General features: G+C 43.6%; 19 protein-coding genes across 27 annotated transcripts; 10 read left to right on the top strand and 9 right to left on the bottom strand.

The window, feature by feature from the left end:
* Positions 3942–4841, bottom strand: LOC8155336. Its single transcript, XM_002489024.2, has one exon. It carries the CDS (start codon positions 4839–4841, stop codon positions 4143–4145), a length of 699 nt encoding a protein of 232 aa, XP_002489069.2. The 3' UTR covers positions 3942–4142.
* Positions 11180–12341, bottom strand: LOC8155648 (AT-hook motif nuclear-localized protein 20; the record flags this gene model as incomplete). Its single annotated transcript, XM_002489023.2, has 1 exon — positions 11180–12341. A coding segment is annotated over one exon (879 nt), but the record flags the coding sequence as incomplete, so codon positions are not given.
* On the bottom strand, positions 17498–21089 carry LOC110434327 (bet1-like SNARE 1-1). Its single transcript, XM_021458177.1, has 6 exons — positions 20946–21089; positions 20757–20806; positions 19137–19281; positions 18195–18251; positions 18043–18102; positions 17498–17950 (listed from the first exon to the last, which is right to left on the bottom strand). The coding sequence occupies exons 2-6, from the start codon at positions 20768–20770 to the stop codon at positions 17861–17863; spliced, it is 366 nt and encodes a 121-aa protein (XP_021313852.1). The 5' UTR covers positions 20771–20806; positions 20946–21089; the 3' UTR covers positions 17498–17860.
* Positions 21198–24241, top strand: LOC8055325 (deoxyhypusine hydroxylase-B). Its single transcript, XM_002454752.2, has 7 exons — positions 21198–21496; positions 22300–22433; positions 22522–22748; positions 22842–22980; positions 23525–23651; positions 23753–23871; positions 23965–24241. Exons 1-7 carry the CDS (start codon positions 21340–21342, stop codon positions 23998–24000), a joined length of 939 nt encoding a protein of 312 aa, XP_002454797.1. The 5' UTR covers positions 21198–21339; the 3' UTR covers positions 24001–24241.
* On the top strand, positions 24925–28592 carry LOC8055324. The gene is made up of 5 exons (XM_002454751.2): positions 24925–25202; positions 26593–26876; positions 26975–27064; positions 27246–27649; positions 27725–28592. The coding sequence occupies exons 1-5, from the start codon at positions 24977–24979 to the stop codon at positions 27987–27989; spliced, it is 1269 nt and encodes a 422-aa protein (XP_002454796.1). The 5' UTR covers positions 24925–24976; the 3' UTR covers positions 27990–28592.
* Positions 30038–31376, top strand: LOC8055323 (LOB domain-containing protein 16). 2 transcript variants are annotated; one of them, XM_002454750.2, is made up of 2 exons: positions 30038–30655; positions 30801–31376. In XM_002454750.2, exons 1-2 carry the CDS (start codon positions 30317–30319, stop codon positions 31107–31109), a joined length of 648 nt encoding a protein of 215 aa, XP_002454795.1. In that variant the 5' UTR covers positions 30038–30316; the 3' UTR covers positions 31110–31376. The 2 variants fall into 2 exon arrangements, with proteins under 2 accessions (XP_002454795.1, XP_021315946.1); XM_021460271.1 differs by having other exon boundaries at positions 30038–30659.
* LOC8055322 (malonyl-coenzyme A:anthocyanin 3-O-glucoside-6''-O-malonyltransferase) lies at positions 36493–38904 on the top strand. The gene has a single exon (XM_002454749.2). It carries the CDS (start codon positions 37239–37241, stop codon positions 38646–38648), a length of 1410 nt encoding a protein of 469 aa, XP_002454794.2. The 5' UTR covers positions 36493–37238; the 3' UTR covers positions 38649–38904.
* On the top strand, positions 41273–44182 carry LOC8059694 (protein KINESIN LIGHT CHAIN-RELATED 2). The gene is made up of 2 exons (XM_002454748.2): positions 41273–42997; positions 43574–44182. The coding sequence occupies exons 1-2, from the start codon at positions 41364–41366 to the stop codon at positions 43788–43790; spliced, it is 1851 nt and encodes a 616-aa protein (XP_002454793.1). The 5' UTR covers positions 41273–41363; the 3' UTR covers positions 43791–44182.
* On the bottom strand, positions 44443–46341 carry LOC8059693 (RING-H2 finger protein ATL1). The gene has a single exon (XM_002453012.2). The coding sequence runs from the start codon at positions 45720–45722 to the stop codon at positions 44766–44768; it is 957 nt and encodes a 318-aa protein (XP_002453057.2). The 5' UTR covers positions 45723–46341; the 3' UTR covers positions 44443–44765.
* Positions 47248–48606, bottom strand: LOC8059692 (2'-deoxymugineic-acid 2'-dioxygenase). Its single transcript, XM_002453011.2, has 2 exons — positions 48325–48606; positions 47248–48248 (listed from the first exon to the last, which is right to left on the bottom strand). Exons 1-2 carry the CDS (start codon positions 48520–48522, stop codon positions 47391–47393), a joined length of 1056 nt encoding a protein of 351 aa, XP_002453056.1. The 5' UTR covers positions 48523–48606; the 3' UTR covers positions 47248–47390.
* LOC110434642 (serine/threonine-protein phosphatase PP1) lies at positions 52394–56870 on the top strand. Of its 3 annotated transcripts, XM_021459134.1 has the most exons (5): positions 52395–52667; positions 52821–53055; positions 54325–54884; positions 54979–55173; positions 56552–56870. In XM_021459134.1, exons 2-5 carry the CDS (start codon positions 52878–52880, stop codon positions 56567–56569), a joined length of 951 nt encoding a protein of 316 aa, XP_021314809.1. In that variant the 5' UTR covers positions 52395–52667; positions 52821–52877; the 3' UTR covers positions 56570–56870. The 3 variants fall into 3 exon arrangements, with proteins under 3 accessions (XP_021314807.1, XP_021314809.1, XP_021314808.1); XM_021459132.1 differs by lacking the exon at positions 56552–56870 and having other exon boundaries at positions 52394–52667; positions 54979–55357; XM_021459133.1 differs by having other exon boundaries at positions 52396–53055.
* LOC8059691 (lysM domain receptor-like kinase 3) lies at positions 59736–61025 on the bottom strand. Its single transcript, XM_002453010.2, has one exon. It carries the CDS (start codon positions 61023–61025, stop codon positions 59736–59738), a length of 1290 nt encoding a protein of 429 aa, XP_002453055.2.
* On the top strand, positions 71482–73117 carry LOC8057550. Its single transcript, XM_002454747.2, has 3 exons — positions 71482–71744; positions 71836–71973; positions 72320–73117. Exons 1-3 carry the CDS (start codon positions 71639–71641, stop codon positions 72796–72798), a joined length of 723 nt encoding a protein of 240 aa, XP_002454792.1. The 5' UTR covers positions 71482–71638; the 3' UTR covers positions 72799–73117.
* LOC8055320 (ABC transporter G family member 28) lies at positions 72890–78364 on the bottom strand. Its single transcript, XM_002453007.2, has 15 exons — positions 78016–78364; positions 77789–77865; positions 77403–77681; positions 77257–77320; positions 77026–77172; positions 76812–76846; positions 76622–76695; positions 75677–76509; positions 75289–75585; positions 74705–75184; positions 74466–74614; positions 74088–74377; positions 73892–74013; positions 73566–73769; positions 72890–73412 (listed from the first exon to the last, which is right to left on the bottom strand). Exons 1-14 carry the CDS (start codon positions 78324–78326, stop codon positions 73613–73615), a joined length of 3315 nt encoding a protein of 1104 aa, XP_002453052.2. The 5' UTR covers positions 78327–78364; the 3' UTR covers positions 72890–73412; positions 73566–73612.
* On the top strand, positions 82286–86882 carry LOC8055319 (probable serine/threonine-protein kinase PBL19). Its single transcript, XM_002454746.2, has 6 exons — positions 82286–82470; positions 82561–82833; positions 83537–83916; positions 84542–84802; positions 84990–85112; positions 85996–86882. Exons 3-6 carry the CDS (start codon positions 83539–83541, stop codon positions 86500–86502), a joined length of 1269 nt encoding a protein of 422 aa, XP_002454791.1. The 5' UTR covers positions 82286–82470; positions 82561–82833; positions 83537–83538; the 3' UTR covers positions 86503–86882.
* On the top strand, positions 95420–99269 carry LOC8056458 (OTU domain-containing protein DDB_G0284757). Of its 5 annotated transcripts, none has more exons than XM_021459914.1 (12): positions 95420–95579; positions 95927–96106; positions 96242–96322; positions 96417–96550; positions 97253–97326; positions 97589–97643; positions 97849–97923; positions 98011–98084; positions 98190–98238; positions 98363–98447; positions 98556–98612; positions 98795–99269. In XM_021459914.1, the coding sequence occupies exons 2-12, from the start codon at positions 95968–95970 to the stop codon at positions 98863–98865; spliced, it is 894 nt and encodes a 297-aa protein (XP_021315589.1). In that variant the 5' UTR covers positions 95420–95579; positions 95927–95967; the 3' UTR covers positions 98866–99269. The 5 variants fall into 5 exon arrangements, with proteins under 5 accessions (XP_021315589.1, XP_002454789.1, XP_021315590.1 ...); XM_002454744.2 differs by having other exon boundaries at positions 96239–96322; XM_021459915.1 differs by having other exon boundaries at positions 96239–96322; positions 98556–98655.
* LOC8056457 (probable V-type proton ATPase subunit H) lies at positions 103263–109213 on the bottom strand. 2 transcript variants are annotated; one of them, XM_021460456.1, is made up of 12 exons: positions 109017–109213; positions 108201–108266; positions 107084–107209; positions 106453–106555; positions 106273–106345; positions 105938–106003; positions 105749–105866; positions 105480–105641; positions 105193–105318; positions 104989–105114; positions 103902–104081; positions 103263–103739 (listed from the first exon to the last, which is right to left on the bottom strand). In XM_021460456.1, exons 1-12 carry the CDS (start codon positions 109029–109031, stop codon positions 103491–103493), a joined length of 1410 nt encoding a protein of 469 aa, XP_021316131.1. In that variant the 5' UTR covers positions 109032–109213; the 3' UTR covers positions 103263–103490. The 2 variants fall into 2 exon arrangements, with proteins under 2 accessions (XP_021316131.1, XP_021316132.1); XM_021460457.1 differs by lacking the exon at positions 108201–108266.
* On the top strand, positions 119343–124359 carry LOC110434649 (P-loop NTPase domain-containing protein LPA1-like). The gene is made up of 8 exons (XM_021459188.1): positions 119343–119704; positions 119798–119971; positions 120937–121220; positions 121458–121539; positions 122022–122441; positions 122579–123319; positions 123497–123607; positions 123737–124359. The coding sequence occupies exons 1-8, from the start codon at positions 119645–119647 to the stop codon at positions 124001–124003; spliced, it is 2139 nt and encodes a 712-aa protein (XP_021314863.1). The 5' UTR covers positions 119343–119644; the 3' UTR covers positions 124004–124359.
* Positions 124519–130419, bottom strand: LOC8056456 (pumilio homolog 1). The gene is made up of 11 exons (XM_002453005.2): positions 130129–130419; positions 128896–129604; positions 127631–128453; positions 126976–127531; positions 126751–126892; positions 126529–126636; positions 126209–126421; positions 126018–126128; positions 125452–125646; positions 125143–125317; positions 124519–125043 (listed from the first exon to the last, which is right to left on the bottom strand). The coding sequence occupies exons 2-11, from the start codon at positions 129535–129537 to the stop codon at positions 125012–125014; spliced, it is 2997 nt and encodes a 998-aa protein (XP_002453050.1). The 5' UTR covers positions 129538–129604; positions 130129–130419; the 3' UTR covers positions 124519–125011.

The raw sequence follows: 131011 nt of genomic DNA, 5'->3' as shown, positions 1-131011 counted from the left end.
GGTCGCGACTGAGTCTGCCATGGAAGCTGTGCTCGCCCGGCGGCAAGGTCCTGGCGTTCCGAGTCCGCCACGGTAGGAGGTCTTCCCCCCTCCCTCGGCCCCTCCGTACTCGCCCTATCCCTCCTCGTCCGCCCGCCCGCGCATCTCCTCCACACCACCATGCTGCATCTCCTCCGCCCATGTAGGAAGGTCAGTGGGGATGGTGTCCGTGCCCGAGTCCGAGCATCCTCGGCGTCCGCGCTCAAATACGGCTCGCCGCCGCGGGTGGACAGCAGGGTCCTTGGCTTTCCTCGTCGTCGGTGTGCACGGGGGAAGGACGCCTCGCCGTTGCCTCGTCGATCTCACGTCGCCAGTGGAGGTGGAGCCTGGGACGAAGCAGGTGAGAGCGGTGGTGGGTAGTGCCTCGCTGATTGATGCGCGTGTGCACGGTGGTGCCTTGATCCATGCTGGAGATGTTGCAGTGGCCATGGCCAAGGTAATATGTTTGACAAAATGTGTCAACGGGGTAAACTTACCAGTATTAGGATAAGGTGATTTTATACAAGTCAAAGCCAGCAACCAAACAAACCAAAACTTAGCCAGGCTTCAACAATCACTTCAACCAAACAACTAGGTATTGGCTTGTGTTAACCTAGGGTGTGTTTAGATCCATTTTTTGAATTTTGATACTGTATTATTTTTGTTTATATTTGATAAACATTATCTAATCATAAATTAATTAGGTTTAAAATTTTGTCTTGCGATTTATAGGTAAACTGTGTAATTAGTTAATTTTTTTATCTATATTTAGTGCTCCATCCATTGGCTGCGAGATTCGATGTAATAGAGAATCTTTTAAATTTTTGAGTTTGAGTGTTTAAATGTAGAAGCATCATTTGCTATATCTCCTGAACGTAGGATTTGAGCACCGCACATATGATTTAGTGTTTGGGTGCAGAGGCACTGCCACCGCTTTGCAATTTGTCTCTCATGGATCGGCATAGCTTGGGAGAGGAAGCAGAGCAGCGTCACTGGGAAGTGAAGGAAGCGGGAAGCCCAACGCCTAGACAGCGCAACGGGAGAGCAGTTGAGTAGATAGATGAGAGATCCACCGGCTTTTGTATATGAGTTTTAAATTAATGTGGTTCTACTTCTTTTCGTTATTGTTTTTCTGTGTTAGGCCAAATAAACTCACCTTCATTATTTGATTAGGGATGTTAAAGTTATCAGGTAGTGTAACATTTTTGTCTTATTTGATAATTAATGTCTAACCATAGACTAATTAAACTTAAAAGATTTGTCTCTCAAATTACTTTTTATTTGTGTTTTTAGTTTCGTAAGTAGTTTATATTTAGTACTCTATACATATATCCAAATATTTGATATGACGGAAGTTAAACTTTACTGGGTCCACGGATTCTCTTCCTCACATATTCTCTCTTTCAAATTCAAACGCTAGACTACAGCCTCCGTGGTATCATGGACCGTCGTGACTTGCCGTTTGGTGGGAAGACTATTGTATTTAGTGGAGATTTCATGCAGGTTCTCCCAGTTGTACGAAAATGGTCAAGGGCTCAAATAGTTATTGCCTCACTGCGGATGTCATACCTTTGGAATTCCATGCGACATCTCAAACTGATGCACAACATAAGGGCAAAGAATGGCCCATGGTATGCAAAATACTTGCTACGCATTGGGGAGCTAATAGTGATGGTGAAATCCGGCTTCATATATGCATACCACAGACTGGGGAAGGCAGTGATATGGATACGCTAATTGACTCCATATTTCCTGCCCTCAGTGCTAATAAGTAGACAAGAACTACATCACATCACGAGCAATATTATCATCAAGTATTTTTATATTTGCGTCCTTAGGTACTGACGTATTGTATACATCTGAATTTTAGGTAGTAATAGAGGAAGTCGGAAAGAAATGAGAGACAAATAGCTATGTCTTACTGACGTGCTATTGATGTTTCTGTTTCGCAATTAAATTTAGAGTTATATTTTAGTTATCTACCTTTCTTGAAGATTTATGTAATATGATTGGTATCAACATTGTAAAACACTCTCATATATATGTGTTATTGTAGTACTTAGTGTTCCCGTTGCAACGCACGAGTACTTAACTAGTAAAGATAAAAAAACGAACTGTATAGTTTTGTCTATAACTTGAGAGACGAATTTTTTGAACCTAGTTAGTCCATAGTTAAACAATAATTACTAAATATAAATAAAAGTAATACAATAGAAAAAAAACTTTTCACCCAGGACTAAGCAAGGCCCTGGGTGAGCTTCTTGGTTTCTGCGGTGGCAGGGCGAGGTGAGGTCAGGCGAGTGGGAACCAAACACGCCAGTAAACAATACATGAGTGGGCACTCACAATGCAGACTCTATCATAGAGTCTAAAGTTATTTATTACCTCGAACAATGTGGACTTAGAGTCTAAATAAGAGTTAGAGTCTTATTTTTTTACCTCTTTCTTCAATAAATATGCTGCCACATAAGTAAAATATCATAAATAATATGTAGTTAATTGTCTTAGACTCTGTGATAGAGTCTTGCATTGTGAGTGCCCTAACTAGGAAGTAGGAACATACACATGCCGCAACTTGTGTGTTCAAGTTTTTTTGTGAAACTCAGTAAAAAAAACTTTAAATACTCATCAAGATCACACCGAGCTAATTAATGATCATGCAAACAACACATGCATGATTCTCCTAACCAGCAACATAGTACGCATGCTAGTAGTACTTGTGTGTTCAATGCAAAAGTTTTGTGAAACTAGGTGGTACCCGCGTGTTGCCACGGCGCAAGCAAGATTAGAAATTTGCAGTAATAGTATATGATCTCATTCCATCATGCATGTGTACCATATATAGTTTGTTACTAAGATGCAAAAGGATGATACACCCTTTAAGATAAATTTGTTTTGACCATATAGAGAAGAAATGTTGAAAATTGAACATTTTCTGGTAAAAACCTAAAGTTTCACACAATGACAAAAAAACATCGCCAGTGAGACACTCAAGTGTAGTCACTTTGATGAGTCGAAGGGACATAACAGGCGTAAAACTGAATAGCAAGTTTGTCAGTCTGAAATGATCTCGCGTATGCAGACACGCCTCTGATGCTGATGGTGGCGTCTGCGTGGCCGCATAGCTCGACAGGCAGAAAGCTCCCCTGCCTGCTGCTGGACATGTCATCGATCGTCGCAGATGAGGTGGCACTAGCTAGCTCGTCCCAGTAGCTAGATGGGGCAGTGGTGAATCATCATATCAGCGCGCAGCTAGCGGGTCGCGCCCCGATCGAGCAGACGAAGCACAAGTACATCTCAAACTTCTCTAGCTAGCTCCTTGTCATCAGGGGACGACAACATTATTATATTGCCGAGCTGTTGGAAATTAATGGATGTCGCGGCGGAGACGAGACGACCATGCATTGCATTGCATGGCGGCGAGGAGCATGCAGCCAGCAGGCCGGTTGCATGGAGGAGTGTGGAAGACATGCATGCCAGGCAGAGGAGCAGATCGAGGACGATGGCTAGGCTAGCTAATTTGGTGTTGTTGGCACGCATGCTCAAGTACTTATTATTTATATTTCCAAAACTATTGGGCATGTCGATCTGTTTGCCAAACATGCATTGTTTTACAAATTTATTTACATATATGGCAAAACAATCTTCAGAAATAGACGACGGGCGGATCGGAGTGTGTACGGACCACGAACATCACGCCAGTACGTACATGATTCTCCTAACTAGCAACGTTACCAACGTACACATACCGATACTTGTGTGTTCCAAATTTTGTGAAATTCAGTAAAATTTGAATACTCATCAAGAACACGCACACGCCGTTGATCTAATAAAGAACATGCATGTACACAACAATGTATGCATGATTCTTCGCCTAACTAGCAACGCACGCATGTCAGTTCAAATTTTGTGAACATGAAAAGTAGCCCCGCATTGCCATGCATGTGTCCTCCCATATATAGTTGATTAATAAGTAAGATGTAAATAAAAGGATGATAAAACCTTCATTCTCACGAGCTAGAGAGAAAGAACAGGTTGGAAACTGAACAACTCCTGACAAAACCTAACATAAATATCAGCGGAGCTAGAGCTAGCTATAGCTAGGACCGTCGATCGTACGTCGATCAATGTGCACCACCATGAGCCGCCGTGACGACGTCGACGCCTGCTGATGGTGGAGCCCGCAGAGCATTGACCAGCAGCTGCGTGTTGCAGAGCTCGAAAGGCAAAAGGCTCCCCTGCTGGACCGTGGTGGTGGTGGCCATTGCGCCTGCAGCTTTCTGATGATCGGCTACTAGTTCCCCGCCGCCGCAGGTGAGGAAGCACGCGTACGTGGCGACGTAATCGCAGTTCAGGTGTTGGACGATGACGTAGCGGCCGGAATTGTACAGCTTCATGACGTAGCAATCCTTGCCCGGCGCCGGCGCCGACGACGATGAGCCCACTGGTGGCGCCGGGGGTGCTGATGATGATGGATCGTCGGGAATGGCATCCCAACAGTTGATATGGCACTCGTCCCAGTAGATGGGGCAGCGGTGGATCAGCAGCGGGTGGCGCCCCGTGCACAGGAAGCAGTAGTACATCTCCCACTTCTCGGAGGCAGCGGCAGCGGCAGCGGCAGCGGCACTCATGATGGGAGACGTCGTCGTCGTCGTCACCGAACCGTTGGTGGTCAGCATCGTCGTCGTCGTGTTCACGTCGTCCACCGGGACAGACGATGATGCTGTGGCGGCGACGAGAAGCAGGGTCCTCGTCGTGAGGACCAGCAAGGCATAGGCATGGAGGAGGATGGAGGAAGCTGCCGGCGCCGAGAGAGACGACATATCATCAGGCAGAGCTAGCAGCAGAACAACAAGTCCACGTATCTATATATCTCGTGGTGTTGGTGTCTGAAGTATTTATATCTCCAAACAAATGGAAAAAAAAAATAATCAAATAATACTCATCAAGAACACGCCGGCCAAAAGAACTTATATGTAAACAATGCATGATTCGCCTAACTAGCAACGTACGCTTGCCAATACTTGTGTGTTCAAAGTTTTGTGAAACTGACTGGTGCCCCCGTACGAGTGTTGTCACACAAAACAGGTGCAAGCAAGAATAGCAATTTGCACAGTATATATATCCTTTTATATGCATGTGTAGCAAGTTGATTATGATGCAAAAGGATGATAAAACCTTCAAGTGTTCTACGTATATGGAGAAGAAAGGTTGGAAGTTGATTAATTCTTTGGCTTGGATGCTAAGATTTAATTTAGCAATGAAAAGTGAAACACATTCAAGGTGTATGAAGTACATACGTAGTCACTTTGATGAACCCGATGCACACAACAACCATTACAAAAACATCAAGGCCGGGGTAAGATCAAATTAAAGTGTGCAAAACAGCGATATATTCTAGTATGGTTTTTACCTGTAACAAATTAATGCTCTCAACTTCCTGCACAAACATGGCAAGGTATTTGGCCCAGCCCGCTAGGCACATACGTGGAAAAGGAGTCATTGATGGCCCATTTGGATCAGCTAATGTTTTTATAATTAAGTTGATAGTTTTTTATAAGTTGGATGGTTGAATAGTTCAAAAAGAAACTAAAGCTAAGTCGTCGTATATATAGATCTATCAGCTAGAGTTATTATTATTATTGTTTGCAGCTAGTTGATATAGAAATGGTTTTGACAGGAAAACAGATGCAGTACCTACCTAGCTCTTCTTTAATTTTGAGGGGCACGGAGCTCTTTCTCCTCCAATTCGTTTCAGAGCCCCTGCATGCTTGCTGCGCCAATTCAACAAATTTTGGAGGAACCGGAGATGGACTGAACAAACTGCTTTGCGGGGGAGGTCTTGGCATGGCATGCAGGGTCTCGTCTGATTCGCGAGGAGTGGGAAAAGCCTTGTGATTAACCAAGAGAGATATATGTTTGCACATTTTTCAAAACGAATCCAATGAATAGAAGAGTGAGAGCACATGCCCTTAAGAGTAAAATAAACTTTACCCAAGAGAGACTTGTAGAGAGTCGGGCATCACTGTGATACCATGCTAGCAGATCAGGCCACAGAATATATATGGTCCTCATTTCACATCGAAAAATTATTCTTTAGAAAACTTGATAAAACTTAAGATAATTTAACTTGCCACCCTCTAATCCTATTATACATATTTCAGGACCAGGACCGGAGGTGGTATATATTAAATCATATATGGAACATTCCGAGAGTTTCCAAAAAATTATTTCCAAAACCATCTAGTTTTCCAACTCGCTAAAAAGTATTGGAAGGAATAAATAAGATAATCCCAATAGTTTCTAATAATTCACTATTAAAATATAAAAAACAATTTTACATCAGAAATCCTAAACTATATCAAAATTATCTTAACTACTTTTATATATCCTCTCTTATATATTTGCATCAGGAATACTTTTTCTATCTTAACACACAAGGATACATTTTTTCCAAGTGTTAAAAGATTGGGAGGTGAGTTTGAGAGTTGTTGTTGATGGATTTTTTTTCATTCTTCCCAAAATCATTGATTGGGAAGGCTTATTGGTTACTCTGGAGATTAAAAAAAAAATACTTTCAAAAAAACTGGTTTTCAACCTTCCCAAAATATTTTGGAGAGAAAGAAAAGTTGCAACTGCAATAGTTCCGCAAAATTGGATTCCAAAACTTCATCTTCTTCAGAGCTCCCCAATCTGCGTCACTAGGTGCTCCCTCTGTGCATCATAACAAGTCGCTCGTCTTGCACTGCTCCAGCAGTCCTGCCCAACATGATGCCGCCGCCTCTCCTTGGAGTAAGTCGTGTGCGAAGGCGAAGAAGGATGGAGGATACACGAGAGCGCATGCGCGTAATTTTGATACAGGTTGGTAAATGCACTTGGCAAATCTTGATTTTTGGCAAAACCACAAAACCATCCTCCAACAAGTTGGCAAATGGACTTGGCAAATTGCCAAGGTTGGCAAAACCAGCCCTTCCCAGCGCATATTTGCGCGCACTCGAGCGCTTGGCATCGATGTTTTTTCGGGTGTTTCCTGTTGTCCCGCGCGAGCGAAAACCTCTCGGCCTTTCCTTTTTTTCCCGCGGTCCTACAAGGAAACAGATCACGCGGCTGAGGAAGGTGCGACGGCATGCATGCGAAGCGATGCAAGGACGCGCGCGGCTCTGGATCGGAAGACGAAGGAGTACGGCGGCTTTCTGATGTCTGGAACCGGACCCACCAAAAAAATTAAGACATGTGGGCCTTTAGTTTTCAATTTGCCAAGCCCAAATGCCAACTTGTTGGAGTATACCTTTTTGTTCACTTGGCATTTGGGGTTTAGACTTGGCAAATCCAGAAATTTGCCAAGTGAATTATGCAAACTTGTTGGAGATGCTCGTTTTTCCCAACCGCCAAAAGATTGGGAGGTGAGTTGTTGGTGACGTATTTTTTTAATCTTGCCAAAAATCAAAGGTTTGAGAGAGTGTTTTGAAAACTCTTGGAGATGCTGTAGCAACTTTCCACGCAAAATAAAAGGACGATTAGATTACATGCATCATATATATATATATATATATATATATATATATATATATATATATATATATATATACACAAGCGCGCTTAATTACACACTTTAATTTGCCACATTGGCACGCATGCATGCAACTAGCTATAATGGGGTGCAACAATTCTATACAGACTAATAATATGCATATCTGGTCCCCCTGCGCATGCGGTCCCTCAGCAGCAGCAGCATCGTCGTCGTGTCGTCGTGTCTTCGCTCTTCACTCTTCACTCTTCCAGTCTCAGCCAACTAAGCTATAGGGCCTCGATCTTCCATTAGCTTTAGCTGACACCACTTTGCTATATACGTGCGTGTCTTCATCAAGTTAGCTCGATCTACATATTAAAGACAATTAGGTTAACTAATGCAACAGAAGCTAGGCCACTTGAATCTCTTCGAGATCTCTTAAACACATCCATCAGGAGCAATTGAGATCTTAAACACTTCAGTTTATGCATATATATATAGTAGTACTATATATGAGCAAGAAAAATAGTGAGTGCAATTAACAGTTTACTCTTCTTCATTGAACCCAGAACTAGCTAGTATGTAGATACTTCATTTTAATTCATTGCATTACTGTCCCCTTATATGAGCTATTTGATGTGCATGCACTTATGATAAGCTCTGCTCACCGGCCGGCCTCTTATTATTCACTTTACCTTTCTTATTGCTACTAGTATATATCAATCGCTTACGATTGCGAACACATCTCGCAATCGAGTTTGGATTGAAGAAATTTAGGTTAAAACTAAGATAAGAGAGCCACGTATACAGCTAGAGACACGTCCAATCCCGTCGTATGTGGCAAGGTCAAAGGCTAATCTCCAGTGATAGACACTAGCTAGCTAAAACTAAATGACGAAGCTATGCTTGCAATTTTTATTAGTTCAGTTCCTTTTACACATAGCTGAAAGTATTGTTCGTTTGGTTGAAAAGTCATAGCTGAAACTAATGTTCGTTAATTTATTGTAAGTAAAAACACTATTCAGTAGCTGACAAATTCGGCAGATAAGCTCAAACACATGCTAGACATGCATTATATATATATATATATATATATATATATATATATATATATATATATATATATATATATATATATATATATAATGTACATGGACATTTCTATTTAATATATATCAGCTTTAGGACAGGGTTCTTCTCTTTCGGTGGCCGTTTGCACTGTTTCATGTCAAGTAGAAACCACAAGTAGTAGGTTTTTTCAGAACTTTATCAAACTCTACGTATTGTACTTGAGAAAATAATAGAAGCTTCTGTTGTCGGAAAATATGGCATACTGCGCTTGCTAAATTACATTTTATTATTATTTCTTAACACGGTCTGGATGCATGTATATAGATGTGATGTGTCTAGTAGTATATAAATTAATCTCAGTGAAAAAGAAGCTATGACGCTGAAGTAGGATATGTAATCCCATCGCTGATCACAGCAGTGAGAGAGAGGAAAATAGTGCCGGAGCTTGCACCCTAGCTTGAACAAAAGTTCAGGGGCCAGTTCTTATATAGGAAAAGAGTTACATGTTTACATATACTGCAAAACAGTTGGCAATAACATGTACTGCTTCCTCAACTAAGCGAATTCCAAATTAGGATGATGGGAGGGGGGACTCGAAACTTCAAGGGGCCGATAAGTTAAAACAAACATACTCTCCCTCCATTCCAAATTCCAAATTATAAGTTGTTTTGATTTTTTATAAATACTTAGCTGTTGCTATGCACCTCGCTATGTCTAGATATATATATAACAAAAACTATATGTGTATAAAATCTAAAATAAATTATAATTTACATTCAAGGGAGTATATTAGGCTCTTGTATAACAAATATAATAATATATATTTTCATTTGTGGAAACGCTACTACATAACTAGTATTAATGTATCCATGAAAATAGCACATGCTAACATAGGCTTGTTTGGATGACGTGGTTTTCAAAAATTATAGTATCACACTGTGGTTTTATAGATCAAAGAAATACAAAATTTTGGTTTAGAAAAAAAAAGAGGTCATCAGTTGAGTTTTGAAACTCCAAAAAGACTACAGTTTTGATAAAATCACAGTTTTAGTCTTCTAAAGGCTATAAGATTTGTTATATCCAAACATGAAACATCGATCTAGCTTTTGGGAACCATAGTATTTCTCCAAAACTTCAGAAATACTTTGCAGCCAAAAAAAGGCCTAAAAATCGTTTACGTTGTTTGGAAAAAAAATGCCAGGTGGGTGAGTCTGAAACAATAATGATAAATATCAAGACATGCGAATGTTGCACACTGCACCCCATACACACTTTTGATCGACAACAGTACACTAGAGCAAGATATATATGCACTTGCTCCCAAATTAAAAGTGAAATAAGGCGCACGTATATATATAGTAGCTATATCCTATATGCCTTGTTGCCTTCATTTGAGATAATACACACAAGTTTAGTTTTACAATTCAGTAATTACTACACTTCCATTGCACACAGTAGTAACTATATATGCGCACGCGCATGCAGCATCAGTAGCTAAGGTTTGCTCACACAAATCAAGTTTTAAATCTGAACTTCATGCCTCAACATATATCTGAGCATGCATATTGCATGCAAATATATAGCTATAGCGCATATATCATGCACAAGAACATTTTTCTTCAGAGATCGAGCAGGTATCAATAACGACAGAACATGAAATATCTACTGCACATGCATGCATGCATGTGTGTGTCTCCGATCCTAACCTAGTATATCCTAATCATGCATATTTTATTTTCTGTTTTTTTATATAAAAGAAGGTTAAGAAAATGGCTCGCTATTTACAATAACACTACTGCAGAGTGCAGTTGTGTGAAAGTTGTTGCAATGCAATACATCGAAACATTGTGAAGACGAGTGCAATGTAATTAACATTTTTAACAGTATATCAGACCGTCCTAGCTAGCTGCATCAGCTCTTGATCTCACCATGCCGAGAGTTCTGTTATATTCAAACAAGCTTGAGATTACACTGTGTGCTCTTTTTCCCTACCAGATTTAGCTACAGCCTGCTTGGATAGGGAGGACTGGATATCTCTACAATAAGTACTCTTTATATGTCTCAAATTGTAAGTCGCTTTAATTTTTTTTAGATATATAGCTTTTGTTATACGACTAGATGTATATATACTATGTCTAGAAAACTATGTATATATATATAGATACATAGTAAAACTTATGTATCTAGAAAAGACTTTACAATTTGAAACAGAGGGGATAACTTGTTCATTTCAAAATAAGAAAGTATACAAACTTGTAGGATTTTGAACTAAATCCTGAATTCCTACCCAAACTCCAAAGAGACAATTATGTTATTAGAGGGAGGAGGTGAGAGACAACCAAGAAGAGCATTTGCTAGAGATGATACTTGATTTGGGACCCCTGTCACTTTTTATATGTTACTAAAGAACTTAAAAGAGATCAAAATGCAAAGACCACTGCGCTAAGATCTAGGAACACATGCATGCATACAACAAGTTGCAAAACACAAATGATCGAATTCAAAGTGATTAAACAAGAGAGATTTAAGAACACACAAGTTGCAGAGAGACAGTCTCTAAACTTATCTGAAAGCCAAACATTTGTATGATGCAACAACAACAGCACATCCGAGCTGATGAGAAATAAATATAGCTGAATTAAGTACAAATAAACACTCCAACATTATATTTGATTATTTCACGACGACAACAAAGTAGTACTAGGAACCACAGTACTCTAATGGCCACTTCATCATATGTACTAACCTACTAATGGCGCCACTCCGTCGTCTTCGTCTCCAATGGAACAGTAACGATCGATCATGCCGCGCGCCAGCGCCACCATTCTCCATTATATTTAGCAACTTGCGCTCGAACTTGGCATCAGTACGGTGGCCGCGGGTGCGCCCATGTTGGGAAGCCGTCTCCCCCTCCAAGCTGCCCGTTGCCCGGCGGCAAGTTGAACATCGGCAGCGCTGACGGGTCGGCGATACCGTGGCCGGGGCCCATGAGCGGGTCGGCGCCGCCGGGCGCCATCGGTGGAGCTGGACCTTCCTCTTCCTCTTCGAGCGGAAGGCGCTCGTAAGTGGCGTTGGCGAACGTGGACGCGATCACCATGACCGGCCCGGCGGCGATGAGGGTGCCGACGACGCTGCCGCCAACCACCTGGCCCTGGCCACCGGCCAGGTACACGGTGAGCCCCGTGGACCCTGGCGGCGCGGGTCCCGGCAGGAAAGTTCCCGTGAGCGAGAGGATCTCGAAGCGGCCGTGGAGCGCGACCACGGCCGTGGGCGCGGACGGCTGGCGCAGCGCCACGTTGGCGACGGTCCCGGCGCCGCTGAGCACGCAGACGCCGCGCTGGCGGCGGCGCGAGAACTGCGCGATGGCGTCCGCCACGTCGGCGCCGCCAGCGACCTCCATCACGTGGCTGCGCAGCGCGTTGGGGCTGTCGCGCGTCACGAAGATGGGCGGCTTCGGCTTGTTCTTGGACCCCGGTGGGCGCCCCCGGGGCCGCCGGTTGGGCGCCGCCACCACGGCACCCTCGCGTGGCTCCCCGCCGCCGGACTCGTTGGTCTCATCGGCGTGGTCCCCCGGCGCGCCCCCTGCCGGGCTGGGCTCCGGGTCTTTGACGGCCGGGGACTCCGTCTTGGGGCCCGACGAGCCGGACGGCTGCTCCGGCAGGCCCAAGTGACCGGGCACGCTCCACCACCGGTTCGCCAGCTTGACGCCTGAACCAACAAAGCAAAACACAGAAGAGATCAATCAGCTTAATCATCTGTAGCACGATCGATCGACAAGATAAGAAATACAGCAGGAATGAAATAAACTACTACCAAGCATAAGAAAAGATTTGATGTATATCTATGTGTATATCTGAGCAAGCAGATCTAGATGCAGAGATAATTACCTTTGATATGAGAGAACTTTTCTTCACTTGCTGTGGAGTAATAATTTGTGTGGAGCTAGAGAAGCATCATATGCTATAGCCCATCACAACATATATAAGTCTCTCTCTTTAATTACATGGGTTCCTCTCCCCCTTTGTCTAAGTGGGAGTTTGGTATTGTGTTGAGAGAGGGAGAGAGCTTGGAGAGATCAAGGAGGAGGAGAAGAGCACAGAGCTTGGTCTGAACTTTGAGGAGGGCAGCAAGGGACAAGTGGGTATAAGAAAGGTGGACATGTAAGCAGGAAGACTTGATAGATGGAGGGGGGAGAGAGAGAGACTTTGGTGCCTCTATATAATATGTAATCTACTTGGCCTCTCTGCAAGGAGCACTCCCCTCTTCTCACCCCCATTTCCCATCCATGTTCCTCCACCGGCTTATTTGGTTTTATTTTTGATTTTGACTGCCTACTGGTCCCCAATATGCCATGTGAATTCAAAAGAGATTGTGTATTATATGCAAGTTACAGGCTAGATGTTTACTTTCAAAGAAATTTCTTTTTCTTTGAGGTCGTGCATATTTTAGGCTGTCCCCAGTCGAGCTGGTGGTGCGTTGTTTGGTGTGCTAAGGACTGTTACATAAAAAAAACAACATTAAAAGTTCTATCTCTACGGTCGTGGCTGAGAATTGGTATTCGGGCATTGTTTAAACAGACAACAAGAAAGAATCTAGCGTGTCGATATGCAGCGTCATTCATATTTGAAATGACCATTATACCCACACGGCTCTTTTCATCTAGCTACCAGCAGAAGCATTAGCACTAAAACATTTTTGATATGATGTCTTGCCGTTCTGATCCACCATCCTTTAAAATTGCTGGTGTGATGTTGGTCCTCAATTAGAAAGGTGATAAGGTTGGGTGGCCTTAGCTTTGTTGTGGACGGTAATTAGGACTGGGCCAAATTGATTAGGGTTTTTTTGTGTCGAGATGTGTGCGGAAGGCTGCTAGGGTGCATGTCTTTTTTTTTTCACAAAACTCCGACGTCACAATTAAACAAAACTACTCTGCCCTTTGCCTTCAATTCTTGTTGCTATTCTTCGGCCAATCACAAACTATTCCGTTTGCAACTTTCCTGCCCAATAATAATTGAACAAATGTGTGTTGACACCTGTATTGTTCTTCACATGAATAATTGTGTGTCTCCATCTTTTATGGAGTGTTGCATTTAGTTATTTTCTAGAAAAAAAAAGGAGAGAAAGATTTGGTCTGCAGGCAAGTGGATTTTGCTATTCATCGTTTAAAATTTTAATTGTCTAATCATCTGACAGGGAATGTTTGTTTCTCAAAAGTAGCTAGAATAAAATCCAATGTGTTATATTTGTTGTTTCTTTTCCAAGTATGTACGCTTTTTTGAATTAGTAATGATGTCACGCCACAATGCAACTTTTAATGAACAAAAAAAAAAGAACAACACATATGAGACTAGATAGAAGTGGTCGTCCTACTTGACAAGTTGATTGCAGTGATGCTATCCGTACAACGAATATTGTTGTTTCGTTTGCTTGTCACTTGCATGATATATGCAAGGTTGTCATATGACCACAATCCAAACAAGGGACACATGCGGACATGGTCTCTTTCTTAACTAGTTAGCTTCTTATGGATTTGCTAATTAATAATGATTAGCTACAATATAATTTATACATACTACGTTCACCTTTAATATTGTCTTTAGTTATTTCCTAATTTTCTTTGTTGCTCTTATGTTTTATCTTGACCATCATTAATTTGAGGTACACTTAGGCCAGTCTCAATGAGGTTTCATGGGGGGTTTCATGCACATTAAATGAGGTGCCACATCAGCAGATTGCATGAAACGAGTAGGAGAGAGAAGGGAAACGTTTCATCCCCATGAAACGTATCCGCGTTGTTTCCTAGACATTGGAAATAGTACGAAACTCGCACTGAGAGCATCGATTCGTTTCATCATATCATTGCATCTAGAACTCCGCCGGCGTGTAGGCTCTGTGGACGCGAGTTCCGTCGCCGGTCGGCCGCTCGCCGTGCCGCGCGTGGGCTCTGTTGCGTCCGCTGCTGGGCGAGGCCGCGATGCGAGCGACTCTGCAGCGCGAGCGGGTCTACCGGGCGAGCTCCTCCGCAGCCGAGCGACTCCGACGAGCCGCGAGTGACTCCGCCACGCGTGCCTCTTCACCGGGCCACGAGTTCCTCCGCCGGACGCGAGCGCGAGCGACTCCGTTGGGCCGCGAGCTCCTCCGCCGCGGACGCACAGCTCCCCCATGGCAGGCGCTCACTCCTCCGCCCCGCCATGCTCGTTCCATCGTGTTTCTTGCGAGGAGGAGTGAAGGGGAGAGAGAAGGTGGGACCCATGAATGATAAACTAATAAGTAAAACCGTGCAACGAAATAGTACATTGAGAGAGATACCCATTTCATGTGCAGTTTCATTGTTTTGGAACCGGGAGATGAAACATTGCATTGAGACTGGCCTTATCAGCAGCTATACCACCATATCAGACTATATTAATGAATGTAGACTGGTTTGGTGGTATAAATCGTAGGCGCCCTCCATGTATTGATCATGAGTCATGACCCCCTCCTTCTACAGAAAAAACCATCTTAATCTCCAAGAAAGAGCAGGCAAGCATGCACATAATAACTTAATTTGGTCAAATTTAAAATAGCTTGACATATCACAAACTCAGGAATGCTTACATTTGTGACAGAAGAGCATAAGTTAACTTCCCTGCTCCAAATAGAGCATTGATAATGTCCCATACCAAAACACACGTCTAAGGCCTAACCTAGGCCATTGGTCGCTCTCACAAGAGCTATGGTGCAGCTATGTAAATCTTTCCTATCACACAATGGTTGGAGACTATCTTACCCTGCAGATTGAGTTTTTTATTAAAAAAATTAATACTCTATTTATCCACGAGAGTTATGAAACATAATTTATCGGTATATCTTGTGCGATGTACCATACCATGCTTGCACATGTTGCTGCTGCTGTGTGCTGGTTGAATAATTAAACTAAGATTTCATTTTCCCTCCTGTTGTGCTTATTAAGTTGGTATATGTTATATATATATATATATATATATATATATATATATATTCAAAATTTGAGACAAACAATAAATTAATGAACTGAGATGTATGATGCAGCTATCAAATACATCTATATATGTATGTAGAGATCTAATATATGTACCTTTTTCTCTTGTCAAATTATATATCCATAAATAATTTTCAAAGGCCTTCAATCACTCACTTATCCTCGGGATGCCCAAACTAGTGGCAATAAATTAAAAATGGCAAGGGGTTTATTTGTTCTATATGATGACCTATGGTATGTAGTTTACTTGCTCTCAGTATGTCAAACATGGAGGCATGGAGGAGCGCAGCCATACAAGCTAGGCAGTTAGTAGTACTTAGCAAGGCCTACACTGCCAAAGGAGAACAATAAGATTTTTGGGGCTAGAAGTAGGCTCTCTGTTTTAATAATTCTAGGCAAAGTACGTATAAACTACATGTATGCTTTTTATGTTAGATCTCTGCACAAAAACAAAAGGATGATGCATGTCTTGTGACCTGAAGCATACGTTTGTTGTTTATGTGTTATAAGATTAAGAAACTTTGTGGCACAAGATTCCACTACACAGCATCTTTCAGCAGATTAAATAATAAAGCCTTGACAGTAGTCCCTACATTTGGTAGCCTTAACTAGACAAATATTTACTAATAAGATTACTAGTACTCATCTTATTGAAGATACACATATGCCACATATCCTTCATTTTCACAACGCAATATATTATGTCAAGGTCATAACTTTAGTTTACTAAATGTAAACCGCTTCTGTGCTATTGAATAATGCTGCATCTTAATATATCACTGAGACTTACACTTACACCTGCTACGGTGTACGGTGCTGTGTACGAATATAATCCTCAGAAAGCATGCATATATAAACATGAAGTTTAGAGGAAATAGAAAAAAAAACTAATCCCTGCATGCGTGACTTCGCGATCTTGTGGTCCATGACAAATAACACGGCATGGCACTCTTGCAAAGTACAACAAAGGCAAACCCAAGCAAATAAAGATACTGTCATGCTCATGCCTCCACTTCCAGCTAATCTAAAGAAGCAAATTAAAGGAACAAAACAAAAGCTAACTGCAACCAACTAAACTAATAAGCTGTTTTAACAAAGCATTGCCCACTATCATGACTAAAATAGTTGGCACATCTCCCGGAGATGGATAACCTAAGCTTTGTCAAACACTGATGGGGTGGTCTGCTGCATGACATATCTAACCTCGCCCAACCAAGGTGGTACACACACACTAAATTATTAGACAGAAGAATACTACACCTAATACAAACTGAACTCGACGTTGCAGCAACTAACACACAGGTTGCATTGTGTGCTCAATCTGCGTTAGTCCACCAGATGAGGAGTGTATTTAATTGTTTTGTGCATTAGGTTTCTATTGTAAGCTGTCATTTTTTTAAAAAAGTAATATATCTCACGATATCTACAGCTTCGGTTTCAATTATTTCTCCATCCCAGTTCGTTCAAATAATGTAACCACAATCAAGTTTGTTGGCTGTGAGGACAAGAATGACAAATATTTCAAACCAAAATCGACCTGTCAGAGGTAGTGCATTTAGCGAGATTAGTATAGAAATATGAGGCATAGGTATGTATAGGGCATACATGCATGTGATTAGGACCGGCTGGTGCAATTATCTAAGCTAGTTACAGGTGTTTGGTGCTTGTACCCTTTCCCCGCACGAGTAGAGAGCATCTTGCTGCCTCAATAATTGCATCCTTGATCATTGCGTTTGTTGTGATTCCTGCGTTTAATCACACGCTGACCTTAAGTCTTGCAACCATATAATACTCCTTATAATTGTTATTATACCAGTTGTTCATGGTGCAACCACATTATCATTCCTTCCATCTGGATTTGTTTGGCCAGATGCCACGGGACACGTGTCGACCTCACATAGTGCTCAAACAAAGCTTCTACAATTAAACAAGTCCAGCCACAAGGCAACCAACTAGATACATCACGGTAGAGATTCCACATACTACTATTACTAATACCATATATCCATAAACATAACATGCCAAAGGAACGGACAACAAACTTGAATCCATTTTCTGTAGCTCCAGCAACAGAGCAGAGGATCGACCCAACACGCTGTAGTCGTGTTATACAGTGCAGAGTTCACGAAACCCACATCAACATGCTTTGCACTCAGGACAGTGAGTTTTCAAGGTATATACGGCATCTGCCTAGATCAGCACATCCATTCTCAGCATGTTCTTGAGCACGCCAGCCCACAGAGCTTTCACAGCGGATGCTTCTACCTGGTCAAGTAGTAAACCAGCAGAAAAAGAGCAACAAATGATGCGACGAGGGTTCCCATCCTCCGACTTGATTTGGTCTCAAACACCTGTATCATGTTCATTCACACATGAAACATATCGGAAGGGCACCAAGGGGCAGATGAACTACGTGCTAGTAATTGTTTCTCTTGTCACTTACCATCTTGAATTTGTCCACGGTTCCAGAGAGAAAACCCCTTGATGCATCCATATCATTCCCCTGAATCAGGCATGATGGTAAGGGAGCAGGATAGCAGATTCAGAACTTACAAAAAAAAGGGGTGGGGGCCAAAACAGGGTAATTGCAAATACCATTCGGTCTAGCATTCTGTTATGAGTCTCCACCTCTTCATGGATATCACCTGACAACTACAGGAAAGTAAAAGAGGTTTCAGTACCTAATAACAAATATATAGTTGTCTAGAAGCTTATCCAGGTTGATAAATGGGGAAAGAATCCTAAAGTTAGAACAATTCCAACAAACTTAAACTAGTCAATGGATGGGATGTTTGAATGTTTATTTATTTTCTAGCATACCATTAATAAAATGAGCAAAGCACCCTAAACCTTAATCTGCTCGTCATATATTTATTAATTTGGACTTTGGAGAATGTCTACACTGATGTCAGATAGAAAGAATCAGATTGACAATCATGGCATGACCCATGTCCAGATATTCTCCAGGACTTCCTATTTGCTGGTTACTCCCAGTGCTTTTCAAGCGTACCAAATTACATAAGAATCCTTCTATATCTCATCTAGTTGTTAACTTTTAAAGAAAGTCATACCTTATTAATGTAGACATTCTAGTTGTTAGCTACCATATGCATACCACACTCAAAAAAAAAAGTTAGGCCAATGAAATATTCAGATAGCATTAATGCAGCCACCAATTCTTAGTTGTAAGCCCATCAGATAATCAGATTCCTTTTTGGTAAAATTTAACCAAAAAACTGTGCTGAACTACTTCCAAATATTTAAAACTAAACTGGTCCAGGAAAGGACACGGTTGACAAGAAATCAAGAATCCCCTATCTACACAACTACTACTATTACTATGCACTAAAGCTGCAGCAGGGAAGAACTATTTTTAAAGGAACACACTATTGTTTTAACAAACCTATTTTATCTCTTATCTATGCAACACAGCTTGATCTAGTAAATATACTACTAATGATAATAGTAATATCTACAATTATTTGCATAATAGAATCAATAGAATTAGAATATTAAGAAGTTTAAGTGGCACAATACCCGCTTGAGAATGCTGACACGATCCTGCAGTCCATCAATAGCTCGATCATTTTCTTGCTCATCTATCTCATGGGAAGAATAGGATGTTGCTCTGATTCCACCCTCCTCAATGCCATCGAAGAGAGAAGTTCTGTTGCTACGGTAGCTGCACAAAGTGCATAAAATAACCAATATAAGAGTTGGGCATATAATCAATAGACGAAGGATGCATACAGAATAATTGCAAAGTGAAAGGGGTTCAGAATATCCACATCAGCACATGCTCATGAATTTTTCACAAAGGAACAGTTAACATAGGATGTTCAGATAAAAATAGGATTCCACATTATTAGAAGTATGAAGGAATTCACAAATATACCAGGACTAACATTTCTATGTGTTCAAGTTCACAAATTCAAAGATTATAAGTACATGATGACCTAGGCACGTGTATCACAGTGATGAATAAGAACAAACAGCCTTATTCATTTGATAAAGTAGCTGAACAAATATGGTATCCAAACTATAAATTGCATTTAAACTGAGAAAAACATATATGTACCCCTAAAGGGTGCATACTTCTGAATTATGTTTTCTAATTCTAACTTTAACAAAGGTCGGCTCCACAATAATCAATATTCGATATAACCTATAACAATAGAATTATAAAAAAATATATTGCCCACGAATTGGAAACAGGGAACTTGCTGTCATGGACTGACAAACACAGTTATCTGGACCCATATCACGAAATAAGTCAAAACATTGTCTGCTAAAATGCCGGTACAACAGAAAACTACTATAAGGTGACAAAAAAAAGGAAGTGCAATAATTAGGCAAAATCCAATGACATAGGTGGTACATATTAGGCCCAATTAACAATACAATTGAGATCCATAGTTGCCATAGAGAGTCTGCCCATTTCGTCTGGGTGAAATTCATGTACTGCTGTTATGCTGGCCAAGGATCACCGTGTCCTATATTTTTCTAATTTTAGCTATAATTGCTCCAGCAGATCCTTTTCATCCCCTTCCATTATTGGATTATTTGTAAAGATGCATTGCTATGCATGACTACAGACTACAGAGGTTGGGACAGAGATAGAGAGGGACAGAGAGAAGACCTAACAGAAAGAATTTTGACCATAAGGCTGATAGTGAGCAAAGTATCAATGTGTTGAAGCAGAGAAATATCAGCACGCATAAACATAGATATCATTAGCTTTAGAATGATAGCTCGTAGAGTCCCAAGTTCTTTTTGGGACAGATAAGCAAAATAAGCCCAGTCAATAATCATGTGAAACCAACTTCCATGTCTGATAAACCTATATTCATGATCCTAAACCAACTTAGAGCTGGGGAAACGAAACTGTCCTATACAACAAACGATTTGTCTTTTGGAGGGAATTCCTCAACCATAACTACAGGACAACAAGAAGAAGAACTGATAGAAGCACCACTAATCACTCATCTTAACCCCTAACAAATGCAGCGTACCGATCGCACTAATCGCATGCAATCCATCCAGTGAGGCAGCCACATTGGGTCCTACTAACAAATCGCACGCGCTCATCAACCCTAAATCCGAACACCATCTCACGAAATCCCAAGCTCAAAGCAACAAAAAGGCGCAGAATCTTACCCTCTCGGGTTCATGGCGCTCGGCTCAATCCGAATCGTGCTGCCTCCTGCCTGCAGGAACAAAACCCCAAACCCATCAGAGACAAACAAATCGCCGAAGAGGGCGCCAAGAGCACGAAAAAGCAGAGGGAAAAATTCCGGAGAGGGATGGGTGAGTGCGGCGATCTGCGGGGGAATCGAGCGAGCTCACCTCTCGATCGATTCGCGTCGGATCGGCTCTGATTTGGGATTCGCGGCGCTGCGAGAAGCCGCAAAAGGGAACGAGTCGAGAAGGAATGCTGCTACGCGCTTCGCCGACACAAGTAGCGTGGAACTGCCAAGTGGGCCAGGATCTGGGTCAAAGGGGTGTGGGACCGGCCGGCAGCGAGAGGACCTGCAAGGATAGGTCGCTGTGGTCCGTCCATTCGGAGAGGTGACGTGGCGCGTTCTGATCGGACGGTCCGCGTCGACTCGACGCGAGCTCGTCCTCTTCTTCTCCTTTTCTTTCCGACGCGGGATTTCCTTCGCCGCCGCCGCCGCCGCCGCCAGTGACCACTGATCACCTTTGCCGGAGCGTGTGAACCGTACGGAATCGTCGGCGTGAGATGGCGGCCACCTCCGCGTTCGAGTCATCCCCGGAGATGGAGCGGTTCCTCTGCGAGCGGCTGTTGGACGCGGAGCAGCCCATCGCAGAGCGCTTCCGGGCGCTCTTCTCCCTCCGCAACCTCCGCGGGGATGCGCCGCGCCGCGCCCTCCTCCAAGGTATCGCCTCGCTTCACTGACTCGGCTTTGCTATTCTTCAAAGCTTGGTTGATGACTAGCAGCTTGTGGATTGGTTTTAGCAACCGGTGCAACAGATTTCTGGTCCCTGTTGCTTTCCCGAACTAATCGAGTAGATGCCGTGCTGCGGTTCACTAATTGGGTGCTTTGATTGAAGCTTCCTTTGTACTTCAGTTTAGTTCCAAATTCTTGTGGCCTTACAGTCCAAACTAGTGCTGAGCTAGTGAGCTGATGAACTGATGATACTAGGAAATTTAACATTGTTTGATTCTTTGCATTATTTATCAAATTGATTTCAGTTCTCGACAGGCCCTTCGTAGGACTTGCTGAACATATGACCAATATATTTGTTATTTACTATTTAGAGTGTTATATCAAATATCGGCATTGTTTCATTGGTTGAGGCTGTTTGATATTTATTGCTATGTAGTACGTACATGTTAATTTCCTGAAAGTTCTGTTGCCTGCTGCTTTTTTGTTCCCTTGCTGATATGTATAGTTGTGAGATTATGTTATTAGCTTTAGTTTGTACTCTGCTGTCAACAGTGACCGTTACAGACAAAACTGCTACCTCTTAATGTCGATCAATGTCTTTTTAGTCCTACTGAAAAACAAAACTGCACTAGAATAGTTATGGAAGAAGTGAAAAACACATCAAGGGCCTGATTTACAACCACCCACTTTTGCACTGCTAGCTGTGCGTCTTCAGATTTCTTCAACTTAGTGTTTGAGAGATCAAAGGGTTGTGATTAAGAAAACCTGACATAGTTTATAAAATTGTTCAGCTGCAAGGGATCCTTCTAACTTGCTTGCCCATGAGGCTGCATTTGCACTTGGACAAATGCAGGATGCTGAGGCTATTCCTGCACTGGTGGCAGTGCTCAAAGATCTTTCTCTACATCCAATTGTCCGCCATGAGGTATTCAGTGAATTCAATATAATATGCTGCTTCTAGTACTTGGGTATCCATATTAAATAATTGTGTATTGTGTATGTGTATTGGTTAGGCAGCAGAAGCTCTTGGAGCTATTGGCCTGGAAAAGAGCATCCCCCTGTTGGAGGAAAGTTTAACAACTGATCCTGCTGTGGAGGTACAAGAAACTTGCGAGCTGGCGCTAAGACGAATAGAAGAGCAGAAGAAAGCTAATGGTGCTGAGAGTACAGTCGCTTCACCCTTTCTCTCAGTTGATCCAGCGCTGCCTGCAAAGCATGGACTTTCAGTAGATCAATTAAGGTATCATTTCCAACTTTCAAAGGATTCTTACATTTGTTGATTGTATCCTATGCCCACAGTCTTTCCATTGTCAACATGGTGGATGTTTTTCAGGGATCTACTCCTCAATGAACAAGAGAGCATGTACGAACGTTATGCAGCTCTTTTTGCACTTAGGAATGATGGTGGAGATGCTGCTGTTTCTGCTATTGTTGCAGCTCTGAGCGTCAAAAGTGCTCTTCTACGTCACGAGGTTTCCTCAAAACTTGGCAATCCATGTTGTCATTTTTTTATACAATCATAAATCAAAGCAACCAGCAATGTATCCTTTGAGTTCTTCTTCTTCTTCTTCTTCTTCTTTCTGGCAGTCTAGATTATTATTTAACATTTACACTTGAAAATTTGAACTGGCATAATAAATTAAAATAGAGTTGACAGTTGAGCACAAACCTGAATACCTGAGCAGTCTTGCAGCTATTTTTTAGATTGGACAACATCCAGTCACAACCTCTTAGTTATGGTCAGTAGGATCCTCAAGAAAATTGTCTGTTATATTTATTTAGTGATGGAGTGGAAGTTTGGTGTTTCCCTTTCTGAAAAGAAGAAACATAGTAACAAATCAGGGTAGGGTAATAGGTTGGTGGTGTGAAACTGCTTCAGACCTAGTGTGCACATTGCCTGATTCACCTAGGTCATAACATCATATTCCTCTCAAGAATTTTTTTAATTTTTTTTTTGCATTCCAATGTCTTTGGTTTTATCGAATATAATACCATTTTCTTGGTATCATTCTGCAGGTTGCTTATGTGTTAGGTCAGCTGCAAAACAAAGCCGCTTCAGATGCACTTTCTACAGTCCTGAAGGATGTCTGTGAGCATCCAATGGTCAGGCATGAAGCTGCTGAAGCCCTTGGCTCAATTGCAGGTAACTAAAACTGCAAGCTTTGACAGAATGTCATTTACCAACTCCAGTCCATGCATACACATTCACTAGTTACCTAAGACTGTGATCGTGCTGCGTTGTAGACCAAGAAAGCATTGCGCTTTTGGAGGAGTTTGCAAAGGATCCTGAGCCCATTGTCTCGCAGAGCTGTGAAGTAGCTCTCAGTATGCTTGAGTATGAGAGATCGGGGAAGTCCTTTGAGGTACATGCCTATATCGCCACGTAGAACTATCTGTCCCTCATAAGATCTTGTTTGGTGTGAATTTACTTAAACCAGGGTTTGCTTTCCATGCAGTTTCTCTTCCTTCAGACTCCTCATGTGCAGTCCTAGGTTCCTCTGCATCGATGATTACTCAATGCTGAACTGACTGAAAGCTTCTTGGCTAAAATGTGACTGCACCAGCCATATATCCACTGGCTTTAATGATACTCTTGTCCTGGTAGGATCTTTTTTTGTTGTTAATCGTGATATGGAGGCTGAAACAAGGAGCAACATGAAGAGAGATGGAAACGAAACCATGTAAACTATGAATGAAAACTTATAAAGTTCAGCAGCTTGCATTTTCCGCCAATGGATATTTATGCATTCGCAACAAAGGGGATGTTTAGTTCCTCTTTCATCTAAAAAATCTTAGGTTTTGGTCTATTATTTTTCATAATAAAATTAAACACCATACAATTTTTTTGGGCAAAAATGTAGTCATTCTCCATTTTGGATTTTGGCATCAGGAGGCTAGAAAAAAGCCCAAAAGAGTCTCAAGAGACCATAATAAGAACAATAAATTTTGTATTTTGGATGAGACTAAACATAACCTTGAAAATTTTTAGCATTTTTTTGTTATTCTAAAGTAGTTACCATTTCACGTTTTGCATTCCATGAGGAACTAAACAGGCCCAAAGAAAACAGGATTATCATCACCAATGCGAATCCAGATCTATGCATGAAGGGAACCACTAATTTGTATTTTTGCAAAAGCATTTTTTTTTCGGATGTTCCCTCAAAACGTGTAAGATCTCATGATTTTTTCAATAGAAATTTCGGGGGAGGGAGGGGGTTTACCCGGTTTTTTTTTTAAATGGAATCCACGATTCCCGTTGGAACGCATAAAAAAGTCGCTCTTTTCAATAAGCAAGGCGAGCGTATGGGAGGAATTATTGATGGCAGAAGGCCCATGCGCAGCCGGATCTGGGCCGGGCCTTGTTTAATTCCTGCTGCTGCTGCTGCTATCCAAATCCAAGGCCCGTAGTTTACTCTCCTCTTCTCTCTAGTCTCTGACCCTGCCAAACCAAACAGAACCCACACGTCCATGGCCTCCGACGACCTCTTCGACGGCCTGCCTCCGCCCGCCGCCGCCCCGGCCGGCGGCGGAACTGGCGCGGCCTCCCTCTCTCCTCCTCCTCCTCCTCCTCCGGCGCCAGCGCCGGCACCGGCACCGAAGCCCGCGCTTAAGAGCTCCCTCAAGCGGACCAAGCCCTCCCCCTCCGCCGACGCTACTACCTCTTCCCCATCGGCTGCCGCGCCCGAATCCCATGGTGAGATCTCTGCCCCATATCCTCATGTACTTTCCAAACCGAATCATCCGCGGCTTCTGCTGCTGCCATCGCCGCTTTGAACTGGAACCCGTAATCGTTTAATTGGGCCCCCTTTGACTTTAAGTGGAGATTGAGCAGCAACCGGCCGTTTAGGAGCCTAAATTGAGGTCGAGTTGCGACTTCCCAGGTCGAGGCTGACAGGGGAGGGGATTTCTGGTCGGGATTTGACTACCCCATTCCCATATGATCATATCCCAGGACAAGCTCAACGAGGGCGAAACAGAGGTTGTTTCAATTCAGGAGATTTGGATTGGATGGGTGGCTTGAGATTTTTACTGATGAAGCAACCAGAATGGTTTTTCTGAGCAAATTACCTGGATTATGTGGCACACTAGTAGGATCGATGTGATTCAAAGCGTACTGCTACTACCCTAGGGGCCTATGTAAGACCCAAGTAGTGAAAACCTCCTCTTTGTTTTGCTTTTGCACCAGGAGGATAATAGCTTCCTCTCATTCTTTAGAATATAGAAACAGTGTAGGTGTATGCTAGAGCTAGAGTTACGGATGCACTTAACCCGTCCACAATGTTAAGTGGTTTTTTAATTTATATGAACAGATCTCTGTGTGGATTTTCTCGCCACCAACACCAACCTCTGCTCACTGAGTTTTTGTAGTGTTACTTGCAAGAAGGCACACCTATGAGTGATGCGTTCCCGCGTAGTAAGCTTCGCAGTTTCCATTTGGTGCTGTGCTGGACATATTTTCCTGATTGCACCATTAGATGATGTCTGGCCATTGGTTTCCTTTAACTCTCTCATGGAGTCATTGGTAACTGTAATTGTTTCTGCCTTCTGTTTTCATTACTGTTCTGTTAACTGGGCACTGCACCTAGTTACTGACGCGCTTAACCTGTCCCAACTGTTCATGGCAATGATAGTCTCTGTGTGGATTTTGTCGCTACCAATACCAATCTCTGCTCACTGAGTTTTTGTAGTGTTACTTGCAAGAAGGCACACCTATGAGTGATGTGTTCCCACGTAGTAGGAGTTTCCATTTGGTGCTGTGCTGGACATATTTGCTTGATTACACCATTAGGTGATGTCTGCCATTGGTTTCCTTTAACTCTCTCTCATGGGTTTGTAAGTGTCTCTGTGTTCTGTTTTCATTACTGTTGCATTAACTGGGGTAGCACCTAGTGCATTGCACCAGCTGCAAGAAAAAAAAAAGACATATTGACAATCTTGACTGCTCAAATCCGTACTTGTTATTTTCAATCTTTGGTATATGTAGTGGCCTCCCCTGACCAATTTCTTGTCATAATAAGAACAAATAAGCAAACTCCTTAACTTAGCAGGCAGTTATATGTCCTAACTTTCATATTCTCTTGCAGTTCCTGAGAAACGTCTTCGGTTCAGAACAACCGTTGATGCATCAGAAACACAAGTGATTGAGGCTATGCAAAAGATAGCTTCACACATAGGGAATACTTCAAAATTCAGCAAGGCATCAAAACTAGCTTTGCAACTTATTGAAGCTGGAAGCGTCAAGCCTGGAACAATCAGTCATTTCTTTGCTATACTAGAGGCTGCGATGTCTTCACCGGGAGCATGCAATGAGCCTTCTGTACGAGCAGACTACCACAAATTGTTTGATGCTGCTCAGGGTGTCACAGAGGTGAAGTTTCCAATGCAGCTGAAACAAATAGTTGCTCAGTTGTGTCGGGTCACTATGTGTTTCACTACTTTCACTAACAACTTGCAATTAATGTGCAGTTATTCAACCAACAGCAGAAAAATCAATTCGACATATGGGTGCTGCATGCTGTGGTGGCTAATGATCTTTTCACTGATGACAGTTTTGTGGTGAGTATTTTTATTTTTCTCTGAACACGACACGTTGCTTATCTTGGCAACCTAAGTATGAAATAGTTTACTAGATGTACTTAGCAGCTGCTGTAGATATGTGATCATCAGACATGCTGCCATAACCCAATACATATCACCCTGGGGATACTGATGCTTGAACCATGTTTTACTTTTGTAGTTCTCAAAGGCTGTAGGAAAGATCAAAGATGCCATCTCAGCCCTGCCAGTGGCAACAGTGGATGATGACAATGATGAAGCTGCAGCTCTTGCTGCCGCAAGCAAAACTGACTCAGTGACGGACAATAAAACTGATCATAGCGCCCCAGCTGCAGCTTCTAACTCTGTGGCAGATGATAGCACACATGCTGCAGCCTCAGAGCCAGGAGAAGAATCTTCTGATCCTTTTGGTTTAGATGGTCTCCTTGAGCACAAGCTGAAGAAGTCTGAGAGAGCTAGAGAAAAGGCAATTGCAGCTCTGAACAGAAAAGCAGACGAGGAGGAAGCAAAAAGATTCCTCAAGTCGCAGCGGGAGGCCCTTCTGAAATGCCTGGAAATAGCTGCTCGGCGCTACAGAATCCCATGGTGATAGAGCATCATCCATCCATATGCTCAGTATTCTATTTCGTATTTCATATTGAATGATATCTTGCTTGTCAGGACGCAAACCGCCATTGACATCTTTGCGAAGCACGCGTACGACAACGTGACCCGGTTCACACGGCAGCAGCGGGACGCGATTGTGAAGCTGTGGAACTCGATCAAGGAGCAGCAGATCCGGCGGAAGCAGGGCAAGTCGGTGAGCGGGAAGCTCGATGTGAACGCCTTCGAGTACCTCCAGGAGAAGTACTCCCATGAGAAGATCAGCATCCGGCATAGCGTCGGCGGTGGCGGCGAGCGCCGGGCAACTGCGTGGCTCGGCTAGGACGGCCGGGTCGGCAGAGCCGTTGCTTCTTCTCCCTGGCGTAACATGATGATCTGGTTGAGTTCAACAAGGACGGCGTTGGCCTGATGCCCCCCCATGGATTTCGGTGCAGAGTGTGTGATCAATGCGGATGATGCCTCCTTTGCTTCAGCGACACGGCGTGGGAGTTGTTTGTGCTTGGTTTTTCGGAGAGGAGAGTTGACATCTCCATCCCCGTGATCTCATCTGTCAGCTCCGTAGCATGGTGTAATGTAACCTTGTGAATGACTGACTGAATGTGAAGGCTCTTGGTGTACGTAACGTAGCTGCACTGCACACCCAGGAGACGGGCCAACAACCGTGTGCACGTGTGGGCAAGTGCCCTGGCCTCGTGCGTGCACCGGGAAGTTTGATTCGCTGCGTCGTCTCCTCTCCTCGTAACTGCAATAAGTTTGATTGTTGACAGGCATGCGCCTGTATTATAAACGTGTGATATCATGCTAGCAAGGTGTTAGCACGGTATCGGTATGGTTGGTTTGGTAGCATGTGCTTGTTCCCTAGGAGGACAGAGTATGTATGGCGATGGTGGCTTTCTGCTGCCGCTGCTGCTTGTGGTTGTTTTCTGATGAATGTCTCCCATGGTACCACTTCCCCTGTGACTGTCTGGGTTCCCTTTGTGAGCAGCAGCGACGGTTGAGACGGCAGTGCAGTGTCGGCGAACACAGAAGAACACAGAGCCCTCGGTTTTTTTTTTGGCATGGGCACCTGCAGCTTTCCAGCCCCAGTGAGTGTCTGCCTTGGTCAGCATTGTTGTATGCAGTGCGGTGCCCCGGAAGCAGCAGTGACTGCGGCTTGGCAGAAAACGAGACGAGGACTCGAGGCCAAACCTTTGCATTGCAAGCACACTCAAACTGAAACACACGCAGGCACTCTACTAGTAACTGATGAAGTAAGAGGAAGAGGCCAAATGTTTTTGTTTTGCTGGTTTTTTCTTCTTTTTTGATAAGGAGGAAGCTAGAAGCCAAATGTTTTTGTGAAAAGGATGAATGAGCAGTCAAAGGCGATCGATGGATGGATGGATGGATGAAGTCATGCATGCATGCATGGGCGTCGTCATACGATTAGATAGACTAATTAATGTGAGCAGGAAAGGAGCAGATAGATACATCCAGCGGCAACGGCGGGCAGGTTGGGAGGAGGACGACGACGAGTGAAATGGCGAGTGGCGTGCAGCTGCGCAGAGTGCGGCCGTTCGGCGCGAAATGCTTTGTTTATGCCGCCAGCACGTACGTACAGTACGTGCACAATCACCTCCATTTTTTTATATATAGACTTAAAATTTGCAAAATCAATATCACAGTACTTTCATTTGTATTTGACAAATATTGTTGGATTCATCTCGTATATTATAGTCAAACTGTACAATTACTTATTATTTTTATTTATATTTAATGCTTTATACATTCACCATATGATTTGATATGACGATGAATCTGAATTTTTTTGCAAAAATATTTGGAAGCTGGCCATAATATACTGGTGCTATTGTACTGGCTACAGTACCTCAAATCCTTCCTTCGATTCAACCTGTCCATCCATTGATTCGACTTGGTTCGATTTGACACCAGTACACCTCATCGCCCATCTCCTGAAGCCTGCCGTGCTACTAGCTAGCTCCTTTCTTGACTCTGCAACGACATGCTCCAACAAGGGTCTCTTCTGATAGTAGTAGGACTCAAATTTATTTCTAGCCCATCTAAGGCCCTGTTTATTTTCTAAAAAATTTACAAAACTTTTCAAGATTTTTCGTTATATCAAAACTTGTGGCACATGCATTAAGCATTAAATATAGATAAAATTTAATTAATTGTACAGTTTACCTATAAGACCTTGTTTAGTTCAAAATTTCTCGTCACATCAAATTTTGCGGCACATGCATGAAGCAAATATAGCGGAGTGGGGAGTGTTATAGCTAAGATATTTTATTAAGCTAGCTGCAGGCTGTGTGGTGGCAGCTTAAGCCAAGCTCCGGGCCGGGGCTCCTTTTCTTCAACACAGCATTAACACGTTTGCTCCCTTCAAACCAGACACCCTGCCCTACCTGTCCTCCGGCCGGGCTCCGGCGCTCCATCCCCATCCTCGCCTTCTCCCTCGCTCCTATAAATCCATCTCGAGTTGCACCGGCCGGTAGTCCACAAGCTCAGCAGGGTGGGTGCAGCTTGCATGCGTGTCCTACCATAGCCATAGCTAGCTAGCACACCGGCCAGTAGGAAGACGACGATCGACTAGCTAGCTAGCTATATACTTAGACATCTTCCTTTGCTAGCCGGCGTACTAGTGTGACCGACATGGCCGGAGCCGCCGCCGCCGCTGCTGCCAACGGAGGGACGACCGCGGCTGCTGCCGCCGCGACGGGCGCGGGGTCCCCGTGCGGCGCGTGCAAGTTCCTGCGCCGGCGGTGCGTGCCGGAGTGCGTATTCGCGCCCTACTTCAGCAGCGACCAGGGCGCCGCGCGCTTCGCCGCCATCCACAAGGTGTTCGGCGCCAGCAACGCATCCAAGCTGCTGTCGCACCTCCCCGTCGCCGACCGCTGCGAGGCCGTCGTCACCATCACCTACGAGGCGCAGGCCAGGCTACGCGACCCTGTCTACGGCTGCGTCGCCCAGATCTTCGCCCTCCAGCAGCAGGCCGGTGATCACATTCACATTCTCGATCAGATCAGATCATCACATGCATGATCCTGATCCTAATCCTAATCAATCAATCATCATCGATCTAGCTAGTTGTTTAATTGGAGCTAACATCAAATTTGTTTGGCGCTTCGCCCTCCAGGTCGCCATCCTGCAAGCGCAGCTGATGCAGGCCAAGGCGCAGCTCGCGTGCGGCGTCCAAGGCGCCGCGCACTCGCCGGCGAGCCACCAGTGGCCCGACAGCGCCAGCATCAGCGCCCTGCTCCGCCAGGACACGGCGTGCAGCGCCAGGAGACCCGGTCCCCTCGACGACTGCTTCATGCCGGAGCTCATGGCCGGGTTCAGGGACGACGTCGCCGCGGCCGCGCAGCATTGTGCCGGCAAGGTGGATGCCGGCGAGCTCCAGTACCTGGCCCAGGCCATGATGAGGAGCCCCAACTACTCCCTGTAGCTGCCTGCTAGAATGATAAGAGAGACCATGCGTTTTGGAGCCATGCTGTGCCATCTCATCTCTCCACTCCGCTAATGCAAGTGCGAGATGAGCTAGAAATTCCTACCTACAAAAGGAAATTAACAACTTGTACCAGCTAGTAGTGATGAAGTACTCTCTCTTTTTTCTCTCTCTTTTGTTATTACTACTATATATCATCAGTGTTCTGATCTTATATAATGGTGACGAGTAGTACTAGTATAAATCATATATAGTGGTTGGTAGCAAGTATGCATCTTTTTCCCTTTTTTTGTTAATTACTTTTAACAAGTGTGTTTGGTTAAATAAGAACTTACTGCTATTGATACTAGGAGTATATGAGTAGATAAATTCATCTTCTCATGCATGAGCATGACGGTCTTGTTTAGTTCCAAAATATTTTGCAAAATGGACACTGTAGCTCTTTCGTTTGTATTTGATAAATATTGTCCAATCATGGACTAACTAGGCTCAAAAGATTTGTCTCGTCAATTCCGACCAAACTGTGCAATTAGTTTTTATTTTTGTCTATATTTAGTACTTCATGCATGTGTCTAAAGATTCGATGTGACGGAGAATCTGAAAAAATTTGCAAAATTTTTTGGAAACTAAACAAGGCCGTCACATCTCATTGGCAGTTGACACTGACTGTGACTGGCAATGTGGAAGTCCAGTCTTGCTATCTGGACATGATTGATTGATACAGTACAAGGCTTCTCCAACAACAAGAATTGTTTGAAAGAAAGTTCATTCAGTATATACTCCTATGCCATCACACTGGTCAGCAGATGATGCAGTCAAACTGCACTCTGAACTTCTGTGCCCCCATATGTTTCTCTGGCCCTGAAAAACTGCATCTGGTGTAGTGTTGTGCTCCAAGTTTTGTGCAAACATTCATTCATTCATGTCACCATGAGTCGATGGGATTCTATTTTCCCACCCCTAGAACCCCCTAGCTGATTTATGTACAAATGTGATGACAACAATATAAGATACTAGTAAACACTGTCACAGGCTCACAGCTCACAGGTTTAGAGTGGAGAGTACTAGAAGCTTCAGTAGCAGTACCAAAAGCTGAAGCAAGATTTTGACTTGGCACCAATATCTTGCTCTCTAGAGACCCTAAAACGACTTGTATGCATTCGTAGGCTGCTGTTGCTGCTAATTCTAGTTTTCCATGCCATGCAGAGTGACTGTCCCCTTGACAAAGGACAGGGTATGAACTCCTCAGCCGCAGCAACGTTTACTTTTGCGTCCTACAACTGCAACCACAACAGGAGAGAGGAGTGTGTTTTACTACATTACTGTACATAGTTGTTGACCTTTTAATCCTAAGCACGTACTACTACGCGCATTGCACAGAAACAGAAACACGGTGAGGCTACATAGCTAGGCCACTGATCCCAATGGCTGATTTCTTGGTAGAATAATTGGCTGTGATCGGAGAATTGACCAACTTACTCCTACTGGTAGTAGTGTGTAGAGCAGTAAATTATTCCTGCAATACAAGCTCGTGGTATTGCAGCAGAGAAAGAAAAAATGACTCTGTTGGCACACTCAAAAAACCTGATGAGCATGGTATGGTAGCCATGGGGATGGGAGTGCTTGACTATCCAACGTTAATCACATTGTAGTACTATTTGAGATAGACATGCCAAATAATGAAGTGCTTCTTTATTTCAGACATCAGATAAGGACAACAATCATATCAGTAGGTTTATTTGTAGGGTTAGTATCTTGGAACTCTAAATTTTTCATGCAGACATGCGTGTTCTTACTGAATCCATTACAAAAGGGAAGGCTAATGTGCTACTGATATCTAGTACCTAGTAAATCTTTAAAAAAAATAAAAATTACCGCAACTAGCAGCTACTTCCTCCGGTCCATTTTATCTGGCGCACACGTATATCAAGATTCAAACTTTTAAAACTTTGACCATTAATTAGACTAATAATTATTAACTATTATAACATAAATTTTATATAATTAGATTTGTAAAGAATTATACTATCCAATGATTATAAGTTTATAAGCATAAATAATATAATATAAAGTAAATGAATGGTCAAAATGTAATCTAGGAGACCGTGTCATTCTAACCTGCGCCAGATAAAATGGACCGGAGGGAGTAATTAAGGCTCTTGATCGACGCCGAAGAACAGCTAACTGTTCAGATGTTGTAAAGCTAGCTGCTGCCTGCAGAGTAAGCAAGCAAGCTACGTACACAACAAGACGAATTGACCTCAACAACAAACAAATCTTGAGCAATAGTGCAATCTACTTGAAGACGACGATGAATGTTATAGCTGATTTAACAACAAGGATAGGTCAGTGACTTTTGCGATGAATCCACCGTACCCTCTTGCTTTATCGATCCATGCAAAGCCGTAGATTTAACGCGTGATTAATGTGGCTTAGAATAACAAGATCTACACACATGGTTAGGTAGCCTAGGATGCTAATAGCCCGTCATTAGGTGGCCGGCCGGCCAGCCGGCCCTAACAACGTGTCATCAAGCTTGTTCTTATCACTGTCTCAAGATCACAAGCTAGCTTGGTCAATTATGCAGACCACAGGGAAGATGACAAGCCATCGAATTTGAGTATTTGTTACAGTCCCTGAAAATGCATGCCATGCCACCATGACCATGAGAAACAACCCCTGAAGTTTAGATGGATGTCTCATAAAGTCGAATGCAGACTGATTTAGTTTTGTTTGCTTTGGCACTTTGTGTCTTGTACCAAGTTTTAGTATTAGCATGGGGTAGCAGGAGTATTTATTTGGATTCTTCAGGCAGGCATTCATCAGCTAGCATCCTGGTCAAGGGGCTGCTGGCTGGTCATCAGTCAAACAAACAAATAAAGCTAAGCACGGATAAATTAAAGGCAAGGGCTTATTATGACACTTGATAGTGATTAGACCCCACTAATCAACCGACTTATTTAGCACTGATCCCAAGACGTAAAAGCACGTAATGGAAAGCAAGACTGGTGTCTTTGTTTTTGTGCATGCAGCTGCTTTGTGGAGGAGGGGCAAAAGAAGAATTGAAGGTGATCGAGGTCTTTGGCTCTTTGCAGCATGCATTAGCATTAGCATTAGCTAGAGCTCGTAATGGAGGAGTCAAAATATGCACCAACTTTGGCCCTCCAAAAAGACCAAAACCAATGCAAGTGCGATCGATCACCATAATAACCCTTGTTCCGAACAGGATATAGCTTGAAAAGCTAGGAAGAAAGCAAAGAGAGCAGAAGCTATAGGCCATTAGGCCGGGCAGGGGATGCAGTGGCAGTGCACTATACAGTAGTACTAGTATTATTATCTGGTGATGAACAAGTGCCTCGGGAATTGTGCTTGTGGCGCCTCCCCCATCATTTCAGTTGAAGAGCTTTTTATTGATTTGTGTCTCTTTCTAGAAATGAAGTTCTTGTTGGATGTGCGTTCACAAATGTTCCTCTCTAGTATTTTTCAATAAAACAAATAAAAGGGAAGTCAGAGCTGCTGATAACTTTATACTGTTTGCAATTCTACTGATGGTATCTTTATTTATTTTTTAGTGGAATTGTAGTTTCCTTTGATGAAGAGATGCTCCTTATTATACTTTTTCTTAGGGAATCCTTATTAGTACTTGATTGATGATGATGAAGGCTTGTGTAGTTTGTATATGTATGTAGGCCCAAAAGCATGGGCCTGGGCCTAAATTACTACTGTAGTAGGCACAGGAAAAGGAATTCTCGATCAGTTTGAGGCCCACAATTTGCCAAGAAAAGTAGTTAGTCACTGCAGTGCAGGAAACTAAGTGTCACAAGAGCAAATATACGTACTCGAGGTTTTGAATATTTTGATCTGAATTAGATGCCACTGCATAAATGCTTCTTATTTTGTAGTGCTGGGAGGAATATGAACTTGTGTCAGATCAGTTTCAGTCTTTCTGGGAGCAAACCTTTCATAATTTTTGTGCTTGTTGTTTGGCTCCACTCATCTAATAGTGATTGTAGAAATTTAGACATATGCCACCTTAGTTTGAGACTACGAGCTAACCTTTCAACTCTTTTTGTGCTTCTAGTTGTGGTCCATTTCCAGTTATATCATATGGAAAAACACTAAAAACAGAACCTTTTCGTCGTCAATCTAAAGGTGTCCATTTCTTTCATGGATCAAGATTTTAATACGGAGTATATAATAGGTATTTTTTTGTTATTTCTATTTTTTGGGTTAAAAATCTGGTTAGTAGAATGAGATAATATGCCAAAAGAATTCGAATCTGCTTTGTGGTGTTAACGAACTGCTTTTGTGCTGCTCATATTTCTATTTTTCAGTGAGCTTGGATCACATGGGTTCTGTGATTTTGTCCCTGGGCAATGTAAGAGATAATGTCATTGCCAGTCATATCTCCACTACTGCCATTTGTATCTTGTTAATTTCGGATCTTATGCCGCAAATACAGCTCATGCGCTCTGCCTTTTGTATGTCCAGCAAATTGCTCATGAAAAAATACTGTAGTATTTTGATGGTTATCTGCTTTTATTGTGTCAACTACTGCCATTTGTTTTTGCCATTCTGATGCTACTAACTTTTTTATATAAAGATGCTTATACTAATTCTTTATAACTAGGAATGTCTGAATAATTTTCTATTAAATGATCATGATCAATCACTGCCTGCATCTTTTCCTTTTGAGGTACACCATTTGATTTCAGTAGCACTTCCAAGTGTTTCTTCCCAATCACCTCGGCTCACCAACCTTTTGCTTAAGATCAGTCCTTGGCTCTCTGTGAACCTGCTGAAAGCACACAATTTCCTGGCAGACACTTTAGATACTTTTGTGACCTTTCAGTTGATACCCTCCATTCAGTTGGGTTGGTGAGCGTCTGTCTGGTTGTTCATGCCTTCTCATCACAGCAACTTCATTTCATGCTGTCTACGAACACATTCTGGTACTGTCAAGTGTTCATCATTTCTGAAGGCCATAGCAGCCAACTGCTACATTTGGTGCAAAGTTTTCCCTTTCGGATTGCTCCAACCACAACGCTGGTACTGAATACATTAAGTTTGGAGCGGTCTTTACTTACACGATTTCTGCGTGCAGTCAGGTTGGGGATGTATTTCCAAGGTCTAACCTTCAGTTAACTATACGATTAGCAGGATAAAACTCTGCATCTGTCTCCTTCTTTTATATATAAAAAAATTGGGTTCACGTACATGATCCAGATGAGCCTTGAGAGAATCAAAGTGTCGGCCTCCAAAGCCAAAGACATCTTCTGTGATGGTAAGCACATGGCGCCGACGCATATTGACAAAGCCTTTTTTTTCAATCAGAGAGCTGATTCTTCCCAAAATTTCCCTGCTCTTTTGTTCTGTAGATTCCGGGCCTTATTGGAGCACGGATGCGCACAGTACCTGCAGCCCTTCGTGTAATCAAGTGGGTGGCTGAAAGGACATGTAGCTTCCAAATCATAAGCCAGAGAACAGAGATGCTTAACAGAAATTTTGACAATGCTGTCATTGGATGCCTGTTTGGCTGTTTGACAGAGACACAAGGGCCGGCGACACCCACCCCATCTGTTCAGATCAACACTGCAGATGCCTCGTTACCTGATGAGTGCGCAAATACCGGATTTGGTAGTACTTCTCTTTAGGAATTATGACTGATCTCATTGTGGTGTGACTGCACTAAATTCTTCAAAATTACTTTTTTTTTCAATCCCATTCACTGGGCTGTCATCAGGTTAATTTCTTTGAAGTCTGAACACAGATTTCCCTGCTGTCATCAGAAGCCTTTTGCCTGTGCTGTGCAGGAGATTGGCTACTGTTTACTGCAGCAGAAATTGTCAGTCTGCCACTGTCTTTCTGCCTGTACCATTCCTTCCTTCCTCAAGAGAAGCGAAGCAGCAGACAGGCAGACATGTTTTGTTCGGTGACATTTCCATCCCACCACCAGCACCAGCAGGTCGTCTTCTTTCTAGTGCTTGCTTGTGTTTGGTGGATCTGAATCACCATTCCGATCTGCTCACCACCTCCCGGCCTCTCCTCCCCGGAACGAGATCCTCTCTCCCTGCTGCTGTGCGGCTCCAGCTCCAAGCGCGGGAGAGGGGGCCGCATCTCCAGTTCCCCATGGCCGCCGCCACCAAGGTTCTTGACAGGCTCAAGGTGGGGGCTTCACCTCCGGCGCCCGGCGGCGCGCTCCCGCTCACCTTCTTCGACGTGCCCTGGCTCTTCACGGGCCCCGTGGAGCGGGTCTTCTTCTACCACTACGCGCACACGGCGGAACACTTCGCCGCCCACCTCCTGCCGTCCCTGGTCTCCTCCCTCTCCGCCACGCTGCACGCGTTCTACCCGCTGCTCGGCCGCGTCCGGCCGTGCCCGGACGGGAGCAGCGGCGGGTACGAGTTCTTCTGCTCCGCGGGCGGGGAGGGCGGCGAGGCCGTCGAGCTCACCGTCGCCGAGAGCTCCGACGACTTCGACGAGCTCGCCGGCGGCGGCCCGAGGGACGTCGCCCGGCTGTACGCCCTGGTGCCGCGGCTCCCGCCGCCGGAGGTCGACGGGTCCTTCGCCCTCGCGGCGGCGCAGGTCACCGTGTTCCCCGCCTGCGGGGTCGCCGTCGGCGTTTCCATCCACCACGTGGCCTGCGATGACTCCAGCTACATGCACTTCGTCAAGACCTGGGCCGCCCGGTGCCGGGTGGCCGTCACCGGCGCGGACGCGGACGCGGACGCGGTGCCGGTCCCTTTCTTCGACCGTGGCGTGGTCGCCGACCCCGAGGGCCTCGCGGCCAGGACGCTCGACGAAATGCGCCAGCTGGCGGCCAACGGCCCGCCTCCGCCTCCGCCGGCGGCGCCAGCAGGCCCGCCGCCGAAGCTGGTCATCGCGTCGTTCGCGCTCACCCGCGACCGCATCGACGGACTGAAGCAGCGCGTGACCTCCAAGTTCGCGGACGGCGGCGGCACGGAGCGCGTCCACTGCTCGGCGTTCACGGTGGCGTGCGCACTGGCGTGGGCCTGCCTGGCGCGCACGGGCAGCGGCGGTGACGAGCGGCCCCGCGCGCACCTGCTGTTCTCGGTGGAGTGCCGGCGCCGCCTGGCGCCGCCGATCCCGCAGGAGTACCTGGGCAACTGCCTCCGGCCGTGCTTCGTGGAGGTGGGCGCGACCGAGCTGCTTGGGGGCGACGGCGTGGCAGCAGCAGCCGCCGCGATCGGCGCGGCCGTCGCGGGGCTCGACGGCGGCGTGCTGGACGGCGCCGGCGGGTGGTTCCACAAGATCCTGTCGCTGGTCCCGGAGCGGCCGATGTCGGTGGGCGGGTCCCCGAGGTACGGCGTGTACGAGACCGACTTCGGGCTGGGTCGGCCGGCCAAGGTGGAGCTGGTGTCCATCGACAAGACGCCCGGCACGGTGTCCCTGGCGGAGGGCCGCGACGCCGACGGCGCGCAGGCCGCCGGGGTGGAGATCGGCGTCGTGCTGCCGGAGGCCGAAATGGCCCGCTTCAGCTCCTGCTTCGCCGACGCGTTGGAGGAGCTCTGCGACTGAGCTGTGCAGCATGGACGACGGCGGCTGCTCCGTTGACGACAAGCGATGAATTGGTGGTGGTTTAAGGTGTAGTAACAAAATATATAGAAAGAGAGATGATCCGAAGTGTATATTTGAGGGAGAGATGGATACATATATTTCATATTTTTGTGGAGTAAATTTCATAATGTGCGAGAATATTAAGAGTGTGACTGATATTGTTGGATTGATTATTTATCTTAGAAGTAAAGAGCCGAATATGACTGATATTTTAAAACGACTGTGTGAGTCTCTGCAAATACCTTAATCTTTGCTCTTATGATATGATGAATAGTAGCCGTGTGTTCTTGGGGGCATTGGACCATGATCAGATGAACGTTAGTTATTAGTTGGGTCATTTTCAGGTTAGGCCACGCCAGTACGCGCACAGTCCACAATGCAGCGCAAATCCCTTGTGTTGTTGAGATTGTTTGTTGCTGCTTTGGTTCGTTAGGTGTCTGCGTCATCATGGCACGAGCTTTGCTAGTTGGCGTTTGCTGGTGCGAAGCTGGAGACGACTAAGCCCTGTTTGGTTTACAATGGTAATTTAATTTTTGTCACATCGAATGTTTATATAATATAGACTATTTACAAAACTAAAACACAGTTAATGAGTTGCGAGACGGATCTTTTGCGCCTAAATAGTAATGATTGTACACTGATTACCAAATAAAGCTACATTACCTGTTAAATTTTAATACCTCCAACCAAACATGCCCTAGTTCTCATTACGTCCGAAACAAGGATGTATAACAGAGACGTCAAGTGTGGGAGAGCACTTCTCCAAAACTTGAATTTGACTGAATAATCAGCAAAATTAGTATTGCGTTTTCTTTTCTGCGATGGAAACATGTGCTCCATTGGCTACTACATAACTACATTGTGTCTTTGGTTTGCGGACAAGGAGTGATGGTACTGGTCCATTTCAGTTTTCTGCAAAAATCGAAGGAGCCCGGATCAAGGGTCTGTTTGCATATAAGAGCTAATTGAGTAATTGTTAGCGAGCTAATAATTAGCCATAGTGCATCCAAATAGGAGAACAAATAGATGTGATAATTGTTTACATAAGCCTTCAACTATTGGTTAGCTAATTAGCTAGCCAATCTTAGCTAATTCAAGATAATTTTTAGCCTAACTTGCAATTAGTCCTAGCTTATTGAAACAAGCCCCAAATAAAGGTTAAATAAACATAAAAAAATATGCAAAAGCAAAGTGCTTATGCTTAGATGAAAAATCAGAGGATCCGTGGTTGTAATCAAGGGAGGGACGAAGGAGAACGAGGGTTTTTCCAAGTTCTAAAAAAAGATTGGAAGATGGAGTGGAGAGTTATTCAGAGGGTGTTTAGTTCCCCTTCTATTTTTAAAAATTTAGGTTTTGGTCTATTATTTTGCATAGGTAATATGCTCAAAAATCAGATTGGGAGAATGTTTTGGAACTCTTGGAGACCTGTAAACAAAAGGAAAAAGACTACTTTTCCTCCACCAATTTTTACGAAAATCCACTTTTCCTCCCTCAACTCCAAAATCGGCAAAACCACCTCCCTTAGCTTTTCAAACCGTGCATTTTACCTCACTAGAGCGGTTTTAAAGGCGGTTTTGCTATAGTAAATAGTGGTTTTGCTACAATGACATGGTTTTGTCTTTTTCTTTCTAAATTATTTCGTCTGAATCTTTAAAAAATCATAGTAAATCACAGAAAAATAATAAAATAAAAATCCAATTTTGTTGGACTTCACATAAGTATATCTACACAATGAATATATAATATGGTATCTTTAGTATAGAGTTTTTCCTATAAAGGTTTTGTCTTTTTCCTTTTCTATTTATTTTGGCTAAATATTTGAAAAATCATAGTAATTTATAGAAAAATCATAAAAATATAAAATATAATTTTTGTTATACTCCACATGAGTATATCTGCACATTAAATATATATGCTTTAGTATAATTTTTTGTTGTACCTTTAGATCTATGCTTTTCTCTAATTAATTAAAAAAATTTATAGTTGCAGTTCCTATAACTATTTTATCAGACTAAAAACATACATATATTATATGTCCATTGTGTATATATACTCATGTAGAGTCTAAGAAAATTAAAATTTCTATTTTATTATTTCTCTATGATTTACTATGATTTTTCAAAGATTCGGCCAAATAAATAAATAAAGAAAAGAAAAATACAAAACCTTTATAGGAAAAACTTTATACTAAAGCATACCATATTATATGTTTACTATGTAAATATACTTATGTGGAGTCCAAAAAAATTAGATTTTCCATTTTATATTTTTTCTAGTTACTATGTTTTCCATGATTCAGCCAAAATAATTAAAAAAAGAAAAAGATAAAACAACCATCACGGTAGCAAAACCACTATTAGCAAAATCACATTTGAAACTGTTTCAGGGAGATAAAATGCATAGTTTAAAAAGTTGAAGGAGATGATTTGCTTGGTTTTGGAGTTAGGGAGGAAAAACGAACTTTCGTAAAAGTTGGTGAAGGAAAATTAGACTTTTTCCTAAACAAAAGGAAACTGGCAGCACATGTTTCTCAGCCCAGCCCAGACCACCTACGGCCCAGACAGTATCTACTTACTGCTAAGAAGAGAAAGCCCAGCCCATCGCCCAGACTCCTCCCTCTTCGCCCTCACCGCCGGCCGCCGCCGCTGCGACCCAGCAACCGCTCCATCGGCCACCATGGCGCTACGCCGCGCCGCCTCCGTTCTCCTCAGGACCCGCCTGAGGGCCCCCGTCACGTCCCTCCCGCGCAAAGCCCTAATAAACCCACTCCTCGCGCCGCCCCGCCGCCACTTCTCGCCGCGGCCGCCGCCTCCTGTCCCCGCCGCCGCCGCTGCTGTCGCGGACGCCGCGGAGGAGGCTTTCGAGGCGGCGAGGTCGACGAACGACATGCTCGCGGCCTTCTCCCGCCTCGAGGGTGCAGTTCCCGCCAACGACAAGCGCCTCGCCCTCGCCTGCCTTAAGCTCGGCCAGCACCTCGAGGCGTCTGGCTCCGCCGACGCGTCCCGCGTCCTCGCACTCGCGCTCCGATGCCTGGGGATCCTCGAGGCCAGCCCCAACGCCTCCACCCCCGCCTCCGCCTCCGCCTCAGACGCCGTCTCGCTCGCCATGGCACTCCACCTCGCGGGTTCCGCCTCCTTCGACCTCTCGCGCTTCCACGACGCGCTCTCCCTCCTCTCCCGCGCGCAACGCCTCCTAGCTCCGCTCCTCCCTGATGAAGGCGTCGCGTTCGGGGCTGGGGAGGAACCGGGAGGTTTCGACGTCAGGCCCGTGGCGCACGCCGTGCGGCTGCAGCTGGCCAACGTGAAGACGGCGCTTGGGAGGAGGGAGGAGGCGCTCGCCGACATGCGCGCCTGCCTCGACCTCAAGGAGTCCATTCTGCCGCCGGGCAGCCGGGAGCTGGGAGTCGCGTACCGGGACCTCGCCGAGGCGTACGCCACCCTGCTCGACTTCAAGCAGGCGCTGCCGTTCTGCCAGAAGGCGCTGAAGCTGCATGAGTCGACGCTCGGCAAGAACTCCGTGGAGGTTGCGCACGACAGGCGCCTGCTTGGAGTGATATACACTGGGCTAGAGCAGCATGAGCAGGCTCTGGAGCAGAATGAGATTTCACAGAAGGTAATGAAGAGCTGGGGTGCGGCTGGCTCTGACCTCCTGCATGCTGAGATTGATGCTGCAAACATCAAGATCGCATTGGGAAAGTTCGATGAGGCTGTTAGTGTGTTGAAGAATGTCGCTAAGCAGGTGGAGAAAGATAACGAGATGCGAGCTCTAGTTTTCATATCAATGGCGAAGGCACTCGCTAATCAGGAGAAGGTTGGGGACACAAAGAGGTGCTTGGAGATTGCTTGTGACATCCTCGAGAAGAAGGAATTTGCCACACCCGACAAAGTGGCAGAGATGTATACAGAGGTATCCTCACTATATGAGATGGTGAATGAGTTTGAAAAGGCAATATCTTTGCTCAAGAGGGGCCTGGGAATGCTTGAGAGGATCCCTCAGGCACAGCACTTGGAGGGCAATGTCGCAGCAAGGATTGGGTGGCTGTTGCTCTTCACCGGTAAGGTCACTGAAGCTGTCCCGTACTTGGAGGATGCAGTGGAGAGGATGAAGGACAGCTTTGGTCCGAAGCATTACGGAGTAGGGTATGTATATAACAACTTGGGTGCTGCTTACATGGAGATGGACCGACCACAGTCCGCTGCTCAGATGTTTGCGCTTGCTAAAGAAGTCATGGATGTCTCCTTAGGACCTCACCATTCAGATACCATCGAGGCTTGTCAGAGCCTTGCTAAGGCCTACGATGCTATGGGAAGGTATAGTTTCACAAATGCATTACAATGAGTTTTCTTTCCTTTCCTCTCGAATCTATCTTGAGCCTGATTTTTGTTAGCTTCAACTCAAACATAACCAGACAAAAAAACAGAGATGCTAAGATAATTCACATACTATTGTGCATAGTTGTTCTTAAGATAGTTTAGATGGGTTAGCATATACTGTTGGATGTTAGACGCTGGGATTATAATGTCAATATTAGTGCATTATTGTCTTTTACACACAAACTTGTCAGGCAGCATAGTGGCTTACTGGCTGATTGATGTTAATTTTCTAAGCACGTAGTGGAGATAGTTCAGACATGCTGTGAGCAGGGGAGGAGCTGTGTTCAGGCCAACATGTGGCATGCCTAAGCAACCTTCAAAATTTCCAACTCTACTACTTCCCTCCAAAAAAAATGAAAGCTGGGGTGCAGTAACCCCCCAACCCCCTAGATTTAAGATCAAGCTCCACCAGTGGCCATAAGATGTTCTGTTTTTACTTTCGGAATAGAAGCTGCTTTGTATTCCAACTTCGAACTGATCAGTATGGACCTCCTCATGTTTCTGCATCTGCAGTTATCCCCTGGCTATGGAGTTCCAAAAGAGAGTGGTGGATTCATGGCGAAATCATGGTGCCGATGCTAGGGATGAGCTCAAGGAAGCTATGCGACTCTACAACCAGATCAAGGCAAAGGCGCTCGCATGCCTATCACCTGAAGGTTCAGCAAACGCATTGCCTGAACCTCAGGAGCAGGAAACAGATTCAGATACTGCTAAAGCTGTGCAACGATAGACTCTGCAAATATTTGGTTGAAGGATGTTTTCTTGTTAGTTGTTACATGTAGTATTACAGATATTTTGGATATCCGAAATCAATGGCTGGTGAACTGCCAGCTCCCTGCAGCAAGGAAAGACATGATAAGTCAAGCTATGATGTATTCAGGACAGATATGTCCGTGTGCCCTGTTTTTTTATGAACTAGAAGTATTTGGTACGACATTTAGGTATGTGGTTTTGGTCATTACTTAGAATAACAGGCACGGCAAGGCAGCGCACTGGGCCGGGCTAGTGTAGTTTACAAAAGCATGGAGCTTGCATATCAGACGTGTTGGGAGTTGCAATCAGATTACCACACTATATCGTATTGTTTGAGAAGTATGCAGATATTAAAAGATGGTTTTATTATATGAAGATTGTAGCACTCAATAAGATCAACAATTTTGTAGTTTGAGTTTTTTTTTTTTTGGGGGGGGGGGGGTCATTTGCGAGCATTAAGATTCTTACAAATTTGATACAAGATTTCAGCAATATATTAAGCACCAGCGGTTTGTTACTGTAGGAAAGAAAACATATTTTTCATACTGCAATTCAAATGAAAATTGTGGCTCTCGTCAAGATCTATAATATTTTAGTTTTGAACTTTTCATTTAAACTTAACTAAAATAACTGGTAAACTTCCATTAGCAGGTAGGTTGTTGTCTTTACTCCTGTCAAGAAGATTGTCCATTCCTCTTGTTGATCTTCTTTCTTTGCTAATGGAAGTTTACTTCCAATGGGGAATATTTTGCCCCATTGCTTTACTATGCTTGCAAGTAATGAAAATACTTCACCTTTCAAAAATAAAACTTGACTCACTCTCTATCAACAGGGATGGGACCATATATTGCTATAGTAAAAAGTGGAAAAGAAGAGAAGTCTTCCACACACGAGCCCAGTTGAAATCACGTTTTTCAGCAAAGAAAGAATACTGCTGATCCAATCGCCTACACTACACTCGGCCGCCGCCGCTGACGCTGTCATGATCATGTGTACGGGAGTGACTGTCCCTCTGCAAAATGCTCTGAATCTGCAGGTGAACCTCCCCGCCAGCAGCCACTGCGTCTCCGTCCATGGACCTCGGTGGAAGAACATTGATGGTGCTCTTCGTCTTCTCACCAGTACCTTCTGGTTCGACCTCGGCAGCAGGTGCCACGGCGTCTTGGTCTTCCTCGGCGCCGGGGACGACGACCTGGATGGTCACCACCACGTCCTCCTCGGACGGCAGCGGGGGCAGGCGGCAGAGGGTGGCGGCGACGTCCGCACTGGCCCTGCAGAGCGGGCAGCTTGCGTTGCTCTGCAGCCAGGCGTCGACGCAGCCGAGGTGGAAGACGTGGAGGCAGGCGGGCAGCATCCTGACCCTGTCGCCCTCCTCGAACTCGCCGAGGCACACCGCGCACTCGCTGGCGGGGGCGGCGGACTGCGACTCCGCGGCATTGGCGGGCGTCTTCCTGTAGCTGAACGCCGGCAGCGCCCGGATGGCGGCGTCCTCGAGCCCGCGCGGCTCGGCGCCGGCGTCGGCGTCGGCGGGCGCGGTGGTGGTGGTGCCGGTTGTGCGCTGGGGCCGGCGTCCGCGGCGGGAGACGATGAGGCCGGCGACGTCGGACGAGGAGAAGGAGCCGCCGGAGGAGCCGCGGTGCCAGGTGAGGCAGCAGCGGATGACGAAGACGTAGTAGGCGAGGAGGATGACGGAGGCGGCGAGGATGCCGAGCACCGTGAGCACGAGGATGGGGAAGCTGGTGATGGACGGCGCGTGGCCGCGCAAGGAAGAGGAGGAGGAATAGGAGGAAAGAGAGAGGGAAGAAGATGGCAATGCCGCCGCCGGTGGCGGGGCGAAGAGCAGCGCCGGGATCTGCGGCATCGGGAAGATGCTGGCGCTGCTGCTGCTGCTGCCGTGGCTCGCGTCCATCGGCGGCAGCCAGGCAGGGCAGCTAGCAGAGTGAAGAGTGAAGCAGTGGAGTGAGGGGAGTTCCTCTGCTCTGCAGCTGAGAGCTGAGTGTCACTCACTCACTCACCTGCTAGTGCTAGCTGCTGCCGTATGTTAATGTAGCGTAGGGTCTTGGGAAGGTAGGCGGGAAGAAGGGATGGTGGTGAGGTTGGAAAAACGCGCGCGCGCGGTGACAAAGCATGGTGGTCTGGTCTTCTAGAAGGACGCAGACGCAGGTCCAAGGCGATGATCGGAGACGACGACGACGACGACGACCAAAGTGCGCGTGGCGTGCCGTCGCCCTTCCCTGCAGGTTTGGCTGCACTGCAGTAGCAGATGTAGATTCCGAGTGCAACGGCAATGGCGTTGGCGTGCGTGCTGGGTCACCCCACCTCGCGCTCGCCTATGGCTATGGACGACGGATCGGAGACGGAGACAGACAGCGACGCCGGTGCATGCGGTGTTCCCGGCGAGACTTGTGCTCCGGTTCCGGCGCTCACACGCTTTTGTTTTAGCCTTCGGACGTTTGCGATTAACGTGTAGCCTGCGCTACGCATTTGCTTTCCTTTCTTCCTTTCTTGTAGGGACGCCAGCCGTGTCTGCGTCTGCTTCCCGGTTTCCCAATTTACGCTACGGCCGCTGGCCGGAGTACTGTATTGGACTGGAGCTGTTTTAATTAATATAAGCACTATAAAACCCTCTTTCATAGAGCTTGGACTTGTTTAAAAAGAGAAAAGAAAAAATAAGAACAAAAAACATATTTTTTTCATTTGAAACGGAAAAAAAATATGTTTTTTTTGTGTTCTAAATAAACCATTCATTTGGTAAGGCTTCTGACTAAGGGCTCGTTCGTTTGCTGCTATTTGTGGCAGGAATCAATTCTGATAAGAGTTAGCTATACAAATTATTAAAGTATTCCTGACAGGATTGGTTCCGGGGATGATTACCTGTGAACTGAACATGGACTAAGCCGGTGTAGAAGCCACATAAAAATCCCTGTCAAAGAGGCTCTGAAAATATGCATAACCCTCCTCCTACTACATATATACTGTCCTTGTCTGTATTTAACAAGATCATAATCAACAATCATAGTGCATGTATATAAAAGGAGATTAAATGAAATAAAAGGAAACGAAACGATCCGTACATGCGATTGGACGCGGGAAGATGAGAGTACTAGATTGAATGATGGAGAGATAATGGTCCACATGTCCTCCTCTCCACTCCGACGTGTTGATCACATGATTAATTAATGAATTAGGGTCTATTTGGACCATCAAATAACTTACGAGAAATTATAGTCAGATCTTTGTTCGCTTGAGCTTATAAGTTGAATATATCAATTATTCAGATATGTTTTTCTCTCGTAATAAATTAGTTAATAGTATTTTCTGCCAAATGAAAAGGCAGCAGCGGCAGGACGTTCAGGTCCATGTCCAATCGCGACATGGCGACACGTCGGAACAACGTTGCGTTGCGTTGCACCGCATCAATCTAACGCGACATAGATAATGACAGTTTTTCTCTCTAAAAGAAAAAGATAGTGACAGCTTACAGTTGACACCACCGGCACACTTATTGCTGATTGTTTTTCGAGAGGGGGAAAAAAAAGGAAAGAAGGCGGCGACGAGCAGTCGGTCAGTCAGTGAGTCAGCCATTGTTGTTCTGAAGCCGCGCCAGGACGGCGTCTCTGTCGCCGTTGGCCGCGGTGTACACGCCGACGAACTCCTGGTACGTGTAGGGCCTGAGCAAGGGCGCCTCTCCCTCCGCCACCATCTCGGGCGCCGGCGACACGACGCAGCCCATGGCGGGCATGACGAACGCGGCGACCGACGTGCGGGGAGCGCGCGCGTTGGTCACCGCGCGGTGCTCGCCGGCGCGCACGCGCCCGTTGGTGACCACCTCCATCTGGTGCCCGAAGTTGACGATGAGCGCGCCGGGCGGGGGGTCCACGTCGACCCACCCTCCTCCTCCTTCGCCGTTGCCTTGGTGCCCGTGCCGCCGGCGCGCCTGCAGGCCGCGGACGCCGTTGTCCATGAGGACGGTGACGACGTTGGGGTCGCAGTGCGGCGCGATGCCCAGCGTGAGGCTCGGCTCCGGGCACGCCACGTAGTGGTTCACGTTCATGATCACCGGCCCCGCGGTGACCTCCCCGGCCTCGAAGTGCGCCTCGTCGGCGAGCCCCAGCCCCGACGCGGCGAGCCGAAGCACGCGCAGCGCCACGCCCCTCACCGCCGCCGTGTACGGCTCCAGCGCGGCACCGAGCCCCGCCGGCTTGTCCGGCCACTGGCGCCTGAACTCCTCGAACGGGTAGCAGCCGATTTTCAGGCAGTCCCGCCAGTACAGGAGCTGCTCCTGCTCCTTGCCCACGCTCGTGTGGAACCGTGGAAGCTTGGTGCTGTCGGTAGAGTAGTGCGCCATCTTCTCCTCCGTCGGGAGCTTGAAGAACTCCTCCGCCGCGCTCATCATGGCGCGCATCACGTCCTCCGGCACGCCGTGGTTGATCACCTGTAACAGCGCCCAAGGTGGATTGAGAAGCTTCTGAGCAGAGACAGCTCTGCTCCAGGACTGAAGAATTTCTCACCTGGAAGAAACCGAACTCTCTCCCAGCGGCGACGATCTGCTCCGCCATCCTGTCGGTGTCATCACCGCCGAGGTCAACTACAGGTATCGCCGCTGCGGAACACGACGGCGGCGAGCTCCCGGGCCTCTTGTGCTCCGGGAGCACGTACGACTCAGGCACCGAATGGTAGACGGCGCCATTGGAGAGGGGCTCGGCCATCTCCTTCCTCTGACGCCGGGTTGTTTCTTGCTTGCTTCCTTTCCTTCAGAAGTTCAGATTCAGATGAGCCTGCATTTTATACAGCTAGCGATGAAAGCTTCTTTTTTTTTTTTGGATTCGTGATTTGACCGAAGCTTGCTTGGACACATCCATCCATTATTTATATTTTTCGTCGCATTCGCATTCCAGTAGTAGCACTCTGCTCTACTTTACCACAAGTTGTCGTTTTTGTTTGTAAAGCAAATTAGAAAGTAGTTTTACTATTTGGGCGGCTAATGCGCCGGCTTGATGCTGTTGCAAGCAAAATACAGTACTAATTATGAATTTATGATACTCGCTTTGGTCATGAATACTTGAGCGAAGCGCCATGGCTCTCCTCCAGCCGCTATCTCGGTCTTGCTCTTGCCATCGTAGTACATTCGCACTGTGCTGGATGCAAGTTGTTTTTGCTCTTCTTGTGTTCTTTCGGTAGATGCAAGTTCCGCCTAGCTTCTCAATGTTGCCCGAATGGGAAACTCCTTGACTTGACATGGCGTCGGGGTGCGCGGCAGGTGAAGCGCTTCGATTGAGTTTCAGTATGGCTTTAGGACTTGTTTATTTCCTCTCAAAAATCCAAAAATTTTCAAAATTCTCTGTCACATCAAAGAAATGGAATTGGTGATGGAAGAGACACAACAAATTTAATTTGGAGGACATGGTCACTTGTCATCAGTGATTGCATCTGATAGACACCGAGGCCAGAGCTTGAGACGATACTATGCAGATGCAGTACTTGTACTCACGTCGTCCATGTTGTGTTGGTGTGGGCGTGTGCCAGAAATTTTGAAGATTAAAATTACGGCAAAAGAGAGTTTCTGTGTTGCTAATTTTTAGCCAGGCATTCCGGTAGAGCCAACTTACGCTAGAGATGTTTGTACAAATAAAAGCATTAGTCAGCAAGAATTACCGTAAAGCCTAAAGACATTTTTAACCAGAATCATTGTTCCTAAAGTTGCTCAACTATAAACCAACCCCATCTCAAAAAAAAAAAAAAAAAAAAAACTATGAACCAACCCACTGGGCGGGTTTGAGCACAGTTTCTTTCTAGGCCCGAAACTTGTCGGGCTTTTTGCACGTTCGGTCCAACTTTTGTACGTGCTCAAGCACCTACAAAAAAACAGTAATGTTTTAATTTGAAATTAAATTCAGCAGCACTCAAAACAAGCTTAATTTTTTCATTAATGCAAGGATGATGCGCATGTATGAATTATGACATACTTGGACTTAATTGGGCTGTTACATTATAACTATGTTCTAATAAAAAAATACTAGTCAAAATTAGATTCCAAAGACTAGGCGAGTTTTATTTTATTTTATTTTTTGTTTATGAAAGAAAGAAAATTAAATGTCGTTTTCAGCCTGATGCTGGGACGCTGACGGTGATCAAAAGTTCTCATCTTGTTGGAATAGTGTGCCTCTTTTTTCTTGAACTAACATACTGGATTAAATACATTCAAACAAGTCCATGCGCGGATTAATTTAGTCCGCATATAGTTTCCTACCACAATCATGTCTTTTCTGTGACGGAATAGAATCCTATGGCTATGAGCATCACAATATAAGTCATGCATAATGCATTGATGGTGGTGACCAACAAGTACTGGTTGCCAGATTGCCCCAGTATCCTATTCTCGTCGTATCAAAGCAGAAATTGAAAAAAATGTGCACCTGGGAAGCACACAGATCCTGCTGGAACATGCATAACAGCAACACCCTAGCCTTATTATGATTAACTACGTACTAATGCGGATGCCTACATTGTTTTTTTTAATCACGCAGAGCCTCCATTTATCCTGCCGAAATTTTTGAGATAGAATGAGATGACAGCTATTCAGATCTTGCTGCAGTGCCCAGTTTTCATCAGAACATCATGTAGCGCGCGTGATGATGGAATGAAACTTAAGCATATATCATATCTCTTAAAATATACTCCTATGCAGTGGATTAGGGTATGCTATATCAGAGCAAGTGTAATAATCTATTTCAACTTATCTTATAGCCAAGGTAATGAAAATGCAAAGTCATAGACTCAATGGAACACGGGTGCTGGAGGGTCCCACACAAGAACTATGCTAGCGCTCTGTTGAAGCTGCAAGCGACAAGCAATTTCTCTCTTTTGTTCATTTCTCTCTCGTAAACATTTGCAGACATAGTTTAGCTATAAGACAAGCTGATATGAATTATTATACTTGCTCTTGTAACTGAGACGTATATAACTAAAGATGAAGATCAGATGTGACAAATGTTTTTGTCCCTATGGATATATATTTCTCCTTAACCCAATAATGACCCTCTTTATTTTTTTTTTGTGGACACCAATGATTAGTAGGCCTACTTGGGAAGAAGTTTCCATGGCATTGGCATGGATCCCCGTGTTCAAAGATTCCACGGGCAGGATGACAAAAAGAAAAACATGCAAGTATGAACCCACTCACTCATCAGTCACCAGTCTTGAGTTTGGGTCATCATGCATCTTTTCCACGTTTGGTCTTTGGTTTGGTCCAGAGTATGTGCATGATCATCGCCAAGTATGATGTATGAGCATGAGGGCACAGCACACCTACTACCTCCCCAATCCCCATCCAGAGAAAGAGCAAGAAGAGATCGAGAAAGTGTCCAAAATCCCATTCAGAAAGTAATACATATACATGTACTCCAGGCTTGCTTGCATCATTGGAGGGTGGTTCACTGCAACAACTACTGATGTAATCCTCGGATTAGACTACTTTGAAGAATGCATACAATACAATCACCATCTTTCAGCTAGTGGTAGTGGTTGTAAAATGGATGTCACTATTTAAGACCAGGAAACAAGTTTTACCGTTCCCGGAGATGCATCACCAACGCCCCCCCCCCCCCCCCCTTTTTTTTTTTTTGAAAAGGATCAGTGCAGGAATAGTAGAGTTTTGGGCACATCTGCTGTGCAGAGGCAGTTTCGCATAGAAAGGAACGTTTTTCCTCTTTCAGTGCCGGTGAATAATCGAAAGTTATTTCTATGTACGAATAAAGCTGAGAAGTTGGCAGCGGTTAAACTGAAAAGTTTATGAAAAAAAGGAAAAGCTTATTTTTCTCCACGACTGTGTACCATTATTATGTCCTGTAATAACTAGGGCTTTGTTTAGTTCACCTGAAAACCAAAAAGTTTTGAAGATTTCCCGTCACATCGAATCTTGTGGCACATGCATGAAACATTAAATATAGACGAAAATAAAAACTAATTACACAGTTTAGCTGTAAATCACGAGACAAATCTTTTGATCCTAGTTAGTTCATAATTGGATAATATTTATCACAAACAAACGAAAATGCTACAATGCCGAAAACTTTTCACTTTTCGGAACTAAACAAGGCCTAGGTCATCTCCTTAGTTTATTTCTTTGCCTCTTTGCGGTCTCATACCAGAATTAATTTTTTTTTCTAGAGAAAACTACATGTACAGCGACCTCCATGTTCTGCTCAGAGCGTCACAGTTACAATTAGCCATTACGAGGACAAATGCAGTACAGGAAGAAAGAATACTCCGTAGTTCTCTTCTTGAAAGGTCATAAATGCCTGCACCCACATTTTCTACGAACATCAGCGTTGCCACTGACTGTTCTACGAATTCCTGAAGGATACTGCTATCTATGCGAGGCTCCAAAGCAGGACAGACCCGAGCAACGATCTATCAGACGAAAAGGAGATGAGGAGATGTGGAGAGAGCAGAAAGAGACGGCATCCATCCAAAACTCTTTTTTTTTTGGGTTCTTGTAATCTTCAGCCAAGGACTCAGACATTGCATAGAAGTAAACGGAGGGCCTATCCATAAAATGGCTTTGCTTTTATTCCAAAGTCCAATACAAGTCTTTGGGGAATTGGCACAGGGGAGGAGAGAGGGGCAGTGCTTGAGAGAGAGAGAGAGAGAAGGGGAGACCCATCACCCATTACCAATGCCAAGAACAAGAAGCCAGAGAGGACAGCCGCGAATCCAATCCGAATCCCCTCCAAAAACCCACCAAACTGCCTCCCCCATCTGCAAGAACAAGAGCAGCAGGAGAGCATCCTAGTAGGGAAAAAAATAGGAGAAAAAAAAGAAGCCCAGAGAGACCAGCTGACCAAGCAAAAAGGTAGCATCTTTGTGTCACCAAGACACCGCCGATCACAGACCAAATCCCCCCTCCTCTGGTCCATCCCGAGCGTAGAGCAGCGGAGATTTCTTCGATCTGTGCTTGCGTTTTTTTTCCGTGTAAAGATTTTGTTTTTCCTTTGACTGTTACTAGCGTTGGGTTGTTGAGAAGTTTCGAGAAGAGTGCTGTGTGAGTGTTGAAGAGCTCAAGATGGATCCGGCCTTGCTTGACGACGTCATACGCCGGCTTCTGGAGGTGAAGAATCTCAAGCCCGGTAAGAACGCGCAGCTGTCGGAGTCGGAGATTAAGCAGCTCTGCGCTGCCGCCAAGGAGATCTTCCTTTCGCAGCCCAACCTGCTGGAGCTCGAGGCCCCCATCAAAATCTGCGGTATTTCCCCTTTCTCCCGTGTCTCCTGAGCAAGTTCTTCATGTCGGTAGCACCCAAGATGACATCTTGGGGACTACTTTGGTTGGTCAACGGGGTATCGCACTGTTTGGTCTGTGCCTTTTTTGGGTCTTGCTGATGTCCTAAACCCGATCTTGTGATTAGAAGTATCCATTCTCAATCCTTCTTTTGACTGTCGTCATGGCTTGAAGAATCGATTGAGGACTGGAATATAGGTGTACATATGTTGGTAGCTGTTTCCTGTTTGTAGTGATTAGGCATACTTGGAATAGAAACTCTCTGGTTCTAGTTGCCGAAAGAAAGCTGCTAGTTTTTTTTTTTACCATCGATCTGATGGTCCTATTGTAGACTTTGCGGGTACTATCAACTAGTGATGCTAAATCTTGAGGTATCAATGCTTTGGGTTACTAGTAAATCATTGCTGCGCTTGTATGATTGAATGGCAATATCAAAACCACATTTCAGATGTTCCAGAAATGCAGCACCTCATCAATCTTTCAGAGGGCTCCTGCTATTTGTAGAAGGATGATAATGTTATACGACATGGTTGCGGTCAGGATATTTTGTGCAAATGTTAAAGTGAACAACCTAGATGCGTATAACCATGCATCCTATGAGAAATGAAAGCAGTATACTTAAATGAAAGTTCACTAAGCGTACTATGTAAACTGGATGATTATCATCACTGTCTTGGAGTAAGTCTTGAATGTTTAGTTCGTATGTATTGCTGACAAAAATGCAGCAAAGGCCCCTCTATCCGAGTTTGTTAGGTAGCTTGAGTAGCACTCGTCAACCTGGGTTTGACTCCTCGTGGGAGTGAGTTTTTGGGCTGGGGTTAAAAAATCTCTTCGTCTCTCCCACACCAAAGCACAGGTCTAAGGTCTGGCCCTTGTCGTGGTCGTATGGTGCTGCTGTGTATGGGTGGGGTCGCGCAGGTTGAGTTTTTTTTATAACCCTTGGCAGTGTTATATTTCTGAGTAAGCACATCTACATTATCCTGCTTATAGGTTTTCATGCTGTGCATAAATTGTATGTGACAATCTCTGGCTCCGCTGTGGCATAAATACTTCCTTTCATGTTAGATAAAAGTAAATCCTTCAGTTAATAAATTGTCAAAAGAATCTCAACACTATTTGAGTACCTGTAATGATATATGTAGTGATTTTGGTTTATCTGAGTATGAGTTACCCTGAAATATCTTTAGTGGAGCTTCCTGACAAATATCTATCTCACATATTTTCTTCTGATCAGGTGATGTCCATGGGCAGTACTCTGATCTCCTGAGGCTATTTGATTATGGTGGCTATCCGCCTCATGCGAACTACCTTTTCTTGGGTGATTATGTGGATCGTGGAAAGCAAAGCCTGGAAACAATATGTCTTCTTTTGGCCTACAAGGTCAAGTACCCGGAGAACTTCTTTCTTCTAAGGGGCAACCATGAATGTGCATCAGTAAATCGCATCTATGGTTTTTATGACGAGTGCAAACGCAGATTCAGTGTAAAGCTCTGGAAAACATTCACAGATTGTTTTAACTGCTTGCCAGTGTCAGCATTGATAGATGAAAAGATTCTCTGTATGCATGGCGGTCTATCTCCAGAGTTGAACAAGCTTGAGCAAATACTCAACCTGAATCGCCCCACAGATGTGCCTGATACTGGATTGCTCTGTGATCTTCTTTGGTCTGATCCTTCCAATGAAGCAACAGGCTGGGCCATGAATGACCGAGGTGTTTCATTCACATTTGGTCCTGATAAAGTTAATGAATTCCTTGAGAAGCATGATTTGGACCTCATCTGCCGAGCTCATCAGGTTGCTGTGTTCTTAAAGACGTGACCTACAAATTCCCTTATAAACTATAAGTGTATCAATCGTTTACTTATGCTTTTGCATTGCCGAAATGCAGGTTGTCGAAGATGGATATGAGTTTTTTGCTAACCGCCAACTCGTAACAATATTCTCAGCCCCTAACTACTGTGGAGAATTCGATAATGCTGGTGCCATGATGAGTGTAGATGAGACATTGATGTGCTCTTTCCAAATACTGAAGCCTGCAAGGAAGATGCTGGGTGGTTCAACTAATAACAAATCTGGCTTCAAGGTATGCATGTTTAACATGGAAGCAGTTTATATCTGTCAAATAAGCACAATATGTTGCCCAACAATTTTTTTGGTCCCTCTGGATATTAGTGTTCTTAATTTTTCAAGGCATTATAACATGATAGTGTGGCATCCTAGTGTTACTGTTTGCTTCAAAATGATGAATGAATGATTATTCAAAATAATTTCTCAGTCTGGGTGCCAAACCTTTCACCAGAACTACTGCACCTGACAGGTCTTTCTTCCGTTTTACACAATTGCATCATTACTAATATTGTGTCTGCAAAATTCGGTTTTGGTGTGAATGCGAGAAAGTTCTCGATTCTCGTAGAACTTGAATTCTTAATAGTACTTCCAAGTTGACTCGACTTGATGTCATGGTGATTTATAGGCATTTGTTAAGCCTATCTCTTGCAGTCACCTATTATATCAGCAAATGGCTGCAAATTCCTTTACTATACACTTGGCATAGGAATATGAAGTTGATCCTGTCACATTGCCATGTGAAAATATGTGCCAAGTTGCATAGCAAATTTATATTGCTTTGGGATATATTTGGGCAGGTTTCAATTTCTCCCACCATATTTTTTTTCTAGGTTCATGCTGCGGAAGTGCATGTCATTGTCACTGAGTGCATAGTTGGTTGACAGTGACCTTTCCTACAATCAGTGCATACTAAGGCCTCGTTTAGTTCACCCCAAAAAGCAAAATTTTTTCAAGATTCCCCGTCACATCGAATCTTACGCCACATGCATGGAGTATTAAATATAGACAAAAATAAAAACTAATTGTACAGTTTACCTGTAAATCACGAGATGAATCTTTTAAGCCTAGTTACTCTATGATTAGATAATGTTTGTCAAATAAAAACGAAAGTGCTACAGTTCCGAAAAAACTTTTCAGTTTTCGGAACTAAACAAGGCCTAACAGTTGAACCCATATTTCAAGTTGACCTATCTTGTTCTGTTCCCCACTGAGTATGGCACAACAAGAATATGACAGATGGTTAGCTGAAGTAGAAGGCTTATTTGCTAACTCTATATGAGATATGAGGATGTAAGGAATTAGCTGTACATCCTTTCCTTGAATATTTGGATGAACAGTTAAACTCTATATGATACATGTTGGGTTTTCAAACAGAAATGGGCAACTCAACTAGCTCTGGCCCTCTTCTACATTATTAACAGTTTAACAGGATATCCTGCTTAATTGGGATGGGTAACCTGGATTTTCAATTTTATCAGGCACTTAGGAAAACTAATAGGCGGCCAAACTAATAATTCAAAATCATCTGTACTATTAAGTGGCTGTGATACACCTATATATGACACCAGCATCTAAATGGAACTCAATTTCATCTTTTGACTCTTCGTTTACAGTCATTGAGAGGATGGTGACAATGGCCTGATGGTGAGCATGCTACGATCGACATGGGTACATCTTACAGCGGCTGCAACTAACAGGCATATGAATTGTTGCGGAAACCTCATGAGCCTGGAAAGGGCAAAAGCAGATGTAGAACTATGCATCTTCCATGTTGGATTAACACTCTTGTAATGTATTATTATTGGTTTTTACTATGCGGATCTCCTATGATATAAGAGGATGTGAATGAGTACTACCCCCTTTCCTTTGCGTCCTAAAATTCGAAAGATTCAGGCAGGCAAGCGCCAATAAAAAATAGCCAGATCATTTGAACCGAGTTTCCATCCTGTGGGCATGGGTGGTCACAGTGATCACAAAAGCCAGCACCATTTCCTTACGGTTTCTGAATCTAGTCGTTAGGAATTATTGATTATTGTTCTCCTTTTGCCCCCATTTGGTGGTTGAGCTGTCTGAATTGGATTCTCCATGTGTTTTTTGGTTTGAGCTTCTGGAAGGAATATGCAAGGTCATCCACGATGCAACGTGGCGTTTCCAGAGGTTTTTTCGTTGTCTTGTCCTAAAAATATACTTTGTTTGTATCGGTAATTTAAGTCATTCGGAATAGTAATGCAGTCTTCAAAATATAACTTTGACTTCTTATTTTTTATAAGAAGAAATATTTATTAAAAGGTGATATGTATATTTTTATGAAAATACTTTTTATGATAAATTTATTCATATAATTTTCATATTTCTAAACTTAATAATTTAAAATTTATTTATTATTAAATTTAAGTCTTATCCAAAATGATTTGAATTGGGAGTACTTGTATATATCCAGCGAGTAAGCTTTGCTGCTTGCCAGGTAGAAAGCTGAATGAATAGGGATCAGGTTTGTGCTGCTATGATATCACAAAGCATGGCTGTGTTGTGTTATGCCCTGCATTCCTTCAACTTCAAAAAAACCCTTCAGTCTAGCAACTAGTAAGGTCTTGTTTAGTTTGGGAAATTTTTTTGGCTTTGGTTACTGTAATATTTTTATTTATATTTGACAACTATTATTTAATCATGGACTAACCAGGCTTAAAAAATTTGTCTTGCAAATTATAGTGTGTAATTAGTTATTTTTATCTATATTTAATACTCCATACATACGTCTAAAGATTTGATTAGTTATTTTTTTATTTATATTTAATTTTCCATGCATACGTTTAAAGATTTGATGTGATGAGAAACCTTAATTTTTGGAATTTCGACAACCATGTTCTTCGCCTCTGATGCATCGGGATGGTTCTCGTCTCGTCTTGTGCCAATAAATAGAGCTTTTTACCAGTGTGTTATTATAAAAGTTTAAAATAACCTATATACGATCGAAACGAAAAAAAAGCTCCTACTCTTATCCAAAGTTTTCTTTCTCTAGGTGCCACTTCAGCTAGTTTTGCTTAGGCTAGTCTTGTATTTATTCATGAGAGTGTCATGCACGTTAAATAGGGTGCCACATAAGCAAAATTGCTGATGTGGCATAGTCATTATATGAAGGAGTTTCATCTCCATGAAACTCATGTGGCTCGGTTACCTAATTTATAGTCTTGGTAACTGTGCCATGAAACTATGCATTGAGATTGAAACTGACCTTATAACAGCAGTTAACGGTCAACAGAAAAAGACGATTTTGCCCACGGTTATAGAATGCATCAAATGGCGCTAATGTAATCCTATGATTTCCCCTTTTCTCTGTATATGTGCATATGAAAAACTTTAATAATTATAATAATAAATTTCAAATGCATCCAAAATAATCGATAATTGCGACAACCACAATAAGTATTTCAAATGAGGTCCAAATTTATCATGATGTTCATAGTTAGCTTGATTACATAATCAAGTTTGCACACAAAGATGGTCACATTGACTTCATTTGGATGCCTAGCCTGCCAGCCCGCGCAACGTGCCCCTCGACCCCCACGTGACGCACCCTTCGACCCGCGGTGCTCGGCCCCTAGGGGACGGACTCACTCGGCACCAGCGCTTGGCGCCGCCGCTCGCCTCCACACCCACCCGCTGCTCTCTCCTCTCCTCTAGGGTTTGGGATTGAAGTAAAGACCAATGGGGATTGAATAGAAAGAGTGAAAGAAGTGAAGACTCTGAAACTCGACGAGGATAGAAAGAGTGATGGGCAAAAGAGTAGTTGCCATCCAGTTCTGAAATACACGGTAATTCGACCAAAATGGTACGTAGGTAAAGAAAAATTTTAGCAAGAGCACTGACAAACTTTTCTTTGTTTCAATGGTACGTAGGGTATTTTGAACCTTTATAATGGCACACGGTGAAAACCTAAAAAAAAAAGGTCTTAGCCATGTCGATGCGACATGTGTGATGATGTACTACTCTACTCCTGTGAGTGGATGAGCTGTCGTCGTGGGCCGTCGTCGTGCGTGGCAGCAACCAACGGCAACGGCAGCAGCATCCGATTCCTTGGCCGTCGTCGTGCGTGGCGTCTACGACATGCACATGCCGCACTTGGTGACCTAATTCCATGGACGATGACGCTGGGGGTTGCAGTTTTCTCCTCGTTGAATTGGCCATCAGAATTCAGACACATCCACATCAACAGCAAGAAATAACAAGCCGTGGTAATTTTGTGCCAAAGAGTCGGCAGGATCCATCCAAGAGATGCCCAGGCCTTCTATCCATGCATACACGCAGCATTGACCAATTTCTACGAATTCCTGGGATTCTTCCATTCACAGTTAAAAAGTAAACATCGGCCTAATCACAGACTGACCAAATTGCATATGATATTTGGTCCTATTTACCAACCAAAGCTGAATCTCTATATGTTAGTACCATGGAGTATATGACATGTCACTCCTATCCTATGTACATCATCGGTAAGAACAAGAGGGGGAAAACGAAGTTTAATCTATCTATATGTAAAGCCTAAACTCCTCCCAAAATTAACAATGAATCAATTGGAGTCCAAGGCAACCTATGTCCTCAGTGGTACGTAGCAGCGACAGCTCTATACTGTTATATCTATCAGCATCTCAGTTCTCAAATCCTCAACTCTATAGCAATCGCTAAGCGCCTAAGCGTCGTAGCTAGCATGATGAAATCAGCAGCTCAAGAGTCAAATTGTGGCGATCGGCAAGTCGCTTTGGCCGTCACCGGCAATGGCGTGCCGCTCACCGGGAACCATCACCTGGGGGCGATGGAGATGGAGATGTCGGTGGGGATATTGAACTTGGTGGCCCACTCCTGCGCCTCCAGGAAGAGCTTGGACACCTTGGCGGCAACCCACGCCATGTCCGGCCGCGCCAGGGGGTCCTTGGCGACGCAGCGCAGCGCCAGCGTGGTGAGCGACTCCGCCGCGTCGATGGGGAACGAATCCCTGAGCCTGCGGTCCACCCACCGCCGCATCCCCTCCTCCGCGACGGCGGCCGCCGCGGTGTCGATCAGCGACGTCCTCTCGTACTCGCCCGTGCCCCGGTTCACCAGCTCGTACCGCACCGGCTCCTGCCCGGACACCAGCTCCAGCAGCACGACGCCGAGCGCGAACACGTCGGAGCGCCGCGACGGCGGGCCGCCCGCCACGAGCTCCGGCGCCATGTACCCGCGCGTGCCCTCGATCCGCCTCCCCCGGCTGCTGGTGCGGCGGTGCCCGCCCGAGGAGGCGGAGGAGGAGCCTTTGGACCCTCCTCCGTCGTCGTCCTTGTGCTCGACCGGGAGCTCCCCGGCGAGGTCGGCCGCGCCGAAATGCGCGATCTTGGCGCGGGGGAGGGGCCCGTCGCCGCAGACGAGGACGGAGGACGCCGAGAGGCGGTTGTGGACGGTGTCGGCCTGGAGGTGGACGTAGTAGAGCGCGTCGCTGACGTCGGCGGCGAGCTGGAGGCGCGAGTGCCAGGACGCGAGCGGGGTGAAGGACGGGTTCTTGGGGTTCCGGAGCAGCACGGAGAGCGGGGACGCGTCGGGGACGAGCTCGTAGGCGAGGAACAGCGTGGTGCGGTCGGGGGACGCGGCGGCGCCGAGGAGGCGCGCGATGGCGGCGTGGTGGCAGTGGCCCAGCACGGCGAGGCGCGCGGCCACGTCCCGCGCGTCGCGGCGGAGCGGGCGGCGGAAGACGGCGGCGGGGTGGCCGCGGAGCGCGCAGCGGAAGGAGTTGGAGGAGGAAGGCGCGGCGGGGACGAGGCGGTGCGCGGCGGAGAAGTTGGCGGTGGCGGTGGCCAGGTCCTGGAAGGTGAAGAGGAGGGGCAGCTCCGGGAGGGAGTCGCGGAGCGCGGCGAGGGACGCTGCGGAGGAGGACGCCGCGGAGGAGGAGGAAGTGGAGTAGAACGACACCGCCGGGAAGGAGGTCGCGGTGGTGCGCGGCGACCGGTGGTGCCGCGGCGTGGATGCGGCGGCCGCCATGGCGGATGAGGAGGAGGAGTTGGCGGTGGCGGTGGCGCTCTTGGATTTGCACATCCGATTGGGCTTGTTGGGGCCGACCATGGGAGGCGGCCGATCGGGGCAAACCACCCGCCGCCCACCTCTTGTACTAGTACCGCGTCGTGCCAAGCAGGGAAGGAAGGAAGGAAGCTTTGGTCCTTTTCTTTTCTCTCTCTCCCCTCCCCTTCCTTCCGCCGGCGTGCGTGAACTGGAAAATCTGGAATGGACGGATGGATGGGGAAGACGAGCAACGGAGAAGAGATGTTTTGGCGTTCGATGATCAGGTCAGGTCAGGTCAAATATTCTAACCACTCGTTAGGCTAATCCTAATCCTCTCCTTCTCCTTGATGATGATCACATGCTTTGTCAATTCTCACGTGTACTACTATGGTTCAAAACAATACAATTTTTTAGATTCGATCTGAGTAAAACTATTATAAATTTGAATAAATTTATAGACAACATTATCAGTACTTCAAATAGTTTATATGCTTTGCCATTACACATTTCTGCACTAAGGGTGTTTAGTTCCTCGTTTTTCCTAAAAAAAATTGGGTTTTTGGTCTATCATTTTTTAAAAATGGAACTAAACACTATGTAAAATTTTTAGCAAAAATGTGGTTATTCTCCATTTTGGATTGACCTCAAGAGGCCAAAAAAAAATCTAAAATGATCCTCAAGAGAGGCTCATGAGACAATAAATTCTGCATTTGGATGGAACTAAACATGACCCTGCAAATTTTGGCATTTTGCGTTCCACCATTCAAAAATAGTTGGCATTTTGCATTTTACATTTTTTTAACTAAACACACCCTAACTGTAGGGCAGTCATTATGCAGTGCAACTGCTCTGGGGTACCAGATGCAGCCATCAACTCATCAACAAGAGGAAGCTTTTTTTTTTTCTTTCTTTCAAGATGCCAGCTGCTTGCATCGGTACTTTTGCCCCTTTTTTCATCTTTTTTTCACCTCCAGTGATGGATCGACGGTCAGATCATCATAAAGGCACGTTATTCTTTACTCCGTACTAGATCTAAATAAAGGAGTATGTTAGCGTCCAAACATCTTTTTACACGCACGCATGGTGCTCGTGTATAAAGCAAAAGGTTTCCTGGTTCATTAGATCCTAGAAAATTAAGCAAGTTAACAACTAAATTACTATCTCCATTTCGAATTATTGGACGTGAGCTTTTGCTATTTACTTAGATACACGCCATGTTTATACATGCATAGTAAAATAATGTATCTAAAAAAGTTAAAACATCTTATAACTTTAAACTGGAAAAACTGATTAGCGGGAAGTTAGTCTCTTGCTACATTCTTTATTTGGTCCTATAATTGTTTGAAAGCTTTGTGTTTCAGTGTGGATGGAGTATGTACAAATTACAATCCCTTACCGTTTCAAAGAATATATAATTAAAATTAGGTTATTTTGATAGTATAGGAGTAATTAGTGGGGGTCTTTGCATAGATCACACAGAGATTATTCTACCATATTATTATGATTCAAAGGTGATCCACCGGACCAGACAAAATATTTTGCTATCTGGTCAATCAATAAACTAAAAGGAGCAGAACAGAACAAATTGCATGGTTGACAATGAGAGCGACGTGACTGTGTGACTTTTCCGTCCAATGTATATATCACAAGTGCTGAATTTAACTTTCTTTTTTTTTATCTGTGCATGCCAATATCACGCGATCAGCGAAGCTACTGCTGAGTGCTGACGAAGGTGATGTGCAAGCTCTTCGATCCAGCGTTTTGAATTTGTCCTCCTCCATCGTGAATCCGCTTTAGTGTGGGTTTAGTTTTCCATATAATATAAAATAGAAAATATCAACTACATTGAAATGATGAAATATAAAATGTCAAAATTTTTAGGATGATATTTAGTTTCATTTAAAATATAGAATTTATTGTTATCATTATAGTTACTTCGAGTTTTTTTTTTGTCTCTTTAGGCCAAAATCTAAAATGGAGAATGATAACTATTCTACTAAAAAATTTACATGGTGTTTAGTTCTATTATTCAAAGTGATGGACCAAAATCCAGAATTTTTTGAATGAAAGGGGAACTAAACACCCCCTTAATCGATGATTAATTTGGTGCCTGAGATTGTGCGACTTGGCCACCTTCTATTCCTTTCATCCTTTGTTCCCAACTACAAGACAATTTGGTTTTTTATTCAAAAGTGTAAAGCTTTGGGGTGTCATATGAGTATATGTAAGTATATACCAAAAGCTATGTATCTCGAAAAGTGTAGCTATGTGCGGCCTACTTAGCCATTTATTGTAAATTGTAAGTTGTTTCGGTTTTCATAGGTACACAATTATACCATATCTAGATATATTTTAAATTTTATGAATTGAAATGAATTACAATTTAAAAAAAAGTATTACATTAAATATTCTTTCACGTTCTGTAAATTGTGTAAACGTGATGTATATGGTACATAAGTCTGCTGTATTTTCAAAAAAAATCCTACCTTAGTCGGTCACTAAAGCTCCCACAATCCCATCCAACATAAAAAAAAGGTATATAAGGGCCTGTTTGGTTCTTCTTATTAAATTTTAGCTGGCCAAAATTATTTTAGCTACTCTTGAGTGACTAATAGAATTAAACTATTTTAGCTCCATTTAATCAATATGTTTGGAACTTTAGCTACTAAGAGCAACTCCAACAGCTTGGCTATTCTTGTTGTGGAGGCTATTTTAAAATTTGCATAACAAAAGGTAGACTCCAACATATGTGCTATCTAGTTTTGTAAAATAGAAAATTGGCTATTCTTTAATTTTTGCTGCCATATATAGCCAACCACTGACATAAGCTATATGATTTTGTAAAATACCAAAATTGATGTGGATCTCTTCTTTTTTAAGAAGTTTTATACTTTACAAAATGGCTAAATAATAGAATTTGACTACTAATTTTAGCCAGGCTCTTAGAGTTGCTCTAAAGTGACCAAAGTTTAGCTAGCTAAAATTTAGTAGGGAGGGCCTAAGTGTAGCTAGGTTGACCGACGCGATCGATATACATAATTATGTCTGCTAAGCAGATTCAGAAAATCAGAACTGTACACGCATTTTCAGTAATTTTTAATCTATCCGATGGATGGCCAATTAACAAGAAGAATCATATATTCCGTCAGTTGCTAACTTCCTGCACATGCATATGGTGATTCCACATATCTTGCTAGGCTTAAGATCATCATCAGCTAAGCAATGATGAACATGTATAGCAATACCTTTTTCGTGTTCAAATTAATTGTTTTTAGAAAATTAAAGGCCAGCATATCCATCGACGAGCATATAAGATATTTACATGCTGCATGCGTGCGTATAATACTTCCATTATATATTCACTTGGTTCTCTGCTAGCTCAGCCGTGTGGTAGGCTTTGTTATTAGGTTAACATCCATGATATGAGATGAGCTGCGGCTACTGCTGCTTAATTACACAGCTCAGGGACGATCACTAATGGCCACCAGCTCATTGCATGCATTGCTGTTTATTGAAATGGGGAAGCAACAATAAGGAAGAATAACGAGTCAAATAATTGAGCCAAACTAACCTCTCATGACGCATTATTTTTGTTGTTGAAATGCTGATACGGTAGCCAATAGATACGGCGTCAATGTTATTGCATTATTATCATTACATGTCATGTCATTTACGTATATGGGTAGTGTTTGCCCGTTCGTTCTTAGCAGTAATTAATTGTCATCGGTTGATCTCAGCCGCCGCCTCAACGCAAAGACCTGGTCGAGTCCCAGTCACAAGCAAAAATGTATACTACACCAGTCTTCATACGTACATGATGTTTCATTTTAATGACATACGGGTACAATCTCATTCGCAAGATCACTATATGCGATTTGATTTCCTCTTGTGCTAGCTCCATTTATTGGGTTTCATATAGTCTCTATCATTTCAGATAAGGTTGAGGTCAAACATGTTGTAGCGAAATTTTGAAAAGATAGTATAAAACTAGAGTTGACTTCGAGTGTATGAATGATGGTAATTACTAATAAACAAATAAATGATGTGTACAGAGATGTGAGTGCGACATTGGTCGATCCTCTCAATACCATGGGGTGCCTATACGTCTAGGTACTTTTTCCTTCTTTCTTCCCCAGCAATCTAGTTCCAACCTCTCGATAAAAAGCAATCCAATTCCAAGTAGAGGCAGACTGACGAGACGAAGCGCATGTTTCTTCCTCTTCAACAGCCTTCGTCGTGCCGCCTTGGCCGGCTGGTTCCACTGCTATGACACCGCCTCGTCGCCGCAATCGCCAGATCGCCAGCTCCCTACTCCCACCGAGGTAGCCCCATCCCATCCCCACATCGTCTTTGTCCTTCTCTGTTTCTTCCTCGGTTGCTGGGTCTGATCTTATTCTTATTAGCTGCCTATTAGTTCAGGGTTGGTTTATTTCAGTTGGTGTTTAATAAGCACAAGCTAAGGATTGATTGGTTTGGATTTGTGGCTGAAAGTTTTTGTGCGCCATGTATGCTGGTTAAACATAAGGTTCAACAAAATTTAAAAATACATGCTCTCTCTCTCTCTATACCCTACTTTCACAAAGCGCTAATGATAACTCCTACTCCTAGTAGTAGGATAATAAACCAACTCCTTTTCTTTTTAGAATAATAAACCAACTCCTTGTGACTTGGAAGCACAAATGTCTATCTTTTTTTTTTGAGAGGAAGGTAGACTTTTATTAATTCATAATGTTTTGAGGTACATGCAAAATTTCTAGACGCCCAAGGAGCCATAAATATCTCCCTGGTGCCAATTTACAAACACCTTTAGCAAGAGCATGAGCCTCACAATTTGATTCTCTACCTTCATGCTTAAAAACTACTTCCTGAAACAAAGTGCTTCTAGCTTTAATTTCCTTCAACACTGAGGAATAAGCACACAAACTTTGCTTCTGAAGATTCAAAATCACTTCCAAGCAATCTGAAGCTATTACACACTTACGCACCCAAATGTCCATGGCCAAAGAAATTGCTTCATTACAAGCCAAAGCTTCCAAAGATGACGGATCAGTTAAACCATCAATGACCATAGCACTTGCAGCCACATAATTCCCTACATTATCTCGACACACCACACTAACAGTCCTCTTATCTTCAGCTCGTGCCACCGCAGCATCAACATTGAACTTCACGAAAGCTTCAGGTGGAGGTATCCATTTGGGAGCTGATTTCTTGTTTCTTGTTGACTTGGTCATATCAATGTCCTCAATCAAACCAGCCAGTTTGAGATCATCAAGATATTTTGTAATAAACTGAATATTGATAATGGGCTTTGAAATATATCCTCATGTAATGCCATTCTTCGTGCCCTCCAGATTGCCCAACATATGATTAGAAGTTTCTGAAATTCTTTTGCCGATAAAGTTTCCTGCATAAAAAACAGCCACATCTTTGGATTATTAATCTCAGTTGCAGCAATATGGTCAATGAGATCCTCATCTACTAGAGTCCAAACACATCTTGACATTGTACAATAGAAAAGAGCATGGCGCCACGAGTCAATAATAGCACCACATAACTTGCATCCACTATGTTCACTCATTGATCATTCTTTAAGAACTTCACCGGTACTTAAAGAATTATGGGCCAATCTCCAAGCAAAGATATGAATTTTTGATGGTACCTTGACCTTCCAGAATAATTTCCATCTTTTTTTAGCTCCTTCAGTGTCTGAGCTCTCTACTTTGCCATCAAGCCAATCTTGTATTTGATTCCTACGGTGGACAAGCATTCTGTAAGCAGATTTAACTGAGAATATACCACATCTTTCCTAGTGCCATGCCCAAAAATCATCTTGCCAACAATAACTCAAAGGAATATTTTTTATTACCTGAGCATCCATATCATAAAAGTACTTTTGAATCACATCTTGCCTCCATTGCATAGTTATTCCATCTATTAATTCACTAACACATCTGGGTGGGTTTGATAGCTTTGATGCAATCGGCCGCAACCCACCATCTCTTGGGAGCCAATTATGTTTCCAAATATCTGTACTTTTACCATTCCCAATTCTTTTGATCAATCCTTGCTCAAGAACGTCCCGTCCATCAAGTATAGCTCTCCAAATTTGTGACGGTCTACTTCCCAAGACTGCATTAAGAAAATGTTTATCAGGAAAATATAATGCTTTCAATAGCCTAGCACTCAAGGATTTTGAATTTTGCATAATCCTCCAAGCCTGCCGAGCAAGAAGAGCCAAGTTAAAGAGCTCTATATCCCTGAATCCCAGCCCACCAAGGTATTTAGGCTGAGTCATTTCTTCCCATGATACCCAGCAATTTTTCCTTTTCCCTTCCTTGCTACCCCACCAAAATTTTCGAATCATTGCATTAATAGCTTGACATAGTCCCCTTGGTAGTCTGAAACAACTCATGGAATAAGTAGGTACTGCTTGGACTACAGCTTTAATCAACACTTCTTTGCCGCCAGCTGAGAGGCATTGTTCCATCCATCCCTGCACCTTATTCCATATCTGGTCTTTTAAATATTTAAAAGCACCATTTTTTGACCTACCCACATCAGTTGGCAATCCTAAATAGCGTTCAGCCAGTGCCTCATTATTCACACATATCTTCTTTTTTATCTCCTCCTTTAATGTATTGCTGCATTTTTTGCTAAAATAAATTGATGACTTGTTGTAGTTGATTCGTTGTCCAGATGCATCACTATAAGCAGCAAGAAGTGAATCAATTATTTCTGCCGCTCTTACATTCGCTTTGAAGAATAAAATGCTATCATCTGCAAAAAGTAAATGGTTGATTCTTGGAGCATTCTTAGCTAATGTAATTCCCCTCTCCTGATTGCTATTGCTATTTAGAATACATGATAAGCCTTCAGCACAAATAAGGAACAAGTATGGAGAAATTGGATCACCTTGTCTAATTCCTCTGGATGGTTTGAACTGTTCTAATATTTTCCATTGAAAAGAACTGAGAAAGATACTGAGGTTACACATTTCATGGTTACATCAATCCATTTCTTACTGAATCCCAACCTCTCCATGATGGCAAATAAATATGGCCACTCCACTCGATCATAAGCCTTAGACATATCAAGTTTGAGAGCACAATAGCCATTCCTCTTTGTGCCATCTGTTCGCATAAAATGTAGGCATTCATATGCAGCAATTATATTATCAGAAATTATCCTACCAGGGACAAATGCAGACTGCTCTTCGGAAATGATTTTAGGGAGGACTAACTTTAGTCGATTAGCCAATGCCTTAGAAATGATTTTATAAACCACATTACAAAGACTGATCGGTCTAAATTACCCCATCGAGATTGGATTTGCCACCTTCGGGATTAGAACAATGAATGTACTGTTAATTTCTTCTGGTAATTCATCCCCGTTGAGCACCTGAAGCACTGTCCTTGTAATATCTTGCCCACATATATCCCAATTCCTCTGAAAAAATAGGCTGGGTATCCATCTGGTCCTGGAGCCTTTAAAGGGGACATTTGAAATAAAGCTTCTTTAACCTCTTTCTCTGTAAATGGTCTGCATAAAAATGTATTCATCTCATCAGTTACCTTTCTTGGCACATGACATAGAACTTGCTCCATATTTGAGGTACCCTCAGAAGAGTACAGATTTCTATAAAAATCTCTTGTCATATGTTGCATTTCATCTATCACCTCTGTGATTGTACCATCAACACGGGTTAATCTTGTAATTCTATTTTTATTATGTCTGCGAGTAGCTTTTTGGTGAAAGAACTTTGTATTGTTATCCCCTTCTGTGAGCCACTGGATACGTGAGCGCTGTTTCCACATTATCTCCTCCTGCAGACTTAGCATTATAATTTTTTCTTCTACTTCCTTCTCTTCATTTGAAGGCCCTGTTCTTTGTTGATTGGTCCGAATAATTTCTATTTTCTTCCTCAAAGTCCTTAGTTCCTTTCTTACTGCACAAAAAGAAGTAGCACTCCATTGTTGAATGGCACTCGTTAGCCGATTTAATTTTTGGTTCAACTCTTTAATGCTGCTGCAATGTAGATCATCTTTCCACACACAAGAAATCAGTGGCATCAAACTTTTATTTGATTCCCACATGACCTCATACCTGAACGGCCTTCCTTTAGTAGCATTTTTTGTGTTTTGAATTTCTCCCTCTGTAGATAAAAGTAACGGAGAGTGATCTGATTTAACAGCAATTAAATGTTTCAGTGAAGCCATTGGAAACATACTACATCATTCAGCTGTAGCTATTGCACGATCCAACCTTGCCCGGACATACTCATTATTAGTCACTTTTTTCTCCCAAGTCCAGTCCAAACCAGTATACCCAATATCACAAAAACCACATACATCCATTGTGTCACGAAAGCCCTCCATTAAATAACCTTCTCTAGGATTTGGCCCAATTTGATCCTCCAGTCGCAGAATTTCATTAAAATCTTCTATACATATCCATGGTAAAGCACACTGGCTCTTAATAAATTTTAGTAAATCCCATGTCTTCTGTCTTTGAGCACGATTTGCTTCACCATAAACAAAAGTAACCCTCCATGGAACCCTATCTGTTTCACATATCTCTGTATCAATATGATATTGAGAGAACTTTGTGACTTTTAATGGAAACTCATTATTCCAAAAAATTCCCAAACCACCACTTCTTCCATTGCTACTAACAGCAAAGCTGTTATCGTAACCCAAAATATACCTTAAATTTTCTACTCGGTTCTTAGCAATTTGTGTTTCAAGAATACATAGTACCGAGGGGGCATACTCCTTCGCGAGACCGCGAAGTTCTCTTACTGTCGCGGAGTTGCCAATTCCGCGACAGTTCCAGCATAGGGCTCTCATTTCTCTCGGTGGTACTCCTCGAGGGAGCCCGCCGATCTCATATCAATGTCATCTGAGAACTCTTTCTCATCCTCTATTCTTAGTCGCTTTTGGCTTCGCTCTTTCAAAGTTCCATCTCTCACAACAACACTTTGGTCCACATCTTCTAAAAGCAAATGGGTATCTTCTTGTAGATTCACCTTCAAATCAGAGGTAGGAACAAGAGCCATGGCCGAATTGTCATCTTCCTGTATCTCTTCATAATGTAGAGTAAGACATTTCTTAGCCTCTCCATCATTGGATTTCAGGTGTCGACCACTATCCTTCTTCAAGGGACTTCTTGTGCCATCATCAACCAAGTCATTTAAGTCTCTTTGGCTGCTATTTCCACTTTTAGGTTCCAAGAATCTCCTTTCAAAATAAGGCTTGATAGAATCTCTGGAGTCTAACCCCTTCGTATCTTCTGAACCACAGAATCTGCTACTTTTTACTTTTGCTTTCCTCTCTGGACTTGCAATCAACCAGTCTCCATACTGGAGTTCCTTTTTTTCATGCACTCCATCACCACATTCAGATTCAACATGTCCCAAAAAACCACAGACAGCACAAAATCTGGGGAGCTTCTCATACTTCACACGAAAGGCCTCTCGTTTTCCACCTCCTAACGAAATATAGACAATCCTAGTAAGAGGTTTCTCCACATCTAGCCTAACTCTGATACGTAAGAAATCTCTCCACCCACTAGTGATAGCATCCAGATCCACCTTCAAAAAGTCACCAATTTTATTTCCTAATTGGCGCCCTATATTCTTCGTTCTAAAACCTGTTGGTAAATCATAGATTCTTACCCAAGTTGCTAGATATTTGAATCTCACTTTGGAGGGCTTTGTAATCCCATCGTATTCTTCCAAAAGAACAGCATGCCCCCTAAAAATCCAAGGACCCTCGTCCATTACCTTGCGCCAATCTCCCAGGCAAGAAAATTTAAGCACAAATAAGTTTTCCTCTATGGCCTTGAAACTGACATCTTTTGCTAGGCTCCATGCATACTTCATATTTGCAATGAAAGCAGCATGACTGAAAGTTTTTGAGGAACAAACCTTTGCCAAAGCTGTCCAACGTGCCTCTGCTTTTAACTCCTCCAGATCTTCTTCTAAAACAATATCTTGTTCTTCATCCTCTCTTATCTCCAACTGCTGGAGCAAAACATCAAGGTCACTATCCCTTTCCCTTACAGGGTGTTGCAGCCCTGAGTTAGACTCAGCCATTCCCAAACTGAATAGCTTACCAAAGGTGCTACCGCTTCTAATTCCCGAAAATGCAACCAAGGCCGAGAAGAAAACCCAATGTTTGCCCTTTAACCAGCCCGAATTACATTGAGAATTAAAGCAGCAAGGAACTGGTTAGCTTAGCTTGGGGAGAGATTGAGGAGATCTCACACTGAAGATTCAGTAGAGCACAGGAATCCCAGGCAGGCCAGGGAAAGACTTGAAAGCACGACCGCTCAATCCCAGACGCAGCAGTACTCAGAGGTGGCTGCTACCATCAGCGAAGGCAGCGACGGCGACGGCAATCAGGCAGCACTAGGACAGCCCAGGCCAGTCGCGGCCCATAAAGATAACAAGGGAGCAGGTCTTCAGTTTTGGCCCATGAAGCAGCAGCCCACAGAAAAGCGCTCGGTGCCTGCTCGCTCGCGACCCATGTAACAAGGGAGCAGGTCTTCCATCGCTCGCGACTCGCCGAGACGCCGACTCGCGACCGCCGCCGCCCCTCGCCCCCTCCGGCTCTCCTCTCTGTGCTCCAGCTCTGCGGCGTCGCCCCCCTCCGGCCTCCGCTCTAGGCTCCGCGATGGCGCGGTTCTTCCTAAGATGGGCGCTGGCCGCCCGCTCGCTGCCGGCTCCTTCCTTTCAGCCGAGCAGCCGAGCAGAGCATATGAGCAAGCTTCCCTCGTTAGGTTTGGATCCAAAACTGTTTTTCATTCCAAAATTCTAATTTCCAACTTCCCAATTTCGACCCTTCGATTCTAATTTCTCGTTACATTACAGTGTGCAAGATAAAGGGGGCAAGGACTTTAGTTTCGTATTTCCCTCCAGTTCCTGGGCAACAGGGAGCCGAACAACAAGCTACTCCATCCTCAGCACAAGGACAGCAAAACGCCCAAGCTCCTACACCGCAATCTCAAGGTACACAAGAGGAGACAATTAGGACCAGAGCTGATCCAACCTCCTGTAGAACAAGCTATAAATGAAAATATTGATTTTATGGATAATCCAACCTTCTGTAGAACAAACTTTGCACAGAATAATTGTTTTCTGTGACATACATATACATATATTTATATATATGGTCCTTTATACTATACTATAGGCTGTAGCTTTCGGATTTTGGCCGCTAAGATTTGGCCCTAGTCTTGGCCAAATCCTAGGTCCACCACTTGTTACTGCTTCATCCTTGAGTGTACCATAGCTATTTTGCAATTTTGCAAAGCTGATTAGCTGAGCACTGAACTGGAAACTCATGTCATTGCAGGATTCTCATTTGCTCCACCCGCGACTGCAGGGCTAAGGTCCCTCCTAACTGTTACCGGAGCAAGCAATACTGCAACAGATCCCCAGGACCAACAGGATTCCGAAACAACTCCCCCACCAGCTTCTGTCCCGACACCAGAGTCCGGCTTCAAAGTCAGGGACACCTCCAACCTGAAGATCTCACCCAGGCATGACCTCGCCATGATCTTTACGTGCAAGGTGTGCGAGACCAGATCTATGAAAATGGCCAGCAAGGACTCGTACCAGAATGGAGTTGTGGTTGTGCGGTGCGGTGGCTGCAACAACCTCCACCTCATAGCAGACAGACTTGGCTGGTTCGGGGAGCCAGGGAGCATCGAGGACTTCCTAGCGTCGCAAGGAGAGGAGGTGAAGAAAGGTTCAACAGATACTCTCAACTTTACTTTGGATGACTTGGCTGGGTCTCAGATCAGTTCTAAGGGGCCTTCTGAACAAAATTAGTCTTCTTCCTAATATGATAGGGTTTGGTCTAGTAAGTACACCTGTAGAAGCCTCTCTTTAATATAAAGATACGCAGCTCACCTGCATATTCAAGAAAAAAAAAAAGCACATGTAGAAGTCTACCTTAACTATTGCCCCAGTAGTTGTGCTCAACTTCATGGCTTCTGATGTGTAGCTCTCAAGTCCATCAAATACGTGCTGTTGTGATTCTGTTGCAGTGTAGTTCTTTTTTATACCAAAAACTGGATCCAGGAGCTGTAAGCCCACATAAATTGAATATGGTGAATCTCTTGTGAAGTACCCACATTCTGATTCTGTAGTCAGTTGTGTATCAGCATCCATGTATTGTGTGTGGTTAAATATGCTCTTATTACGAGCTTACAGATGATTGCTATGGTTATTTAGAGTTATATATATATTTTTAGAAATGATTATTTAGAGTTAAATGCATTAAGTTCTGCTGTAATTTAAACTCACACTGAAAGTAAGAAAACTGTTTTTCCAAGTGAAGAGCTACAAATTTCATAATTAGTTGTCGTACTCATACATACACTGAATTTGCATATCAAATTTACATTGATGGTAAGCAAGTGAACCCTGATGTTTCAGCTAGCCTGAAAATGAAAAAAAATGCCTCTGTAATTTAGGGCATCCCTGAACCCTGATAGTTGATTGCTATTCAAGAATCTCTCCTCATCTACACCTGGGACTGTACCAAGAGGGAGTCTAATCTACAATCCTATCACACTGAAATTAAGGAAACGGACCTGCTACATGGGCATAGAAAGTTCATGGGGGGTTTTCCTTGACTTTTTTAGTTCTTCTGGAAGGTGACCATGCAGAAGAATGCTACACAGCGGAAGAGTATCCCATTAGCAATGAGGACCCCTATACAGAGAGCCTCATGCTCAATGTCGTAGCCGTTCCTGACCAGCGAGCCACACCGTGTTATTAGCCACACTCCGGAATAGCTGCAACAAGAGAGAAAACAGAAATGGTGTGTTTTTATCAGGTTGCGGTGTTGCTATGGCCGGCTGAATCTGAATCCATATATATGCTAGTCATCAAACAGGATGAGCTGAGCCATACATACTTCTGAGCGTTTGCAATGACAAAGGCTTCCAGAGCCCACTTTGTGTAGCACAGATCGGCAAGGATCGTGTCCTTCTGCTGAGTTGCTATCAGAGTCAAAACCACTGGAAGCAAGGCAGACCACTGCAAGGACAAGATATGTGTTATTATTAGGATAGCTCTGGCTCTAAGTAAAAAGCACACACAAGATGACTCACCAGCTGTGCAGAGCCTGGCTGGAAGAAGATTGCGAAGGTGTAACCGATCCCAGTGACGCAGTAGACGAGCGCGAGGAGGACGATGTAGTTCTCCCAGATGGACGACCTTGGGTTGTTGAAGAAGTAGAACATGGAGAGGTAGACGATGGGCTTAACAATGGTGTTGAAGTGATCTATGGTGTCCTTGGACATGAAGTAGGCCAGGGAGCTCATCCCGGAGGCTCTCTCCCTCCAGTAGTTTATCCTGTCCAGCGTGAAGGATCTCAGGGCTCCGATCTTGCAGAGCAGAGCTGCAATGCACCAGTCACTTGGCTGAAGCGTGCTATTCATCAGAAAACACAGACAACAACATTGTTGAGGGGAGCATTTCATACTTACAGACAGCAATGACAGTGTAAGTGTATCCCAGCGCCCCAAACGTCTCGTCGCTCACTTTGGCTAGTGTTCCCAGGCATATACCGGCGAGACAAAGGATCAAGTAGTCGACTCCTTGTATCCTCGCATCACGGAGCCTCTGCTTGCCACACCTGAAGAAAGAAAGAATGAATGGCTCCATCATAACCCATGGAGTAGTCTAGCTAGTTTGGCAGCAAGACAAGAGGGAGAGGGCCTTTTACCTTCCTAGGAAGTATCTGTACTGCCTGAGGATGCCGGGAGTCTTACGTTTGGACAAATCCTCTGAAGTCTTGTTGTAATCATACTCATCCTTCTTCTGGCCGAGGATATCCTTGAAATTGCCCCAGAGAAGTGAAACAACGGATGGCCCTGCGTCGTCGTGGCTGGAAGCATGATCCATGCTTCCCCTGGACGTGGACTCTGATTGTGAAGAGCTCTGCAGCATATCCCGCGGGACATCGTAGCCATTGTGCACCATCCATCTGATGGGCAGATCCTTGACACTGACACCTGGGCTTAAGTTGGGCTTCACAATGCCCTCCAAGATGTCGATGTAGTAGTCTGGTGGGTTCACCCGCTCTGGAACCACGATGCCCAGCCCTGTGAAGTACTCCTCCACCTTCTTCACTGGCCCGTGGTACACCGTCATGCCCCCTTTGGCTAGAAGTATCAGGTCATCAAACATTCTGTAGAGAGTGTAACTGAAGAAGCAACACACACACACACACACACAAGCATCAGTCATGCATTGATTGGTTATCATCATCATCATCAACCAGAAACACATTCAGATTCGGAGACCAACCTTGGCTGATGGACAACCATGGAGATGTTTACGCCTTCGAGAGCTTCACGACGAAGGGCGCGGAGCAGAAGCAGGGAGGAGGCGCTGTCCAAACCAGACGTGGGCTCATCCAAGATGAGCACCGATGGCTCCATCACCATCTCGAGGCCGACATTGACTCTCTTGCGCTGGCCGCCAGAGATGCCACGCTGCTCCACCGTCCCAACCAAAGAATCTCGAATTGGCTGCAGCCCAAGGGACTCGATGACCCTTTCCACGACGAGGACCTTGTCGGCTTTTGACATGTCTCCTGACAGCCTGAGACGCATCAGTTAGTTTATCATATATATGCATGTACGTGAGTTGATCGATCGACAACGACAACTAGTGAAAAGGGAACTGTAGGTACCTGCATCTTGCATTGAACCAGAGGTTTTCTTCAACAGTTAGGTCGCCATGGACGATGTCATCTTGGGGAACAAAGCCAATGATCTTCTTGTACCCTCGAATCGGTTCGATCTTGCCATTTATCAACACCAGGCCTGATGTTCCACACCCAGTTGCCTTACCGGCAATGGCGCTCAGAAACGTGGTTTTCCCTGCGCCGGACGGGCCCATGACGGCAGCTACCTTACCAGGCGAGAGCTTCCCTGTCACTGATCTCAAGAGCTTCTTCTTGCTGCCCTTCAATGTCAGAGTCAGGTCCTTGAAGGCGATCTCGATGGATGGTCTCGAACTGACATCGTGGTCTTGTGCCATGGATATCACGCCTGAGAAGGTCATGTTATGGTTCTCCTGCTGCATCGCCTTCTCCTTCTCGATCTGACCATACGCGTACTTGAAGATCTGGCTCCGGGTGTGCATCTGTTTCCCCGTCGGCTTTTTCAGGGCCTTGTCTCCTACCTCCAGGTTGAAACCCTCATCGTTCTCCGGGTTATCCTCGATGGAGCGAACCATTTCAGTGAGATTATTCTTCTTCCCAGCTGCGTCTCCTACCTTGGACGGTCCGGGCTGTGCCTGCCCAGCCTTCTTGCGCGAGAAGGTGCGGGACAGCTGCGACTGCAGACCCACGCCCGCCTTCTTGGCGACGTCTTTAGCTGACTTCCACCTCTCTCGAGCCTGTGCGGTCTCTCGAGCATGCCTTGCGGCGGCCTCTCGAGATTTCGCTTGCCTCTTCTCGCGGTTGGTCAGGATTTGGCCCGAGAAGTTGTAGATGATCAGAAGGACTAGACAGGACGCAACCTGCAGAAGAAGAAGAAGAAGAAAGGGGCAATGACAACCTTGCTTGCATTGGACTAGCTAGAAGAGAATATCGATCATCGCTATGCACTGTGCTAGCGGTGTAGTGTAGTACCACAAGCAGCGCGCCGAATATTGTGATGTCCTGAGTAGCAGAGTTTGGTGGGCAAGAGCTCTTCTTGTAGCATCCTGCAGTAAGGTGAGCAGCGGTGGATTTAGGAGGAGTGGTTGGACTTGAATGAAACAAAAGGTTCTGATAATTTGATTTCCATCTCTGTGCTGTGAACAAGACTGGGCAGGCTTACTAGTCTGTGAGGTTGACCCCTTCCTGCAATAATACCTGCAAATAAAAATGCACCTTAATTACACTGTCAGCATTTATGTTTAATTAGACAGAAACAATAACAACACAGAGCGATCTTGTCTGCCCAGCCAGAATGAATGAAGAATAGAATTGGTGAGAACAGCTAGCTAGGGAATCAATGAAGAAGGTTGGAAACATTAGATAGATAGGATTACCCACTACTACAAGGGAGCTTCTGTATAGTGCTGGGGCAGTAGAATCCAGGAGGGCAGAAGATGTCATCTGCTGTGACCACATCCGCCCAGATGTCGGCGGCTCCGCAGGTGTGGTTCGGGTTCCCAGGCGGCGGCTGATAGTTGTACCTGCAATGCAGTGCATCATATATATGCATGAATGAATTCACCTTTCTGATGAGACTGACATTCGCTGGATTCTCGGCGACTTACGGGTCACAGATGCCTGTGGAAGTATTCAGGCTGGACCGTGGACAGTAGGCACCTAGAGGGCAAGCTGCATATATACATATATGCATGTACGTTCTTCAGTGCAATGCAACGAAGGCAAGCAAGCAATTGCAGTGCAAGATGCTTACGGATCATGCAGGTGAGGCCATGGGGGCAGAAGAAGCCTGGGCAGCACATCTGGCACTTGATGGGCCTGTAGGGGATGTCCTTGGAGTTCTGCAGGTCGATCTTCTGGTCGGGACCTGCGCTGCACGCCCAGCCAGGCTCGCATCCGTCGATCCACGACGACCGGTTGCAGTTCACGTTGGGCCTCACGTAGTTGGTCTCCGCCGTGTCGTCGCCGCCCATCAGGCTGTCGAAGTAGAACCTCATCTCCGCCGCCGTGCAGATCCGCTGCTGGAGGTCGCCTGTTACGTACATCGTCGTCGTCGTCGGCCAGCCATTATATATATTTCTCATCATACATATATATATATCCTCGATCGAATCGATCAGGCTTGACGTACGTACGTACCCTTGGTCTCCTTCATGCAATTGGTCAGGAAGGTGGTGTCCTTGGAGAAATCGAAGGCCTGATTCCACTCCGTCTCCCTGCACATATATATATATATATATATGTATATGTATATTATGTGCACTGCAGGTAGATATATTACATATATGCTGAAACTTGAAAGCAAGCGAACAAGAAATTAGAAAACAAAATTAAGCAGGAGGGAGGAAAATGCAGCACGCACGTACGTGTCCTTGATGCAGTAGTCGAGCTTCTTGCCGATGGCGGCGGCGAAGGAGGAGGTGAGCGCCCTGAGGCGGTCGCTCATGGCTCCGGCCACGATGGGGCTCCCCACGATCTCCTGGGACCCCTTGTCGCCGGTGGTGCCGTCGTCGTAGTCGCCCGTGCCTGCCGCAGCGGTGGTCTCCGCGAAGGAGAGGCGCGGGGGCATCGGCGTGCCGTTGCCGGCGGCGGCGAACAGTGCGACGGCGGCGCGCGCTGCGGCCGCGGCGTTGCAGAGCAGCAGCAGGTGCAGGGCGGCCGCCACCCAGCAGGCCATTGTTGCATCGGTCGCGAGCTCCGAGGCGGTGGCGGTGGCGGTGGCGTGGACCGGAGGGGGACGGCGGTGCTACGCGTCTACGCCATGCGCGCGCGGGGGCCGGAGGAAGTGGAGGTGGAGGACGTGTGTCGTTGGTGGCGAGGAGAAATAACAGGCGGGAGAAGAGGAGGAGCCGAGACCCGAGAGGGGTGGTGGTTGGTGAGGAGCGCTTCGCTTCGCTTTCCCTTTCGAATGGGTGGACGGGCCGCGGGCCTAGGCTGCTGGCACGGACGGCCCATAAGAAACCGAGCTGTGGGTTGTGGCCCAGCTAGAGTTGGGAGGACGATGGGCGGTGGTGGTGGTGGGCTCGCACGCCGACCTCTCTGTCTCTGTCCAGGCAGGACGGATCGAGTCAAAGTCTTGGTCCACGCGGGCCCACCACGCATCATATGTGGCCACAGTGGGGGACTTGACATTCGGCCGCGGGGAGACGGCGAGCGGGACAATCGACCGGTGGGCCCATTCTTTTTTTTTTCTTTATTATTATTATTTATTATTATGCTTTCTTTGTTGCTTTAAAGCATATTCGCTAGTCATGGCTAAAAATATTGTTCGCTGATTTATCGTGAGGAAAAAAACACTGTTGTCTGACAGAAGAAAACATACGGCTTATAAGATAAACGAATGGGCTTTTAATTTGTCATAATTTAAATTTGTTTATTTCAAAAGGAATAATTTAAATTTATAGCTTGGTACGGAGAAAAATTATTCACGGCTACAATTTATTCACCATCAAAATAATTATTACTTGGTGTATCTAATGAATCTAGTTTTAATACTGTAGGAGTATATGCTTTGTGTACTTTTCGATATACTTTAGTGTTTAGTCAAAGCAAGAGGAATTTGACTCAGTACTACAAACCCAAAACGACTTGTTATTAGAAATGGAGGGAGTAGAATAAGGTATGTTAAAAATACACGATGGAATTCGTCCTGATTGACCATACACCACGCCACAAGAAAACCTGATTAGTTGGAGTTCATTTCGAAATTAAAATAAAAGATTGAGCTTAGCTAGCTTGCATTGATGTCACAAGACACACTCGTCCTTATTGTCTTCATGCTGCTTTATGGAGAGAAGAATTGAAAGAGAATGCCAAGAGGCCTACCATGCCGTACGTACAGCGGAGTGTAGGAGGCATCCGTGCTTTACTTCCTCTGCTTCTTCGACACTTTTATTTATCTACAACATCAACACGGTTGACCATAATTTCCTATAATAAAAATAAGACACTTAGGGGAAGTGGTCAAATATTCAAAAAAGTACTTTAAATTGCATTTTCTGATTAGCGTCTAAATGAAAGGTCAAAAACCCGTCAGAAAAGGTCAACTATTCAAAAAAATAAGAACCTTACATATCCCGTCTAGATATGTACTCCTACATGATACATCTTGATTCTTTAAATTGGTAGATATATTTTTTCTTTTAAAGAAAAACTAACCGTGCAAAAATCATAAAACGACATGTATGTATTTTGAATCGGAGGAAGTGATTAGAACGCAAATAATATAATAACTCGTTACGCTGATCATGTCTTACAGAGGCCACATTATAGTATTACACTATTACTAGTATTTTATTATGCTATTATTTTTGGAGAAAAGATTAAGGGCGAGGCGACAGCTGCGACCAAGGAAATCAGTTCAATTATTGTTCGTGATAGCTTTGCAACACGATTGCATCCTAGCTCATCACTTTTTTCTTAAAAAAAAAAAGTAGTAGGCCAGAGTAGTATTGACAACATATCATTCCTTATTCTCTTCTACTCCCTCCGTCTCCATTAGAAGTGACGTTTTGAACTACGTTCTTTTTATTAAAAAAATTATATAAATATTTATTATTTTGTTATAACTTAATTTATCATTAGAGATATTTTAATAATAATTTATTTATTTTACAATTTGCAAAAAAAAAAAAAACAAATGATCAAACACGATATCCAAAAAATAAAAACGATACTTTCAATATGACCAAGTATCTAATATTTTGCCGTGGTCAGAGGGATTAAAGTATAGTGTCTTTGAACGTAAATGGAAAGGACCGTTTACTAAACCTACACAAGGGGGGAGTAGCAATAGTGTTTGACAATAGATCTAATGCATGTCTGGACATTCTCTCAAGTGTTTGACAATAGAGCTATCTTACATAGACGCTTAGCTGTCATCAGTTGGTGCCTGGATATTTTAGTTTTTAAAGTCACTGTGTATGAATCTATACTTGTCTATACTTGATAGGATAAGTTGGATCTATACGGATTACTAGTTAGGTGCACTCCAACATCTGCCACGAGACCACAATAATAATCAACCCCATCTCATTCCCATACACTGGCAGTTGGCACACTCCAATATCCATCATTACATATACTAGTTTCACATGCATTGTTAGCATAACCATCTACTCCCTCCATCCCACTAAAAGCGTCGTTTTTAACTTTCAGTCTTTTTGTTTAACCGTTCGTCTTGTTCAAAATCTTTATATAAATATTATTTATTTTGTTATGACTTGTTTTGTCAATAAAAAATACTTTAACAATAAATTATTTATTTTACTATTTGCAAAAAACAATGAATAAGACAAATAGTCAAATAAAAATTCTAAAAGTCAAAAACGACATTTTCAATGGAACGAAGAGGGTAATCGATAAATCTTATAAAACTACATCTAAAAAGTGTCGCTTTATTCTAAGGATAATAACTATGTCCAAAGATCTATCCATGTAACCAATAAGTTTATCCTGAGACCTTGTCGCGCTAAGCACACTGCAGGAGGTCCTTGTAGCTACAATAAAGATGGGCAGTAGGGCAAAAATCCCATGTCCATCTTCTCCTTCCCTCTAGTTTTCTCATATTTGGTGCCTTTGCGTGCAACAGGGTAACAACCTACGCATGCGGCACACCCACATCTGGCTCAGAAGGGCGATAAAATCGCCATGTTCATAGTGCCTCATCTAATTCTCCCGAAGCGAAGCACTACCAAACAAAAACTTTACATTCAGGCCTTGTTTAGTTCCTTCTCAAAACCAAAATTTTTTAAAATTCCTTGTCACATCGAATCTTTAGACACATACATGAAGCATTAAATATAAATGAAAATAAAAAGTAATTATACAATTTATCTGTAATTTACGAGACGAATCTTTTAATCCTAGTTAGTCTATAATTGAACAATATTTGTCACATACAAACGAAAGTGCTACAGCAGTTGTTTTCCAAAATTTTTTGGAGCTAAACAAGGCCTCATCATCCCAAGTGCTACTACTCCAGTACATTTCAAGAATGTTATGGCCATACATCGGGATAAAACTCCGGTGAACTATTTCTTTTTGTGCCTCAACAAGCTATGTTTAAGGTACTTTAAAAAAATGTTTAGGCTTTGTACATAAACTGTGTGTGGACTCACTCATGCCATGTGTTGTGCCATGGTTGTCGTGTGGTTTCGTGTAAACGGCCGCTTTGAAGGGCGTGCCAAAGACGTTGTTAGTTGGAGCAGTTAGTTAATTCCTGACGCTGCCCCCACAAAAAAAACATTTTTTTTACACCAGTACCTTTTTTTCTCAACAACAAAAAAGGTAGGCAGGCTTCCTATAGAAACATGCCAAAGACAAAAAAGGTAGGCAGGCCTTGTTTAGTTCCTTGGCGAAATTTTTTCGCAATACTGTAGCACTTGCGTTTGTTTGTGGTAATTATTATCTAATCATGGACTAACTAGGCTCAAAAGATTCGTCTCGTAAATTTCGACCAAATGTGCAATTAGTTTTTATTTTCGTTTATATTTAATACTCCATGTGTCTAAAGATTCGATGTGACGAGAAATTTTGAAAAGTTTTTAGATTTTGGATGGAAGTAAAAATGGAAAAGCAGCAGTGACACTCTCCTCTCTCTCTCTCTCTCGTGCTGCGCGGCGCGGACGGAGAGAGATAGAGCGGACTGCAATAAATTTGTCGCGTCCGGCGATCCATCTCCCACCTCTGCCCTGACCTCCCTTCCCTCGTGCTCCTCCCGTCACGCTCATCTCTACTCCCCGTGACGACCAGGAAGGAATTCTTCTTCCTCCGTCCTCGCCCCGTCGTCTTCTCACCTGCGTGCTGCGTTCGCGGACAAAGTGAGGAAAAAAAAAGAAAATCTGAGCGTAAACAAACATTCTGATATATTAGTATATTATAAAACAAAAGGAATGGTCTTTGCCTCGCAGCTTCTTGGTTGGTGACACTGCGGAGCCCGAGCCTCAGCCTCGCAGGAGGAGACGGAGAGCGGAGGAGCGGGAGGAGAAAGCCACCTTTCTTCCCGTTTCAGACAAGCTCCCAGCTTTGACCGCCGTTGCTGCTGCTGCTGCTACCGTGTGCTCCCTGAGTCCCTGTTGCGTCCCGGATCGGAGTTCCCCTCCGCACGGGACACCGCCGGGCCGGGCGTCTCCACTCCCCTCGGATCGATCAGCCCCCCCCACCGCCGCCGCAAGATAGGCAAGGTTTGTTGCTGCTAAAGGCCTCTCGCTTTTTCCATGCTTTCTGCTCTAGTTCTCTTTATTATGCTTCGTCGTGTCCTGTCCGTTCTCACCGGTTTTCGCGGAGATCAAGCGCCGGTTCCAGGCTTGGGGTTAATTAAGGTTGATTCGGTTGGATTTAAGGTTGTTCGTAGTTCCTGGTTTGATTCTTAGTCTTAGGGTTGTTTCATGACTGATGCTGGCTGCTATTGCGCTCCCCTCCCCTCGTCCTTGCTGTCTTGCGCTGCTCTCCTCGTCACGGCTGCAGACCTCTTGCGCATGCCATAGATTCTGCTACTTCAGTCCAAATTAAAGGCATGATTTTTGTTTGGCCCGGCGCTGTCTGAATTTGAGGTTTCTTTGGGCTTTGTACTGATTGTCAAAGGCTCCCTTTTTTTATCAAATCTGTTACAGTTGAACAGCCATGGTTGCTGGCTACAGAGCCAGTTAGGTTCTCACTTCAGCTTTCATTCAATTGTGAATCAGTAATCATGTCAATTTATCTCCACTTGCTGCATCTAAAAAATTACAAACATTTTTACCATCTGAAAAAAAAAAATCTGAACTTGGTTGCCTGTTCTTGGCCCACACCACCTGTTGCCGAAACATTATTCTGCATGACCCCAGTTATGTAATCTACATTTGTGTTTTATGAGGGAATCCCTAATTTATTCCCACTGCATTGCAGCAATGAAGTGCCTGCCTTTCTTGCATGGAGATGCCAAAGAGAAGGATCCTGTCACTAAGTCGGCCTCTGTACGGTCCATGAGCACAACATCAACGGAGCGCGATGTCCGCTCCGGTTCTGACTTCACCTCCTTGAATGTTTCCGACATGAGTGCCGAGTCAATAAGGAGGACACAGTACCCCAGCTTCACTGACCGCCCGCCTAATCTGAGGGTGTTCTCCTTTGCTGAACTGAAGAGTGCCACCCGCAACTTCAGCCGGTCTCTCATGGTTGGCGAGGGTGGCTTTGGCTGTGTGTACAGGGGTGTCATCAAGAACTCTGACGAACCGAGTGAACGAATTGAGATTGCTGTTAAGCAGTTGAATCGTAAAGGACTTCAGGCAAGTGTTTTCACCATCTTATGTTTTCTTTTTTTTTTCCCTAGAATATGTATGAGAACTGCATATCTTTGTATCAGGTAGAAAATAATTAGAGTTTACAACACAGGCTGCCATAGTTTTTGCCAGTTCTCACCATCTTTTCATTCCATACCATTTAAAACTAGCAAGCTAGTCTGGTTATTGTTGAATGCACTTGAAGTTATTAAAGTATAGCTACATACAAATGCTATTGCTGTCGTCGTCATTCTGTAGAAGATCTATGAGCAGTCTTATTTGGACCTAGTTATGGATTGTCAAACTCAGCATAGCGGAAATAAACCAAAATTTTTCAGTCATCATTTTTTCTTGAAAGAAACCATCAAGTAGGTTCACCTGCTTCAGGGAATGCACACTAATTTATTTTACTTTTCTTGCATTTACAGTTCCATGCTCATTGTTCTAGGTTTAGTGAGTCAACTGTTGCCATATAGAAAAGTAGAAAACGCTAGTAGACAAAATAGAAAGCCAAGCATACCTCGAAATCCTTTCAATCCCACATGCTTGATGAGTCATTTTGAAGTCACTTATGCTGGAATCTAAGTCTTGCTTCCTGTACTGATTCTAATAAAATATGATCTTTCTCCAGGGGCAGAAGGAGTGGTTAACAGAGATGAATGTGCTTGGAATTGTGGACCATCCAAACCTAGTTAAACTAATAGGCTACTGTGCTGATGATGATGAGAGAGGAGTACAACGGCTTCTAGTGTATGAATATATGCCTAATGGAAGTGTGGATGATCACTTGTCGAGTAGGTCAACTTCTACTCTGTCATGGCCAATGAGACTAAAAGTAGCTCTTGATTCTGCCCGGGGACTGAAGTATCTGCATGAAGAAATGGAATTCCAGGTAACTCATTTACTTTATGATCATTGAGACTATAACACTTGCACAATCTGAAACATCTGTGGGACAATAGCACTGCATCTGTAGTTCTGTACCTCACACAAGGAATAAATGAAATACCAAACGCTGCAGTATGTTTTAACTGTTACATAAGTTATATCTACCCTCTAAATTTAAGATATTCATGCAGGTTATTTTCCGAGATCTGAAAACATCTAACATTTTGTTGGATGAAAACTGGGATGCTAAATTATCAGACTTTGGTTTGGCTAGGCATGGACCGGCAGAAGGTCTGACCCATGTCTCCACAGCGGTATGCACAATTACAAGCCGACAGTTTGTTACATTAGCGTATTTCTATTGAATAGTGTTTAATAGTGTTTTGTATCCCTTTGCTAAGTAGGTACTAGTATCCTGACAGTATTCAATTGATGAAATGTGTTATTACTTGAATAAAAGAGAATTGTGATGAAGAAAAATAGGCAACGAGTAAGCTCTTTGAGTTATAATTCCATAACACTGTTGACCTTTTGTGCCAATGAAATTGGATACGAATTATCTTTTTTATTACTTGCACAAGTAACCTCTTAATGCACATAGTTAGTTTCTGTACCAGACATGAAGAACAGAGTCAAAAAATTTGCGAATGGAATTGAAGTAATAGAGAGGTTTGATTACTTGAAAACATTGCAAGTACTATATTCATTTCTCGACCAGCTTCAGAATGTAGCATGTCACTGTGTTCTACGCAAATTACTCGAGGTTAAAATATACAGAAGTCACCTCTTTTTTTAGTCGCAGGTTACGATAATTCAATTTTAAAATGTTTGTTCCTAGTTTTTTAGGAAACAGGAGGGGTTGTCCCCTACTGATTATATATTTTTGGGAGAGTTTTCTGCAGTCAAAAAGAGCAGGAAAGTAGATTTAGTTGCTCAATGGATGACCAGAGCAAATAGTATTTCTAGACAGCTCTCTGCATCTTGAAAGACATGGTACACTTCTTCATAACAAATAGAGCAGGACATTATTAAAGACTGTTTTTTGTTGCCTAGTTACCAGCTACGATAACAATTTGCCATTGATAGTTTTACGTTTATGTCCTCTCCATGCCATTTCACTAGTTAGTTCCTAGAGCAGCCTGAAGTTGACATCCATCTGACTATCATCCTCTGTTGTTATGTTTCATTTTTGAACAGGTAGTTGGGACTCTAGGCTACGCAGCTCCAGAGTACATGCAGACTGGACGCCTCACCGCGAAGAGCGACATATGGAGCTACGGCGTCCTTCTGTACGAGCTCATCACAGGCCGCCGCCCCATCGACAAGAACCGTCCAAAGAGCGAGCAGAAGCTTCTGGACTGGGTGAAACCATACATATCTGACGTGAAACGGTTCCCCATCATCGTCGACCCACGGTTGGAAGGGCACTACAACCTCAAGTCCATGACGAAGCTGTCTAGCGTGGCGAACCGGTGCCTGGTCCGGATGCCCAAGTCCCGCCCAAAGATGAGCGAGGTGTACGACATGGTCCAGAAGATCGTGGACAGCATCGGGACCGGGCCGCCGCAGCCCCCGCTGCTGCACTACCGTGGCTCGGCCTCTGACCCGGCCACCAAGCGCGCCAAGAAAGGGTCTCTGAGGACGAGGCTCCGGGAGTTTGGGCTCGGCTGCCGGAACATCGTGCAGCGGGGCTGGAAAGCCTGAGATCGTGAAGAACCTCTGAGTGAGTCTGAGGAGGCGCGGCGTGGCTCCGGTGGTGCTGTAAGTACAGTAGCTGTTCATAGAGACGGTGGTAACAGTTCCACCGTGTAGTGCTTGGTTGGTATAGAGTGAGTTGATGCAGATGCATGCATACCAGTTGAGAAAGACAAGGTGCACAGTTGAGTGGTGGCGTTCGTGTAGAGTAGTGCTGTGTCTGTGTAATTCACCTGGTTTTGACTCCTGTGGTTAACACAATGTGTGAGCTGCGATATGGTGAGCTATAGGGGGGGCCCTTGTGTTTTCAGTGCAATTTTTTCTGCTGCCTCTTCGTCTTCTTGAGAAACCCTTCAGTAGCATTAGAAGTCTGCTTCGGTTCTGCTCCATTGATTCAGATTCCCATTCCCGTGTATGCCTTTTTTTTGGTAGAACCTTCTATGCCATTTTTGACTGATGGGCAGGGTACCCTTGTTTTATTTCTTCGTTGACTGATGGCCTTGTAACCAATAAATCCACCCTCTTTTCGAATCGTGGACTGCGATCCTCCCACTCCACCCTTCTTTTCTAACCGTGGACTGGGCTCCTTTAACGGGCCCTAGGTCACAGGCTCGCTCCATCCACCCTCGATCTTTGCGAGATCTACATAACCTTGCCCTATCCACCTCCTCCTGTTCCATGATGAGGGAAGGAGAGAGAGAGAGAGAGAGAGAGAGAGAGAGAGAGAGAGAGAGAGAGAGAGAGAGAGAGAGAGAGAGAGAGAGAGGTGAGATGCTAAAAGATAGGAGAGAGTTTGGATGAGAAGGGTGAAGTGGAAGAGAGATGGGAGATAGAGAAATGACAGGGATTGGATGCAAAACAAAAAAGAGAGAAGAGAGATGCAACATAAAAGAGGACAACAAAGAGGAGCTTGGTGCGTGCTTGCTACTTGGTGCATACCTCAAAGGTGTGGAGGCAGGCCTCTCCCTTGATTCATCATACTATGTTTTTTTATCGGTCTTGACCCACAACACGATGAGGTGGAGATCGAGGACAAGAACATATCCCAACAATTAAAGGTGGAACTCCACCTAGATTCATTGTTTCGCCTACCCGTTCCTTCATTGGCCTTGACCCAACACGATGAGATGGGAATTGAGGACGATGATATAACTCGATGGAGTGGAGGCAGATCTCCGCCTAGATTCATCGTGCCCACCCCGCCTATTCCTTCATCTTCATTGACCCACACCACAATGAGATTGAGATCAACGGCGGCAACATACCTCGACGGCGTGGAGGCGGATCTCTGGCTAAATTCATCGTGCCCACCCACATATTTCTTCATCTACCTTGACCCACATCACGATGAGATTGAGATTGACGACGGTGGCATACCTCGATGGCGTGGAGGAGGATCTCTGCCTAGATTCACCATACTTGCCTCACTCTTCATCTACATTAACCCACAACACAACAAGGTGGAGAGAGGCCGGATGCCAACATACCTCAATGGTGTGGAGGCGGATCTTCACCTAGATTCACTATGCTCGCGTGCTCCTTCATCTGCCTCCACCTAGATTCACCATGCTCGCCTGATCCATAGCACAAGGTGGAGAACGAGGATGGTGGCATACCTCGACAGTGTAGAGACAAAGTTCCACATAGATTCACCATGCGTGACTGCTCCTTCATCTGCCTTGACCCATAGCACAACGAGATGAAGAATGAGGACCGCTGCATACATCGACGATGTGGAGGTGGATCTCCATCTAGATTCACTATGCTCGCTTGCTCCTTAATTTGCCTTAGCCCACAGCACGGCGAGGTGGAGATCGACAACGGTGGTCGTGGGATCATCGCTTCCTCCATCCACCTTTGTCCAGATCTACATCATCTCACTCCGCCGCCTTCTCCTTGGGCAAATTTGCAAGCCAAGGAAGGAGCAAATCCAAAAGGAGAAAAGAGGGAGAGGGAAATTAATGACGAGGTGATGCAATGGTAGTATAGAGGAGTGGCAAGAGAAAAGATATATAGAAGAGAGATAACGAGGAGGTGAGGCAAAGGCGAAAAGAAGAAATAAATGATGTCCATTAATGTGTCTTACCCATGCGTTAGGGTGGATATAGATAGTTGTTTTGGTACTCTATTGAAGGATGTGTTAAAAACGTACTACGCCATAAGGCCCGTCTCAATACATGTTTCATGAGAGTGTCATGCACATTAAATAGGGTGTCATATAAGTAAAATTGCTGACTTGGCAGGGTCATTAAATGAAGGAGTTTCATCAGATGAGAGAGGAGTTTCATCACCACGAAACTCCTATGGCTCGGTTACCTAGTTTATAGTCTTGGTAACTGTGCCATAAAACTATGCATTGAGACGGGCCTAAAACAATGTTTCCGGAGGAGTAAAGGTAAGCAGTTGAACTATTGAAGTTGCTTAAAACAATTGTCAAAGACCAAAACTATAATGGTGGTCTTATCTAATCTAGGTAGTGGTAGTAGCATAGAAGAGAACAGAATTTGAACTAGAACTAACTATTTCTCGGTCTAGGATTGTTCGAATAAAGCATGTTTCATTTTTTTTTCGAAAAATATCTAGTCCATGAACGTTCCATGGCCTGTACTGTATCTGGGCGACTTTTTTCAGACCAGGCTCGAGCCACACACTAGGTTTTTTTTTCCTCGAAAGGAACACACTAGTTTTGAGTGTAAAAAATAATTGAAATAAATATATCTAGCTGACTTTCAGATTGCGTTTCGCTGTGCAGACCCTGTCCACTAAGCCGTTTGGGCCGGGCCAAAAATGCTCGGATCCAATTTATATATATCAATGACACAAAATGTAGTAATTTTTTTTTCCCAATAACACATGAGGAAAGCGCATAGCATCGAAGGAAATTCTCTCCTCCTCGAGCCCGTTGTGTGTGATAGATAGCGGAGTGATATTGTTTGTGCAAAACAAAAAAGATTGCTATTTTTCTCGCAGCACAGAAGGAATTGGAAAATGGTTTGAGATTCAGGCGAGATGTGACCTGGGGGTGACCGGACTGCCGTCGCAGGCGGCCAATCCGAAAGAATCGGCGGTCTATCCTGAGCTCAACTTCAGAGCGATCTGACGCCGATGATGGGCGGTGGTACCATTCTTTAGATGAGATAAGAAGGAGAGACTCGGCGGCTGTGGCTGCGGAAAGAGACCCGCCGTCTTGTCTAACCGGGAGAGAAGTTAGTAGTGGAGGTGGACGGAGGAGGATGCAGACCTCACCTCAACAATCTGGTAGCGAACTGCCCAACTGAATCCGTGGCAACATTCCCATCAGATGGAAAGCATATGCTTGTGAATCCATCTCCCAGTTTCCTCAAAGCCGCCTTTGTGCAATGCAATCGAGTGGTGGTAAGGTAGGTAGGATGCACGGATTTTTGCCCAGCTCAGGTGTCCGATTTCCTATGCCTGTGTGGCTAGCTAGGATGCTTTGCTTGGCAGGCCAGCAGCCATCGTCGTCCAAACATGGAGGAGAGTAAATAAAAGGTAGTTTCTGAAAGAGAACTCATGGTGTTGCTCTCGCTCTGCACTTTGTGCTGCTCTTCTTAATTTCTTATTGCTACCTGTAGCTGTAGCTGTAGAGTAATATACTCTCTCCATCCTTAAAAAAAAAATGCAATTCTTACTTTTTCAATCAGATTTTATTAAAAGAAGTTACTAACATTTATGATACTGACGAATAATTATTATTGAATTAGTCATGGACTGTATTTTCTTTCATATTATACCTATTTGAAGTCTTAAATGTTACTATTTTTTTTTAAAAAAAAAACTTAGTTAAATTTACGAAAGTTTAACTCAATTCAAACCTACAACTGTAGTATTCTTTATGGGACGGCGGCGGCAGGAGAAAGAAAGCTTCTGCTGCCTGGCTACACTCGTTTGGCCCTTTCCGTTCCATCAGTTTCAGACGTCAGGCTTCTTCCTTTGTGCGACACCACACGATATATATTCATATATACCTCGAGCACAAGTGAACAATTCTGCGGAATTTGGGGTGGTGGGCAGGCAGGCATTGAACGGCGCCTTTCACTTTCAGTGTTGACAACTCCGGTTCATAGCCTCGGCCCGCGTGTCGAACTCGGAGTCTACTACCATATCCCTACCAGTGTTCATCAGATTTCTTGGGCGCTAGCTTTGCTTTTGCTTTTGGATGCAGAGAAAAGGAGGCATACGATACACATGCATGGAGAAAATCCGTTTTGCCTCCATCATCATCTTGCATTGGCTCTTGAGTCTTGAGACTTGAGAGAGCAGTTGCACATGGTTCGGGACCTTGGGTACAGTATGTTGCTTGTTTATAGCATTCAGGGCATTCAGAGGAAAGATTCGAGCTTTCTGGATCAATCAGCATCAGAAATGGCAGCTACTACTGTTGCAAAGGAAAGGAGGAGGTGAGGATGAGTGTACACGTACGTTACCCTGATGAGCTGAATGACAAAGGAAACCAAAGCCAAACCCTGCCTGCTTATCCCTGTGCCGCGGCAGCTGCTGTATCTGTATGCATGCAATCCAATCCAGATTCCAATTCCAGAGGGAATGGAATTTCTCTACAGTGCACTGGCAACAGCAATGGCGCAGGTGCCCGCCGGGGGCATGTCTCTGACCCTGACCCTGACCCACGCCCAACCCAATTTAGGCGAGGTTCCGCTCCGGAGGCACGCACATGGCGTGCCCTTGTCGTCTCTTGCACCCATCGCCGGATTGCATTTGCATTTGCATTGCGAGGATGATGGCCAAGATCCTGCCTGTGCCTCCTGCTTCAAAATGCTGGACCGACCTCCTGCAGCGCCCAGCCCAGCTGGATGCATGAGATTCCCTCTTCTCTGTGTCTGAACCCTCCTGCCATGCCACAAGCTCTGCTGAATTTGGAGAAGCTATTATCTGTGCTGTGAGTGACCACGATCGCTAACAAAAGCAAGAGAAACTTTTTTTCTTTCTTTCTACCAAATTGACTGTTTTATTTATTATGGTGTTTGTATGTATGAGATGGGTAGCTGTCAAGGGGCAAGACTGACGGTAGCCATAACTCCAATCCAAAAGGGCAAATGCGTGTCACTGTCGGATTGCGGTGTGCACCCATCATCAGAGCCTGAATCGCGGCACCATTCATGCACTTCGGTTCGGTTTTTCCCACCTGTTTTCCTCGCGCCTTTCGCTCCACCTTCCTCTCCATCGCTTAAAATTAAATAAAACCGTCCAAAAGCCGACCGAATTTTGTTAGGTTCCGATGAAACCACGCACAAAAAAGGCAATGTTTTTCTGAAACTAAAAGGCAACGTTTTTTTAGGTCAGAATTCAGAACAAACAAAGACTCTTCTCCAGTTGTCGATCCTATCGTCGTCAACTCGCCATCGGACCTTTGGATGCATACTTTTGCCGTTTCCTCTCAAAACCAAACCGCCGTTTGGCTAAAAAATCATGGCTGAAAGTACTATTCGCTGATTTGTTGCGAATGTGGCTCAAGCGATCGGGGTGTTAGAAAGAAGCTTGCAGATGAATCCTCCTGAGAGACCATGAATGATGCATCATTCTAATCTGGGCCAGGAGCTCCAAACAACATTTTCGTAGATATTATATAATAATCTGGCAATCTTTTGTTCCGTCGAGGGTTCGAGGCATGCACTCCTCTGAAAAATCTAATAATAACTCTATGGGCCACGCAGCCTTTGGAGGCGCCAAACCGGCGCCGGCCGGCCGGCCGGCCCGCCGACGGCGACGGCGACGGGTCTCATGACGGGATCCAGTAGCGTTGGATCCAGGTCATCGTTGAATAAGATCTGCGTGCGGTGCCGGTGCGCGGTGACCGGATCCTCTGCTTTATTTCTCAAGATCGGAAATAATCCTTGCTTCATGTTCAGTTCATATCGCTTTCAGGCAACAGTCAAAAGCACGGGATCGTTTGCTGAAGCACGGGATCGTTTGCTGTAGGATAGTACCTAGACAGCATCGTCGTCATGGCATGGCATGCACCCTCTATAGTAATCGCAGCGAGAGGGGTATGTACCAGCCATGGCGTGGCCCCGGGACTGAAATGAAACCACACACGCCGGCAGCTTCAGCCTGCGAGGACGACCAAACAGGGCTCATGAAATGCATTCATGGACGTTTGCAGAGTCATCAACAGCTCAACGTACACAAACACAGCAACCTTTTCGTTGCTGTTTGTTGTTGATGATGATCGATGATGCAGGATCCGAATCTGCGCGCGCGTGCTTGATTTGTTCAAGCAGGCAAGCAGCGCTGCAATAATCAGTTCTCATGATGCAAATGCAGATGCAGCAGAGACATAGCACGGTACAGTATCTTGTAGTCAGTTCTTTGAGGAATGAGATGGAGATGTGAGATAGATGCAGCAAGCTGGAAGCTGGAAGATGCATGTCAGCTTGGTCATGGGATGTAACCCCCCAGTCAGCCTCTCGCACGACGTGATTAGAGTCAAAGTTAAGATCCACAAGTTACTAATAGCATTATTAGTTTTATCAGTTGATGCTCAATCTCTCGCACGTGAAACAGAGCAGCTAGCATCATGTTTTTTTTTCCTTATATATAATAATACATACACCCTCCGTACATAAATACTGGCTATGTATTAGCCTTCCAGCATCAAAACAGCCTCAGATTGTAGATTTTTTTTCATGAAATTAAATTAAACAGTTTCATCAAAACATCATCTTTTTTTTAGAGGCTGTGGCGTTTCATGAGGAGACAAGGTGACGACTGCAGAGTGGCCATGACGATTGACGAGCCGAGGGGCCGAGCCCATCCTTACGATCCGCAGGGCCCGCCGTCTCTGACAGCCGTCAGATGCCGAGCAGAGCGCCCAGATTCCCTCGGTGCGCGAGTGAGCGCCGCGTCGCCGCCCCCCGCTGACGTCAACGCCACGCTGACACTGACAGCCCCGGGCCCTCCGCGATTCCCCTGGTCTGGCGTCACGGTCCCGTGGTGCCCGCAGGAGTACCATCCAAATGCACACACCCTATGCAAAGATTCCTTGCTTCGTAGTATATTTATTTCTAAGAAAATTTCTCGCTTCATTTGAGTTTATTAGTCAAATCTACTAGCTATTCAGCAGTGATTTTATTTTATAATAAATCAATCAAAGTATTTTTCTATCATGACTTATCAACTAAACGAACAAGGCGACATCATGAGCTAATTATTAGCTAACTAATTTTAGTTGAAATTAGCTCTAGGACATTCAAATAGGAAGGTTAAAAGATAAATTATTTTTTTTATCAAGTCTTCAAACTAGCTGTTAGCCAAGTAGCTAGTCAAACTATAGCTAATTTAAACTACTTTTTTAGCACAATAATAACTAGTCGTGTATCAAACAGCTTGTAAAATTATTTTTCCCTAATGTGATATAAGGGTCTACCCTACCAACGCTCCTGCGAGTTAGGGACCGTGCAAAAGTCATGAAATCAGACTTTCTAATTCTGATTTGAGATCTTTCTATACTTTTTGGTCCTTTTCTCCATTACTTAGTAGAGCCTTCAAATCTATTTCAATAGACACTAGCATATAAGAACTCACTTTTTAGTCAGCCATATCCATGGTCACTCCATTTGAAATAAGCTATATATGAGAGATGAAGTACCATAGATGGTGCACGGAAGGAAGACGGGACGTCATGAGAATGGGAGCTATACTAAATGGAGCACGAGAGGATGGGATGGCCGTCGGCGAACTAGGGAGGAGGACCACACCAAGTTAAGGAGCTTCACTATGCGAGGGAAATAGAGTTGGAACGAAAAGAAGAACAATGAGAGTGAGTTGGTAGGGGGAAAAATTAACAACATGTTAAAAGGGTGGACCGTGTGTCCCTAAACTTATTAGGGATTTAAGAAAAATAAAATTCATACATGTAAGTGAGATCCCTTTATAAATTCAGGAGATGCTATATATTTAACTCTAAGGAAAAAAACTTGAAGCCACAAAAGATGGAAGCTTTTTAGTCTTCTCTTTGTGTATGTATCTAAGAGCATCTCTATGACACTAGGTAAAATTATATTCTAAACTACAAGATTTAGCCATTGTGTAAAAATAAAAAAACTCATTCAAAACATAGAGTTTTACAAGAGCCTTTATATAGGATAGCTAGTGAGGACGACATGCTATATATGACAAGCGAAAGTTTAGGAATAACAAACTTGCTATTTTAACAAACCAAATAGCACACCTGTTGGACTTTAGTTTTTGCTTTAAAAATGTAAAAATAGCCTAGATAACATGGATAACATATTTGTTGGAGTTGTTCTAATAAAGCCAAATTGTTTGACCGATATTCGACAAGGACCTAAAGTTCCTAATTGATTTCGTTTTCCTTTGGCACGATAAGCTCGAGGTACGGGAGATACCGACAGCTTTTGAATAAAGTGAGAATATATGACATAATACTCCTCTTTATTACATTTTGGTTGATGTATACAGTAAATAAATGGAATCAAATCCACCCAAAAAGTATAATCACCATCAATGGGTTTTAAGAAACAATTAATGGTGTGCGTGTGCTTTATTTAGCCTACTTTCCCACCGCAACAAACACAAAGAGAGAGTCAACAAAACCATAAAACAAATTATAACAAGGTTTGAAGAGGCGTTCTCCCGCCGCCACAGGACGACAAGATCATCTTGCTCACTCCAAGCCACAAGAAAAGAAAAAACCATTGCTCAAAACCATGGAAAAACTACTGCCATATATAATTATATATGTATATATTTTTTATATATTCATACCATGGTAATAATAACAATTTAATTTAGCGAAAAAAAGATAGGGTGTGTACTATTCACTAGAGAGCATCTTTCGGCTCTGATAGTGAACGCAAGCCGCGTGCCAGCAAAAAAAGGAAAAAGAAAAAAAAGGAAGAAAGAAATAAAATAAAAAATAAATAAAATTGTCCCATCCTCTCTTCCCCCTCCCCCTTGCTCGCAATCAAAACACACCCATATATACGCCGGACTCCTCATTCTCCTCCCGGCTTCCCCCATTCGTCGCGATCCAATTCCGGCGCCGGAGAAGACGCGCGCAGGCCCCACCCAGCCGTCTCCAATCCAAGGTGAGGCAACTCTCCTCTACTTCTCCCGCGCTCCGCCCAGGAACCCCTAGCGTAGCTCGCTTCGATTGCTCCAAGGCCAGTAGTGCTTTGTTCTGTCCTGGCCGGCGAGCAGTAATCTCCCCCTCGGCCGCGTCCAGCGACGGAGGGGCAGTCCCAGGCTCTGCTGTACCGTGGGAGCCCGGCCAGCTGCCCAGGGTGGCCGGGCCTTGGCTCCGCCGGTGGTCTTGCTTTTCACCAGAGATGCTTTAGCTCCGATGCAGCCCAGCGAAGTTAGCTGTGGGCATTGTTTCGTCTTCTTTGTTGCCATGGTACTGAAGTAAACCGCTTGAATCTGTTTGCTACCGCAGCAGCGCTCCGCTCCCACGGACGGACAGCTTGAGCTCGACGGATGAGCATGTGTGAGAAAGATCAGAATTTGCCATGGGGATACGACCTGTTCCGCGACCCTTTTGCTCCTCCCAACGGGTACTACGGGCCTCCTCCCGGCTACTGTGATGGTCACTGTTGTGACCTCCATTACGGTAGAGGTAGTAGTCAGACTTGTGGAATGCATGCAGATTTTTCATTTTCCTTTTCATCTTGTGGATGTGATAAACCATGGAACAGGCAGGAATATATTCCTAACTCATGTGTATACATGTTTTTTTCCCCTTTCGCAGCAGCACATCCAGATGAGACTCAGTTGCATTCTTCTCAACTCACATATGATTTGTACAACCCATCAGTAGGCATCTACCATCCTGGTGCTGGAAATATCCATAATCTGACTTGATTGTTTTATTTCTCTCACAAGCATACCACTTTTACGTTTTTCCTAATGTTCTTGGTACCTTGCAGGAAGCACCCATGAGCATGAGCACGAGACAGTATATGTAGAGCCGTCTAGTTCCTCTCCAGACGCAGCTGGTGACGGTTATTTTGAGATGGAGGAGGAAGTAGGGAAGAGGTTTTACCCCATGGTCCCAGTTCCCGTGAGTCTACTGATCCTTTGAAGTTAGGTTAAGAAATTTGTGTTGTCTAGCTTCATTCGCCTAACATTTGGATGTGCTTCGTCAGCTGCCAGAATAATGAAAGTTTCACTTCTAAGGAAGCCTACCTAGATCATCAGCAAAAATTCCTGTATATGTCTGTTGTATAGCCAAAATCTCATTGGAAGAGGAAAAAAACAACATGGATATCACTTTCAGTTGGACCACTAACCTTAAATGCCAAATGACTTTAAGAAATGATGTTGACATCAAATTCCTCTAGAAGTCTTTAATTAACTGAATTGCTAATTAACTTTGCATATTCTTGGTCTTAATGCGTGTCTTCGAAAAGTTATCTTATGCAGATGCGAAAATTATGTCTACCTACTTTTATTGATAGACCTTTGTCAACAAAGCATTAGGTATTAACTTTTCTTATACACTGTATGATTTGCTGTGCTACTCGTAGTTTCACTGCCCTCAGATAGTATCCGTATTAGTTATTGCTTTTTAAATTTTAGAATGATACTACCCAATAATCTTGACAACAGTGTGGCAACCCCCTGGCCCGTCCCCCTATTTATCCTTGTTGCTATGAAGGAAATGAACCTGTTGCGGATGCTATGCTGTATCTGTTTTTTTTTTCTCTGTGCCTCTGACTCCATTTCCAACTGTGGTCCAATAATCTGTGTCTGCCTTGTCCAGCATGTCCCCAAAATTAATGGAGAAATTCCATCAATTGATGAAGCCACTATGGACCATGAAAGGCTGACAGAAAGGTCAGTCCTTTAGCTTCATTTTTTACTGAATTACTACTACTGTTATGTTCTACAGTATGCTTGCGAGTTGCTAGTGTTAAACTTCTCATTTTTTAAATGTCTTTTAAGCTTTGCATTTCCATAGCAGTCTGGATTACTTGCATATAATAATATTATTTTTGCTCTATTAGTTTTTTCACGCAAAACGTTTTCTGCTGGAGTTTTTTTTTTGACAAGTAGTTTTCTGCTGGAGTTGTTCAATGTTTCATTTATCATCTTTCAGGTTGAAGCTGTATGAGTTGGTTGAACACAAGGTGCAAGGAGATGGCAACTGTCAGGTATCATCCTTCCTATTCATCACAGTTCAAAAAATAGTTAATTTTTCTTTCCTTCTCCACCTCTTGTCTTCCTTTTCTCAAGTGATCTCTGCACTTTCTTTTTCTCCTTCCTTTTTCCGCCTTTTATCTCTTTTTTCTCACAAATTGAGAGTCTGTACCGCATTCACAACCAATTGATGCTAATTGCACGCCCCCAATTCCACAGTTCCGAGCACTATCAGACCAGCTTTACCAAAGTCCAGATCACCATGAGTTTGTGAGGGAGCAGATAATTAACCAGGTATGTAACCACATAAACTTTTGCTTCACAATCGCTAGCCGTGTGTACATTTTTTTTGTCTTCTCTCTGACAAACCGTCCCTTCCAGCTTAAAACTAACCGTGACGCCTATGATGGATACGTTCCCATGGCATATGATGATTACTTGGAGAAAGTTGCACGGTCAGCTCCATACCATGCCAAACAATTTTTTTAGAATGGAGCACAGATTAGGTGCATGTGGATGCTTGTCTAACATGCATTTTACTGCTTATTATAAACTAACAGAAACGGTGAATGGGGTGACCATGTGACTCTACAGGCTGCTGCTGACAAGGTTAGTCTTTATACAATCTATATGTTCCAGCTGTCATTCCTGGCATATCTTGTGTATAGGAGCTGACAAGAATGCTATTTTTTTATTCATCCTAATGTAACGTAAAACAACAATCTTGGTGCAGTATGGAGTAAAAATCTTTGTGATGACATCGTTCAAGGATACTTGCTACATCGAGATCCAGCCTAAGGTTCAGAAGTCCAACAAAGGTAAACATTTGGTCCTTGCAGTCCTCAAGGACTAACCGCCTGGTATTTCAATCCTTTACTGGTTATTGGTGTCAGGCATCTAAAGTGCCTCCCTGCCTGTGGTTGCAGTGGTACTGTTGAGCTTCTGGGCGGAGGTGCACTACAACTCCATATATCCGCAGAATGGTGAGTAGGCGTGCCATTGGCATGCCGGGCCTTCACTGCCAATGTATGCAACCAACATGCTATATATTGTCAATAGTCTTTCTTTTGTTTGAGTAGTAGTAGAATCATGTCATGTGTAACCATATGCAAGCAGGCTCTGTTCGTTGTTGGTGAAGACGATTTGTGGCTTGTGAACACTGCAGATGCACCGAGGTCACAGACGACGACCAAGAGGAGGAGATGGTGGCCGTTCTCGCAGCACCACCACCATTGATGGCGGATTACAGAGGGCTCGGCGCATCATCTTCATCTCTCCAGGACTGGGATGGATGTCGGAGCGGTGGAGCTCGTCATGATTCAGGATCAGGTGGTGGTCCTGGGGGCCCGGCCATCGTCCAAATGATACAAGGGACGTACGGCATTATGATTAATATATCCAGAGCAGAGCAGACCAGACCTGATAATGGGAATGGGATGAATGAAATTGAAATAAACATGGGATGGGATGGGAATCGTCGTCCCGTACATAGTTAAGAGTGGAGGCCGGTGAGTGTCAACTCAACTCTTGTATTGTTGTTTATATCTACAAATTTTGCCGGAATGAGGCTAGAATTATTGGGAAACGATTATGATAATAATGTTGATGATAATAAATTGGTTAAGAATTGAGATGACCCAGTTGCTGGTTGAGCTCTGATCATCATGAACAGAATGGACTAAAGCACAGATGGATTTCCCAGTGCATCTATTTTCCTCCGGTTGAAGCGAAGAATATCGTAAAGGAAAGCGCTGTAGGCTGAAGTGGGACTTTTTTTAAGGACCAAAGGGCCCACAAGCTGTATATTAGATTAGAAAAAGTCTACTTTACCTTTCTCAACGTGAACTAAAAAATCGAGCAAAATATCTCTTAACTTTTAAAACCATTCATCTTACCTGGTTATAAGCAGTTTTGAAGGCGGTTTTATCTTTGTTTTTTATATTTATTTCGGTTGAACTTTTAAAAAATTATATTTAAATAAAATAATAAAAAATAAAAAATTCAATTATATTAGACTCCACATAAGTAAATTTAGAGTCCAGATGGATCCCCCGAATTATGTGTAACTGTTGGATTTCTTGAGGGGGCTTATTTATAGCCCATGGCCCTTGCTCACTCTCTTGGCTATTCTTGCATACTTTGGCATACGCTGAGCTGAGTAAACACCCTCCCACTCATCTCATTGCTTGACATTGCGATTCAAAAATGAGACTGAGTGATTCTTAGTGCATTTGCTTGTGAGTTTGCATTTAGTGGCACTTGGACCTCGATTCGCTGTGGGTTATCTTGTTTTTCTTGGTGGTTGTCGTCATCTAGACGGCTTGGAGCAGTGGTGGAGGTTGGGCACGAGTTGAGTTGGTGATTGTTTGTGGCCGGCTCTGGTGATTTGTAAGGGGTTCTTGTGCCTATTCCCCGCGGAAGTTCGCGAAAGGTGACTTTAGTAAGCTCAAATGAATAGGCTAGAATGACTTATAATTTGGGATGAAGTGAGCAGTAAGTAGCCGTGTGTATAGTTAAGAGCATCTCTAAGAGCCTTTCTAAATCTCACTCTCTAAATCATCATTTGGAGAGTCATTTGCATAAAAATCGCTTTCCATATCTTTTCACTTTCCAACAACTTTGTTAAATCTCATGCGCACTCTAGAGTTATTCTTGTCTTCTATATTTGGCTAGCAAAAAATTCAGAATAAACAATAGCTATATTTAGATAACCATTTAAAAAAGCTGTTGGAGGATAAATTTTTCTCAAAATCTTTATTCCTAGCTAAACCAGCCTAACCCTCACCGCAACGCATCAACGCCGCCACGAAGCCCAAAGCCACTCCGCTCCACTCTGCAGCTGCAGCCCATGACCAAAGTCTGCCGGCCCAGAGTCCACGATTCCCTTTCCTCTCTCCCGTCGGCGTCGGCCATGGCGTCACCCGGACCCGGTCCTCCCCAGGCCTCGATGCCATGGACAGCGAGCTCCTCGAGGAGATGTTCCTCCGCGTCGCCTCCCCTGCCCCTGCGGACCTCGCCCATGCCTCCGCGGCGTGCGTCTCCTTCCGCCGCCTCATCGCTGACCACTCCTTCCTCCACTCCACTCACCCGCCCCTACTCCTCTGGCTTCCAACCTATCCATGTCGGAGCGAGGCGCCTCATCCCTTCCTCTGCTGCTGTCGCGTTTTCCTTCCCTCGCACCGCCAAATTGGTCAAGGCTAGGGGTATTAATTTATCTTCTCTTCAGGCTCTGCCTGCTGGCACACGCACGTCTATCACTTCTAGGCTTGTTGGACCAAATTGATATGTTGATTTCACTCAGGCCAATGTGCGTATGACTGCTTCTAGTGGAAATTATACAGCATGAGCACGGGGTGATCAAGCTCAACATGAATGACCTCCCGCCTGGCCACGATGATCGGGAAATCGTCGTTGTGGAGTCAGGGGAAAGGAAGGAAGGAAGGAAGGAAGGTTACAATGTTTAGTCTTCTGATTTTTCAAGGCACATCTACACAATTTCCGCAAAATGGCAGTGACAGGTCCCATGAGTGGCATATGAAGAGCAGCATCCCCTTGCCGAACCCCATCGCGCCGGAGTACATTTATATATATAGCACAGCACACCAATAGTGTCCCGACTGGCATCCCCGCAGCTAGCCACTACCACCACGAACCAACAGCCTGGACCAGTGAAGCTAGCTAGCTAGCTCCCACGTCCTTTTACCGTGGGTTTGGTTGGAGAGTGGGGCGAGCTGGGGTCGGAGCGAACACGTTCCTGTGCCTGTTTGGTTGAAGGATGAGAGGGTTGGGTTGGCTCCAGAGTGGAATATTTCTATTAGATGCGAGTTGGAGTCGTCCGTCAAAATCTGACGGACGGAGCCGCTCCAGCCGGGTTGGCTCCCACCAAACACTAACCGTGTGTTTGGTTGGAGAGCGGGGTGAGCCGGGTCGGAGCGAACCCGTTCCCGTGGCTGTTTGGTTGAAGGATGAGAGGGTTGGGTTGGCTCCAGAGTGGAATATTCCTTCCAGATGCGGGTTGGACTCGTCCGTCAAAATTTGGCGGACGGAGCCGCTCCAGCCGGGTTGGTGTTCACCAAACACTGAATTCCTTCAACCAAACACCGAACGGAGCCGCTCAGTCCCCAATCCTTCAACCAAACACTAAAACGGGTTGGGTTTGTCCCCAAAATTGAAGTGCAACCAAACACTCTTTTGGGTTGGCTCTGTCCCCAAAAACTGAGTTGGATCCAACCCAACCCACCCTACCCCCAACCAAACACACGGTAAATTCCTTCAACCAAACACTGAACGGAGCCGCTCTGTCTCCAATTTTTCAACCAAACACTAAAATGGGTTGACTCCGTCCCCAAAAGCAGAAGTACAACCAAACACTAGACGGGTTGGCTCCGTTCCTAAAAACTGGGTTGGATCCAACCCAATCCACGCAACCCCAACCAAACACACCGTACACACACGACTCCTACATAACACATGGAGTACAGTACATGTACATACAGCTCGGCGGTCCAGAACGACCGAGCGAGCGAGTGAGCTGAGCGCGCGGTCGGCGGTCTCGGTCTGAAAAGCAGGTAACTAAGGCCTTGTTCAGTTCGCAAAAAATGGTGAAAAACGGCACTGTAGCACTTTCGTTTTTATTTGACAAACATTGTCCAATTATAGAGTAACTAGACTCAAAAGATTCATCTCGCGGTTTACAGATGAACTGTGCAAATAGTTTTTGTTTTCATCTATATTTAATGCTCCATGCATGTGCCGCAAGATTTGATGTGACGGGAAATCTTAAAAAATTTTGCGAACTAAACAAGGCCTAACTAACGGTCCATCATCAAAGTCAGGTCGACCATGACCACCACAGCCAATGGGCAATAAGTAATAAGTAGCAACCAACAATCCAGCAGCTACGACTGCTAGTCCGCTGCTGCTGCCTTGTCGGCTTCGTTCCGGCGCGGCAACAGGGGAAGCTCACCGGCGCGCGCGCGGGGATGATTGAACCCATGCACCATCATCCATGAACCGAAATATCTACAATATTTTAATTGATTTAGACTTTCCTGGCCTTGTTTAGTTCCTAAAAAATTTTGCAAAATTTTTCAGATTCCCCGTCACATCGAATCTTTAAACGTATGCATGGAGTATTAAATATAAATAAAAATAAAAACTAATTGCACAGTTTGATCGGAATTAACATGACGAATCTTTTGAGCCTAGTTAGTCTATAATTGGACAATATTTATCAAATACAAACGAAAGTGCTACTATTCCTATTTTGCAAAAAGAAATTAGAAGTAAACAAGTCCTAAGTTAACCTAAATACTTTTAATCAATTTTATAAAAAAATACAGAAATATCTACAACATCAGACATGGTTCATTGGACACACCATACTATAAAATATACTCCCTCAGTTCCACATTATTATAAATGTTTTAGTATTTCTAGATACATAGCTTTTACTTAACGATGTGGATGGTTGTAGCGCAACATGGCAAAATCAAAAGATGGCAGGCGCAGGATGTTCTAAAATTTCAGGAGAATGAACTGACATAAAAACCTGTGGAAAAATTGCAAACATGTAACAAGTCAGGCAATGTTGTCTAAGTAGAAGAATAATGGAATAACAAAAAAAAAAGAGGTTTGCTAAAGTTACAAGGCAAAATTTACATAAACGAATCAACAAGCCCATGGACACTTTATTACATCGAGCATGGTATGGCTCTTATTATTTATTATACATCGATTTCAGGAATCAAATAACAATAGGATATACTGGACAAGAATTTTCAAGTTTTTTCTTTCTCAACAGCCATTCTGAAAAAATGGCCAGGGATCTCTGGATCTAAATACAAAAGACTCAGTTTTTCTCAAGCCTGCAGGAAACTAGCATACTTTGCGCCAAGGAAGAGCCTCTGCACACAGAGCAGTGCATTTTTCCTCACTTCAGTGTTCCCATGATTCATGAGCTTCATGACTTGGTCCTTGGCCTTGAGGTCTGCCACCACGATTCGACCAGATGGATGGTACTGGAGGAACTGTGAGAGGTCATAGCAGGCCACGGCAAGGGCGGTGGTGTCACTTGATGTGTCAATGATTGTCATGAGAACTCGTAGAATCTGCCAAGTTATAGGTGCAATTTCATCACAACCACAGAGCCGAATGCTTATGAGCCTATCTAATCTAGATTGAATTGTCCAGAATAGCTTATCTATGAATTGAGTGTTGAACTACTTAGTCCAATTGTGCAACAACTTTATTCAAGAAAGGACAAGGCATACCTGGAAATCATTTTCTTCAAAACTGTTAATGTTCTCACGCCAGAAACTTGGATCTTTGTGCATTGGAGACCAGTCAAGGTGACCAAGAAGAACTTGCTGTTTGTACTTATCAAAGGAACTCAACTTCTTGAGGTTTTCTTTGAGTCCCACCTCTAATTGATTCAGAGCATCTAACAGATCCTGGGTGCATAAATAATAGGAAATTGCTGTTAGCACAAAAAGGTGCAAAAACATACAAGCTCAACCTGAGCACATAATAGACTAGATACATTCACATTTTTTTTTCTCAAACGCGCAAGAGCTGTGCATCACTACATTAAAGGAGATATAGTCACATTTATTTATGCTTGCATGAAAATTCACGAGTCCCAGTTTTGAAGCAGCAACCACTGGAACCTCCAACATATCTTGCAGATAAAAATGATTCTTGTGCTTCACAATGCCTGACTAACTAACTCTTTGTAATGTTACCAAGCAAACTTCTGCTGTTCAATTACCAGGGTTTCCGTGGGGATATGGGAGACCATATCACACAAAAAGGTTCAGCAAACAAAGAAATTAAAAGAGGGCTCACTATGTCATTACAATTCCACTTCTATATTTCAGGTGCCTGTATTTTTGTTGTTCAGGCGACATGTAATTTTGTCATGGTTTGACTAGAAAAAAACTGTGACTTGTCTCTTGTGAGTTGTCCTTTTAATTGTACTAATTGATTTCTAAGATTGTTGCCTGAAAATTCAGGCACCTTAAGTATAGCAACTCCATATATTTTAGCAAATTGTGTCATTTTTCCTTAGAAACTTGAAAACCCAGGTTTAAGCGATATCTTCACCTAACCCGATCTACAAAGGAAAAAAAATATGACACTGAACTAAAAATCCTAGGTAAATTGCAACTTTTTTTTACTTACTGAACAGTAAATAGCAAATATTTCAGACAGGTTGGTTTTCAAGAAAGCATATGCATGCCATTTTGCAATTCCTACATTTACTTCAATCGAAACAATGATTCAGATATAAAATTCCAACATTCCATGCATATTTTCCTGTGGAATATTAAAAAAACAAAGGTATGGAAAGCTCCTCACCTCATCAGTCCATGCTTGAGCTTTCAAGTTTTGTACTATTTGTGGCAATCCAAGATCGATCATCTGTGCAGCAAATGCACCCTTTGCCAGCAAATTACGGAAGGACAACACAACAACTCTGACCACCTTCAATTTTATGCATAATGTTAACATTTCTGACGTAATTACAGTGACATAATATGACATGCAAATTTAGAACATTACCTTCTCTTTAGTAGAGCCCTTGACAACCTCTACAAGTCTTGGCATAACCCTTGTGGTGGACAAATAATCAACTGCAGCATCATAGAATGATAAAAGCCAGATGCAGAGGCAAGTTTCATAAAGGAGCTGCACAAGAAATAACAAAAAGGAACACAGACGGGGAAGTTAGTTCTAGAGTCGAAAGATGAACAGTTTATGCCTGTTATCTGCAATCAAACAGCTAAGACCTAATGAGACACTCTTCTCCAAGATACTTCCATTCTATATTCTTAGGGCCAAGCAATCACCTGAATTGACTGTTGTGTGGAAGCTGGGGATATCAAAGGAATGAGCAGCTTGATGCCATCAGCTTGAACAAATAATGTCCTAACATATGGTTCTCTGAGCAAAGTGGAGAGGCAATGGATAGAAGTAGGAATAGAGCAGCTCGGGTGTGTAGGATTCCTCAGCTGCAAAACATATCATAATAAAATTTCAGAACGCTCAAATGGTAGTTTCAAAGCATATAACAAACAAAAAGTGGTAATGAACTAAAAAGACCATCCACATTTCTAACCTGTGAACAGAGCCAATCAACCAAATCTCTCAATACATCATGTGTTGAAGTAAGTTTGCTCTTTGAATTTGAAGCATCTCCATTTGGAAGCATGCCATTCTGAAGCTTTGGTCGTGCACTATAGTCAAAGTAAAGTAAGATCTACAAATAATTTTACATGATGAGCATTTGAATACTAGCCAAACTTACCTAATTATATCAGTCAATATCTTACAACTTTTTTCTTGTACAAACCAGTTGCCTTTCCACAACAACCTGAAAATTATAATTTTGTTAGCTAAATTTGGTATTCAGAACAAGATAAACAGGCCTAGCACGGTGTCCATGAACTCTTTCTAGCATGAGGGTATTCCTGAAACAAAACAGGCTAAAGTACAGAAGGTGACTATTCTAATTATAAAGTCTTGCCATCGGGATGCGGAATAGGCAATATATGTCAATATATTTGCTGAACAACAAAATAAGCAGATTCCTTAAATTAATAAGATAAAAATAAAAGAATTAAACAAGCATAGTACACTTAACTTAAGAAAGGCTCATAAATATCTTCACCAGACAGAGATTGGTCATAAAACAGTGCTGCACGCTTAGGATTTGCTGAAAAGAAAGGTATCACACCAATGTAACATAAATAAGTGATAATCTAATGGTTTAATGATGGAAGGAATAGTTTTCGTCTGAAAGGAAAAAAAAGGTTGGCATACCTGCAAGCATTTCATCAATGAGAGCAAGCACGTATTCCACAGTCTCTTCCTTGGAGATGCTCCGCAGGATATTCAGGAAAACTCGGACATACGCTGGCCCGTCCTAAAAGAACGTTTTAAGGATCTTTGTGTTATACTGTTATATAAAACTAGTTGAGTAACCAAACATTTAATAGAAATTTACACAAATAGATAAACAAGGTAAAAGTAAATTCAAGTAAATATAGTACAAGGCAATATAGGCAGTAAAAGTTATTTGTGGGGAAAAGAGGAAAAGGGAAATTAGTCAACTAGATCCTGTTACAGCAAACCTATGCAAGGTTGAGTACACACCCTATTAATGCACTGAATCAATTCAGATATTGATTAAAAAAAAGAGTATTACAAATATGCATATCTGATAACCTCTTGTAAGCTAAAAGCATTGATCTTGAAATACCAAAAAACATAAGTAAGGTAGTTTACTAAAGAGTAAGAAAATAGGAAGAAACCAGAAAAATTGTGATTCAAAGATAAGACATCAATCATAACAAGATAGTAGCAAATCTGAAAGATGGAAAAAGAAGGCAGTGATACAATGGTCTTTAATCATTTTTATCCACAAATAATTTAGGTTCAGAAAGCAACTCACCTCCTCAAGCAAAGGAGCTCGCTGACTCTCTGGTTTGTGGTCATATCGCCGTAAAAGCTGAAGGCATGTTCCAGAGATAAGCTTAGTTGACATGTAATGCTCCCATGGAATATCTCGCTTGAGAACCTTGATATACAAAACCACAATACAAAAATTAATTAAAAAAAAATACTTTTCCTTCATGCTAACATAATGCAACAAAAACTTCCTCAATCCACTGATGCTTGAAACAAATTTATGAAATGCATCCTAGACTAGAAAGAAGGCATGCTAACGCATGAAAACTACTATGCCAATGCTAGAAAAGTGTAATATACACTCCAACAGCAAAAACAGACAGTCTCAGTAATTCAGCACCTAGTATCAAAATTAGCAAGACATTTTATTTACAAATTCGCGACAAATTTGCTAAATGTTGATGGTATCAGACACTCAGTTTATAATATTATAACCTATAAAGATATGATGTCAAGTAGCATATCAAGAGTTTCTAATTGGTTGGAAGTTAGAACAAATATCCATCTCTGGACATGGATGGAAGGAAGATTTGCCCCAAGAAATATAAACATAATGTGATGCAACCGTCTGCAATTTCCAGTGGTTATTTCTAACTCTTCCCGCCAAAGTTAAAACTTCATCTGCTAACTGATACAGATATAAATGCAGCAGTAAGCAGTCACCAGCTTTATGTAAGCAGGAAACATTTTCCCTGGAAACCCAACTGCCTCAAAATCAGGTAAACAAGAACTAGATAGCCTAAGATATTTGTATGGACTGATTCACTAGCATGATAGTGTATTAAGCCCGGAGTGTGTGCATCCATCATTTTAACACAGCAAAAGGGTGGCTCTAGCAGCTGCTCTATGGACTCCGTAGATGACCACAGCAAAAGGTCAGCCTAGGATGCAAGTTCCCATAAAATAACTCTGACATGAGTAGAAATTTTGATCTACTTCAAATAACATTGCAACAGATTTTACAGACTTTTACCCGTCCTAGCCTCTTAATGCGGTTCAATAAACCAGCCTGCACCCCAGAGATGGTAAACACTAGGACGCGGAAGCTAGCAAGTATCAACAGTTGAAACAGAAGCGGGTAAGCAACCCCAGGCACTGACCTGCTCAGTGGTGAGCTCGGCGCGATCCATGACAGGTGCAGTCCAAGCACCCTCCGCGAGTCGGCCCTGCAATTAAACCCCAGATCAGATCAGAACCCCCTTCTCTCACCACTCTCAAATCTAAGTCGACCCCGGATCAGATCGAAACCCCCTTCTCTCACCACTCGCAAATCAGGTCAACCCCGGATCAGATCGGAACCCCCTTCTCTCACCGCTCGCAAATCAGGTCTACGCGATAGATAAAAACAAGATCTGTCTAGCCAACAGACAACAACGGGTTGTTTTAGCCCTTCCCAGTAACCAGATTTTTGCCCATGCACTTACACTGTCTTATAGCTATATTTACACGTCTTATTAATATATTTACAACGATTTCTTCAGTGTAATTTATTGGACAGAGTGATGTAATTTGGGGATAACTGCATATCTTAAACATATATTTATGCCAAATTTTTCAAAAAAAAATTACGAATTTTTTCTATGTAATCTAAATACTAGAGAAATATATGTCAAATTGTCGACAAATGTCATCAAACTGTTCACAAATTTCAGAGCAAATTACAAATTATTCCCAAAATTCGGTGGGACACACCATTCCCCAACATTTTCCCTTCTTCCCTTCCCTTCCCATCAGGGGCGGATCTAGTAAAGGGACATGGGTGTACACACTCAATAATTTTTGCAAAATGTTAGAAGTTAGTAGGCATCAAATAGCCAAATTGTAGGTTACATTTTGAGAACACAATTTTTTTAAAAAAAAAAATCGAAAACTCGGTTTCGCACAGCAGACAGGAAAGAGAAAAGGGGTGGGAATACCTGGTCGGCGCTCATCGCCGGCGAAGAGGTAGGCAAAGGCCTCACCACCTGGGGTAGGGCGGCGGCGGCGCCTGTGCGGGAGGGAGCGGGATGCAAACGGTGGCGCCTGTGCGGGAGCGGGATCCGGGGGCGCACGGCTGCGGCACGGGAGGGGAAGAGGGAGGAGAAGAAGAGTCTGGGTTTTTTTTTAAAAAAAAATCTCTTGGTGGGCTTTTGTTACATACAGACTGATTGAGATTAATTTGCGACATATAAATCTATTATTAAGCCTAAGTACTCCTTCGTATATGATTTAGATATTCTTTTGGATAAGGTTTGAGTTAAATATTAGGAATATAAATAATCAATAATCTTTAAATTGTTGAGTTTGCAAATGTGAAAATTATATGAATAGATCTATCTTGAAAAATACTTTCATAAAAGTATACATATATCATTTTTCTAAATATTTTTATAAAAATAGAGATTAAAATTATGTTTTGGAGACTGTGTCGCTGTCCTAAACGACATTTAAATCCTATACGAAGGGAGTAGTCCATGATTTGACAATGTGGGCTAAAGTAAAATTTGTGCTAATGATGGTTTAATTAGATTTAATAAATTCATCTCATGAATTAGGCATGACTTTTGTAATTGGGTTTTATAATTAGATCATGTTTAGTCCTTCTAATTAGTATTCGAATATCCGACACGGATCGGAACAAACATCCCCAGGTCTCAATACGGACACCCCCGGAGGAGTCCACTCCCACCTTGCCTATTTCGGGTACCTCAATCCGCAATCCCACGGGACAAAATCTAGATCTGCCCCTATCAGGTCTAAAACCAACAGGTTTCGAGTCCACAGCTGCCCTCTTATCATCTTTAGATGGATGAGGATTGGGAATAAGATATTTTTTTCATTAATTTGTTATATAATCTATCTTAATTTTTTTATATACATCTATGAGATTTTACTAGTTCGTCAGCCACATCATCCCTATCTTTTCTCTAAAATGTTCTCTTTGACCATGGCAAAGATGACCGTGTCAGGACCGTTGTTATCTTCAGTGCTAAGGTAATAGAAAATATATTAGTTTATTAGTCATTTTTTATTATAAATCTATAAGCACAATAAAAACAGTTAAAGCGTAATAATAATATGGACACATTTATAATGACTACATGATTCATGCATATCATTCTAGGTTTTTATCCAAATAAGAAGTTAAACGTTCGATTTTGTCTCATTTGCTACCTCGAGTCGGCTTGTAATCAAGAAGAAAGAAAAAACATATTATAATCAATAATGAAATATGGTCAAATTATTAACATGATTTCATTGAAGACTGGAAGGTAGTATTGCCTGTTAGTGCCCCACAGTAGCACTAGCATGTTGCTTCTTGGCGGGTAGCCATTGTGGGAGCGTAGAGGAACAAGACAGAGATAACAGTGGAGAGAATATATGAATATCGAGCGACGATGTAGCAATAGACATCTCTATGCTACGAGGGATGGTAGGCGGTTACCTGTACTACTAGTAGTGGATGCACCCTTATAAAAACTCATCATAGATCCACATGTTGAGGACACAACATGCTTTTACCATGCCCCGCTCATAGGGTTCAACCTTGACAAATGTGGATACCCATCATGTGCTTTAGTCTCACACAATCACACCTATCCTACTGACCTACATACTATACTATAGGCAACAAATTGAAAAAAAGAGAGGCAACGACGATGTTAGATAATTGGGGAAGGAAGAGAGGGAGGACGAGATGGAGGTGGAGGTGATGATGCTAATAAAGAGAGTGAGAAAAAGACAAATAGCCTATTATATGTGGGGTCACGCTGGTAGGTGGGCCTAAATTAACTAAAAACCATCAAAGCCAAGTTGAGAGACCAAAATCGAATGGACTAAGAATTACAAGGTTTTATAGTTTTAGGGTTAAAATTATAAAAACACAAGAGTTGGGTAAACAAATGAACTCAATCCAAATAGCAATAATGGATATCTGAAGTTGCACGGACCTATGAACACTAGTGCAAAATCTTAACTTCTGAAATGTATCAAAACTTCCGATGAAGCCTTTGAACATCCAAAACTCCAAAAAGCAGCACAAGTCACTTTGCAAAAAAAATTGCCATAACTTTTAGCTCCGAACTTTAATTTCAATAATCTTGGACTTCTGAAAGCTTATTCAAAGGGCTAACCATTGAAAACAAGCTCTAAGACTAACAAGTGAAAGTGTTGTGGCATGTGTTTATATCTCATGTTAGCACTTAGATTTTGGTTGGTTTGGGTACTTGAGACTATCAAATTGTTCATATTGCGTCCCACTTAATAGTACAACATACATATTCTCAAGATAAAAAAGACATGTATATTTCCATCATTTCAATCTTCAATATTTTAATACGTCAATTCCTCTCGATATATCTTCATAATGGTTTGCAACATTCTTTGTCTCATTCTTCTTGAGAATATCCACCTTAAGCTTGTAACTTTAACCATTTCAACACATTTAAGGTTAATTCAATGGCTTCAAGCCACTTTACTTGTGATATAACAAAGATTTGATGCTTCACTGAGAATGACTTCTTCTGACTGATTCGTCCTTGAGGATCAACTAGTGCTTCTTCACCTTAGCCTTAATCCCTCGATGTCAAGCCGTTGTTTTCCCTTCATCTATGCTTAGGATTAACAGTTGCTTCTTCACCTTAACTTTTGGTCATTTCCTATCGCCAAATACTTTCGAGATCGTGCATATATGTAGTTAAAAAAATTGTTTAGTTTCCTTTGTTCAGTTGGCTTCTTAATGGGCCCGAAGTTGGCCTGGCACAGGGAGGTGAAAGAGCATGGGTCGTCCACTGTAGCGCAGGAGGTTAGGGTTATATTGTCTCTTTATTATTTTTCAATTTTTTGTAACGTTGATTTTCTGTTATCAGCAGTGATCCATGGGAGGAAATCTTGACTTCATTTTTTTAATTTTTACAGCAGTGAATTTTTTGCGATTTGATCGAGAGTGTCTTGTACTTTTCATTATCCCCCAAATGTTTCGTGTTATCAAGTTCTTTTTTTAGCTCAATTTGGCACTCATGGCCTTTCATTGACAAACATAGGCTCGACGAAATCGCGAGCTGCAAAATTATTTACAAATTCCGTGAGAGGATCATCCCATATTGAGGATTGGCTCGGGTCCCAACTTAAAGCTATCTTAGCAACCTCGTGCGCCGACAAGTTACAAGAACGTGGAGAAAATAAAATTTTATTACAATTAAAATGATCAAATAAAAGATCACGAATACTTCGGAAAAGGACACCATTTGGTGCCATGTCTCTGGCCTGAGATGTAATCGCTTCAGCAATTAGCTGCAGTCCATTTCTAACTCAATGCAGGAAATGCCGGCCTGCTATGCTGACTCCAACGCAAACAGACACGCCATCATATTAGCTGAGAGTGCATCGAGAGCTAGATTAATATTTGAAGCCACGGCATTGTCTTCCTTCATGAAGCTGTCATAACATTTATGTTCAGAAACTCTTGATTCGGTGGTTTCCATCATTGTCGAGGGGCATGAACCAGGGCCAGTTTGCAGCACACACCACAATACCATACCACATTCAGACATGACGGTATTGGTTCACTAGCATTTGCCTTGTTTTTAGCATCCCACCATTTCCAGAAAGATTGGTGCAAAGGGCGGCAGCTAGCGAATTAAAATCCCCTCGATCTTGTTGACGCGTTTGCTTGTGTTGATTGATTAGAATTAGAAAAGGTCACACCTTCGCGACTCCGATCCTCTTCTAGATAACAAGAACGTACACAGGGGATAAAAAACAAAAGCATTGACCGGGTGGCGTAAATAATGTTGCATGGCAAAATAGAACGGGTCCACGTGTACCCATGCGTACGTACAACAGCGGTTAGTTGGTTTCTTAAACCGGCAGCAGCAGGTTGATGGATGGGTTAGTAGTCTGACTTTGACTGTGGAACAAGTCAGAGTCAGCAGCAGCAGGCTGCACCGTCCATGGATGTGCATGTACATCTACCACACCGTCCAGCCGGCCCTGAGATTCTTTTTCTTCCTAGAACGATGCTAAAAATAGGTCTCTTACTCAGTCAAATTAAAACAGTGATTAATATCAATTGTGAAGATGATGTTTGTTGTGGTAGAAAATATATATGTTTCTTATAGAAAAACATAAGTACGTGTTTCTTAGATGCCAAATTGATCATCAGCAATGGTCTTGCCATCGATTTTATTTGTCCCGCAATTTCTTTTTCAACGATCGAAAAGGGGCGTCAAAACCATTAAACCTTGACTCATCCAACCGTTGTATACATGGCCGTTTGCTTTTGATTTACTTGTATGGCCCTAAAAAAATGCCTCTTCCTAGTATGGTTTTTTTTAAAAAATTCCTTCTATGACCTTCAAACGAACTTTCATTTCATCTATGCATGGTCTTCCGTCCATTATCAGCATTTAACGATGTTAAGTGGAGTGTAAAAAGATTATAATGCCCCTGGCGTCATTTTTTTTTGCAAAGTTTGGCATGGCCCGGGCAGGGCGTAGCCCGACCGGCCATGGCTACTGCCAGTAGGCGCACGCGGGGGCTTGGCCACAGTGCCGACTGTTGTGCTCGTGCTTCGGTCATGTACCAGATCTAGGGCGGGGGGTGCCGGATCCAGGCCTAGCTAGGGGACCCGGATTTGATGCTTCGAGCAGCGGCGGCGGTGGCTGGAGGAGCTCACCCGACGGGGGTGGTGATGTCGGTACCACCCCCCGTGTCGCCATGTACGAAGAGCGACAGATGGGATGGAGGGGGGGAGGGCATGACTAACTGACTCATCCGTCCTTTGATTCTAATAGATTGTATTTCAACAACAAATGCATGGACAAACGTTATTGGCATCTGATTTCTCGATCAAATATTTTTATTTCAACATTGAAAATATCTTCAAGACACTTTTTTTTTATAAACTACACACATTTAGATAAGTATATATATCATATGAATGTGAATCTTTGATAATGTGAATGTGAATGTAAAGATATGTATACATTAGAAAGTAAAGTACTTACTTTATATTCTCCCCCTTGAATCTAGCAGCACCAATTGTAATATAATGTAAAGAACGAAGCACAACATTCCTACCTAAATGAACCACTTTTTCTCCCGATTCGAGTAGAATAAAAATATGTGTATGTCACATTTGGTAACAAGAAATAAAACTAAACAAGAGAAGAAAATTCCAACTAATAGCTAGCTAGCCGTGGTAGTGCATGAAAGCTAGGAGAAGAATCGCAAGCAACAAAGAATCAAATATATGTACAAGCAAGGAGGAAGAAAAGAACCCATGGCAATGTCCAATGGCCGCCTAACCGTTCATCCACTCCACCTTACCTTTTGCTTGTTGACGATGAGAACGGAGGCAATGGGAACATGTCGTTTGGCTTCCTTTTAACCTAGGCCTTGTTTAGTTCCTAAAAAATTTTGCAAAATTTTTCAGATTCCCCGTCACATCGAATCTTTAGACAGATGCATTGAGTATTAAATATAGATGAAAATAAAAACTAATTGCAAAGTTTGGTCGAAATTGACGAGACGAATCTTTTGAGCCTAGTTAGTCCATGATTGGATATTTTTTGTCAAATACAAACGAAAGTGCTACAGTGTCGATTTTGCAAAATTTTTTGGAACTAAACAAGGCCCTAGCTAGCTTGGCCGAATAGACGATACCGTATGAAACAGATGATTTTTGTTTTTAAATATATACTGTATAAGGACACCAAGAAATTGAGTTCTCAATGTAAGGAGAAAAACTAAACTAAACTAAAGCCGTAGAGACGTTCATCAGCGACTGCAAAGCAAAGCATCTATGCTTTGCTATTGGGTTGTGGGACTCCCTTTTCTTTGCTTTCCTTTCCGCAATGTTGGATTGGACGATGTAGGGCTATCCGATTCCGATCCACATGCTATTAAAGTATCAAATTTCATTTCTGTTTTACTTACTTATTCTTATTTCTGTTTTACTTACTTATTCTTTCTCTCTTATACTTTTCCTACTAAACAACAACAATTCATTATTATTGGCTTAGTCTTGTTTTTTCAGAGGTGTATAAGCCGCGTTCACGTATACAAGTGTGCATGTTGTGTAAAAAAAAGAAGTGTACATATACTCCCTCCGTGCTCACACAGGAATTCATTTTGACAAAGTTTGGGTTAAACATTATAAAAATATAAATCATAAATAAATTTTAAGTTGTTGAGTTTGGAAATGTGAAAGCCATATGAATAAATTTATCTTAAAAATACTTTCATAAAAATATACATATACCATTTTCTAATAAATATTTTTATAAAAACTAGGAGTAAAAGTTAGGCTTTGGAGACCATACTGTTGTTCTAAACGGCGACTTCCTTTGTGAATAATACGGAGGGAGTATGTATATATGAGTGTCTGCCCCCTCCCCAAAAAAAATCAAAATTTTTTCTTCTAGTCTCTGGAACAATTTTCTCTTCATGGCATGAACACTGTATTCTAACATGCGCTAACGAACATTGGTTAGTTATATTTCTGCTGGATCGCATCATTATTCTAGTTGCTTCCATTGCAAGAATTCAAAGGTCAGAAAGATTGATTATATATATTCCTCCTAAGGTAGACGCAAAGAAAATATAAATATTCCTCATCAGGTAATTGTAGCATTAGTTCCTCTTTTTTTCTCTCCTTGTGCTTCATTTTTTTAAATAAAATTAAAGGCCTCGCATCAATCCTTTTGCAAACCTATCTTAACGACGTTAGGCTGCGCAGTTCTAATTATGTTTTTGAAAAACAAACACTTATGGAATGTTTAGTTTGGGAAATCAATATTAGATGAAGTGATGCATCGTGAAATTATTTCTCAAATTTAGTGGAATGACCATATTTCTAAAACTGTAGTATTAATTATATATTAGCTTGTGGAGAATAAGATGGTGATTGATCAAATCATTCTATTTCTCAAATCATAAAAAAAAGTGAAACAATGATATAAACCTTGCTCCGTTCCCAGAAACCAAACACCTCCTTATCACCCGAGTTTTTTTAAGCAAAAATAATCCATGGAAAAAAAATCAAGTGGGAACGTAGCTCACGAGGATGATGTAACTGCAAAGGACTTGTCACAAATTCACGTTATGTGTTCATACAGAAGCATCTGCTTCTAAGTTTGAGACTAGTTAAACATTCTTAAGTTTTATACCTATTTTATTATAAAAACATATTAAAAGTTATGTCTCCAAATAAATTTATAAAATATTCATAAACAATTTCATAATATTTATTTAACACAAAAAGTGTTAGTGTTTTTTATATAGAGTTGGTTAAAATTGAAATTATTTTACTTCTCAAAAAGTGAGGAATTATGTTCTTTTCGAGATAGATAGAAAGAGAGAGAGAGAGAGAGAGAGAGCTCTTGTTCTCTTGAATTTATGTACAGTAATAGTTTTTCCCCACTTTCAAGGAATCCTCCTAAATCTATGCAACGGTAATTCCGTGTGTGTTGCAAAATTGCATCTTTGTGGCATAAATAAGTGCCGTGAATCACGGTTATTTTACTGGTACATCCCCAAAAAAATTTTCAATGTCTGTGTGGGGCAGGAGAAGGAGAAAAAAAATAAGATGTCAAAGAACCGGGTGCCCGGGCGGCGTGCGGTGACCGTTGTTATTTGGCGCGCCGCGGACGCTGTGAGTTGCCGGTGCGCCGGACGGGAGGAGGGACCCAGGCAACGCCAAGCAAAGCATCCACCACCTCCATCGTCCATTTTTTCTTTCCTTTTTCATTTGTTCGCTAGGGAACGCTACTCGATGCCATGCACCGCAAAAGGCAAAGGGAAACAAGAGAGGGCCAGCCCGTGCTATCTATCTATCTATATATCTATCCCCAAAGGTTATCGCATTTTCAATGCAAAAGTGACGAAGCATCTGCTAATGTTTCTGGATCGAGGTACAAAGAAATAATGAGCACCGTTTTGATCATATCAACAGAGTTATAAGATGTGTGGTTTGAGAGATCAAACTACTCTAGATGAGATGGTACATTAGGAATCTATTTCTTAAATTAATTTAGCATAATATTTTCATTCCTCATATTGGTATTAGTTATTAGAGCTTATGAGCAACGGTATGGCGATGGATCAACCTATTTTGTTTTTATAGATCAAACAAAAAAGCGAGGGCTAAGAAGATGATCGACTAACTCATTCCTCAAATCAAGCCTGCTATTAGATTATCTTCAACTTCTTAGAGAGCCTTGCATCGTCTATTTATTTTTATTGTGGCAGGGCAATTATTGAGCCCCATGAGGCCCTAACGCTGGATGCACCTCCTATTTGGAAGATATGAATTTTACAAGAACCCATTTAAATTTCACAGAAAAAAAAATGCAAGAATGGGGGGGGGGGATTTTTTGTGTGTTCTAAACAGGCCATAAACCGTGAAGATCCAAAGGATATGGTTTTTTTATTAAGAGGCAGTCTACAGGAGAGATAATACAAAGGATACACGAAATACATTTGGTTACCAATTTTTAGTATGAACAACTTATTGAAAAATCTAGCTAATTAAAGGATAGGTCCATATAGATATAAAAAACACTATATACTTACAATGTTCCAATTGTAAGTCTCTTCAGTTTTTCTCTAAACTAAACTTTTAAATTTTGATCAAACTTATAGAAAAATACACATGCATCTATAATATCAAGTTATCAACCTAGATTCGTTGGATGCACCGTATAAGCACGAGTATATATAGTAAGGTATATAAGACGACTTTATTGACTTTGCCAAGATAGTATTATGGTTATTAAAAACAGAAAATACACTAGAACACTAGTACAAGCTAATAACGTTGTCCCTAGATGCTTAAGATATAAGGATATATTAAGCTACAAGCTGTGTCAAAAGAAGTGTTTTTTCTTCTTTTACTTAGCCGCGTTGGTAATAGTAGAGACATTGTCTCTTGTCCCTATCGTTGCATTAAACAAGGCTACAAACAAGGGTGCTCGTCACGTTGTGCAGCTGCAGTCGCCACATCCAAGCCTATGCTCCATCTGTACCACTAAGCCCATGACAAGTTGACCTCTGGCCAGGAACAGATCAGATTGCCAACATACAATTCTATGCATCGTCTTGGGAGTTTAGCCAAAGCAAAACCTTATATTATATTTAAGTAGACATGAAACAACTACGAAACTAGCTAACCTTGTCTCTTTGCCTGTTTGTTTGGGTGACATAGTTTTCGGAAACTACTGTATCACAAAATTGTTTTGTAAGCCAAAAAGATACAAAACCATGGTTCAGAAAAAAAAAATCATGAGTGGAGTTTTCAAACTCCAAAAGGACTACAATTTTAACATAATCATAATTTTAGAACTACAATTTTTATTGTATCCAAACACCCATCAATTTTTGAAAACCAAAGTATTTTCAAAAAACATGGTAGTATTTCTCTAATACTTTTATATCCAAACATGGCCTAACATCTACCTTGCCAAGTAGCATTATATACTCTTTGTGTCATATAAAAAATACAAATATATAATTCCTGCTTCGAGGAGTGAAACAATTTAAGTTTAATTAAATCTATACAAAAGAGGAGTAAGATTTATGATACCAACATTTGTTATTGAATTTTATGTATTTTCATGGTATATGTATTTGGGGTCATAAATATTACTACCTCCGTTTGCGTTTACTTGTCACCAAACTTTTACTGTAGCAATTTTGACTATATGTTTTTTTCTGCAAAAGATTTTTAGATACATCAAGTTTTCACATATATGATTCTTTATTGAATATACTTCATTAGTGTTATATATATTGAAGTATCTAAGATTTTTTAGAAGAAAAAAATAGATAGTCAAATTTGCTACAGTAAAAAGTTGGTGACAAGTAAACACAAACGGAGGGAAGTAATAAATACTACCTCCATCCTTTGATTTTTTTGACCCTCAAGTTTGACTTATAATTTAGGATGTATTGAGTATTTGCTATAAATTTAATAAAGCTTAAGAAAATTTAACTCAATCCAATCCTAGAATTGCAATCGTCCCTTTTAGAACGAAGACAGCATTTATTATACAAATAGCAAAACAACAAAGGCATCCTAATCGAACTACTAGTGGACGCCGCGTGTGTGTAACACTTATATTTGTTAACACATATAACCGAATAAGATTCATCGGTTTTGTTTTGTATGAGACCAGATCTCTCATACGCGTTGCAATTTTTCAGCAACAAAGACGTACCAAATCACATGCCCTTGTGTATATATAGTCAAAGATCTCTCACGCAAATGGCGTGTGGCAGAACCGCCATTGAAGCGGGAAGAAATTCGAAGAGCCCTCGAGACTTGTATAGGAGGAGGAAGAGGAGGAGGAGGGAAAAAAGAAAACGATTCCCGTTCCCACCCATCCCGAGAAGAGAAGGCAAGGGAAGGTGGGGAGGGGACACCGAGCAAGGCAGCAGGTGGGGGACGAAGCCAAAGCCAACAAGGCCGCGCGGCGCGCGGGCGGCCATGTGGACGCCATGCGCGGACGCGGCGTGGACGCCGTGACGACACCTGCCGCCCGCCGCCCCCCCGGCCCGCACCGCCATGGCCCCGCCGCCGCCGCAATGCGCCTCAAAACCCCCCTCCGCGCCTCCCGTGCTCCAGGTCCACCGCTCGCCAAGCCCCCGTCGCCGCCGACTCCCCTGATCCGGCCACCGTTCGTTTCTTGATCCGGCCTCCCGGCACCTCTCGTTGCAGGTAGGGGACATGGCCGAGGAGGAGGCGCCGCCGCCGCCGCCGCCGCCGCCGCCGCCCAAGCTGCTCTACATTGCCGTCGCCGACGGCGGGGGCCGCCGGGCGTTCCGGTACACGCGCCCCGTGCTGCAGAGCACCCTGCATCTCATGGGATGCAAGCCTCGCCATGCCTTCAAGGTCCATCTCTTCCTCCCTCTTGCGTCTGATCTTGCTTTGCTCCTAGCTTCCTTTCTTTAAGCTTGGGTTGCTACTATGATTGAGCCGGGCTGTCTGATCCTCTCGTGCGGTGCGGTAGATCCCCATCGGAAGCTAAGCTTGCTGCTTAATTTCTGTGGGGGCTTGGGCGTGAATCACCTCCTCTTGCTGCGTGTCTACTGTTGGCGCTGACATGTGTGGTTTGTGACCGGCGATTTTGACATGAAAAAAAGGTGACATCTTTTAGCCTCCTGCTGCTGATGCGCAGATTTGTTCCCGGCTCGATCCAAAATCCCCTTCTCCTCATGCCCTATACTTTTCGTCTTTGTGACGGAAGATGAGGGGCCTCTTTCAGGCTTGAGCTGAGCTCCCAAGGCTTCCAAGCGGCTCAAATTTTTCGTTTTTTTGGAACCCAAAAAAATTTCCACCTTTAGTTCTTGTTCTTGTTCATCATCAAGTGATACTACTTGCTTGTTTGTGAGGTCGCTATCATCATAAGATATACTGTCATGCAACTGTTACCTGTTAGTTCGGCTGGTGTGAATTACTATTGCTTTCTCGGGATTATTATGTTCGATTGACAAGGACAACGCCATGTTATGTGATGTAGACGCGTTTTTGTATTGCCTTCCCCGATGCATGATCTTTTTGCTTTCGGACCCTACTTTGATGGGTACACGATTCTAGACAGTATCTGGCAATTGACTTGGAATGGGTATCAGGTTCCCACTCGATGACGCTCCTTATTTTTGCTCTGATTTGGTCATGGCTTGTAAATGGTTGACATCTTTGGTTCCTGACGGTCCAATTGGGCTGAGTGTGAAATCAATTACAAGACTTGTCATACCTACTGCTCTGCAGACTTGTGTGATCTGCTGTTCCTTTCTAAAGTCTAGACTTGCTATGGTAATAAACCTCTTTTTTTTTAATCCTTGTTGCCACAACAGATTAGCAAGAGAGTATTCAATGTGATGAAGAGTGAATTCTTGGCCGCATCGAAGTCAGATGGGGCAATCGAACAAGAAAATTATCCCGCCCTTAGCCTTGGGGTTGGTACAGATACTCCAAAAATGTTGGAGAGAAGCAATAGCAGCATACCGTTTGAATTATACAAGAACCAGACTACCATTGTTGTTTCAAGAGAGGAGTTTGTAAGTGTTGTATGTGATGCCCTCTCTTTGTACAAGTATGTCGGACCCAACCAGAAAGCTGACCTACTTCTCGCTTGCAGGTAAAACAACTTGCTTATCGATGTATTTATCTGCCCATTTATTGCACATATCCATCACAGCAATTTCCATGCATGTTTGGCATTCCTTATTTAAGTGAAAGATATTTGTCGTAACAGAATTGATGTATTTAACTCGCAACAGTTTATCACAGCCACTCCAAAGCAACCTGAAAGTAATTGATAATCTTTCCTTTTTTGTAACATTTCCTTATTTTCCTTTCCAACTGTTCCAATCAGAATTAAAGAGAGAAAGGAATCGGTGACAATACTCTTGTGTGGGACAAGCGGATGTGGCAAGTCCACTTTATCATCTTTGCTGGTATGTTTAATATCATCTAGAACATTTGTCCGTTTCAGGATTAGCAATTTTCGTACCATATCAGGATCCAGTAAATCTGCTATGAGTCCATATTGTCTGTTTGCTTGGTTCCTGGCCACCGCTGGTCCAGGCAGCTCGCTCAGATGTCTGATTCTAGACACCTGGTGCTGGATCTGCTGCCTGGCCGGCATGGTATGGCTCATGTTCCAATCCAAACACACCCTTAGTAACAAGTGTCCATTATAAACAATCACCTTTGAGGCATCTAACCCCTTCTAGTTTCACTTACTGTTTTAGTTGCTTCCAGAACTTTTTTTTTTGTCAAACTCAAAGAAATGAATGTGGTGCTCATCTTGGGTTTCAACTGTAGCCTACCCCATCTTCCTTGGGACTAAAAAGGCTTTGTTGTTTTTTTTGTCAAATAAATGAATGAAATGAACAATTGCTGAATCCTTTGTTTATTATTATTTTTTGTTCACCAGGGTAGTAGGTTGGGCATCACGACAGTAGTTTCTACTGATTCCATACGACATATGATGAGAGGCTTTGCAGATGAAAAACAAAATCCTCTTCTCTATGCCTCAACCTACCATGCAGGCGAATATTTAGATCCTATTGCAGTTTCTCAGGCAAAGGCAAAGCGCAAGGCAAATAAACCCACAATTGTTTCTCATCCAAATACCAGTGGAGGCAAAGATGTGACTTCAGATGACAAAGCTCAGCAAGGATCCTCAGAATTGCCTCCTAGAGCTGAATTGATTGGTAACAAGCAAATGGCAGTAGAAGGCTACAAGGCGCAAAGCGAGATGGTGATCGACAGCCTGGATAGATTAATTACATCCTGGGAAGAGCAGAAAGAATCTGTGATTGTCGAAGGAGTGCATCTAAGCCTTAACTTTGTGGTACGTATTAGTCAAGAAGCAACGCAGGGGTATTTCATAAAATTGTTTAGTTTATTTATGCTATTTTGCATCATTTAGTTATATATCTCATTTCTCCTGGCCGCTGATTAATCTCTTCTTCTACTGTTAACCAACAGATGGGATTAATGAAGAAACATCCTTCCATAATACCATTTATGGTATACATTACAAATGAGGAGAAACACATGGAACGATTTGCTGTACGTGCAAAGTACATGACTCTAGACCCAGCAAAGAACAGATACATCAAGTACATTCGAAACATTAGAGCTATCCAGGAATACCTATGCAACCGAGCTGACAAGCATCTTGTGCCGAAGATCAACAACACCAATGTTGACCAGAGTGTGGCTGCTATACATGCCACAGTCTTCAGCTGTCTTCGCAGGCGAGCAGCTGGGGAGCAACTGTATGACCTCAACACAAACACTGTTGCTGTAGTGGATGAGGAATACAGGAACCAGCGTGCAGCTAACACCTTGGGTTCTAAGGGCATGTTTCAGTTGATCCAAAGGAAGGGGTCTTCAAGGAATCTGATGGCACTCCTTAATACTGACGGCTCAGTCACCAAAGCTTGGCATGTTGGTACAAGTGATGGCAATGGGGATCTTAATGGTATCACAAAGAGCAGGAAGTCTGCTGAAAATCCTATGCTGGATGCCTCACAAATTGGAAAGGCAGAGGCGGTCAATCTCCAGTTTGGTCCTTTTGGGATCAGTGCCTGGATGAGTGACACGGGTGGAACCAGCCATACTGGAAGCGTAGAAGACCTGAGGGCTGATAACGTGGAGACTGGTGGTAGGAACTATTCATCATGCTGCAGTTCGCCAAAGATGTCAGATTCTACTTCGAAGGAGGTATGCCCTGATCTACCAGAGTTATGATTTGAGTGGCATGTCAAACTTTGAGTGTCTTTTCCTGTCACAAATATTATGGCATCTACTGCAAACGCTGGAGAGGACTTCAGATTGTTGGCATTTGAAATGATATGACATGCAGTACCTGCAAACTAACCGATGCTTTAACCTTACCAGCTTATGGAAGACTACTCGGTATATGGCAGCGAAGAAGAAGAAGAAGCTGACGACCCCCGTGATGCTGAAACTGATGAAGACCTAACTGATGAAGAAAGAGACATGCACGAGGTATGGGCGACTTATCTCTTTCAGTGTTCAACAATTTGTTTTTTTTTTCTTATCTAGTTTCACCACATCAATACACTACAAAATTGAAGACGACGCTGAATATTCTCTTGAATCACTGGATACTTGCAGATAGATGCAGGCTCTGTGGACGAGCACTCAACCAAGTCGGATGAGGAATATGAGGACTTAGCCATGCGCGATGTGATGGAGAATGGCGACTGGTCCGACGACGAGCAAGTTGTGAGCAAAACCAAGAACTCACCAGCCCTGGAGGGCATCCATGGGAGTGGGGCAGCTAAAGATGATGGCATAAAGGGCCGGTACCACCACAACCTGGACCTGTTCCTGAAAATGTCCAAGGAGGTAGCTGGCACTGGAATGCCGTGCGCGTCATAGCACCACCAGACGGGGTGCAGAGAAGGCCGGCGACACGCTGCGCTGGTCCCAGCGGGTGATATGTTTCTTGGGCACCTGCTTTTGTGATGCTTTGAGCTGTGCTGTAGAGTAGACACTGGTGGCTGTGGCTGTGCCATGTACCTGTCCAAACTACAAAATGCCTTCACCTGGCTGTAAAGAGAGCACCTGTCGACCTGATGCTTTGTCCAGGCAACCATGCTCTATCATATCCTGTAGTAGGAGTATTATCTTTGGCAATAATGTTCCAGGCAAGGGCAAATATGTATCCTCGGGGGAAAAAAATAAGACCCGCGCTGTTAATAAAGTCACCTCACGTGGCTAAAATATGTGCCATACATACATGTCTTTTGGTTGAACAATAAGCTCAGAACATTATGCCATTGATGCGTATCTATAATAAAGGTTAACTGCAACATTTGATGAACATTATGCCAACGTTGAGTAGTGGGAAACAACTGATATTTGAAGAGCTGCTCAGATATTGGCATTTGACAAGTACCAGAAAACATGCGTTTGATTTGATTTCAGAAAAATGTCAGTAAACTGAAGGCAGGCTTTACAGAGATTAACATCACCATGAACCTTACTTATACAGTGACTGATGAAACCCAAGGAAAAAGGATAATCTACAGCTGTCCTTGCTTCCCATCATCTATTGATCCTAAAACATTTATCCTTCTGCTAATTGCTTTGCTTCTTCCACAATATTCTGCACTTCTTTATCCTGCTGCTTCAAGAGGGGAAAATAAACCATACAAATATACAACTCTTTCCTCAAGGACAAGTAAAAATCTCTTCATCTTTTTTCATTCTTTTTATTTATTTCCAGAGGCTCTCCTTTATTTACATCAAAGGATTCGGGAGCCTTTTTTAACTTCTGCAGTTGTACTCGCTCAATATTACCGACTACTGGTAATAGTAAAAAGCTAAGGCCTCGCTATCTTCTGTCTGTCTGTACAGGTGTTATTCTGTAACCTAACCAATTTCTCAGCAGGAGGATGGGGCGCCAATGCGCCGTTCTGAAAGATGATAAGAAACACAACCAAAATGCAAATGGTCAGTGGTCAAAAGATCAAATGGTATTCAGTATGGAGCCTTGGGTCTTGGGATTTATTTACCTCCTGCGGCAATAAGCTTCTCAACACGTGCCACAATATGCTTCCCGTAGGTGTATCTTTTCAGTGCATTCAAGTGGACCTTGATACGGGAAAGAATCAATTCACGGTTCTGGTCATCACATATCTCTAGAACCTTCTGCACCACATAGTTTGCAAACTGGTCTTTCATCATTGCCTGGACAACATAAGTGCACGTTACAAGTGTTTCTAGAAACTTAGAATGCATGAATTCAACCCTGCAGCAGCAGACCCCTACTGCCGTTTTTTTTTATAAAAAAAGCAAGTTCAGTCCAATTGTTGAAAACAAACCTGCAACGGCTCATTCTCATCAGTTGTGCCAAGCATTTCATTGATCAGAATCTGGCGTTGCTCAGGATTACCAAAAGTAAGACACTTCTCAACAACATTAGAAGCAAATTTCTGTTGGCTCATCTTCACTATCTGTCCAGCTAGTTGTGTGATTATAGTAGAACGCTCTTCTGGTTTCCCATGCTGCAGGACATGCTGCAGAACAAGAAATGAGATTATAAAAAGCTATTTCTCAAAAATGGGATGAAGCATAGGGCAGGGGCAAGTCAATACAGAAGATCGTAACATAATACAACACTTTAAAACAAAAGAACGATTGGAAGTCAAATACCACTTGTTAAACAACAATAAATAAAGCCACTTCTAAGCATCATCATATTTTCAACAAGCTAGAAAACTTGGTCATAATACAAGACTTTTAAACCACAAGTTGTGAGATACGTAAGGTAATAAGCACAAGAGATAGTGCTAAAATGATTGACAGAAGAACGATTCAGCATGGGTGAAGTTGAGGTCTAACTCAGGGAGTATATCAGAAAAGGAACATGAAATGAATAGACAGTTACCTGGATTACATAATTACCATACTGGTCCTCTGTTAAAGTAACCACAGACTGCATGATCTCTTCCATCATGGCATTTTGTGTGCTTTCATCATCACAATGTTCCAATACCCTCTGGCAATATCCAAGAACATGTTTAGGACAATCTCTATATAAAAAAAGATGGCAAAACCAGAGGAAGGTCAATGTAGCACCTGAATAACACGGCAACCATAGGGATGCATGGAAAGCTCCACCACATGTCCGTAAAAGGCAGAAATGATAAATCGTATCCTCTCCTGAGGGATGCATTCAATACATTTTTGGATGACATGGTTGCCATTCTGATCACGAACACATCTCATGATAGATCCATCAAGCTCCAAAGCCATTTGTGTTTGTTGTTCCACTTCAACAACTTCCAAAGCCTACAGAAAAACAAGTACCCTCCTAAGCCTCCGCAGAAGTTATTTTGATCACTACATGACTGGGGTTTAAACTTCGGTGGAAACATTAGTTGTAGCAGTATACAAACCTTCTGAATCACCCTGCAGCCATACATTTGAAGACTCAGCTGTAACACATAACCCTTGAGCAGGGTTGCCAGTTGCTTCGTTTGTGTTTCAGTTCCATATTCAAAGAACTGCCAAGATCAAGCAATTACTAATTTTAAAACTAAGCTCTCAATGATAAAATGAATATGCAAATCGTCGAAAAACAAACCAGACTCGTTCTGTTCCAAATGAGGGTTACTCACCTTCTGTATAACATAGTTTCCGAAAACATCAGTCATCAAGGTACGTGCCTGGGGAAGGATCTCAGGAAAAATCATATTCTTCTCTTCAATAGAAGCAGTTTCTAGTTTCTGCTGTATAAAGCGACTCCCATACTGATCCGAACTGAAAGGTCAGAGAGAGAACCATATTAGCTTCATATGAAAATAAATGAACTTGAGTCTGTTGGAATTCCAATGAAATAGTACCTGAACTCTACCACATGGCCTACAATATCTAACAGCTCAAAAGATCTGGTTTTGTTAGTTTTGAATTCCTCCAGCAGGGAGGACCCCCCATTATCCATCAGACCATTCTCTGAACTCCATGATCCCATGGATCCTCCAGCAGTGTTCCTCACCACGGCTGGAAGTCGAGTCAGTCGATCTCCTTGCCTGACATGGCCTTGAGGAGATGAGATATACGGACTAGATGGTGGGCTTGTTAGATAAGTCATTCCAATGCCAAATGCAGGATCGTTGCCATATATATTTTGATTAAGAGCACCAGACTTGCCCAGGTATGGTATCCCATACTGTAGCTTTTGCTGGGCAAATAATGACCCAAGGTAAGCTTTTTGATATCCAGGACTATCCAAGTGTCCTGAACCAGTAAAACCCCTCCCTTGGAAAGGACTCATGCTTGCAGCTGAACCAAGGGGGGAATCAGGGTTTGCCTGCAAGTATTGTGCGTACATTGTCTCTGTTGGTTGGCCCTGATAACTCGATCCCCCATGGTTCGAAAGAACATTGCCATAGTCACCATCTGGACATGAAAACATGGTTCAAAACTCAAAAGGTGAGTGAGTGAACGGCAAACAGGCAAGGGGAGAGGAAGAGAGATGGGGAAGGGGATTAATGGTACCAGGATTCAGCATGGATGAAGTAAAACCGCCTGCATGAGTCTTCATATGCCGTCCAGATACATCAATGCCATGGCTATCACCATTCAAGTTCTGGTAGTGAGAAACTGAACCAGCTGAGCTCATCAAAGATCCTTTCTTGTTCGCATTACCATGTGGTGACTGCATAGGGAACTTGCTATTTCTATGAGATGCCAGCTTACTAGCATGCAAATTACTGAAGTTACTCCCCCCATTTGGGAAAACTGCATATTCAGGGGCATTAAGCGAGTCTTCATTGGTATTTTGAGTTAAATTTTGTTGTGAAAATTGCCTATGATCCTTTGGTACATTAAACAGCACATCTGCCTGGTCACCAAAGTTCTGGTAAACATGATTCTGAACTTCATTTTCCACATTCGACATCTTATTTCCAGATAGGCTTAAGCTAGACAGAGTTGCCGCAATGTCAGCACCATCATGATTAAGTGAAGCAACAGCTGCAGCTTCAACTTTTTTATCAGAACTCCCCATCCGAACTCCAACAGGAGGAAGGCAGGGACTTGGAGTTCTCCGTATGAGCTGGGGGTCAGGGGTGGTGCTTCTTGAGATAGATGAACCTACTGCAGAAGCAAAGGTATGAGACATTGAAGAACCAAGACTTTGGACCCTGACCAGACTGGGTGAAGTGGATCCAGATCGCAGGCCATTCATGGATTCTGATCTATTCTGCAGTTGTGGCTTGGGTGAATCAGATGACCTGATTGGAGTTGGGCCCTCAAGAGCATTGCGGCTATTAGATCGTGAAAGATGACCGGCAGTAGCAGCAGGACGGCTAATATTTTCCTGCCATTGAAACAATTGCAGGTGAGAATAAAAAAGCAAAACAAAATGAAAAATGCAGTAATAAATATAGTGGTTATAAATTGTACCAGTAGCCTACCAATATCTGTGCACGAAATTTCATATGATAATGTCAGTCACAAAAAAAGATGCAACCCCCTGCCATCTCTCAAGTTCAGCAGTGAACATAACTCTGGTGGATTTTAATGTTACTAGAAGTATGATTTGCAGGCAAAGTGAATAATCTGCTAATTTCATATATGCATTCCGTTCCAAACAGTTCAAAAGATAATTTCACTATGTAGTCGGTGAGCAAAAATAAAATGTTTGCTTATACTGAAGTTGGGTAATATAATTCCATTCAAACAACAATGTGTGCTTCTACTGAAGATGTAACTACAGCAACAAAATGAAATAAAAATCAAGTATGAAATATGCTCCAAACCTGCAATGCATCAGCAAAGCTCTTGCGCCGAGACCCAAGGCCACTGATATCTGACAAGCCAATGAGCCCATCGGCACCTCTCCCAAGCCACTCAGATGACTGCTGCCGTGCGAGCCCATTCCTTTCACCCCTCCCCATTCTATCACTCAGCAGCGCCTTCTCTCCACCAACTTCGCGCGCCCCTGGCTGCACCGAGAACAGCGAGTTTCCACTCCCGACCTCTGAAGGCCTCCTCCGCCTATCCCCAATACCTCCAGACACTGCCTGGAACCGCTGCGCCGCACGCCAGTCCTCTTTGGAGACCATTGGTGGCGGAAGCCTTGGGTTGAGGTGCTCGTTAGAATAGTAGTACGACAGATACGCTGGGTGCGACCGTATCTCCTCCTCAGTGAGCATGTCAATGCCAGCACCAGTCCCGCCGCCGCCACTGCCACCAAGGTTGTTGGCAGGAAGCGGCGGACCAGAGAAGAGCGCGCCAATGGCCGTGCGTGAGCCCTCGACGGTGGGGGGAGCACTGCCGCTGCGGAACATGCTGAGCTCGTCTGCAGGGGCCGTGTGGTTTTGGTCCATGAGAACTGCCTGCAGGTCGCGCTCCAGGTCCTCAAAGGTGGGGCCAGCCGCCGCCGCTTGAGATGGAGCCATCGATGTAGCGCCTGCCTTTTGTTCCAATCTCCTTCTTCCTTCCTTCCTTTCTTGGTTTCCTTGAATCCTAAACCAGTAAGCAGGTGGTGATCAGTACTGTATTTTTTTCCCAAAGCTTGTATAGAGTCGAGTTGTAATCCGAAGGTATGCATGAAAATTGAACTGGAAGAATGATCGATGCATCTTTATGAGAAAAATCCTGATTACAGAACACGTAAAATCGTTTCAATCCCAAGTTCCCCCGTTAATTCTATTTAAAAAGAACCCCGCTTTTAAGGCAAGTACAGGGAACTGGCGCATCAAGTTACCTTGGACAGAAGAAACAAGAACCAAACCAAAACACTAAGCCAGCCACTGGAAACCTAACTTGTAGAAGACTCCCCGACAAAACTTGATGGGAAAACATCCTAATCCGCGGACGAAACACCCAAACATTCATTCTCTTGCCCAACTAAGATATTATTATAGATATAGATAGATAAAACGGAACCAAAGAAACATACAAACACGGCGGCATGGCAGTCCTACCTCTCCCTACCCGAGGAACCGATCGGGTACCTACGCGACCCGGCCGAGAATCAATAATCTCACCTCTAGAACGGGCGCCGCCGCCGTAGCAGCAGCATGAAACAGGCAGCGAACCGAGCGCCTCCAATCCACTACGGAGCCGCCGGCCGCGGTCCCATCCGACGGTGGCTGGATTCCCGCGCGCGCCGATCGAGGATTTATTTAGGGTTTGGGGATGGATTGGGGAATTTTCCGGAGGGAGGGGAGGGCAGGGCGGAGGCGGCTGCTGCGGCCGGAGCGAGGCGAGGCGACGCGAAGGGGAGGCGGCAGGCGAGAGCGAGACGAGACGAGACGAATGGGAAAGGAAGGGAGCGGAGGCGGAGGCGGAAAGCGACGTGTGGCCTTTTCTTCCTGGAGACCGGTAGCCCGCCTCCCCACCTGCTCACAGCCGTCCGATTCCTGCACCTACACGATGCACGAATCTCAAAGCGCCGTATAGCGCTTCTGCATACGCACGCCGGCCGGCCGCCAGGTACTCCTCCTCTATCGCTACCTTTCATCAGATCATCATAATAATAAAGGCGGATGAGGAGTATACATACATATGAGTACGTATGACGTAGCAGTACACATCTTGAAGAACCCATCGACAATTTTGGAAATCGACAAAATCTTTTAAAACATATTCCTTTTTTTTTCCCTGGGGAAAGAATATGGTTTATATCTCTCTGTTCTGTTTCATGTGTCGCTGTTTCTTTTCAGAAGAAAAACCGTAGGGAGTATGTTACAGATGGTAAGTTTCTGTGTTATTATTTTCCTTACTTGTCGGAGCAGTGGCTGACAGGTGGGTCCATGGAAAATCCATATGTATCTCTGCTACTACTCCGATTGACAGGCAAGTCAAACGAGGAAAGGATGATGACGACGACAACAATTATAATGATATAATATCTGATGGAGCTTGACA

This window comes from Sorghum bicolor, chromosome 4 (assembly GCF_000003195.3).
Source record: "Sorghum bicolor cultivar BTx623 chromosome 4, Sorghum_bicolor_NCBIv3, whole genome shotgun sequence".
In the NCBI taxonomy this organism is placed as follows: Eukaryota; Viridiplantae; Streptophyta; class Magnoliopsida; order Poales; family Poaceae; genus Sorghum; species Sorghum bicolor.
Note: the sequence above shows the minus strand (reverse complement) of the source record. Positions and strands in the feature narration are given on the sequence as shown.

Coding starts and splice junctions, on each gene's coding strand:
- LOC8155336 (XM_002489024.2), bottom strand. CDS start 4,841: ATGTCGTCTCTCTCGGCGCCGGCAGCTTCCTCCATCCTCCTCCATGCC.
- LOC110434327 (XM_021458177.1), bottom strand. Junction 18,252..19,136: donor GTGTCAGCATTCTCAAGCGG/GTATTGTGCCAC, acceptor ACTTTCCTGTAG/TTGTCAGGTGATATCCATGA. Junction 18,103..18,194: donor ACAGAATGCTAGACCGAATG/GTATTTGCAATT, acceptor TGCCTGATTCAG/GGGAATGATATGGATGCATC.
- LOC8055325 (XM_002454752.2), top strand. CDS start 21,340: ATGGCGGCCACCTCCGCGTTCGAGTCATCCCCGGAGATGGAGCGGTTC. Junction 21,497..22,299: donor GCGCCGCGCCCTCCTCCAAG/GTATCGCCTCGC, acceptor AAAATTGTTCAG/CTGCAAGGGATCCTTCTAAC. Junction 22,434..22,521: donor ATCCAATTGTCCGCCATGAG/GTATTCAGTGAA, acceptor TGTATTGGTTAG/GCAGCAGAAGCTCTTGGAGC.
- LOC8055324 (XM_002454751.2), top strand. CDS start 24,977: ATGGCCTCCGACGACCTCTTCGACGGCCTGCCTCCGCCCGCCGCCGCC. Junction 27,065..27,245: donor TCACTGATGACAGTTTTGTG/GTGAGTATTTTT, acceptor TTACTTTTGTAG/TTCTCAAAGGCTGTAGGAAA. Junction 27,650..27,724: donor CGGCGCTACAGAATCCCATG/GTGATAGAGCAT, acceptor CTTGCTTGTCAG/GACGCAAACCGCCATTGACA.
- LOC8055323 (XM_021460271.1), top strand. CDS start 30,317: ATGGCCGGAGCCGCCGCCGCCGCTGCTGCCAACGGAGGGACGACCGCG. Junction 30,660..30,800: donor CGCCCTCCAGCAGCAGGCCG/GTGATCACATTC, acceptor TTCGCCCTCCAG/GTCGCCATCCTGCAAGCGCA.
- LOC8055322 (XM_002454749.2), top strand. CDS start 37,239: ATGGCCGCCGCCACCAAGGTTCTTGACAGGCTCAAGGTGGGGGCTTCA.
- LOC8059694 (XM_002454748.2), top strand. CDS start 41,364: ATGGCGCTACGCCGCGCCGCCTCCGTTCTCCTCAGGACCCGCCTGAGG. Junction 42,998..43,573: donor GCCTACGATGCTATGGGAAG/GTATAGTTTCAC, acceptor CTGCATCTGCAG/TTATCCCCTGGCTATGGAGT.
- LOC8059693 (XM_002453012.2), bottom strand. CDS start 45,722: ATGGACGCGAGCCACGGCAGCAGCAGCAGCAGCGCCAGCATCTTCCCG.
- LOC8059692 (XM_002453011.2), bottom strand. CDS start 48,522: ATGGCCGAGCCCCTCTCCAATGGCGCCGTCTACCATTCGGTGCCTGAG. Junction 48,249..48,324: donor GAGAGTTCGGTTTCTTCCAG/GTGAGAAATTCT, acceptor GCGCTGTTACAG/GTGATCAACCACGGCGTGCC.
- LOC110434642 (XM_021459132.1), top strand. CDS start 52,878: ATGGATCCGGCCTTGCTTGACGACGTCATACGCCGGCTTCTGGAGGTG. Junction 53,056..54,324: donor GGCCCCCATCAAAATCTGCG/GTATTTCCCCTT, acceptor TCTTCTGATCAG/GTGATGTCCATGGGCAGTAC. Junction 54,885..54,978: donor TCATCTGCCGAGCTCATCAG/GTTGCTGTGTTC, acceptor GCCGAAATGCAG/GTTGTCGAAGATGGATATGA.
- LOC8059691 (XM_002453010.2), bottom strand. CDS start 61,025: ATGGTCGGCCCCAACAAGCCCAATCGGATGTGCAAATCCAAGAGCGCC.
- LOC8057550 (XM_002454747.2), top strand. CDS start 71,639: ATGGCGCGGTTCTTCCTAAGATGGGCGCTGGCCGCCCGCTCGCTGCCG. Junction 71,745..71,835: donor GAGCAAGCTTCCCTCGTTAG/GTTTGGATCCAA, acceptor GTTACATTACAG/TGTGCAAGATAAAGGGGGCA. Junction 71,974..72,319: donor TCCTACACCGCAATCTCAAG/GTACACAAGAGG, acceptor ATGTCATTGCAG/GATTCTCATTTGCTCCACCC.
- LOC8055320 (XM_002453007.2), bottom strand. CDS start 78,326: ATGGCCTGCTGGGTGGCGGCCGCCCTGCACCTGCTGCTGCTCTGCAAC. Junction 77,321..77,402: donor TGGCCTCACCTGCATGATCC/GTAAGCATCTTG, acceptor GTATATATGCAG/CTTGCCCTCTAGGTGCCTAC. Junction 76,696..76,811: donor GGGGTCAACCTCACAGACTA/GTAAGCCTGCCC, acceptor ACCTTACTGCAG/GATGCTACAAGAAGAGCTCT.
- LOC8055319 (XM_002454746.2), top strand. CDS start 83,539: ATGAAGTGCCTGCCTTTCTTGCATGGAGATGCCAAAGAGAAGGATCCT. Junction 83,917..84,541: donor TGAATCGTAAAGGACTTCAG/GCAAGTGTTTTC, acceptor ATCTTTCTCCAG/GGGCAGAAGGAGTGGTTAAC. Junction 84,803..84,989: donor ATGAAGAAATGGAATTCCAG/GTAACTCATTTA, acceptor ATATTCATGCAG/GTTATTTTCCGAGATCTGAA.
- LOC8056458 (XM_002454744.2), top strand. CDS start 95,968: ATGAGCATGTGTGAGAAAGATCAGAATTTGCCATGGGGATACGACCTG. Junction 97,644..97,848: donor AAGGAGATGGCAACTGTCAG/GTATCATCCTTC, acceptor CCAATTCCACAG/TTCCGAGCACTATCAGACCA. Junction 98,085..98,189: donor TACTTGGAGAAAGTTGCACG/GTCAGCTCCATA, acceptor ATAAACTAACAG/AAACGGTGAATGGGGTGACC.
- LOC8056457 (XM_021460456.1), bottom strand. Junction 105,867..105,937: donor ATATTGACTGATATAATTAG/GTAAGTTTGGCT, acceptor CTTTGACTATAG/TGCACGACCAAAGCTTCAGA. Junction 103,740..103,901: donor TTGAAGAAAATGATTTCCAG/GTATGCCTTGTC, acceptor ATAACTTGGCAG/ATTCTACGAGTTCTCATGAC.
- LOC110434649 (XM_021459188.1), top strand. CDS start 119,645: ATGGCCCCGCCGCCGCCGCAATGCGCCTCAAAACCCCCCTCCGCGCCT. Junction 121,221..121,457: donor GACCTACTTCTCGCTTGCAG/GTAAAACAACTT, acceptor TGTTCCAATCAG/AATTAAAGAGAGAAAGGAAT. Junction 121,540..122,021: donor CCACTTTATCATCTTTGCTG/GTATGTTTAATA, acceptor TTTGTTCACCAG/GGTAGTAGGTTGGGCATCAC.
- LOC8056456 (XM_002453005.2), bottom strand. CDS start 129,537: ATGGCTCCATCTCAAGCGGCGGCGGCTGGCCCCACCTTTGAGGACCTG. Junction 126,893..126,975: donor GGCCATGTGGTAGAGTTCAG/GTACTATTTCAT, acceptor CTGACCTTTCAG/TTCGGATCAGTATGGGAGTC. Junction 126,129..126,208: donor ATGGTTGCCGTGTTATTCAG/GTGCTACATTGA, acceptor GGATATTGCCAG/AGGGTATTGGAACATTGTGA.